Consider the following 143,860-nt stretch of genomic DNA (forward strand, 5'->3'; position numbering starts at 1 on the left):
TCTGGAAAGCACCGGAGACCAAAGGTCTGCTTTCCACTGTGTTTTAGCTGTCTTCTTCAAGCTGCAATTATGTATCAAGATGGGAATTTCTCTAATCGTACTTTAGAAACACGCAATGGTGTGGATAAGGTGGGTTAGAATTCGTACAAAGCTTTCGAGTCAACATTATTCCAGCTGGAATGGCTTCCTGAACCCTCTTGGGACTTTCTGGGGTGGGAAATGGCTGTGAGCCGCAAATCTGCTTCTAGGCTCCACCTTCCCGCTGACGTCACTGGAGACTGACGCCAATGGCTTCATCGCTTTAATTCATCTCCCCGGCTACTGCATCAGGGTCACGCAGAGGTTAGAGCAGATGCACCTCTTGCTGCTCCTGCTTAGTATTCAGGTTGCTTTCCTCTTGGGGGTTACCAACGTAGGAAATAACCAAAAGGGAGATTATAGGATGTAGAGGATTGTGGCTTGTGCCACAATTTTATCTGACAGATAAGAGCCCTACCTCACCATAAGGTCCTTCCGTGTGGAAATTATCTCTAGTTCCTTAGCCTGGAAGTTCAGTGCAGGGTCTGGAACCAAGAAGATTAAAAATGAGGCTTGTTGTCATTCTTGCTGTCTGTGCCAGCTAATTTTATGTCAATAAGACACAGGCTAGAGACATGGAAAGGAGGGAACCCTAACAGAAAGTGTCTCCATTCAGGCTGTAGGCAAACCTGAAAGGCATTTTCTTAATTAGTGACTGATGGGGGTGGGCCTAACCCATGTGGGCGGTGCCATCCTTGGGCTGGTGGTCCTGGGTTGTATAAGAGAGCAGGCTGAGCAAGTCATGGGGAGGCAAGCCAGTAAGCAACTCCTCAATGACCTCTGCATTAGCTCCTGTCCGTTTAAGTTCCTGTCCTACCTCCTTCAGTGATGGATACTGACATGGAAACACAAGGTAAATGTTTTCCTCCCCAACTTTGGTCCTGGTGTTTCATCATAGCAACAGTAACCCTAACTATGACAAATTGGTACCAAAATAGTAGTGAGGTATTGCTGTGACGGACCTGACCGTGCTGCTTTTGGGAGGATTGTGAAGGACTTGGGCACTTTGGGCTAGAAAAGCCACTGTGTTGAGAGCTCAGTGGGCTTGGAAGGAGCTTGGAAGATAAGAGCGTTGAGGGCAGACAACAGAGGCCTGGCTTGTGAGGTTTCTGAGGAAAGTGAAGACTCTGGTTCTGGTCAGAAAGAGGCCAGAGCCACTAAAGTAAAACCTTTGTTTGCTGGAACAATGGTTGCTAGACAGCTGGGGCTGAAGAATCTGCTGTGATTAAGAAGAGTCCAGCATCGGGCTGGGGATTTAGCTCAGTGGTAGAGCGCTTACCTAGGAAGCGCAAGGCCCTGGGTTCGGTCCCCAGCTCCGGAAAAAAAAAGAGCCAAAAAAAAAAAAAAAAAAAAAAAAGAAGAGTCCAGCATCACTGGGGTGAAATCTGAAAGTGTTTGCTCAGAATCAACACACACACACACACACACACACACACACACACACACACACACACACACACGAGTTGTGTTCAGAGGTAGCCAAGGTTGTACAGTAGTGTTGGTAGCCAAACATGGTAGTGTAGGAGTCTCCCAGGTCATCCTGGTTTTGAAGGCATGGAGAGCAGCCAAGGCTTGGCACCGTGAGAGGCCATTGGTGAAGGAGCAGCTGAGTAGCAATAAGAGCCTCAGGACCAAAGAGGTCATGGAGAGAATTTGCACCATGAAGAGAACCCAGGAACACTGTTGATGAAGGTGCAGCTTTATAGTAGAAGACCCCAGCATTTGGGGGATGCCGGCACCATGGGGTGACCACCACGAATAGCAGCAGTGCTGGGGTGGAGCCTGGAGTTTAGAAAGACGAGCTGTGTGTGCTGCAGAGGGCGGGGCTGGAGAAGTGAGCCAAGCTCCTCGGAGGAGCCCCGAAAGTCAGGAGTGAATCTCAGACACCGGCCATTGAGTTATTTACACTGCTGGAGTTGGGAGTTGGCTCTGTTCAGACTGTGACTGTGCCTGGTTCTTCCCTCTTGCAGTAAGAAAGCATTTAGCTCAGTTTTTGAGTTTACAGGAGCCCACAATTGAAAGACTTTGAATTTTTGAGATTTTCGATTTTATTTTTTTCTCTAATTGAAAATGTTTTTCCATACCACATATCCAGATCATTGTTTGTTTCCTTTTCCTCCCCACACCCCATTCCTCTCATCCTTCCTCTCCCATTCGGTCCACTCCCTTTCTGTCTCTCATTAGAAAACACAGGCTTCTAAGGGAAAGTGATATTATATAACAAAAATTAACACAACAGAATTGGACAAAACAAACAAACAGAAGGAAAAGAGCCCAAGAAAAGGCACAAGAGTCAGGGACCCGTTTGTTCGCACACACAGGAATCCCATGTAAACATGGAAGTTGAAGCTGTCACGTGCACAGATCTCTGCAGACCTCTCTAAGCCCTGTGTGTGCTGCACATTCTCTATGGTTACATATGAGGTTGGGCCATGTTGATCTAGAGGGCCTTTTGTATGTATGTATGTATGTATGTATGTATGTATGTATGAATGTATGTATGTATTTATTTATTTGGTATTTGTCTCCTCCACCAACCCCTCATTCCACATCTGCCCTCCCCACCTATAACTTCTCTTTAAAGGAACAGTAGTATTTGGTTTTACCCTAGGTTCCTGAACTACCTACTATCAGATTCTCAGGCACTCAAGCAGTGTCCAGAATGGGTTCCATCTTGTAGAGTGAACCTTGAGTCAACCAGACATTGGTTGGTCACTCCCACAAGCTTCGTGCTAACATCTTCCTAGCACACCTTGCAGGTAGGACACCAGTGTAGAGCAAAGAGTTTGTGGCTAGGTTGGTGTTTCTCTTTCTGTTTTGGTATTGTGCAGCGTTCCCTCCTGTGCCCAAAACTCGAGAGCAGAGGGGTGAAGGCTCATGGAGGCATCAGCTCAGCTTCTCCATGTTCAACGAGTCGTGTAGTGTTGTCTTCAGCAATGGGGTCTTGCTGTCAGTTTGTGGACAGCAAAGCCTACGGGGTCGGCAACATCCTGGGTTATTTGAGGATTCCCATAGGACCCCTTTGGCCAACACCTCAATTAGATGTAACCCAATCTCAGGTCTGGTAGCTTCATTTGGTGACAAGAGATGTCTAGTTGGGGCTCTGTCTCCGTCATTATTTGGCTATCACTTAGATTACCTTCACATATGTATATTTTAGGAAGCTGTGCACTGTACTTGGTCTACACCACCCTTCAAATGGCCCTCAGTTTTAGCTGTCTTTCCCCATATTCCCAATTTGCTGTCTCTGCTTCACACTTGACCGCTCCTGGTTACCACCACCCCGATTCATCTGTAATTATTCTATTTCCTTTTTCTAATGAGATCTATCTGTGCCTCCTAATTCCTTACTCTATAGATAAACTCTGTGGTTCTATTGATTACAGCTTGGTTGTCATTGACTTAACAGCCAATATCCACATACAGGCAACTACATACCATGTTTATCTTTTTGAGTCTGGGTTACTTCACTCAGTTCTACCATTTTCCTGCAAATTTCATGATTTCGTTTTTAACACCCGAGTAATACTCCATTGTATAGATGTGACACCTTTTCTTTTTCCATTCATCCGTTGAGGAGCGTCTAGGCTGTTTCCAGTTTCTAGCTATTCTGACTAGAGCAGCAGTGAACATGGTTGAGCAAGTGTCTCTGTGGTGGGATGAAGTGTCCTTTGGGAATGTGCCCTGGATCTTGAGACAGAGCTATTTGTAACTTCCTGAGGAACTGACACACTGACATCCACAGTGGTTGTACAAGTTTGGACTCCCCTCAGCTCTACATCCTCTCCAGCATGAGCTGCCACTTCTGGTACTGATCTTAGCCATTCTGTGGCAGGTATAGGATGAAATGTCAATGTAGTTTTGATTATCATTTCCCAGATGGCCAAGGATGTCCAACATTTCTTTGAACATTTCTCAGCCATTTAACCTTCCTCTCTTAAGGAATTCTCTGTTCAGATCTGTACCACACTTTTTCATTGGGTTATTTGTTTTCTTGTTATCTAGTTTTTTGAGCTCTTTATACATTTTGGATATTAACCCTCTACTGAATGTATAGTTGGTAAAAAATCTTTTCCCATTCTAGAAGCTGCCACTTTGTCTGAATGACAGACAATATCTTTTGCATTACAGAAGCTTTTCAGTTTCATGAGGTCCCATGTATTGATTGCTGATCTTACTGACCACACTAATGGAGTTCTGTTCAGAAAGTCTCTTCCTATGCCAATGAGTTCAGAGTTATTCCCCAATTCCCCTTCTGTCAGGTTCAGTGTATCTGGTTATCTGGTTTTGTCTTGAACTCTTGGATCCATCTGAAGTTGAGTTTTATGCAGAGTGATAAGGATGGATCTATTTAGATGATTCTACATACAGCTGTCCAGTTTAACTGGAACCATTTGATGAGGATGCTGTCTTTTTTCCAATGTGTATTTCTGGCTACTTTATTAAAAATCAGGTATCCATACATATGTGAATTTATATCTGTGTCTTCAGTTAGATTCCATCAACTAACATATTTATTCTTTGTGCCAACTCCAAGCTGTTTTTATTACTGTAGCTCTGTAGTACAATTTGAAATTTGGGACAGTGATATCTCCCAATCACAGCTCTTTTATTACATAGAATCATTTTAGCTATGCTATGATCTTTATGTTTCCATAGGAAGCTGGAAATCAACCTTTCAAGATATGTCAAGAATTGTGTTGGAATTTTCACGGGGATTGCATTGAATCTGTACATGCTTTTGGTGAGATGCCATTTTTTTCTATATTAACCCTATTTACTGATCCTTGAGCATTGGAGATCTTTCCATCTCCTTGTATCTTCTGTTTCTATTTCTAGTATCTTCAGTTTCTTTCTTCAAAGGCTTGAAGTTGTTATCAAGAAGTCTATCACTTGCTTGGTTAGAGTTACCCCAAGATATTTTATATTATTTGTAGATAGAGGGCAACTGATTTTTGCAAGTTAATTTTGTATCCAGCTACTTTGCTGAGTTTTCCAGTGGAATTTTGAGGGACACACACACACACGCACACACACACATACACACACACACTATCATATCATCTGCTAATAAAGATACTTTGCCTTCTTCCAGTCCAATTTGCACACCCTTGATCTCCTTCGGTTGTCATATTGCTCTAGCTAAGACTTCAAGTACTATATTGAATAGTTATGGAGAGAGTGGACAGCCTCATCTTATTCTTGGTTTTAGAGGAATTGCCTTGAGTTTCTCTTCATTTAAGTTGATGTTGGCTATAGGCTTGCTGTAAATTGCCTTTTTAATGTTTAGATATGTTCCTCGTATCCCTAATCTCTCCAGAACTTCTTATCATGAAGGGCTATTAGATTTGTCAAAGGCTTTTCTGCATCTAATGAAATAATCATGTGGGTTTTTCCTCCCCTTCTTTCAGTTTGTTTATCTGCTAGTGCTTTAGTTAGGCTTTTACTACTGTGAACCATGACCAAGGCAACACTTAGAACAACAACATTTAATTGGGGCTGGCTTACAGAGGTTCAGTCCATTATCATCAAGGTTGGAGCATGGTAGCATCCAGACAGACATGGTGCAGGAGAAGCCGAGAGTTCTACATCTTCATCTGAAGGCTGCTAGGAGAAGACTGACTTCCAGGGAGCTCTGATGGCAGTCTTAATGCCCATGTTTACAATGACACACTTCCTCCACCAGGGCCACACCTATTCAAACAAGGCCACACCTTCTAATAGTGCCACTCCCTGGGCAAAGTATATTCAAACCATCGCAGTTAGCTTACACTTATCTAATTACATGTATTGAACCATCCCTGGATCTCTGGGACGAAGCCTACTTGATCATGGTGGATGACCTTTTTGATGTGTTTTAGGATTTGGTTTGCAACTGTTTTACTGAGTATTTTTGCACCTGTACTCATAAGGGAAATTGGTCTACAATTTTCTTTGTTCATTGGGTCTTTATGTGGTTTGGGTATCAAGGTGATCATGGCCTTGTAATATGAAGATTTTGAGGAATGTTGGCTTTGGCTCTTCTTTGAAAGTCTGGTAGAGGGGTTGGGGATTTAGCTCAGTGGTAGAGTGCTTGCCTAGCAAGCGCAAGGCCCTGGGTTCAGTCCCCCGCTCCGAAAAAAAGAGAAAGAAAAAAAAAGAAAAAAAGAAAAGGAAAAAAGAAAAAAAAGAAATGAAAGTCTGGTAGAATTCTGCACTAAAACCATCTGGTCTTGGCTTTTTTTGCGGAGGGGGAGATTTTAAAATCCTCTTTGTTTTCACTAGGGCAATAAGGCTGTTTAAATTGCTTATCTGTTCTTGATTTAACTTTGGTAGGTGGTACCTACTGAAACAATTATCTATTTATTTTAGATTTTCCAATTTGCTGGAGGACAGGTTTTCAGAGTACGTCCTTAAGATTCTCCAGATTTCCTGGGGTTGGGGATTTAGCTCAGCGGTAGAGCGCTTGCCTAGCGAGCGCAAGGCCCTGGGTTCGGTCCCCAGCTCCGGGGGGGGGGGGGGGGGGGGGAGAAAAAGAAGAAGATTCTCCAGATTTCCTTGGTATCTGCAGTTATGTACCCCCCTTCACTTCTGATTGTGATATTTTAGATATTCTTCCTCTGCCTTTTAGTTAATTTGAAGAAAGGTTTTTCAATCTTATTTATTGATTGTATTGATTTTTTTGTTTGTTTCTATTTTGTTGATTTCAGCCCTGAGTTTGACTATTTCATACCCTCCATTCATTTTGGAAGCGTTGTCTTCTCTTTATTCTAGAGCTTTCTGGTGTTCTGTTAAGTTACTAGTATGAGATCTCTAATTTTTTTTCTCATTGTAAGTTGTTTATTGTAAGATAATTTACAAACATCCTGCTGTCTTTGTGACTCAGTGGACCAAGTTTCTTCTTCTTCTTCTTCTTCTTCTTTTTTTTTTTTCAGAGCTGGGGACAGAACCCAGGGCCTTACGCTTGCTAGGAAAGCGCTCTACCACTGAGCTAAATCCCCAACCCGTGACCAAGTTTCTTCTAACAAAGACAGCAATCAGTTAAAGTCAGCTTGCTGCGTTTTTCTTCTTTACCTCTTGTCCGAGGATGCAACTTCATTCTCATTAACCCACAGCAGAAGTCCCAGAGATGATCTCAATCAGTTCCTTTGTGATGACAGCCTGGTGGGTGGGTTGAAAGTCAATATCAATTTATTAATCATATCAGAAGGGTGCTTGCTGGTGTTGTCCATGGCAGTCATGCTGGCACTCTGCTCACTGGTGGTGGACTCCTTCAGTAGTAAATGATGTTAGCCAGATTGTATTCCTTGTAATTCTGCAGCACATCAGCATCGATGTCATCATAAATGCCCATGTTCTCAGCAGTCACAATGGTATTGAGAGAAGATGGGCTTCTCTTCTGTCTTGTAGGAGAGAGCAGATCTGAACTGATTAAAACTGATAGAACCTTCATCAAACTCCTATTCAGAATTTAACAACTCAATGACTCCAAAAGTAGGGGGCTTCCGTCCCATGTCTTTGAATGACACCAAACTGATCAGAGTGAATCCTATAAAGTACGCTCTTGATTTTTTTCACCAACTCCAACAATCATAACTTCTTTCCCAGCTGCTGTGAGGGCAGCCGTGTCATTCTTCATCAGTTTAGCCACCAAGGAATGAATAGCACCACAAAGGACACACCGATAATGAGGTGCTTCTTCTTATCCTCAAGTCCCTTAGCATCAGCCTTCTCGTGCAGAGCCAAGGAACCTGTTCCGTACACTTGAGTCTCAGCTCCTGCTCAGCCCAGTGTACTTCATAGACTTGGTAATTTTCTGGATGTTTTTGATGGACTTCAGTCTCCTGTTAATACCTTTCAGAGTCACCATGTTTCAAACTTGCATCCATTGTGGCTGCACAACACAGGCAGACAGCCGAGCTATACTCGTCCCCAAGAACATGGCGGAACCTTGAAGTCTAATTTTTATTTTTAATGCAGGCACTGAGTGTTATGAACTTGCCTCTTGGAATCACCTTCGTGAGTCCCATAAGTTTGGTATGTTGTGTGTTCAGTTTCATTCAATTCTAGAAAAATCTTTCACTTCTTAATTTCTCTTGACCCACTTTTTATTTAGAAGTGAGTTGTTCAGCTTTCATAAGTTTGTAAGCTTTCTGCTGTTTCTGCTGTTGCTGATGCTATCCAGTTTTAATCTGTGGAGGTTGGATAGGATGCAGGGTGCTATTTCAATCTTCTTGTATCCGTTGAGACTCGCTTTGTGTTGAGTATGTGGTCAATATTGGGGAAAGGTCCATGAGGTGGTGCTAAGCAGAAGGTATATTCGTTTGTGTTTGGGTGAAATGTTCTGTATCTGTTAGCTCCAGCATTTCTCTATTTAGTTTTTGTCTGGATGATCTATTGATTAAATGAGGTATTGAAGTTTCCCCTTGTCCGTGTGTGAGAGTCGATATGTAATTAAAATTTGCAGTGGTTTTTCTTTCACAAACTTGGGTGCTGTGGTCCCCAAAGATTCATGTGTTTGAATGCTTGACCACAGGGAGTATCACTATTAAGAGGCATGGTCTTGTTGGAGTATGTATGGGCTTAATAGAGGAAGTGTGTCCAACTTTTAAGTTTTTAATATGTTTTACATTCGTGATATTTATTAATCTGAGATCTTGGGGATGAACCAAAAAAGTTGAGGTTATGATTTTAAAAAGTATTGTGTGGGGCTGGATGGCTCAGTGGTTACAAACACTGACTGCTCTTCCGGAGGTCCTGAGTTCAGTTCCCAGCAAGGTGGTCACAACCATCTGTAATGGAATCTGTTGCCCTCTTCTGGTGTCTGAAGACAGTTACAGTGTACTCACATACATAAAATAAATCTTTTTAAAAAAGTGTTATATGTCAAGCTAGCAAGGGGTCAATTGTGCTGGCTAATTTTATGCCAACTTGACACAGGCTGGAGTCATCTGAGAGGAGGGAACTCTAGCTGGGGAAATGCCTCCAATGTACTGGGTTGCAGGCAAGCCTGTAGAGCATTTTTTTATGTAGTGATTGATGGGGAAGAGGCCAGCCCACTGCGGCTTGAAACACCTTTTACATGAGAGACAGCTGACCACATAGGCTATGAGACTTAGCTCTAGTTCCAGACTGGCTCTCAGCCTCGGTAGCCATGTCCTGTGAGCCTCATCTTGTTTGAAGGCCCTTTTCTGGTTCACCTTTAAGTGAATGGTTTCGAGCAATGTGAGGATTGCTTATTGCAATGCCAGCAGTTGAATGTTTTGAGCTGCCCCCTTGAGAGCCCACCTCCTCTCTGAGTCCCCTAACTCCTGGCGGACCCCAACACATGCTAGCAGAGCAGCTAAAGTGAAGGGCAAAGGTGGGAGCCACATCTGAGGGGTCTGCGAAAGAGCCACTGTAGGGGAGCAGAGTGAGCAAGGGGAGGTTGTGGAGAGGATATCAGAGAGGCAATGTGGAAGCATTTTATGTAGGAGCTTGTAGTTAAGGTTGGCTGACCATCGTGCTGGGAAGTGGCCATATGAGATCTGTTCTGAAGGGAGAGCCAGTAGGATTTCCTGACTGATTGGATGTTAGCAGTGGAAGTGAAGACTCTGGGATGACCCACAGGGGTTTGGTGGTGGGGTAACGGAAAACTGTGCACAGCATAGTTAGGGATGCAGTCATGGTGGCTATCATAAATTTAGATTTGCTAAGTCTGAGATGTTTGGATGTTAGTGAAGAGATCAGCAGGCATTTAAGTCAGTTTGGGGGAGTGATCTTGGCTGATTTTACAAAGGCAGGAGTCCTCAGCTTAGGGACTACCATTAAACCAGAGCCTGGAGGATCTTGCTAAGGTGCCTTCAAACATTAACTAGGAATGGAAAAGAGGATTTTGAAAGATGCTAGGGCTTGAGCAAGAGAAGGAACCCTAAAGGTGGGAGGAAGGCTGGAGAAGAAGGGTATCAGGAGGAAGTGTGGTCAAGCAGGTCACATGCTGACAGGTAGGGCAGGATGACAGGGGGGCAGGGCACGATGACTGGCGGTGGAGTTGGGGGGGTAAGTTGGGGGGCCAGAGTTGGGGGCGCTGACTGGTGGGTTGGGTGATGTGGCAATCTCCAGAGACCCTGGCAGACACCATTTTGGTAGTGTCATGGGTGGAATCGGAAGGGTTTAAAGTGGGAACTGGAGAAGTATAGAGAAGGCCATTCAGGAGACCAGATGGAGAAACGCTACCTGTTTGAGTCCTGACACTACTTTCTGAATGTGACTCCTGGGTAGAGAATATTTACCTTTCTGATGCTCAAGTCACCTATAAAAATGGAACTGTAGTAGGAGTGTTGGGAAGATTGAAAGTATAGGAAGAATGTTGATTGCAATGGTTCACATTGCCAACGTGGCAGGATCTAGAATTACCCAAGGGAGCTTCTGGGCACATCTGCCAGGGGTTATCTGGCTACGATGAGTACTGGCATGCCTCAGGGGCATTCCTTGATTATAGCAACTGAAGTGAAGAGACCAGCCCTGAAGGTAGGGGCAGCTTTCAGTAGCAGCCCAGATACAAGGTCTGATGGGTAGGCTTTGTGGGGTTTTCCTTCTTGCCTTCCCATTGCCTATTTATCCTGTCCTTTCTGCCTGCACTTGCTCCCTCCATTCTCCTTGGACACTAGGGCCTAGCTTCTACAGCCTTCCTCTGTGTCTGAAGACCTGGTGGCTCCCAGGAATCCAGCCTCATAGAGCAAGCGGTTACCAGATTCTCATTCTCTGTGTGTGAAGACAGCCATTGCTGGACTACCCAGACCATACAGGTTAGCCAGCCTAACTTCTCTTTCTGGTTATAGTCATTCCATCGGCTCCGTTCCTCTGGAGAATCCAAACACAGTTATGTAATAAGCGGCCAGCAAAAAAATATTAACCTCACTATGACACAGTATTAGTTTCTGCCACATTTGGGCAAGATTCTTAACTCTTAAGTCTCGGCTGCCTTACACTGTAACATATTGTAACATACGGTCATTGTCTGTCTTACACTGTGACATACTGTAACATGTGGTCATTGTCTGCCCTATACTGTAACATAATGTAATATGAGGTCATTGTTGGAACTGGGTTTTGCCTTTCTCTTGCTGCTAGGTGGCTCTCAAGGACAAGTGCTGATCCTCTATCACACAATACAGAGTTCCTGCAGGTTCTCCTAGCCATACTGAGACTAACCTTCCCTGAGAAAACTGTATAAATATACACCATGAAGTAAGAATCCTCCTTCCCCGAGACCCTCGACTACTTCACATATGCCATGTTTTACATGTAGCTGTGTTCTCAGCCTGAGAAAATCCTTTCGGAAATTCATAAGGATTTTATATTCTTCCTGTGCTAGAAATCTACAAGTACCAGCCTGAGCCCTAACAGAAGATGACCACAGATTTTCTTTACCTAGGAACTGTTCCACTGATCTATCTTGGTTAATGTTTACAGTTTCCAAATGTAATTAGAGCCTTGTTAGGGTCTCCCCACTTCTTCCAAGGAGTAAACTCATAGCTTTAATGCCAATTTCTGTAAATGGGGAATTCTCTGACTATTTCACATAGGGTAAAATTAGAAAATGAATTGAAACCATGGGAAGATCACCCTATGAGAATTACCCTAAAGCTCTATTCCCAAAAGAACTCCCTTGGAAGTCACTTTAACTATTTTCCCAGGTTAAAAACGAATGGTTGGAGAATAGGTGCTCCAAGCCGCATGCTTAACTTGAGTTTCTACAGTGCAGTGAAACAACAGAAGTTCGAGGTGAGGCCCGTGCAGGTGCTGGCATGGCCTCAGAGCGCTTGTCCTCGAGCGCCACCTAGCAGCAAGGAACGACAAACCCAGCCTCGAAAAAGTCCCACTTAACCCCTAGAGGGAAACAAGTCATAATTTGGTTAGTCCGCTCACAAAGCCTGCTCTCAGGAGGAATCCAGTGAATACTTGGACTTATAGTTGCCACACTGAAGACCAGTGAGGTCCTTAGAAGTTGCTTCCACCCCTTCTCTGTCATTGAACAGCCACTCCGGAAGGAGTGCCGCTTGTCCCATGGGGTGGAGAAGTATATGAGCTGGGCAATGCCACCAAGGCTCCCTGGGCCTTTTGTCAGGCCACCTGATACCTTTCAAATATAACAGGAAGTCCAATGTGCTAAGGTTCTAACGGATATCCATTTTTCTTGTTGAGCTGCTGTCCTGTGAGCAAACACTGAGAACAGTTCCTGGCTTCCGGGAATATTGCTGCCACACTGCCCAGGGCCAATGTTGGGTCCCTGTCGGGAGTAGCACCAAAAGCTATCTGGGTTCAGATACAAAGCTCACATCAAATCTGGTCAGCACGCAGTGGGACGATGCTACCAGGGAATAAAAGGATATAGGATTTCAATATCGATCAATCAAACTCAGGTCGCAGTCCTTGTGGCTTATTTCAAACGAGACTGACTTCACAGCACTGAAGTTCTCAATGTATTCCCAGGACAGTGGGCCTGAGCCTTGATCCGACACAGTCACTTACTACATGAGGTGCTTGAGAGGAAAAGGGGGTTCCAGGAGCAGGAAGGAGAGAGGATGTTGGCTGGGTGTGGCAAGGGAAGTTAGGGAAGTCTCTGGCTCAGGGCTGCGCTTGCTTTTCCTTCCCTGAGATTTGCCACTCTTGTGTTTGAAGGTTTCATGAGGAGCACAGGAAGGCATGGCCATAACTCTCTTGTATGCAGCTGGGTTCAGCATTCTGCATAGTAGCTGTCGGTCTGGTGCTCATTAGAACTACATGGAACCAGTTAAATCAGAATCTCTGTGGGATGTGGCCCAAGTGGAGAAGTTTATTACTCACATCATGTGGAAGACATTTGAAAGCTCCCCGAGTGATGCATATGCCAGGTGAGGCTTACAAACTACTGCTGTACCTACCACTTGAATGATGTTTTATTAAAGTAATTAATATATAAAATGTAAAAGGCATGCATAGTGATGGGCTACTTTCCATGTAATGTTCACAAGTATACGAGTGTAAATGTTCACCTCAGACCAAAATGTATCTCCTAAAATACTTGCCTGAAGGTCCTCGTGGTCTTGAACTTGTGAGTTCAAGCTATCCTGCCATCTGCTGCCCTTGACTACAGCCGCAAGCCGCCGTACCCAGCCAGTTTCGCTCTTTATGGTGTGTGTGCAGCACATCTGCTGATCGATTCTGTTTCTGCTATTTCTTGGTTACTGTGGAGAACCCTTCATTGAATGTGAAATGCTGATGTCTCTCCCACATACTGATTTTATCTCCTTCGAATACACATGCAGTGGTGAATTGCTAATTTATGTGGGGGCTCTAGCTTTATCTTTTGAGGGCTCTCAATATTTCTAGGACTACGCTAACTTACACCCCAACAGTTTGCAATGGTTCCATTTCCGCTGCATCTTCGCTGGCGCCAAGTTTTGGTCTTTTTGGAGTCAGCTGATAAATTTGGGGTTGATTTCATTTCCCCGATGGTCACTGATGATGTGATGTTTTATTTATAAAGAAAATATGACCCATTCTTTTAAAGAAGCGTCTATTTAGACCTGTTGCCCAAGTTTGAAATTTTTAAAGTTTTAAAAACTTTTAAAATTCCTTTGATTTCTGGGCATCAAATGAATAATTTGTGCATTTTTTTCCCATCCTGTAGGTCACTACTGCACCTGCTGATTTTCCATGAGGGTTTCCTGGTCTCATTCTCTATAGCTGCCTTTACTCCCTAGGCTTTGGGAGTCTTGCCCAGCCCCATCCGTGCATATCCCAACAATGAGCTGTGAGACTGCTTCTTGGTTAGGCATGGGAGCTCTTGTCTGCTTCCCCATCTTAGCACTGAAACTCTCCCGTATTTACCCTCACATACGTACTCTCCATCCCCACTCCCCCTACTCCCATTGAATATTGCTTGACAGGAACTGATGTGGGGTGTAGTCAACCTCAGGGCCACGCCATTTTAAAAAGCTGATCCCCATCTCCTCCTAGCAGTAGCTATTAAAGCCCAAAACAAAAGGCTCTGTGATAGTCTGTGGGCCCAGGGAGTGGCAGTATATAGGAAGTGTGGCCTTGTTGGGGTAGGTATGTTACTGTGGGTGTGGGCTTAAGACCCTCACCCTAGCTGCCTGGAAGTCAGTCTTCCACTAGCAGCCTTCAGATGAAGATGTAGAACTCTCAGCTCCTCCTGCACCATGCCTGTCTGGATGCTGCCATGTTCTCGCCTTGGTGATAATGGACTGAACCTCTGACCCTGTAAGCCAGCCCCCTTTAAATGTTGTCCTTTTTAAGAGTTGCCTTGGTCATGGCACACATGTTCACAGCAGTGACACCCTAAGCCAAGGTCCTAAACTAGTGATGGGATTTCATGCCTACTGTCCCCTCCGCAGCCCCAGCGGCTCTGCCAGGACGTTGCCTGGCTTGTGCAGGTCTGTGCTTGTTGTCACTGCTTTGGGCTCATATGAGCATCTGCTCTCCTTGTTCCCTTGAAGCTCTCACACAGCTCTGGCTCAGAGAATCTTTCTCACCTTTCCCTGAGCATTGTGGGAGGGGCACGATATGTATGTCCCACGTAGAGCTGAGCACTCCCGTCTTACCCTCTGCACACTGACCAGTTGAGGTTCTCCGCTGAGAGCTGCACTATTCTATGGGAATGGCCCTAAGACATTAACAATTGTTTTAATGCTATATCCACGTAATTGAAAATGAACTAGGTTTTCCATAGGCCCCATGGCCCATCACCGCAGTTTCTTGGCCTTGAGTTGATACTTTATTGATGAAGTGTTACCTTTATAATATATAGGGGCCTTTTTAGAATCTCTTCTAATTTTGATTTTACCCCTCAGGTATCAGAGTAGCCAGGCCAGCTTCTTTTGGCCTTCCCGTTGCTTGACAGGTTCTAGACTGTCTGTGAGTGTCCTAGCTAGTGAAGTGGGTTTCTTCCAACAACAAAGTGAGTAGTGTTTGGTAATCAAGCCAGCTAGTCTGCATTTTTTTTTTTATTGGTAAGTCGAGTCCATTTACATTTACTATTGGAATAGTTAATTCCCATAACTTTGTTCTTTCCCTGTTGGACTGCTGTCTGATCTTTTCTTCCTCTCCCATTAGTATTAATGTCTTCTGGTTTACTGCGTCAGGCACGATGGCTTTCTTTCCAACTGTCCATTGGTCATGTAGTCAGTCTCCTCATAAACGTTGTTCTCCACTAAGCTCCTGTGGTTGGGTTTGTCACTCCTTTGTGTACAGTATTCCTTTAAGCATTTTCTATGGTACAGATGTGGTGGTCATGAATTGCCTCCATTTCTCCTTGTTTGGAAATATATTTATTTTTCTATCACTTTTATTTACTTATTTATTTATTGGCCAGAGAGATGGCTCAGTGGTCACAAGCTCAAATTGTTCTTCTAGAGGACCCAAGTTCATTTCCCAGCATCCAAATAGATGACTTAGGACACCTATAATGCCAAATCCAGGACATGTGACTCCTTGGGGCCCTTAACTCGCATGCACATACCCACGAACACACACACATTAAAAAAATACAATTTTAATATTTGTGTATGGAAATACACCCCTTTTGTTCAGGATGCCTGTAGAGGCCTGGTACTGGATTTGTAGGCAGCTGGGAGCTGCCATGTATCTAATCCACATTCCTAGCCACTCTCTGTCGATTGTAAAAGAGCTTTGTGGGCTCTCACAAGCTCGGTTGAGAGTTATTACAGTCATTTCCTCTGAGGGCTCAAAATACACTATTCCATGGTTTCCAAGGTCTTAAACTTGTGGTGAGATCTGACACAATCAGTGTGTCTGCATTTGTAGGTGAGTTCTCCTTAGAGCTTTTAATAGTTTTCCCCCCTTCAACCATGGAGAGGTGACTCTGCTCACGTCTGTTTGCAATGCTAAATGCCTCTGAAGTTTGGATGACATTTTTTCCTATATCTGGTAGTTTCCTGCTATAATTCCCCATAATGTTGCTATTTTTCTTGTTATTGTCTGATCTTTTGTTCCTCTCCCACTAGTAATAGCAGCCTTCCCGGAATAGATTGGTATGCGTTTAATTCTCGCCTCAGGTCCTTCTGCCCCAGAGGTGTGATTTCTTCATCACACCTAGGGTTTGTCACCCCCACAATGTCTTTCCTTGGCCTTGTCCCTGCCATTCTTTTAAAATTTTCTGCTCTCTGTCTTCTGTTGGTTGAGACCATCGGCAATGTTTACATTGTATTTTTAAGTTGGTTCACTGAGTCTCTAACATTTTTATTTGTCAACACACACCTCTGCCTCCTGCCCCTTCCCCCTACTTCCTGCCCCCTCCCCATCCCCGCTGCCAATCTTAACTTCTTTGCTGAATTTTCTTCCATGATGTTGACTTTTTTAACCATATTTATATTTTCTCACTCATCTTGCTGACATTTCCCCCCAGATGCTAGACTAAATTCCACTGCATGTTTTATACCTTGAAAGGGTCACTGCTCATCTTTACATGAAGCATTAACAGTCATCAGCTGTCTGATCATTTCACTGTCTTGAGTTCAGTAGTTGACTTACGACCTTTTGGCAGTCCTACTGCGTTGCTTCTGGTACTTCTGTCTGGTGACACCTCTCCTGGTTTGATGTGGGGATCTGATGTTCGTGGAGTGATTCAGTATCAACCAGGGAGGATAAAACAAACTCGTGTTGAGGCTGAAGAGGTGTCTCTGGTTAAAAGCATTGTCTGCTCTTCCAGAGGACTCAGGTTCAATTCCCAGCACCCTCACAAAAGACCACAACCAGCCAGAGGACCCAACAGCTCCTTCTGGCCTCTGGCTACCAGCTACCACATGGTACATAGACATACATGCAAACAAAACACCCATGCACACACACAGAAAACAAAACCCAATTTAATAAACTATTGTAATTGCAACAACATCAAACTGAACAAACTCTAGAACTAGATTAACTAAAGCTGGCAGCTAAGGATGATCTGTCCATTGATGAGAATGGGGGTACTGAAGTCATTCTACCTTGCCTAACTGTTCCTTTATGTCCAAGAGTGTTTTAAGATAAACTTGGGGCTGGGGATTTAGCTCAGTGGTAGAGCGCTTACCTAGGAAGCGCAAGGCCCTGGGTTCGGTCCCCAGCTCCAAAAAAAAGAACCAAAAAAAAAAAAAAGATAAACTTAAAATCATTCTATGAAGAATGATTTCCTCTATTAATATGTAGAGGCCTTCATTTCTTCTAATTTTTTTAAAGATTTATTTTATGTATGTAAGGACATTGTCACTGTCTTCATATGCACCAGAAGAGGGCATTGGATCCCATTACAGATGGTTGTGAGCCACCATGTGGTTGCTGGGAATTGAACTCAGGACCTCTGGAAGAGCAGTCAGTGCTCCTAACCACTGAGCCATCTCTCCAGCCCCCTAGTTTTGGCTTTTTCTTTTGGCTCCACTTGTTTAGTATGCTGTTTCTCTACCTTTCACTTTCAGTCCACATTCCATCAGGGGTTTTCACAAGAGTTCTCCTGTATTTATCATAGCTTTACTAAACACCACAGTTTGAAATCCATCCTTTTAAAGTATATGGTTGGCTGAATTCTTCAAAATAGAATGCTTATAGAGTTTGCAGCTATGAGAGCCACCCAGCTTTCCTTCAAAGAAACACACTAGCTCTCTGCTGGCTCCTTCCCCCCTCTGCCTTGACGTATTTCTGTGGATTCTCCTGTTCTAGAGTAACTGGGATCATCCGAGGTACTGCCTTTATGCCTGGCTTCTTTCCCTTGGCATAACATTTTCAAGAATGACATGCAGTGGGGTTGGGGATTTAGCTCAGTGGTAGAGCGCTTGCCTAGGAAGCGCAAGGCCCTGGGTTCGGTCCCCAGCTCCGGAAAAAAAAAAAAAAAGAACCAAAAAAAAAAAAAAAAAAAGAATGACATGCAGTGCTAATATATCATTATATTGCATTAATAATAATACATCAGCAGCTGCATCATTCTCTTGACCATACATCAGGACATGCATGCCATAGTCTGACCTTTCACTGGCGGACATTTCGTACCATTTTTCAGATTTTAGGTTATGCAGCTTTCTTACCTTTACTGCTGCCTGATGAAGTAGTGTTTCTTCAATCTTGTCTCCTATCTTGGTCTTTCAGTTGTTTGATCTAGTCCTGTCAGTAAGGCTTGCACTATTTCCAGAGTTTGTTTGAGGTTTTTGTCTGGCTGGCTTTGTGGCTGGGCCAGGTCAGTCTACCCTTGGGCCACGTTAGCCTAAAACAGGTTTCCACATCACTCTCAACCCATACATGTTCACTGCTTCTTCCCCATACGCAGCAACCTCTGTTTCCTCTTGCCTCAGCCACTTCCCTCTCACAGACCTAGGATACTGAGTTAATGTCCGGTTAGTATTTAGTTTATGCCCACTGGATACAAGGTTAACACTAATAAGCTCAGCTTAGTTATGGGATCTTGAGACATTTTTTTCCTTCAAAGTAGTCTTTTTTTCCTCATTTCCACCAAGAGTAGGCTGTTAAATAGGAATGGATAATTCTCTTTAAAATAAAAAAATAACTAAATTTATGGAACAGGGGTTAGAAGAAGGCAGGGCTCAAAGGATTTAAGGTATTGCCTTCAGCTCTGGCTACTTCTTGATGAAAGTGGGCCAAGCCCTCCTCTTCATCCCATGCCAAGTGACCTGAGCCAGGGGCCAGTCTCTGAGCATCAGGAGTATGTTGTTTGTTGTTGGTCGCAGTTTATTAAGTAGTTGTGTGCAAAGAAAAAATAAGAAATATCCTGACAGAGAATATGGAACTTGCCCCAAGGAACTTGACGCCCCGATCAGCAGGAAGTAGCCTAACGATAATGTTGCTCCTTTTCTCTCCTATCTAGTGTTAGGGGGTTGAGAAAGAAGAACCTACCAAGTAGCAAAAGACCGGCCACAGAAGTGATCTTGCTGAACCCCATGTATGCGGGTGTAATCCATGTACACCTAAGTTATAAGTAGCAGCTGAACTGTCGTCAGTGGATTGGAAGGAGACATTTCTGAACCTAAAGTATTTGGAAAGGAACCCCCACATTAGATGCTGAAAGATTCTGCAAAGTACAGCATCTGATCAGAAGCAGATGCCCTGCTGTCAGGGATACAAAGTATAAAAGATCTTACCTGTTAATCACACTCAAACATACACCCATCCGCTCTCAACCTTCCTATGCTGTAACAGTAAAACAATCTACTTCCGTACTCTGCAGTGCTCGGGGCAGAAAGCAGGGCACTGTCACACCAGGCAAATGTTCTGCTCTCAGCTACACCGAGCCCAGTTGTCTACTTCTGACTCTGGCCCATGTTGTATATGCTTAAGTTTTCATCACTGTCTGGGAAACGCAGGCACCCCGGGGGAAGTAGGCATCCTGGGGAGCAGATGATTTTCCACAGGCTTTTCTTTGCTTCTTTTTTTTTTTTTCTTTTTTCGTTTTTTCAGAGCTGGGGACCGAACCCAGGACCTTGCGCTTGCTAGGCAAGCGCTCTACCACTGAGCTAAATCCCCAGCCCCTTTTCTTTGCTTCTTAAGTCCAAAGTGGCACACATAAGCCTATCCCACTGTTTTCATACATGTAGCATAAGAGAGCTTCCACTAGAGACCACACTGTAGGAGGAAAACACCTTGTCAAGGAGTAATCTGTTCTAGTAAGAAATGAGAGGAACTTAAGGTCCACTGGGATGGCAGATGAAGGTAAAGTTCTGGAATTTGAGACCATCTGGAAACAATCTGTTCCAGGTAGAACTGGATCGCGGGATCAGTGTGGAGCAAAGGAAGAATACTGAGAATACTGAATGGCAGCTTGTTTGTAGGACGGCATCAAAGGGGGATTCCAAAGCCTCGGTGATACCTCACCAGGGTCTGACACATGCCATAAAGAAAGACCGGTCTGTGAACAGCTACCAGGAGCTTAAGTGTGCAAAGGGGAGACGTAAGAGTCAAGAAACCAACACCTCACAGAGAACTCTTTCTAGAGCTGTCTGTTAGCATTTCTATTTCCTAACATTTTACGTCTTTTTGGAATTAAACTCCAGTGTAGTGGCATGAGAAGCAGGGGCTCTTACTCATAGTCAGGCGTCACTGCCCCACTCACTGAGAACAGTTCCTTTCCCACATTCCACTCAGATCCTCATGTTTGTCATCATCAGCCAAAATGTGTAGCTGTGCCACCAGCTCTGTCCACAGACTTCCGCTCCAGCACCGTTCCTGACAGGGGTTGTTTGTCCCATCAACTCACCAATCGGCCTGACAAGGTTGTGATACTATTGGCTTACCTGAACCAAGTACACAGAAAACGTGAACCATTGAGGTAAGGACTTCTGTAATATTTAAGACGTAAGTAACACATGTGCCTCTTTCCATGGTGAAACTGAATTCTTGGTCTTACATCAAGTTCATCTTAGACACTTTCTAAGCCTAGAGTGGTGGGGCGCCCTGTAATCCCAGCCCTTGGGAGGCAGAAGCAGGAGGTTCACAGAGAGTTCAAATCCAGCCTGGGCTACCCGGTGAGCTCAAGCCAAGGCCAAGCTACTTGGTGAGACCTTGTCTTATGACAACAATGACATCTTTCCATTGGATATAAATCTTGCTTTCTGTTAAATACTTTTAACCTATGGAAAATGGATATAAGTAAAACATTATTCCTTAATTATGTTTCTAACTTTAGACACACAGTAGACAACAGGATAAAAGAAGGAAGATTCGCTCAATCTTTGGAGATAACAGCATTGTCTTTAGCTATTTATGGAGCTCAGGTTTGCTGCATGGAGAATGTCTATGCTTGTTTTCGTATTGATTCTGTAGGGATGAAATACTGACTTGAATGTGTGACCCACATAACTTAGTTGAGTGAGATACAGAGCTCATGTAATTAGAAGGCAGACTTGACCTCCTTTTCGTCTAAACTGCTTGTCTTCATTTTTGGCATGAGCTTTGTAAACCGTTGTTGTATTGTCTTCTTATCCCATGAAACTGAAAATTCACTTGCATCCTTAAGTCAATGGGACAAACGACCCCTGTCAGGACCGGTGCTGGAGCGGAAGTCTATGGACAGAGCACAGATACACATTTTGGCTGATGATGACAAACATGAGGATCTGAGTGGGATCTGAGTGGGATGTGGGAAAGGAACTGTTCTCAGTGAGTGGGGCAGTGACGCCTGACTATGAGTAAGAGCCCCTGCTTCTCATGCCACTACACTGGAGTTACTCAGCATCTAATGTGGGGTTTCCTTTCCGAAAAGACGTAAAACGTTAGGAAATAGAAATGCTAACAGACAGCTCTAGAACAGACCTCTCTGTGAGGTGTTGGTTTCTCAATTCTTGTGACTCTCCATTGAGGTACTTTGGCTGTGCAACTGGTTCATTATTACTTAAATTATCTATGCTTAAGAATGCAAGGTCTTGCTTTTTCGCAACGGGTTTGCCGTCAGAACGGAGGTGTTGTGAAAGCCACCGCTAATTCAAAGCAAAAATGGGAAAGGAAAAGACTCACATCAACATGGTCGTAATTGGACACGTAGATTCCGGCAAGTCCACCACAACTGGCCACCTGATCTACAAATGTAGTGGAATCGACAAAAGAACCATCGAAAAGTTTGAGAAGGAGGCTGCGGAGATGGGAAAAGGTTCCTTCAAGTATGCCTGGGTCCTGGACAAACTGAAGGCTGAGCGTGAGCGTGGTATCACTATTGACATCTCCCTGTGGAAATTTGAGACCAGCAAGTACTATGTGACTGTCATTGATGCCCCAGGACACAGAGACTTCATCAAGAACATGATTACAGGCACATCTCAGGCTGATCGTGCTGTCCTGATTGTTGCTGCTGGTGTTGGTGAATTTGAAGCTGGTATCTCCAAGAACGGGCAGACCCGTGAGCATGCTCTTCTGGCTTACACTTTGGGTGTGAAACAGCTAATTGTTGGTGTCAACAAAATGGATTCCACCGAGCCACCATACAGTCAGAAGAGATACGAGGAAATCATTAAGGAAGTCAGCACCTACATTAAGAAAATTGGCTACGGGGCTGGGGATTTAGCTCAGTGGTAGAGCGCTTACCTAGGAAGCGCAAGGCCCTGGGTTCGGTCCCCAGCTCCAAAAAAAGGAACAACAAAAAAAGAAAATTGGCTACAACCCTGACACAGTAGCATTTGTGCCAAGTTCTGGTTGGAATGGTGACAACGTGCTGGAGCCAAGTGCCAATATGCCGTGGTTCAAGGGATGGAAAGTCACCCGCAAAGATGGCAGTGCCCGTGGTTCCAAGCTGCTGGAAGCTTTGGACTGCATTCTGCCGCCAACTCGTCCACCTGACAAGCCTCTGCGACTGCCCCTCCAGGACGTCTATAAAATTGGCGGCATTGGCACTGTCCCCGTGGGCCGAGTGGAAACTGGTGTCCTCAAACCTGGCATGGTGGTTACCTTTGCTCCAGTCAATGTAACAACTGGAGTCAAGTCTGTGGAAATGCACCATGAAGCTTTGAGTGAAGCTTTCCTGGGGACAACGTAGGCTTCAACGTAAAGAAGGTGTCTGTCAAAGACGTTAGACGTGGCAATGTAGCTGGTGACAGCAAAAATGGCCCACCAATGGAAGCGGCTGGCCTCACTGCTCAGGTGACCATCCCGAACCATCCAGGCCAGATCAGTGCTGGCTATGCCCCTGTTCCGGATTGTCACACGGCCCCCGTAGCATGCAAGTTTGCTGAGCTTAGAGAGAAGATCGATTGTCCTTCTGGTAAGAAGCTGGAAGATGGCCCCAAATTCTTGAAGTCTGGTGATGCTGCCATTGTTGACATGGTCCCTGGCAAGGCCATGTGTGCTGGGAGCTTCTCTGACTACCCTCCACTCGGTCGTTTTGCTGTTTGTGACATGAGGCAGACAGTTGCAGTGGGTGTCATCAAAGCCGTGGACAAGAAGGCTGCAGGAGCTGGCAAAGTCACCAAGTCTGCCCAGAAAGCTCAGAAGGCTAAATGAGTATTATCCCTAACACCTGCCACCCCAGTCTTAATCAGTGGTGGAAGAACGGCCTCAGAACTGTTCGTCTCAATTGGCCATTTAAGGTTAATAGTAAAAGACTGTTAATGATAACAATGCATCGTAAAACCTTCAGAAGGAAAGAATGTTTTGTGGACAATTTTTTTTGTGTGTGGCAGTTTTAAGTTATTAGTTTTCAAAATCAGTACTTTTTAATGGAAACAACTTGACCAAAAATCTGTCACAGAATTTTGAGACCCATTAAAACAAGTTTAATGAGGAAAAAAAAAAAAAAAAGAATGCAAGGTCTTGGTAAACCAGTTCTGGTCACCTATTAGTTTCAAAGGTTTTCTCTAGCAAAGTCACTCTTCTGCACTCATCACTGAACCTGTACCTTCTGACACACATCATCAAGGTTCACGAAAGGGACTTGCAAGCCTTAGCTCTGGAAGGGCACCAAGTTGGAAGTTACAAGACACAGTCATTTAGGTATACAACTCTAGAGAAGCCAGTCTTACCAGGCTTCCCGTTTCCTCACCCAAGGTTCTTCCTAGACAAAAACATATCTCTAGGTTAGACAGAGTAAATATAGGCAGACATTTCTTTTTTTTTTTTTTCTTTTTTTTCAGAGCTGGGGACCGAACCCAGGGCCTTGCGCTTGCTAGGCAAGCGCTCTACCACTGAGCTAAATCCCCAACCCTTAGGCAGACATTTCTAGTCTAGCCTTTTAAGGAGAACACACACATCTCAGATGTGTGATGTTGAGAGAAAAAGTGACTGATGCTGACACAGCTCATCCACTTTAGATGGGAGAGGGGTAGCCTTGACTATTAGTAAAAGCCACTCTGCCTGCATCTCTGAGGAGTCAAGAACTAGGGATTTCCTGTTCTTACTGGGTTCCTTCTCATTCACCTCAGCTTCTACTTCCTAGTCATCTTCTCACAGAAACCTCCAATTCTGCTAATAAAAGCTCTAATATCGCAAATGTCTTCCATATACACACCAACCCATTTGCTGACAATAAAATGACGGTTAATGTAAACTGTAGAACATCCTCATCTTTTGTGTACTACTTCGCTCTCTTCCCCCTCTACAGAGACAGGGTCTTGCTGTGGTTGGCCAGCTTCCCAAGTACTAGGACGGTAGACATGAGGACATGAGCCACCATGCCAAGCTCTCTTTTACGTATGGTCTTGTTGTCCCTGGCCATGTACAGAAACCTATTTGTTCTCTTCCAAATGATATATCAACTTTGCTTCTCTCTGGCTATTTAACTACCTAATAAAACCCATGTTTGGGAACAAGGTAGGTCAAGAGACTTGCATATGGCTGTTCTAGCCAAGGCTCGGTAGTCAAAAAGTTCTTTTAAAGGTCTGTTCTTCACCCTAACGCATGTTAACTATGAATTTCTCCATGGGCTTCTTTCAAATTGTGCTGATACTCAGTTTGACCTGGTGCTAAGGGTCTAGCTGTCCATTTTCAAAAGGATGAGTAACTACAAAGCTTTAGTACAGTTAATTCTATCTTGCAGTGTATTTAGCAATAGTTGATGTCAGCTTATAAACCCATCCGACTGTCTAGTTTTGATAGAGCTCTTCCTGGAAGCTGGTTGCTAATACAGAGACGGGGGCGGGGGGTGTTGTTCACCAACTAAATGCTGACTTCAAACTTCCTCTATGACATAATGATTCTATGTCATAAGATTCACCCTGCTCCAGATTCAGATCAGCTCACTGGGGATGTGAAGAATACTGTTCAGACTTGCAGTTGTAAAGGAAGAAACTCCGGGGGGTGGTCTGAATGAGAATAGCCCCACAGGCTCATGTATTTTGAGCACTTAAGTCATCCAGGAGTAGAACTGTTTGAGAAGGATTAGGAGGTGTGGCCTTGTTGGAGGAAGTGTGTTGCTGGGGGTGGGCTTTGATGTTTCAAAAGCTCATACCAGGCCCAGTCTGTCACTCTGCTCTGCTTTCTGGCATCATGAGGATGGACTAAGCCCTCCAGTAAGAGTTGCCTTCTGATGGTGTCTCTTCCCAGCCACAGAATATTAATAACGACAGGTTGGCGCCAGTGGCTCATGTATTGCTATGACAGGCCTGCTATTTGTTGAAGGAATATGGATTGGTTTAGAGCACTCTAAGTGGGATTTAGTGGGCCAGTCCTAGTAAGAACATGGAAGGCGGCAGTGCTGAGGGTGGCCTGCACTATGCAGGCCCAGCTCAGAGGAGAAGAATAATATCGGCTAGTTTAGAAACCATTCTTGTTATATTTGAGCAAAGAATGTGGCTGGCCAAATTAAAAAGATTTTAAACAGCTTGGTACAGACTGTGTGGTGTGATGACGCTTATACAGATCTACAGTGAAAAGGAACAAGTGGGTCAAAGAGAAGAAAGAGGGCACCAGGAAATGTGATGTAGAAGACAGAAGTCCCAGTGATCAAGGGGATAAAACGTTTAAGAAACGCCACATGATAAATGGAATAAGGGGAGTGTGCTCTTTTTGGCAAGCCCCACTCAGCCAACCCAGCAACCTAGGAACTGAGGCAGCCTCAGGATTTCCTAGGCCTGAAAGAACAATGGAGAGTTTATGCAAAGGCAATTGAAGGAGAGGCCTAGCAAGCAGGAGAACTTGGTGACTTTGACCTGTGGTTCTGCATTTAGAGTTGGGATGCCGTGGCCATGCTTGGAGCAGGAGAATTCTTGCCCGGAGAGGTCACTGTGTGTGAAAGTACTTTTTTGTCTTGCTAAATATAAATCACAAAACTAAATTAGTTTTTCAATTTTCATTTATCAGTCATGATATGTACAAGAACAACACTCACAGAAACATCTACACAAACTCCTTTAAAGTACTTCATTAAAACAAAGGTGAACCAAACCATTCAGAATGACGTCTAATCATGAACAAAAATAAGAATTAACGTAAAATATCAATACTTACACGTCAAAGTGATCAGTTAGCAAAACAAAGCTAGCACATGGTCACGCAGAAAGAAGACCAAGCGACCCTCCCAACCACTACTTCACCCCATCTCTCTCTGCCTCTTGTCCCTCAAGCTTCCCTCCTTTCACACTGGGGTACCAGTGCAGGAGGCTCCTGGACGTGGCTAACCGCGCAGCTGCTCCCAAGACAGCCGTGGCTGTACTTCGAGGAATGTAGAGCTTCTGAGAAATCTGGTGCTGGGGGGACAAAATGAAAGAGAGCTGGTCTATGGCTCCTTGGCTCTTGTCCTTGACTACCGCATCAGCATGGCTATTAGAAAAATCTTCATTCTTTAGGCTCCCTGGAGAGCTCTCCACTAAAAAAGAGAAAAAAACAGAAGAGTCCTTTCAAAAAGTTCTCCATCTCACTGCCTGCCTCAGTCTAGTTCTTTACCAACGTGTGCTGCAGCCTTCTCTGACTCATGGCTATCACCAGTCAGAGGGGATGCTACTTGGAAAACAGCCATGGATAGGAGGAAAGACGCAGACTTGAGGATCCTGCATTAGTGTGTAAATGAATACTTAGAGGCTGAGGGCCAAGAGAGGGAGGAACACATGAGTGAAGAATGAACTGGATGAAGTTCAAACCCCAGAGAGGAGCCCATAAACACCCTTGTTTCTTTCCATCACAAAGGAAAGTGATTCGCCATAGATATCCTGTTGTCAGATGGTTCTAGTTCCAAGTCTGTGCCAGAGTCAGAACAAAGCTATAAAAGACCACTTGTTAACAAGACATTCTCTGCTGATTATGTAGGAGACATAACCATGGAAATAAAGTGAAACCCTGGAGCTCTAACACCCGGATTGGTGACCACAGCCCGGATGGTGGACACTCGTACGTGGACAGGCTAGACCTGTGATGAGTCTTTCCCACTCAAGACCCCCTTTGCCCGAGAAACTTTACAGGAGTCTGGTATACAAAACAGGCATATAAATGGAATGTTTACTGGCAATTTTACTGTTTTTAAAGATACAATCAAATTTGTATACTAATGTGACAGATCCTTTGTTTACACGAAAGGATCGAATCTTAGCTGAGTGATAACAGGACAAGGAACATCTTCAATGCTTTTCTTATCAGTATTTTCATTTTATTATCAACCCTGAGAACACTGTCTCACTGAAATATATTATAAAATGACGAGAATTATGTTTTAGATCACTTCAGAAATTGTTAGAAATTCTAATCTCAAAGGCAAAATTCAATTTTAAAAAATGAAACTCATCAACTCAAACATTTGAATGCAATCCCAAGAGACACTAATTTGATGCTTAGATGGTAAGGAAGGACAGTTGGGAAATGGGAAATAAAAGTCTTTGTTTTCTATAACTGAACTGCTGTGTTGTATTGGTTTTGCTTTGTTTGAATACAGGGTATCATGTGGTAAATTCTACCCTCTGGGACTATTCTGTAGAACCTCTGATCCTCCTGCCCCACGTCTAAGTGCTGAGTGGGTTCAAGAGGTTACAGAGGGCTTGGGCTGTGTGTACTAGGCAAGCACTTTATTAACTGAGCTCCATCCAGTTCCTAGCCCCACTTTTTTGGGTAAATCATGATGTTTCTATAGGAGCAGAAAACTGTACAATAGAAACACTGCACTATTCATCTCAAGTCTGAGCCACGGTGCTTTGGACAGCATTGTTGGCCGGGTCATGCTGCACGGTAGATCAGCATGCAGAATGCAGTGCTCATCTTAAGTGTGCAGGGACAAAGGCTGAAGTCTAGCCCTGTGAGGCAGCACGTGGGAGCCCACCACAAGGACCCTGCATTCATTAAGAGTTTGAATTGAGGGGCTGGAGATGTGGCTCAGTACTTAAAGAGCACTGGCTACTCTTTCAGAGGTCCTGGGTTCAATTATGAGTGCCCACAGGGCAGCATATACAACCACAGACTCATGGGATCCAGGGTCCTCTTCAGGTGTGCAGACACAACACTCATAAAGGACATAAATGAATAAATCTTTAAAAGGTTTGAGTTGAGTTTTGGTGGCTGCATATTCAAAGCCTTTTACTACGGTACATTTTCACCCCTCGCTGATTTAAGAAGTCAATTCCTAGGCCAGGGCTATAGTAGGTAGCAATCCTACTGCAGGAGAAGAACAGTCATGTTCTGGGGCAGAGTAAACTAACTTGGCTTTATTCCACGGTCCCCCTTGGTGGGGCATATTTGGCATGCTCCTGCGATCTCGGCACTTGGGAGAGTTAAGGAGGCTTGTAACTGCCAGGCCAGTCTCAATTCTGGGCCATATAGCAAGGAAAAACCAAAAACCAAACCAACCAACCTGGTTTTAAAAATTCAGGTGAATTAAAATCTGTTCGGCAGTACAGTCGGTTTGACTTCCTGGCAGTCCACCACAGCAAGCAACTGGTAGATGGGCACTGCTATCTCCATAAATTTCAGTAACTTGAGAAAAGTAAGTGCACCCCTTTTATCTTTGTGCATCAAGCACACAGTACGTGATCTATTTTATTTTCCCTGATATTTGAGATAAGCTTTGTCACAGAAGATTTGACAGCATCTTCTACAAAGTAATATTCTGACCATAAAATTACGAGTAATGTCCACTTGAAAGAAAAAGATATAAATATATGAAGGGTTATGTGGTTGCATAGAGAACGGCAGTGTAGAACGGGAGACATTTACTCTCCATCTGCCTTGCATGATTAGAAAACTGGACAAACACACAGAACAGCAGCTTCTGCTGGGAGCTTAGCTGTGGGAGAGCAGCTCCTAAGGGAGCTCCTAGAGGTGCGTGAGACCAATGTTGAAAATGCAATTACTGCCTCCCAGCCCTAAGACGGACGGAAGGAATCCAGACAACAGAAAATGCAGAGTCTTGTAGGGGAGTGGCTCTGATGCTCTGGTTTAATCAGGAATCTGCATCTCCACACACTGAAGGTCCTTGTCCCCAATTGGTTTTTGATCTATCAATAAAGATGCCAGCAGCCAATGGTTGGGCCTGGGGTGGGACACCTTCAGTTTCATGGGTAGGACACAGGGAGGAATGGGAGGGGATTGACATAAGGGGGAGAGACAGAACAGACTCAGAGCTTCAGGGGAGAGCACCCAAAATGTAGGAGGAAAGGAAAGTGGCCCACAGAAGGGCACCCAGAAACATTCTGGGCAGCAAAGGCCAAGGGCATCACAGAAGGTAACTGGGCAGCCCAGTAAAGGTAGATTTGGAAGGTATTTAGCCAGGAGAACTCGAGGCAAGGGCATGCTACCTGCAGGAGGTTTACAAGTGCCCAGCCGCTGAGCCAGTAAGGCATGCTAACGATGAGCTGTAAAGGGGCACAAGGAAACTCTTCAGGCTAACGGAAACACCGTGACTGAATGTTTGCCAAAACTCAAAGAGCCAAGTATGTGAAACTGTACAGAGATGTAAAGGCCCTGCGAAAGCTGAAAGACTCGTTGAAGAAACCTGGGCTCAGACCAAGATGACCTTGGAGTGAAGGGCAGCACATCCCTCATGGCATGTTCTCAAAGAGATGAGGGCCTGAGCAACGTGACAAGCTTCCTACTTGTCACCTGAGCATGCACAAGGACACACAAACCTACCAGAGCCGGAGTGGTTTTCTGGAGAGTCGCCCGCCGCAGGGGTTGAGCTGGGTGCTGTTGAGGACGCCTGCCCGGGTTTAAGCGGAGTCTGAATGCTGGCAGGTTCAGACTGGCTGCCTTCTGCTGACTGCTGTGACTTGATCAGAGAGATGTAGAACTCTTCCAGTTTGGGCAGTGTGGAAGAATCCAAAGGATACTGTAAATCTGGCTGCTGCAAGAGGGAGAAACAGGGCAAAGGCATGAAAAGATGACATGGCCTTTTTGGTTCCTTTTTAGATCACAATTAAAAGGTAAAACTCTGGAAAAAGCAAACTCTATGTTTTAATCAGTGTCAAAATTCATCCTAAGAAGTCTTTATTGATATTTCTATGACCAAGTATGGGACTGACTGCTACCCTCCTTCCTGCCATGTGCCCAGTGTCGAATGCACACAGCACGTGACAATGGGACCATTACCGTCTGACGTTAAGTGACGTCGGCAGAGCCAATATGAACACCGATGAACCGAAGCACTCAAATTGCTGGCAAAAATGAAAAAAGGTGCAGCCTGGCAGCTTCTCAAAATGTTAAACAGAGTTATTACATATTTATCAGATTATGTGCCTAAGATACACAAAACCTTCATCAAAGAGTAAGAGGACAGGACAGAACTCTGCAGACAAAACAGCCTAGAGATCATGCCACATATCAGGAAAAAGTGGCATCACACACTCTAAAGGAAGATCAGGATTCAAAAAGGAACCAGGTACGATAACATTCACTAAAATGGGCAGCTAAGCAGAGGGAGACGGAGCCCTTCTCTTTCAGCACCACGGGGGAAAGCCTGGCTGCTTTCTGCTCAATGGTTTGAACCTTTCTGCAATGCACAAGTCCAGACTGGGATGCAGGCTGCCTGGCAGGCGCAGGTGGAGCAGGACTACGGAGCTCCGGACGGAGCTTGCACTGGCAACTTTAACGAGAAAAGAACAACATGCTTTTGGTGCCAGCCTAAGTGTTTTCTAACACTCTGGGTCATGTCATATGCTGCAGTCTCTCTACTGGGTGCTTTTCTCTCAGTAGATGTAAGTATAAGACCTCTGCCAGTCAAGCTGGAAGACAGGCTCCTAAAGCAGTAGGGTAAGTAAAGCTGACCACGTTACATATATATGCTATACATACAATTTTATAGTCGTGTCCTCAATGACCTGGTTACATCATATATCCTAGTCCCCAGCATTTTAGTGCTGCTATGCCAGAGACCACACCCGACATATGATGCTTTGAGGGAAAAAAACACACGCAATTCACAGCAACAGAATACTGTTCCTTCTCCTGCAAACAGCCTGTAAGCTAATGCTAATCTAGGAGTCAAACTCCTGCCTCTAATTTTCTCTCATCCACCTTGTCCACAACAATAGACAATATTCTCAAGGATTTGTTGAAGACACTATATATTCTCCTAACATGTTACTTACTGATACTTATTTTTAATAAATATCCTCCAATGTTAGAAAGTACAGTCCTAGTTTTCCTTGTGGAGTGACAGGAGCTCTAAGCTACAGGTCTGACGACCGATGATCCTCATTATCGCCCACTCGGAAACACCTCAGAGCTTCTGCTCTCTCATATTCAGGCCGATTTTCAAACTGTTACAGTTTCTTAAAAACAAATTAAAGTTCAGATTTTGCCCCGTATGCGTGGCTCCTAGCCTCTGGGCTTACTAATAAGATTGCCATCACGACTACATTGCTGCCGCTTTTATAAACCAGCGTGTGCTTACTCTCTGCCAAACATACCCTCGTGGCACACTTTAACTGCTGAGGGCTGGAATAAGAAAGGCCCCAGGACCCATCTATAGTGCATGCTTGATCTCCAGGTGATGAGCCATCTGGGAGGAACTCGATATGGCCTTGTGAGAGAGTAACTAGTAACAGGCTTTGGATTTCAAAAGCCCACAGCAGGCCAAGTGTGTGTTTCTCTCTGCCTGAAAATCAGGATGTAGGCCTCTCTGCTACTTCTCCAGTACCAAGCCTACCTGTGTGCCGCCATGCTTCCTGCCATGATGGTAAGTACTGATTCTCTGAAACTGTAAGCAAGGTCCTAGTCAAATGCTTTCTCTTTGCAGGAACTGCCTTGGTCACAGTGTCTCATCAGAGCAATAGAACAGTGACCAAGACAAGTGCTTATATAAACCTCTGGCTGAAATCTAGTAACTAAATCTGTGTCTCTATTTCTTCACTCAAAATGGCGGTAACAGTACTTCTTAGGAAAGATTAAGTAAACAGACAGGATGCACATAAGTGCTTACAGCAGTGGCAGTAAACAGTAAGTGTGTAAGCACTGTGGGCAGTGCCATCTTCTTTACTAGGAAAAGAGATCACAGAGTTAATAAATCATAAGATCAAGGGTCAGATATCTGACTGTAGAGACAGAGTTCCTAACGACCATGAAGTTCACAGCTCCTTATAGACTAGCAGTGGGGAAAGTAACTGTCATTACTTGAAAAGGCCCGGAATATGGTTACTAAAAGCCCAAGAAGACTGATATAGCTGGTTTACAAATCCTGGTTCCTTGATGTCAAGATACAAGCTTTAAAAATGTTGGTAAGACCTCAGTTCTAGCCATGGTCCCTCAACTTCGCTGCACTGTAAGCATTGGACAAATTACGTTTTATAGTATTTGAAGGTCCTGGGGAACAAGCAGACGGGTAAATTTTCAGAAAATGAAGTGGGTTCCATAGTCATTCCTTGACATTTTAACTAAGGAGGTCTCCAGTCAGGAGTGCAGCTGAGGTGCTAACAGAAGTTGCAGACTTATGGGCTAAGGAGGGAGATCAGACCCTGAGTCTGACAATACATCCAGGCCTTGGCAGACACACCCAGAGAGGGACTAGAGAGCAGTCCAACATCTGCTCACAACTCTTTCAAGTTATCTGCACAGTCCAATGCTGCCAATTCATCAAGTGAGCGTCTATGAAAACCCACGGAGAACAGGCAGGCTGGAGACAGACAAGACAGTGAGTCTGAGCCTCGCCAAGGTGAAAAGCAAACTCAACAGACTTTCAACTTAGCCTTCGACTTAAGGAGTGAAAGCCAGAGAGGAATATGGAGCAAGAACACATGTGAGCTAACACTGTGTTAGTCGTCATCGAGGAGGATGGTCTTGACTGAAGACCAGCTGAGAGCGGATAGGCCTATGGGTATGTCTGTGGGGGGCTGTCTTGACTAACTAATGCGAAAGGACATACATTAACCACAATTTCTAAGAATGAAAGAGATATTGGTTATAATAATCTGAACTGGGCTCTACCTTTCGAATTCGGGTTGTGCCAATATTTTTTTCTTGAGCAATGGGCCCTTCTGGTGTGTGAGTTCTTCCTTTCACATCGTTTGCCAGGCCTAAGGGCTGCCAGGAATCATCCCATATATCTTTAGATGTTGAAAAACACCAGTCCTATAAAGAAAAAAGTGCAACAGTAAATCAAAATACAATGCCACAAGATCTCAAAGCAAGATAAGAGGACAGCAAGGAAGTAGTGTGTTGTAAATGACACTCTGTGTGTGTGTGTGTGTGTGTGTGTGTGTGTGTGTGTGCGTGCGCACACACGCGCACGTGCATATACTTGAGCGTGCACTGATTTCTATCAGGACTAGGAAGCAGTGTGTTTTAAGCAACCCGAGGGGTGTATTGATTTCCAACAGAGTGACATCCTTCCTCAAAGTCTGTAGTACACACCTTCAACGCTTGGGACTCATACATCAATCTCCTAGCTAGCAGGTTCCTGAGCACTTTAGTACTTACCTACTTAAAAAAAATCAATGAACTATAGCCTGACAAATCCTTTTGAATTCTAGCATTTATAACTTTCTAGAAGTCTCATCTACTGGGTTTACATTTCCTTTGTCAACAGTGATTTTCTGTTTGTTATCACAAGACTCTAACCTTTCGTGTAGTTTCTCCACGTGTCTGATACTGTTTCTTCCCAACAAGGCTTGACGTAAATAGATGGGAGGCAGGACCCCCTGCCTTCCCCATTTTGGCCTGTAGAGGAAGCCAGTTCTCATCCCAAATGTCATCACCGATGGTCACTGACTCCAGGCATGGCATTCCAGTAGGGACCTCATCCTGAAATATACCACAGGACAAGCAAGGACTGCTATTCTTAGTTCCCAACATAAACACATTTGAAAACTCAAATGCACAATTTTTCCTGGATTTGAGTGCAGACAAGTTTAATACACAATTTATTACTATTTCCCTCCTGAAATGCCAAAGAGATAAAGGCAAGGACATTTAAGGGCAGGCCTGTGATGGTGTGGGAGATGAGGCAATGCTGTCTGCTCGGTGTAAGAAAGCAGCACTTCATACCTGACTAAGGGGTCCTAACCCACCACAGGTCAGAGTGTATGTACAGTGGGAGAAACTGAGAGGCAACCACATACGCATAACATAAAAGCTCAGGAGATTTACAGAGTAAACGTCAGCAGCAAAGCTCTTGGGTGAGAGAGCAGACGGGGTACGGAAACGGGAGCGTGAGAGGAAAGTCGGTGTGGAAGCAACTGCATCTCCAGATGGCTGCCCTACACCCAGGACTCAGGCAGCCGCTCTCTTCACCAGCTAGAGGGAGTTTTGGAAAGTTAAGACACATGGAATAAAGAAGAAGAAAGAAGGATTTGTGTTAGTCAGCTTCGCATTACTCAAATGAAATTTCTAAGAGAATTCAAAAGGAATTCCCTTTTTCTTGACTCATGGTTTCAGAGTGTCAGTCCATGGTCAGTTGCCTCCATGTGGACCTGAGGAGACGGGCTATCCTGACAGTGAGAACATGTAACTGAGGAGACTGCTCACTCCTGGTGGAAGAAAACAGAGAGGGAAAGCACGACCGCTCACCTCCTGGCTTCTACTACCTCACAATGATACCACAAGTGAGCATCCAGACCTTAGCACACAGCCTTTGAGGGACATTTCAAGTCTAAATCTCCTGTCTGTATCATGCAAGACCACATCTCGTGTGCCTTCAAGAGTCCCCAAAGCCTTAGCTGTTCTATGATGCTCAAAAGTGCAAGCCAAAAGTCTCCTTGTGGGAACCAGGACCCAGGAGTGGGTGAGGGAGGCGGAGTCACCAAAGCCCAGACACGGACCCTGGAGACCCGCACTGAGGTGCCGATCTGCTTTATGGCGCAGCAGCAAGTGTTTTTACACAGCTTTTGGACCAATGAGAAATTGACGGCTTTGGAGTAGCCAACTATCCCACTGTCACTACTGGGAGGTGCCAGGCTGCCAGCACTGGAGGGGACTCCCGTGAAGCCAGGGGTGGGGGGAGCCACCGCCCTGTTCCAGGCCTATTCTAAGGTTCCACTAGTTTGCTAGGCTCCTTTATTTTGTGTCACACGGTATTCCAGTGGACATGGGAGTATGGAAGCCACCTAGGGGCCACAGCACCTACATCTCAAAAACTCTCAGCTGTGAACCCTGCAAAAAAAAAAAAAAAAAGAAAAAAGAAAAGAAAAGAAAAAAAAAGAAATATTAAGTTATAGAGCCAGAGACAGGTGGATCTCTGTGAGTTCCAGGCCAGCCAGAGGTGTAGGGTGAGATCCTATCTCAAAAAGCAAAAACCAAACAAAAAATATACACTTTACAACAGCATAGGAGTAAACCCTCTATTCCAAATGAGACATAGGCGAATACCAAGAAAGGACTGGACCAAAACAGCAAAACCGACCAGGCAAACAGCAAACTCTGTCTGCAGGGAACAAGGTGGTGGGAAAGGGCCCTGCTGCCCTTATCCCACTCTTGTCTAGCAGCCACCACGCGGCAGCTCACTCGCACACTGGCTGGTGACTGTAGCTTTTCTCTGCCGATTTTCCATGTTTCTGCCACCACTAACTTCCTAGGTCTCCACTGTCACTTTGGTTTCACTCAGGCTAATGTGCTGCACTTTTGGGAGCTCCCCACAGGGACTGTACCACATGCCTGCTTTCTTGGGCTTTCCTTTGAAACCAGAGGAAGTCTCCTCAGCTCTGTGACTCTTACATTCTGTATGCTTGAAAAGACAACACCTGGGAGAGGCTAGAATCTGGTATCAAGTTCTGTCACCAGTGGAGCAGTAAAGCCAGAGCCGCCGACTTCCTGGAGAGCTGGGCAGTGGGAATGCCACAACTCAGAGGCTTGGCTTTGTTTCCAAGGGAAGTCTTCCTGAGGCCTCAGAACACTAACCATCCCAATGCAAAGCACTCAACGACTGAAAACATTTTATGATGTGAGTGTTTTACCTGCATATGTGAATGTGCGCGTACCGTATGCATGTCTGGTGTCCAGGGGCCAAAAGAGGGCATCAGATTAGAGGTGAATCTTCTCACCTCAAACATCTGCTTCAGAAGTGGGTTTTCACACCTCAGTTCACACCAAGAACAGCCACCACGCCTACTAAGCACAACCGTCACTGGGCGTGGTCACCAGTATTCTGATGGTCTAAGCTTTTATCATGATCAGCCACTAAGCTTGGCTTGCAGCAGTCTGGTCTTTCTCCTGCCTCCTTCTCCAAATTTTTCCTCCTATAAACTGGTGATTCCAAAAGCTTCTAAACCACAATTTCACAGAATGACAGCTACAACCTCATAGCCAGCATCCGCGTTTCCATCTCATTTCCATTACTTTGACAAAATATCTGAGGCAGAACGACTTCAAAAGGCAATGTTTCCATTACTGAAGCCTACAGTGAGGCAGGCATCACAGGAGAAGGGTGTGGCAGAAAAACACCTTATGTCATTAGGAACTGTTTGACACTGTCCATTTAACAGAAAACAACATTAGGCTCTCCCTTAGGCCCTATGACCTATTGCCAAAGGTTCTTGGTTCTGAATCGATAATTCTTTTTGATGAATTATTAGTCTCGATCAGCTTTTTGTTGCTGTGAAGAGACACCACAATCTTGGCAACCCTTATGAAGAACAACATTTAATTGGGGTTGGCTTACAGTTTCAGAGGTTTAGACTCTAGTCGTGGAGGCGTGCGGGCAGACACGATGCTGGAGAAGTAACTTAGCGTTCCTATATTCAGATATGCAGGTAGGAGGAAGAGAGAAACCCTGGGCATGGAATGGGCTTTCTGAAAGCTCAAAGCCCACTTCCTGTGACTTACTTCCTCCAATAAGGCCAGACTTCCTAACCTTTCAAACTGCACCACCCCCTGATGGTCAGGCAGTCAACTCTAATCTATGAGCCAATGGCAGCCATTCTCATTCAAACTACCAGGGTTGCTCCCTGCACTGGCCAGAGAAGGGGAGGGAGAGGTGGGTAAAGGACTAGGATCCCCGTGTCCCAGTTCATTCAACACCCCCACCCCGCCATGCACACCCGACTTCCTCCAGCTAGTCTCTTAACTCCTTTTTCTCAACAGCACCAGCAGCTGGCAACTAAACCTTCACATACGAGTCTTCAGGATATCCCCGATCAGAACCAGTTTTTATGCTGTTTATTGAGATTACTGTCTTCTTACTATGATAGGAAAGCATGGATGGGCTTGAAGGCAGATCAATAGACATTATCTAGTCTGAACAGCATAGAAAAGAGTTTAGGGAAGGTTACTCCAAGAGATAAAGAAGCTCAGGAAGTTGGGGGACAATTACAAACTACTTAACAGTTGTATAATCAATGCTAAGACAAAGTACAATGCAGGGAATTAGCTTGAAGGGCTGGAGCGGACACTGGTGGTGGGTTACTCACCTGGAATAAACGAAGCCTGTTTCTACCCAAACAAGGAACTATGTTTAAAACCCCCCAAACTTCAGTGAAAGGTAAATGTATTAGATGAATAATCTTGAAGCAGTCTAGACCTAAGGAAATCTAGCCTGGACAGACGACGGTGAGCCTCCTGAAGACTACGAAACCACGGAATATAACCAATAAACATGGCCCACTGCCCACAGAAAACGTGACTATAAATTCTGCATCAGAAACCACAGGACTGAAAACAAGTGGAAAGAAAAGTTTAAAGCAATGAAAGGAAGGAACCTGTGTGCGTGATTTCTGTGTCTGGGGAATAGACCTTTTAAGTCTGTGATAGTCTTCACAATGATTTACTTGGTGGTAAGACAGCCACATACTGAATAACAGCTACATGCAATTCAGTGGTAAATTACTGTATGAATCCAGTGTAAAAATCCAGGCCATGAGAATGACTGGAACTGCAACTGACAGGGGAGAGGAGGTGGGGGAGGGGCATCTCTAAGATGAGACAGACCTGGAATAAGGGAAGCACCCAGGAGTCCATAAGGGTGTCCTTAGCAGTGACTCACAGCATTGGGGATACGGAACCTGAAGGGGCCACCTCCTGTAACCAGGCAAAATCCAATGGAGTGATAGGGACACCAACCCACCCACAAAACTTTCAATCCAAAATTTATCCTGTCTACAAGAAACGCAGGGACGTGGGCATGACCAACCAATAATGGGCCCAACTTGAAACCCATTCCTTGGACAAGCACCAATTCCTAACACCATTAATGATGCTCTGTGGTGCTTGCAGACAGGAGCCTAGCATGGCTGTCCTCTGAGAGGCTCCGCCCAGCAGCTGACTCAGACAGATGCAGAGACCCACAGCCACACAGTGGACGGAGCTTAGGGACTCTTAGGGAAGAGCAGGAGGAAGGATTGCAGGCCCAGAGGGATAGAAACCCTACAGGAAGACCGACAAAGTCAACCAACCTGGACCCTTGGGGCTCTCAGAGACTGAACCACCAACCAAAGAGCATACACGGGCTGGACCTAGGCCTCCCCACACGTATGTAGCAGATGTGCAGCTTGACCTCCATGTGAGCCCAGAACAACTGGAGCAGGGGCTATTGCAAAAGCGGGGCTGCCTTCTCTGGCCTCAGTAGGTGAGGATGTGCCTAGCCTCACAGACTTGAAGTGCTGGGTGCTCAGGGGAGAAGAGGAGGGTGGATGGGAAGAAGGATTGTGGGAGGGGGGTTGATAGGGAGGGGGCAGTGAGCAGAATGTAAAGTGAGTAAGTAATATAAGTAAATAAAAGTATAAAAACAACTATAATAGAAACTTTAAAAAGCAAATTTCCTTAAAATGTAAACTGCAGCAGGGAAGGGGAGTAGAGTCAGGAAGTCAGGAATAGCTAATGAAAAGGTAACACCAGATCTAAAACACGGTAGTCACAAAGTACCAACAGTCTGACGATGATCAGTGGGCTTCTACAAATGAATAAATGACATACTGTCTCAATACGACTACTAAATAGGCTACAAGTAAAAGGAAGAGGAAGATACTCCTTGCAGACACACACAGAAGTACGACTTTCCTGGATTAGACATGCAGGCTTCTGTGTGGAAAGTAACTGTAAACAAAGACAGACATCTCCTAAGGATGGGCGTCAGTTCACCAAGAAAACATAGTCCTAGATCACAGGACAACACCTGAACAAACAGAGGAAATACGACGGAAAAAGAGGAGAAACAGGCAAAGCCCAAGAGGAGAGTGGGAGACTTGGGACATCCTTCCCAGTAATCAATACAACCAGTCAGCGTCAATGACACTGGAGAGCAGCAAATGCTGCCACCAGCTGCGAGCAGTGACTTCCACCTGAAGTAGAATACACAATAGAATACACATCCTTTTCAAAGGCACAGGGCGTCAGCCAAAAAACCACGTCCTGTGTCAGCAAAACAAAGCTTGGCAATGTAAGGACCCGAAACATACAAAGTAGGCACCCAGACCATACACTATACACTCCACAGAGAATAAAGTACGCTCCCAGACCATGATATACAACACAGGGAATAACAAAAGGAAAACAAGAAAATCTCAAAATACTTGTAAATTAAACAATTCTAAATAATTCCATAGTTCAAGTGCATTTCAAAAGAAATTTAAAAACCTACTAGCTGAAAATAACAATAAAACATTCAAATTTGTGCAGTGTGGCTTAACTGTATACAGACACAGCACAGATGCAGAGCTTAGGAAAGATCTAAAGCTCCACCTTCACAACTGGAAGAAAAGAAAACTAAATGAGAACCAAGCAAAATAATCACAAAATAAATTTGAACCCAGAATGATGACTGACAAAAGTAAGACTCAGACACAATGATTCTAAAGGCTAAAAGAATATTATTCATAATAATTTAAAAATGATAAAATGTGAAGACTCAGACTCCCTGATTCTCTCTTCACGAGTACCTACATGCATGTGTACAAGCAAGACTGTGTGACACTGAGAAAGTTCAGACCTACAGACCCCTGGCACAGAATTCAGAGTGGCCACTGACTCACAGGAACCAACAACCCACTTTTTTTTCCTTTTAGTAAAGGATTAAAGGCAATTCTGTGGAAACAGGAGTTTTCTCAATAAAATGATGCTAAAGCAACTGTGCGTCCATGTATAACAAAATGAATCCTATCCTCACAACACCTGTGCTAAAAAGTAACTCAAAATTAACAGGAAAAAAGTTGTCACGTTGGACTTTCTAAAATGAAAAAGTTTGCTGTGTGAGAGACAGTGAAAGGACAAGTTACAAATGAGACAGTGGAGACCACCATCTGACCAAGGACACACAGCTGGGACATTTAAGAAAACTCAAGACAGGGAGAAAACAACAATTCCCAACTGTTAATGGCAACACCCGGAACATATACACTACAGGTGGGAACATGAAAAGGTACAGCTCCTCTGGAGAGCAGTCTGCCAAACACTGTCACATAACACACCAGTCCTATGTCTGGACATTTTCTCTGCATAAATGAAACTTAGGTGTACACGTACACACACACACACACACACACACAAAACTGTGTATGAACACCTATAGTAATGCTATTCATAATTATTCAAAGCTGGAAACAATTCAAATAAACCTTGGTTCGCGATGGATATTCAAACTGTGGGATCGCTAATGCAACCAAGTAACATTCAGAACACAAAAGCTTTGAACTATCAACAACCTGGATACATATGAGGTACTCAAAGGTATTATGCTCCACTAAAAAGTCACTCTTAAACTTCTATTATATGCTAGTCGTAACGAAACACCAGTAATATGAGAAACTGTGACCAAAACCAGGGAGACGGGTTACTCCAGGTGCTGGAGCTATTCTGCATCCTGAATACATAAAACTGTGTGGAATACATAAAGCTATTTGTAGATTAAAACTGACAGAAAAGCACACCAAAATAAAGTCAATGCTGCTGTAGTTAACTTAAAAAGAAGTATCAACATAAAATTCACGCCAGCATGCGTAAGACCTGCACAAACTCAAACCAGACAACAGTCAGCATGGAAGAGAGAACGTGGGCACCAACCCCACTCTTCCACGAAGCCATCTCAACGACAGCTGATGGAGAGGGAGATCTCTTCTTCCGTGGGTGACACCACATCCCAGGGCAGGCCCCTGCTCAGGAGCCGTTAGCCGACACAAATTGAACTCTACTTTCTTTTAGGAGAGAAAAAGAGCATGAAGATGCTTGGAGAGGAGGTGGCGAGATCTGGGAGGAGTCAGGAAAGGAGAAAGAATACAATAAAATGTATCAAATTTTCAAAGAATAAACAAAGAGATTATTCAAAAGTATACATGGAAAGTGTCCTCGCACACGATTTGAGTCAGCAGAAAATAGCATTAATACTGACGGCAGGGGAGTGGAATGAAGGCTAAGTGTATGTGTAGTGAAGGGATGAAAAATTTCTTCTATGCCAAGAAATACAAAGATACTTAAACTGGAAAATCAGGAAATACGAAGTATAGTTTTTAATGAAACAATTAAAGGGGAAATTTAACAACAGCTAAGCAAGATGATTTAGAAAATGGTTGTTTTAGAAAACAGAAAATGCAATTAGACAAGATGGATGAAGCAAAGAAGTGCAGACCGACAGGAGCCGGATGTAGATCGCTCCTGAGAGACACAGCCAGAATACAGCAAATACAGAGGCGAATGCCAGCAGCAAACCACTGAACTGAGAATAGGACCCCCGTTGAAGGAATCAGAGAAAGAACTGGAAGAGCTTGAAGGGGCTCGAGACCCCATATGAACAACAATGCCAAGCAACCAGAGCTTCCAGGGACTAAGCCACTACCTAAAGACTATACATGGACTGACCCTGGGCTCTGACCTCATAGGTAGCAATGAATATCCTAGTAAGATCACCAGTGGAAGGGGAAGCCCTGGGTCCTGCTAATACTGAACCCCCAGTGAACGTGATTGTTGGGGGGAGGGTGGTAATGGGGGGAGGATGGGGAGGGGAATACCTGTAAGGAAGGGGAGGGGGGAGGGGGATGTTTGCCCAGAAACCAAAGAATTATTATTAAGTATTAAATAAATTAAAAAAAAAGAAATGTAAAAAAAAAAGAAAACAGAAAATGCAGGTGTCATGAGGGACTCTAAGTTATGTGCATATAAACACTTGTATAAAATAAAAATATGTTCCTCCAAAAATAGAAATATATTTCCTGATGAGTTTTCCTCATATTGCTACGCAGGACCTCTAATGTTGCCATTGTGACTCGGCCTGGGGATAGTAACCTACGCACGGTCCGACCGTGCTTTTCTTCTCTGTGATCGATTGGCTCTGTTGCACCGCTGTGGTCTTGGTGACTGTTAAGGAGGTTTTCAGTGTCACAGAGCAGCACTCACAGACAAAAGCAGTGGAGCCCGCAGAGCACTGATTTCCAGGTGCCACCTCCTTCTCTTACCTCATTCTCTTCCTTCGGATCCTTTGGCTTCAGGATGGACCACTGTGGCTCCTCTTCACAGCTCTCCCGGGTTTTCAATGGACCCAATTTAGAATCCTTTAATAATTCCTCAGATACAGATTTAAGGTGACTTATAGACTTCTCGTCATTAATATCTTGCTAGTAGATATAAAAGAAAAATCATTTTCTACATTAATGCTGTTTCCAAAATCTGCATTCCTATAAACTTTGGTGGAAAGTATACTCTACAGTTTATACATGTACAAAGGTATATTCTCATTCTTTCTTTCTTTCTTTCTTTCTTTCTTTCTCTCTCTCTCTCTCTCTCTCTCTCTCTCTCTCTCTCTCTCTCTCTCTCATTTTTACACATTTCCCTACATCTTCCCATTCTGTTCAACTATATCAGAAAACAATCCTCATTGCACATGTTATCAAGTGACCACAGTTGGGCACATGATCAAGTGTCTACAAGATACCCTGTAGCTACAAAGGAGGTAATAGCAGTCTTCCCAGTACGGCCATTGCAGAGACATGGGTGCAGATGCAGGAAGGAGGCCGTGTGAAAGGAGAGAGGATGCAGTGAGGATGCTACACACACAGGACACTCAAAGGCAGTGGCAATGGGCAAGAGGCTGGGTTCACAGTGGGGGTGCATGTGGGTGGCACAGAGCTCAGTTGGACCAAAGTACAAACCAAATCAGGAGAGTTTATGTATTTTTTTCTTCTGCACAAAAGATGCTATTTCATTTCTAGAACCAAACTATGATTGCTTGAAGAAAGCAACAGATAAAAGATATTCTAAAAAGGATAAACAATGAATTAAATTCACTATTCAAGAATAAGGAAATACAGTTCTTCCAGTGCGGTAATAATAATTAAGAAAGACTCAATCTTGTTATAAACCAAACAAACCAGATTAATTAAAAACAATGCTAGGGGCTGGATGGCTGGGGCAGTGGTTAAAGGCATCGCTGCTCTTACTACAAGACTCAAGTGTGACTCCCAATATCCGCAAGGTGGCTAGGAACCATCCACCCTCTACTTCCCAGAGATCCGCTCTCTCCTCTGACATCCACGGGCACCAGGTGCACTATGGTGCATCACTAACACGGAGGGCAAGACACTCATAAACTAACAAATGTGTCATTTAACAGTTTTTAATCTTTTTTATTTTATATGTATGAATGTTTTGACTGTATGTATACCACATCTGCCTTCTCCCCAAGGACCCAGAAGAGGGAATGGGATTCCCTGGAACTAAAGTTACAGGCAGTTCTGAGCCACTATGTGGGTGCTTGGAACCAACACACAGCTTCTTTGCAAAAGCAGCCAGTGGTCTTCGCCCCTGAGCCATTTATCCAGTCCCAGGCTAAACTACTGCCTTTGCAACTGCAGCGGGAGCCATGGGTACGTTTGTGTGTTGTTGGAGACAAAGTCTTGCCATGGAGCTCCTGTGTGCTGGCCTCAGAGGTGGGTGTCACCGCCCACTTTTCATGACAAGTCAAAGGCACAGTCAAAACAGCTGTGCCTTTCAATATCTTTTTTTTTTTTTTTTTTTTTGGTTCTTTTTTTCGGAGCTGGGGACCGAACCCAGGGCCTTGCGCTTCCTAGGTAAGCGCTCTACCACTGAGCTAAATCCCCAGCCCCTTCAATATCTTTTAGTAGTCGGTAATTACTTAAAAAAAAAAAGACTTCCCACCTCTAAAATACATAGATGTGCCTACTAAACAAAGCGGTATTTTTATATCTATAACATGCAAAGAAAATAAAACACCTTATATCAGCAAACAAAGCACCTCTGACCCTTAAATTTAAAATACCAAACATTCTTAGCCCAGTAGCTATTGCCATGGAATGTGAGACTCAGAGGATTTGTCTTACTTTGTTCAAGAAACACTAAATTCTTACTGTGGGCTTCACTTTCCCTTTGTGCTCTGAAGAGTAAGTAACCTACGGGAGAACTCACGACAGCGCCTGGGATACAACACTAGCTCAAGAACTGCTTCTATTGGGGTTGGGGGGGGTGTTTACTGCTGGGAACAGACACCATGACCTTATAAGTTGCTTATAAGCAACTCTTATAAGAAACATTTAATTGGGGCTGGCTTACAGGTGCAGAGGTTCAGTCAATTATCATCAAGGCAGGAGCATGGCAGAGTTCATGCAGTTATGGTGTAGGAGGAGCTGAGAGTTCTACATCTTTATCTGAAGGCAGGTAGTGGAAGACTGACTTCCAGACAGCTAGGATGACAGCCTTAAAGCCCACGCCCACAGTGACACACCTACTTCAACAAGTCACACCTAATAGTGCCACTTCCTGGGCCAAGCATATACAAACCATCATGGTGGGGAGGGATTGGAGTAATACATGTTGGAAAATTATTCTAATATGGTCATTACCATGGTGGGAGAGCCATTTTTAGAGTACGAGCCAAGAATGCTCAATAAACTGAATGGTACAATGAGTAGTAAGATATTTAGTGGGCAAAAGCACTTGTCACCGAGTCTATCAGCCCAAGCCTGACCCCTGGAACCCACGTGGTAGAGAGAACCAACTCCCACAAGTTTTCTTCTGACCTCCGAATGTGCATTGAGGCATGCATGTGCTTCTACACATACACATAACTCATAAATGCAATCAAAAGATTTTTAAAAAAGATTAGCACTGGCATCATCCGTGTAGGGGAGCCAGAGCCACACAAAGGCATGAGAGAATCTACTGCCTAAGACAAGTGTTCCACAGGAAACAGAATCAATGCACAGGAGCAAACGGCACAGAGATGGGGCCACTGTTACAATCACTGTGCAAGATTCCCAGTCTGAAAAGCTGCAATCCGCTCACCCACAAGATGGGGATGTAACTACAGTGAACCAGAGTGACTATATGTGCAGGGGCTTTCCCAGCCATGCAGGGCGCTCACCTGGGGTTGCTGCAGGATCTCCCCGTCTTCGTTCAAATAGTGCTGCTGAGCGGGATGTCCCAGCTCGGTCAGGACCATGTCGCCCGGCGCTGCGCTCGAGTTAGTGTACAGTGCTGGTGGGTTGAAGTCCCTGAAGCCCTAGGATGAAGCGTTTCATTATATAACGAGTCATTATATAACGAGGCAGAAGAGGAGAACAAGCCAGCAGCACCCACTGCCCTGAGGTGCATTCCCCATCATGGGTGAGGCGAGCACCTCCACGCTGACGCTGACGCTGACGCTTCTTTAGTACAAACCAGCAGCCAGGCGAGAAACTGCTGGTGCTCTATCACTGCTTGCAAAGTAAGAGAATGCATTTCTTCTCCAGGAAACCATTGATAACCAAGTACTCTGGGGCCACAGGGATTAGATCATTTGTTCTAAATGAACTTTTTACCAGAGGACAAAGAACCATGAGCAGAATGTGGAGTTGTTTGTTATTGGTGGTTTCAATGGCCACCTGGAAATGAAGACGGTGTCTGCAGTAAGAATCCAGGAACCTAACATACATTCCTGGGACTGAAGAGTAAATCAGGAACTGCTCATACTAAAGTGTTTTATATCCTGAAGTGTGGCATTTAAACAAAGTGTGTAGAACAAAACATGCACTGTACCTTGGATGGGGCGTTTTCTCGGCACACAATAGCATGGCCTTCTGTCCTCAAGACGTGATGAAAATAGACATCTTCATTTGAGGACGTATCACAAAGAAAGATATTAAGGATTCCGTCTATGTACTCATCCACCACACCCACTAATGGCTTCAAACCACACAGTTTCTGGAAGTGCAATATAGCTTTGGATGTCCAGTGTTCCTAAAATACAACAGGGGTATTTATGTGGTGTGATTCAGAGTTACAGTAATCACACACAAATGAATTGGTAGTGAACTAGTTTCAAGTGAAAGAGCCAAAATCCCCAAAACCCAGAGAAACACATAAAATATGTATAATTTTATGGTAAGAGACATTAAAAGAAAAATATGGTTAAGTATGACTACAAAAAATTCTTCTGATAAAAAACTCATTTTTAGAAATACCATATTATTTATTTGTAATAAATAAAAGACCAATCATCAGGGAAATGCAAATCAAAAGCACTCAGAGATTCCACCTCAACTCAGTAAACACAGGCTGCCACCAGGAAGACCACAGCCAATGATGTTGAAGGCACAGGAAAAGGAGCCCTTGTAGCTGTTGGGGTGTGTATTAGTCCGGTTACCATGGAAACCAGTGTGGCGATTCCTCAAAAGGTAAAATAGTAACTGTACATAAGCTAACTACACTGCTTCTAGGTACACACTCAGAATCAAAGTCCATTTACCACAGGGACAGCTGCTCCCATGTTCACCATGGCCCTGTTACAGCAGAGAGGTCAAGGACTGGGAGCGGTGGTGTCTACTGGTGAAGGACAGATGAAGGGAAAAGCAGCCGTGTGCGCATGCACAACAGAGTTTACTCAGCATCGAGAACAAGTACGTTCTGTCCTTTGCAGGAAAATGAATGGATGCAGAAATCGTCACACTGAGTGAATTAGAACAATCGCACAAACACAAGTATGCTGTTTTTCTCTAAGAGTAAAAGGGGGAATAGAGATATAGAGGTAAGAAGAAAACCTCATAAAAAAAGTAGCGGGGCAAATATGATCAATATACATTACATGTATGCATGAGAATGCAATAAATAAAACTTTAAATTTTAAAGAAAAATAATGAAAAGGTATAGAAAAATTTAATTATCCACTGAGGAGGAGGAAAGAAAGACAGACAGACAGACAGACAGACAGACAGTAAGTTAGTTAGTTAGTTAAAGCCAGGCAATGGTGGCACACACCTTTGACCCCAGTACTTGGGAAGCAGATGCAGACCTCAGAATCTCTGAGTTTGAGGCCAGCCTTGCCAGCCTTGTGAGTTCTAGGACAGCCAGGGCCACACAGAAAAACCTTGTCTTAAAAAAAAAAAAAAAACCACACAAAACAAAACAAAAGTCAGTTAAAGATTATTAAGCTAACTTCTGAGGGAAAAAATTTAAAATTCTAGGTAAATTATTTTAATGTATCACAAAAGACCAAAGAACTTTTAAGCTAGTAACACACTGTGACGCCGAAATGAAGGCAAGTGTGGTCTGCGTCTGCCGTCAGAGAGCCTGCTCATCTGCACAGGTCTCACTACAGTTGATGGTCCTAACAGGTCAAAGGGACGAACGTCAAAGCCAGGGCCTACGATGGCTGGAAGTCCACTCCCAGAAAGGGAGGCAAATGCGCTAAGCTTCCGACGGACTTCCAGGTCCACCTCACACCACCAGAGTCAGCTACCAATCCTCAGGTTGTTAATTTACATCAGCACCACACACCACACAGCACCACACACCACCACACAGCACCACACAGCACACAGCAGCAGGAGTTCCAGGAGTGCGGTGAAATCAACATGGATGCCTCTGTGGAGATGGGCATCATCCAACCATCCTGACAGCAGCAGGATGGCAGCAGTCTCAAAGCAGTGGCAGTACAAAGGCAAAGGCAGAGACACTGGGAGGACGACTGAGACCTCCACAGATAAAAACAGCTGCCCCAAAGCCTGACAAACCTGAGCTCAGGACCAAAGGATGAAGGAGAGACCCAACTCTTGTAAAATGTCCAACATCCATGTATGCACACACACATATGCACACACATATATACACACAATTAAATGAAAACGTAAAAATTTTATCTAAAACTTGCAGAAACAATGAGCCATGAATGAGAACAAGTAGAAACCAAGTGTAAGAAACCCCTAAAACCTTAGATCATTTGTATTTTTCAATCAGTTATAAAGCCAATCTTATGCTTAAAGCATATTAACAAAAAGCTACCCAACTTCATTTGAAACTTTTGAAGAGATCAGCAATGTATACAGATTGGTGCAGGTCAGCCAGCGAGATGTCTCGGTGAGTAAAGCCACTCACTGTGCGTCGGCCTGACCTCCACCCACTTCAACCTTAACTCAAAGTGGCTGGAGAGTGGTCTACTCTCACCTCTGCTTCTTTACACACACACACACACACACACACACACACACACACACACACACACACACACGCATGAATACTTTCTCTCATTTAAAGATTGATACAACTGGACTAAATTTCAGAAAGGAAAAATACAATTAACAAAAACTAAAACCTTCATAGGTTAATTCAGTAGCAGATTAGACAGGATTAAAGAGTGAACGAGTGAAATGGAAGATAATTTAGAAAAACAGTTGCCCACCATGTAAAGACGCAGACAGCTAAAAGATCTGGAAGAAAACCTTACCTTTAACACTTTAAATTTTGTTCCAGAAAGAGAGACAGAAGGAGAGAAAATAAAAACATGAATATGGGACATAGGCAATAATCGAAGAGTAACAACTTTCAATTCACAAGGTTTAATGAAAATAACCTACAGATTTTTAAATGTCCAGTGAACAAAGCAGGTTAAATAATAAATTTACACATGCAAGTAAATATATTACATTATACGTAAACATATCCTGACACTGAAGGTAAGGGACAAATGGAGTCTTTAAAACAGCTAGAGATGAAGACAAAGCAATGGTCAAGGATTTTCAAGGGACAAGCCACCCTCCCCTGAAGGGAAGGGGACCAGGCTTGCCTAGGGACAGGCCCAGTGCACTGAGCTTGAGGCTACACCAGGCAAACCACAACAGGTGGGGCTGTAACTGGGCAGGCAACTGTAACAGCCTGTGCTTAGCAAGGCGAGACCCTGCACTCCACCCCTAGCACAGGTACAGAGTACCACAGAGGGATGATGCGTTCTGGTAAACACTACTAAATGTGACCACATGACCCTCACAGGATAAAATCCTAAATAATACAGCTCAAGAAGTGTCCCCTGGCAGAGTGTGACAGGCAATGTGCTGAGAAATATGTAATTAGATCCAAATAGACACAATTATAGGTCTTGTAACCAATTTCTTATTTTTGATTATAAAATTTCTCTGAAAAAGAATAAAAATTCAAACAAAACAAACATTAAATTAATGCTTCCTTTCCTTGCATTCCTTCAAGAACACTGCTTCCTGTGATGTATATCATACGTTAGATCATTAGAGTATAGATACTTTGAATATCCATCCCCTTTTACCATTGTGTTAATTTTCATTATACTATATAGCATAAAATATATTTTGTATAAGAGCAACATATATGATTTATCATGTTACACAAATTAAATTACTTGAAAGTTACAGCTTTCATATTTTTAAGGTATTATGTAAGCTATTTATGCAAAATAAATATTTTGATAAAAATATACTACTGAATGTCAGACATTATAAAATAACTGTTTAGAGAGATGGCTCAGTGGTTAAGAGCACTGTCTGTTCTTCCAGAGGTCCTGAGTTCAAATCCCAGCAACCACATGGTGGCTCACAACCATCTGTAATGAGATCTGATGCCCTCTTCTGGGGTGCATGAAGATAGAGAGAGTGCACTCACATACATACATACGTACATCTTTAAAAAATTAATAAAATAAAATAACTGTTTATAAAGTTGTTAGTAAAGCTTGACGTATGAGGGTGTGTTAAGAACAGAAGGTGTGTGTGTGTGTGTGTGTGTGTGTCTGTCACAGGCCTTAAGCTGCTCCATCAAAAGGCCACTTAAGGTCCCAAGAGGAATGAGAACCCCAGCAGCTTCCAAATATCAATACCCCAATATGTACGGTTTAATCCATTTGGGCGGATCTAACAAAATGCCAGAAAATTACGCATTGAACATATGAACATTAGTTTTTCAGGAACCTACAGTCTTAGACTTCTAACTCAAGGTTTGAAGTTTCATTTCCTAATGAGAGCATATTTCCCAGCTAGTAGACGGCCTTCCTTTTGCCATGCACTCACACGGAGAGCAGGGAAGGGGAGGGAGAGCAGGAGTGGGCTTGTGAATGAGCTGGGTAAAGGAAGCAGAGATCTGGTGGAAAGGGGTGAACACAGAGTAGTTGGGGCCCCACCCTAATAACGCTCATTTTTATTATTTAATTTTAAATTTCAAGAATACAATAATTCTAAGATGAAAGTGTTTGTATATATTTTGCTTAATACAATAAACACATTAATGCTCAGTGTTTGCCAGAATACACATACACACACAGAACATATGCACGCACACACACACGTGAATCCCTCAGCCATGACCTAGGAAGTAACCTAAGCTAGCTCAATGAGGAGAAAAACTGATTTCTGGCTTTGTCTAAAAAAGTTCTAACGGTTTATCTCAGCAAATACTAATTTTCTAACCAATAATTTTGGCATTATAATACAGGTTCACAATTATTTCCAAAGCACAGTATCACAAAGAGAAATAATTCATCTATACTGAGACACCAATCAGGGCTGGAGAGACTGCTCAGTGGGTAAGAGCACTTGCTACTCCTGCAGACGAGCCTGGTTCATTTCCCAGCACCCTCGGGGAGGTTAAAATCGCCTGTGACTTCAGTTCTAGAGGTCCCCATGCCCTGTTCTAGTCTCTGTGTGACTGAATAGACTTGTTACACATACATGCATTCAGATAAAACATCCTTAAGCATAAAGTTAAGAAGGAAGGGTTGAGATTCACAAGATCTATGGTAGCATTTTGTGTCAATGGTAAGAGAGCACTAAGGCCGTCTGTCAGTCAGGAAGGCGGGTTCCGAGAGGAAGCACACCTTATGATTATGTTCAAAAGTTCATTCTACTTAATGTATAGTATGTTAGAAAATTAACTCTAAATTCTAATTGATGTTAATTTGTTTCCATTTAAATTCCTTCTAATAACACCCGTCAGAGACGCCATGACCTTCTGTCACAGGCGCTTCCTTTTTCTTGTAAGACCCATCCAACATGAGAGGCTAAACTGTCTTGTCCAGTATATAAAGCCAAGTCTCATGCTAGTATGTGCCAGCATGTGACTAGTAACTAACTGGACAGGAAAAGCAAAGCAACTTGACTGTCGTTTATTTCCATGGTGTTCAGGTCTACCGCCATGAAGGTATTCACGCTGTGAATGTCTGAGGGTTTGTAGCACTGGTTATGCTGAGACGGCCCCTCCACTCCAATCCAGGAATTTTTTCGTAAGTCATGTTGGGTTTTGTCAAAGGTCTTGTCTGTGTCTACTGAGACGACCAATGATTTTGTCTTTAAGTTCATTTACAGGAGCGGTTATATTCATGCTCAGCTGTCGCCTTCATCTCCAGGACAAAGCCAGCTACAGCCAGCATCATCCTAACTGGACAAACGCTCAGGGCAATATCATTAATATCAGCAGTGAGGAGGGCTGCCCACCTCCAATCCTTTTGAACACAGTTCTTAACATCCACCCCAGCTAGGATAATAAACCAGGGAAGAAAATTCAAAAACGCAAATGTTCAAAGAAGTCGTATTTGAAGATAATGAGTTTATACATCGACGGCCCCAAAATTCCACTAGAAAACTTCTAGAACTGATCACTGTTAATAAAGTGGAATGATCCAAAAATCAACTTACAAAATTCAGTTGTCATCTTATGTAACAATAGCAGACATGCTAAGAAAGGCTCGTGGAAACATGTCCACTCAGTGCAGCATCGAAAAATAAAGTAAGGAGGAAGAAAAACAGAACCAGGAATCTGAACAGCCTATAAAACGAAAAATTTAAATCTCTTAAGAGACTGAGGAAGACACTAGAGGCCTTCTGAAGCTCAGGGGTGGTGGAATTAATAGTTTGAATATGGCCATCCTAACAAAAGCAATGTACACACTCAGTTCAATCCAATAAAAATCCCCTATCATTCTTTATAGAAACATAGGAAAAAGCCCTAAGACCCTATGCACACACAGGTCATTAGCAATCCTGAGTACACAGAAGAGTGCAGGAAGATCACCGTACCTGATTTCAACTCAGCACAGAGCTGTAGCAAAATGACCATAACTTGGGCCCAGAAGCAGGTAAGTGGACCCATCAAAGAAAACAAAGACCCAAAAGTGAGTGTACGGAACCACTCCAGTGGTCAACAGCACAGCCCTACTTTACACAGGAACAGACTTACACTCCAGCGCTCCCGTTAGGTTATAATGGACCTCAAAAATCCCTATTGCTTAGCAACATGTCACCCTAGCACAGCACCTCACTCGCATCTGTGGTGGCACTGGTACAAATACACTGTGTGGAAAGCCATCTGAAAGTGCACCAAGTATGCAGTGTGTGGTAATAAGTGACGGCTACTGTCGACAGATTAGCTTATTCACCCCAGCTTATCCTAAACTCCGTGTCAACAAGAGCAACTTCAAATGTCTCCAACGTCTTCTTCCTGCCCTTGTGGGAGGAGGCCTTTCTTGATTAGTCTGAACAGAACTAGCCACACTTCCTTTTGCTTCTCTCATACACCCGAGCAACTAAGAAAAGGCCACTGGATTAAAGTGGCATTAAAAGCATTTTGGGGTCATGTTTCTAGATGTGGAGAGACTCATTCCTACCTGCTTTAATTTTAAATAAAATCTTTGCAAATTTGGTGCCCGGAGTAACCAAAAGGGACAGAGACGTTAAGTGTCATTATGACACGCTGCAGCTGCTGCCCACACGTCTGTCTCTCATACAGCACACAGCCGTTCCACATGTCATCTGTGTGTCCTGAGAACATTGTCGATACTAAGGACATACCTACGCCTCTGCCAGCTAACGGGAAACAGCAAACATACCTCTGCCGGCCTCACCCACGCCAAAGAGCAAGGGATGGCCTGAGCTGGAAGCTTCGTGTAGCAGCATCTGCAGAAAACAAACACACGGCTGCTTAGTCACGCACTGCACTGCAGCCTACTGTGGACCAGAGGATCCATTCTTGTTTGGCTACTCAGGCCATTTCAATTAATTTGTGACACTTTAAATTCTTTGTACTTTAAAAATAATTTAAAAATAAATTACAAAACATAGTTAAGGTTTTCAAGAGAACTGTGTAAACAAAAGCCCCAGTGGGAGCCACTCAACCCCCCGGCGTATAAGTATCCCTCTTAGCACGAACCTGAGTCATTTCTTAATAAAACATGGAATTTTATTCTCATGGTCCATTTGAATTAATAATCAAGTGAAAGAAGAGAGGCCATCATCCAACCCTGAGAGCAAGTGACGAGGCCGGGGCAAGGCTCGGTGATTAACAGTGTGCTGTGTTGCAGAGGACTGAGTTCACTTCCCAGCTCCCACATCAGGACGCTCACGGCCACCTGTAAGTACAGCACCGGGAAGCCTACAGCTTTGGCCCTGTGTGCACCTGGCTGCATATGTACACGCACGGTTTATAGAGATAAATGTTTAAAAAGATTTGAAACGATCAGTTGTCGTACAGTAAGGATGTAAAGAAGAATAAATGGAAGATGGCAAGAGGCAAAGGTCAGAGTTCCACAATTCAGATTTTCCTTTTCCCAGTGCTTGTTAAATCAACTCACTTGAGGAACCTCAGCGAGGACTTCTGCACCGTTCCTATATTTCCGAAATCCGGGTAGAACACTTCAACCTCCTTTTTCCCAAGGATTCGATGGATAATAACCCGGTACCACCACTTGTCCTCAGAGATCCTGACACAGCACAGATGTCCTGGCTGGATAAAGTATTCTGGCATAACATACCGATCAGAAACCAGCTGGTTAGAGTAACAGCGCCTGGAGAATTACGTGATACAGAAAACCCATAGAGTAAGATCATTTTTTACTGATGTTTCAAGAACAAGAAAGTCTTAGCAAAAAGTAAAATAAAAACCCTGTAATTTCCCTGATTTATTAATCCTTATTAATGTCAATTTCATTATCCAAATTCTTTTCACCAACAAACTCCTTCCTAATATGAAAATTACACACTGGTTTTGTTATCTTACATTATCTGAATATAATCCAACTTCATCCCACAGAACTTCCTAAAATGGATACTTCCCTGCACTGTGGCTCACAGACAATCTGGGCAGAGGGGACAACGACTGTCAGAGCCAGGACACCAGGAAATCTGCTGTGAAACCCAGCACAAACAAGACCAGAATAACGGCAATGTCAAGGGACATATCAATGTGGAAGGGACATTTTTGTGGGGTCTCACCCCTGAACAAAGAACTACAGGCCACCAATAGCTTCTGGGAGGAGAAATGGCCTCTCCCAGGAATAAGCGCTAATACTGGTCATGCAATGCAGAGTGGTTAGCCCTAAACAACACACACGGAACCAAGTTGCGTTTTTATATATTTGTGATACACATACATACATGTGCATGTAACAATCATCAACAAAAAAGAGGCCGTCAACTTGGAAGGGGAGAAGGGGGTGGGTGGGAGGTGTTGCAATTATAGTTCAATTAAAAATACTCTTTTAAAACAGCATCAGCGGCTCACTAATCCCCACTAATCACTAATGTGCGATCTCTCCAGCCCACCTTCTCTCATGCTCTTGGATCCTCCATCTCCACAACCCTCTCCCATTCCTTCCTATCGCTATGCTTAATAGTCTCTGTGCTGCCTTACACATCTGGGTTCTTTGGAGTGTTTAAACCAGAAACCTAGGTTCAAATCCTGCCTCCCTTGTTTACATGATGGGTGGCTGGACTGGCTGTGCTTGAGGACTTCAGAAGCCCTCCAATCCTGTCACTTTTTCTGTGTAACATCTCACCTGCTTTCCCATCTCATTTCACTACGATGTCGCTCCCTGCAAGACCCTGCATCCCAAGTTCAAAGTTTGTATTCCCAGCTGTCTGGAAGCACTCTCTGCCCTTTTCCTCTTAATAGTAAGTAAGACACCCCTACCTTAACTAGCCATAGAGACTTACTGGGCTCTAGCTATCTGAATAAAAAGTTCTAGTTAACAGGATCTTTAAAAAAGTATATGAAGAAATATATAAATTACCATATACTTTAATCACAATTTTTTAAAAATTAAAATGTGAGACGTTCGAGTTGTGTCTTTCAAAGCAATGAATGATTTGGCTCACAACCTCTTTTCTCCTTCACATTAGCTAAGAGGGGACCTAGCAGACAGTGGTGAGCTATGTCCAAAGAGACAACACATTCTCTGGAACAAAAGGGAGAACATCAGTGTCCTTAACACCATGGAATGTCCACATTTCCACCAATGCTTCTGTTGGAACTACTTTAGGAAGAGATAAACTATATCTTCCTATGTGACCACAGCTACACAGAATCCTGACTGCCAAGTCTTCACTGCCAACTGTCTGATGCTCGCCTTAGAGGCAGTGAGTGGAAATGTCTCACTTCGCTCACCCCAGAAACCTAGCTTCTCAGACCTGTTACAATCTCTGAGCCAACGTTCTTCAGGCTGAGAATAAATCATATTCTCTCCCCAATTCTTCTATTCCCTTTCCTAGTAACTGAAAGATTTACTTTCCCAATTTCTCTAGTTTGTTCCTTTCTGCTTGTTCCCTCTCTCAGACTTGCCATTCGCTGACTTTCTTTACCTCACCGCATTCATTCACTGTCCACAGTACAGACTTCTCCTTCTAGATCTCCTGTATCAGGTCAGTTTCTCACCACTGTAACCAAATGACGGGTGTGAACAGCTGAGGACAGTCCTGGGGACTTCAGCCATGACTGTGTCTTTGCTCTGCATGGTGAGGCAGAACATGACAGGAGCATGTGCTGTTATTATCTCGTGGCAGTCAGTAGGCAGACAGCAGAGGAAAGGGTCAGGAACTTGTCTATCCTCCAAGGACACGTCCCAGTGACACACTTCCTCTGCTAAACCTCACACTTCCTATTTAAACCACTTCCCAGGAATGCCTCTAAATTATGGACCCATCTGTGGATTGATCCACTGACCGTGAGCCAGGCGCCTCACGATCCAGTCGCTTAGCTCAACACTGAACGGTACACTGAGAACCAAGCCTTTAACACGTGAGCTTTGGAGACATTTTCTATCTAAGTTTTAAGAAGGTTCTCCCCAAACCTTTAAGAAAAAAGGTTTCAGTGGCTTCTGTCTGGAAGACACCTCCCTGCGGTGCTCACAATTCAGCGTTTACATCTTCTGACTTCATCCCCAGTCAGGCCCTGCCAACATCACTAGTTCTAACTCCAATATGCTATTTGTTCCCAAGGCACATCATCCAATACTCCATTAACATTTGACGTTAGTGCCAGAGCACAGTTATTCTCTTTTCAACTGGTGAAACCTTGCTTTTGACACCTTGTTCAAACATCAACTATGAAGTTTTCCCAAACACATCTCCTGCTCCCCCGCATCCTATTTATCCCCCTGGTCATCGCCCCAGCTTCAGTGAGCTCACATCGGCAAAGACCCTGTCTTACATATGTATCCTTGTAGTATCAGGGCCTCAACAACCAGACTCTGAACAGTCACAATGTAACAGCAGCACCCGCTGCGGAGGCGGCTGGGCTGGTAAGGTGCTTGCTTGTAAAGGCAGGAAAGCAGAGTCTGATCTTCAGAACCCAGATTAGAAAACAAATGCTGGGTACAGCAGCAAGTGCTTCCCTAAGGATGTAGGGCTCACGGGCCAGCTAGCCTAGCCTAATTAACAACGCTGGTCTAGCTAGAGCCCATCTCAAAGAAGTCTTCCATCTTCCAATTTCATATGCGTTCATGGAGAGTTCCTAAGAAATGTCAATCCAAGGTTGGTCTGTGGTCTCCATACGCACACACATGTGTGCTTACACACGTGACTACATGTATGTGCACAAACAGCTGACAACACTGAACTAGAATCTAAATGCTTTACCTCTACAGCTCTGTAGTAGCCTCTAGATTACCCCAATCTGGAGATAAGGTTAGACTAAAAGAAGTTGAATCATGTACAGATCTCGGGGAATAATACTTAAAAACATGTACTAAGTCTTACAGACATAGTAGAATAGAATATAATTTTTCTCATAAGTGTGTATCTGTGTGCATGTGTGTGTTTATGCATGCACAGTAATGTTATGTGGAGGGCAGAAAGACAACCTCAGGTATCACTGTCAAGAATGCTGTCCACCTCCCTTGAGACAAGGTCGTGATTGGTCTAGAGCTCATCAACTATGCTAGACAGGTAGACAGTGAGCCCCAGAGATTCTCCTGTCTCTGCTCCCCAGTGCTACGATTACAGGTGTATGCCACCACGTCTGGAATTTTTACATAAATTCTGGAGATAAAACTCAGGTCTTTGTGTTCACACAGCAAGTACTTTACTAAGTTATCAATCAAGCCAGGGTAGTACTTCTTTCTAAGGTATTATTATTCAACTTATGCCAGGTAACTTGGTATCATATGGTATGTATGTATGTATATGTAATGGCAAAGTAGGTAAAATATGGGATGCTTTTATAAATGTAAAAAACTATTTTATGTGACGCAACATAGTCAGAAATTGTTTATGAATGAATTTATAGTGACTGAATGTGTTCACATCTTATACAGTGTTTATTAACATAGGACAGACTTTCTCAGCAGACAAAAACCAGATAAGAGTCCTTAAACCCTTGGGGCCTTGATGGCCTTCTTCTAAGTCCACACAGTTCAAATTACTGTCATAACGTGACTAAAATCCTGCTCCCTGACACTGCACTGGTACTGTAAAAGCAGTAATAGATAAAATGCCAAGTGCCTTAGCTGAATCAAGGTAGTGTCAAAACTGTTGTCACTTGGCACAATATTTCAGTTAAAAATAAAACCAAACAAACAAAAAAACAACCAAACAAACAACCATCAGTCTCACTGAGAATGAATGCCCTTGAAGCCAAGTCAGAACAGTGATGTACACCTTACTCCCAGCACTCAAGAGGCAGAGGCAGGGCTACTGAACATGCTTGGATTACAAAAATATAGCTTTTTTTTTTCATTAAAATGTTTATCATACCTCACATGAATTTTTAAAAACAGATATTTTAATTTTTGTAGTTTAAGTTTCTATCTGATAAGCATTAGTAAGTGAAAGCTTTTTGTTAGTTCAGGAGTCCTGAGACCTGTGTGTCTGCCGACTACTGATTAAAGCTAAGCGGAAGCGGAAAGCAGGAGGCCCCTACCGCATTTCAATCATCATGTCTTCAAGCAATTCCGACGAGTCTCTGCTGTAGATGCGGACGTAGAACTGGCTCGGAGAGATTATGTACTCCACGAAGACCCCCACGAGGGTGCTGGTGTCTAGCGGTGGGAGTCGGCACAGCTTCTTAGCACGCACAGCATCTGGTGGGATATCGTGGTTTGCCATCGACAAGCTCAGCTGGGATTTGTTTGTTTCTACTTGCTACAGGGACAGCAGGGAGAGAAAGAAACCATAAAGAGACATTGCAAATTCCTCAAACTACTTCACCAATCATCTCTATTACAATCACTGGGTTCAAGCCAGAACTATGATTCAGAACGCTTTAGAATGGAGTCACCATTTACAGCCACCATTTAAACATCCTTCCTCTATTATGAAAATACTGGCCCAAAAGTTAAGTGTTAAGCAAATGTCCCCAACCAAATGGGCAAAGGCATTCAGGTGGAGCCCGGCAGGTCCTCCGACCTAACCCCACTGGTAGTCGACGTTATTAAGGGATGGATCAATTCGGACTTTTCCCATCAAAAGGTTTTGCTTTTTCATCCCAACATCTGCTCGTTCCTCTAGGCCTCCCTATTGTCCTGAAGAGACTACAGCAGGCTCTCAAACTGCTCGTTCCGCTGAATTGCCTGATGGAGTGAGGAACAACCACCAATCCTTAGCAATGACAAAGTCAGGAACAGACGCAAACACAACAGAAACGTGGGAGGCCGTAATGAAGAAGGATGAAATGAACCAAGTAAGTGGGAGTGGGAACAAGGGCATCTGCCATCTGCAGCCACTGCCAAGGCTGGGCCAGGGCAGGCTCCTGCACTCTCTAAGGCCTCGACCCGCAGGCTCAGGATTAGAGAAATCAACAGAGAGGTCAGGGAACTTACATTTCAAACACCTGAAAAACTTTAACATTAGGCGTGTAGGAAACGAAAACTGGGAAACGAGAGAAATGCCGCAAAAAGTGATCCTGGGCAGAACTGGTCTTTTCCAGGGAACAGTGTCCCTAGAATTAGTTTTTTCTAAAGAGCACTTGGTTTCAAGAGGCACTCACTCGGTTACTGCGGCTGCTGCCCACTCACCAGCTGCAAAGGCTTCACCACAAGATTAGGCTTCTTGTAGGCCTTCTGCTCTGCCTCCTTGTGGTTCTTCAAAGGGCAATCCCATGTGGTCTTCTTAACTGCTACAGTGGATAGTGAATTTCTAGAGGGACTGGAGGCCCACGCGTTAGCTTCTATTCTCTTGTCTGGTTGAACTAGACACGAATTTCTGACTGATGAAAGCGGTCCAGCTGAAAGAGACAGAGGGTGGTTACAGTGTGCGACCACGACCTCTACGTGGCCCCGTGAGGCAGGCACCAGGGAGAGAGGCAGCAATGGAGCTTGTCCTTGCAGATGGAGAGACACAAGGGAACAGCATACTAAAGGAGAAACAAACTGTAAAATCCTCACGCTGGGAAAACAGGAGCTGGCACAACTTCTCAAACTCTGGTGAGTGACTGTCTCAACATCTGATCTCCAATTTCTCCTTCTAACTAAACCTCGGACAGTTATTTTTAACACAGATTTGCTTTAATATTCCATAATATGATGCCTTAACTCATAGAGAATTCCTCAATCAACCTCACATTTAATTGAAATTTATGCATATAGGAGTTCCTGGGGCTGGCACATTATGGACTCCTCAGATCTACAACTAACCACAATGGTTCCTAAAGAAACAAACTCACAAGCACATTAATATGTAGGCACAAAAATATTAATCATATTTGGCTAGAATGAATAAGGGTCGAGTTTCATCCCCTAAATAGCAAAATAAATAAAAAAAATTAAGATACTAATCGCCACGCTTTTACAATGGTAAAAATGGAAACAATCTAAACGTCTACCAAGAGGACACTGACTAAATGAAATATACAGGAACTGCACAAAGGTAAAAAGGGAAAATGCTAACATGAAAACAATATATTAAATATAAGAAGCAAAGACACAATATTTACGTAATAATGCTTTGCGTAAGAAAATTATGTTATAATTAAGTATATAATCTGTAAGAGGTTGTGAAATATACTCCTCAAAGCTACAAGCATTAACTACCTCTGTATTGTTAAAGGGCTTTTGTGGTTAGAAGTCGTCCCGACTTCAGATCAGAGCCTGCTCAAATCCTCCAGGTCCTGTAAGTACGTGGCATCCTGGAGCTCTGTGAGGCAGCCAAACTGTACTGTTCGGGGCCATATCTCCGCCCACCCTAACCTACAGTGTGACGGAGTCTCATGTCTGGTACTGGGTTTTTAAGTTCCCAAGGGACAGGAACACTCAAGAGTCCCTCTGGAGCTATGACACCTGGGCCATGACAATGACCAGCATGAGGTGCGGGACTCACAGCTTGGCAGTAAATCAGGATAGAATATGGAAAGGTAGATGTCTGTCCTAACCACTTTAAAACATACAGAATGGACTGGGGAGGGAAGCAGCTCAGAGGTCAATGAAGCCTTGCCTTGCAAACAGAAGGATCTCAGTCTGACCCCTCAGAATCCACATTTAAAATCACAAGGCCAGGCCTGGGGTATGTGTGCCTGTCATCCCAGTGCTGGAGAAGCAGGACCAGTGGGAGTCCTGGGTCTCCCTGGGCAACTAGCAATCTTATTTCAAAAGTAAGTACGGAAAGAAAAAGGTGGGCAGGCTGAGGGACACCACCCGAGGTTACACTCTGGTTTCCCAGGCACGCGCATGGGCACACAGGTGCACCCGCCCCAATCACACTTTATAAAAGCACCATGTTGTTCACACCTTTGCAAAATGTTGCCACTGAGGGGAGTGAGTAAAGGACACACGGGACTCTGTCTACACTGCACAGTCATATAAACTTATCTCGATAAAAACTCTAAGAGAAAACCAAACTGGGCCAAAAACAAAACAGAAAAACAAAAATATGATGTCCTATGTCCAACGTGGTTTCCTAGAGTAAATACAGGACAGGCGGAGGTGGTGTTCGCCTTTAATGCCAATGGTCGGGAGGCAGAGAAGGTGAATCTGTGAGGTCAAGACCAGCCTGGTCTACAGAGCAAGCTCCAGGACAGCTGGAGCCACACAGAGAAACCTTGTCTTGAAAAACCGAAAGAGACTGGGGGTGGGGGGAGAACACTTGGTTTGGAGTTAATTTATTGTAAAATATAAATGTGCATTCCTCGTACACATGTAATGTATTCTGACTTTCCACTTATTTCTAAGAAGCGTTTGCTGCATAGCCTGAGAAGCATTACCTATCAAACAACCAACTCAGAATTATTCCTTCAGAATTGCTGATAACTGGACAATAAAGAAAGTGACAGGCTGGAGAGACGCTCAGTGGCTAACGCACTGGCTGCCCTTGCAGAAGGCCGGGTTTGACTTAGCACCCACGTAGCAGCTCAGAACTGTCTGCAACTCCAGTTCCTGGAGTTCTGACCCTCTTCCTGCCTCTGCAGGCACCGCTCACACGTGGTGCAGACAGACACACACTCAGACAAAACACCCATATACACAAAATACAAATAATCTTTAAAAAAAAAAAAGAAATTGTTAGATGCGGTGCTCACGCCTATCCTCTCGGCACTCAGGAGGTGGCGACAAGAGAGTTCCCTAGTTTAAGATCTGCTGGGTTATACAGTGAATTCCAGGCCAGCCTGGGCTACATAATAAAAACCTGTCTCAATAAATAAATTAGATAAATTATAAAAATTTAAAATTTTAAACCAATAATGCAGGTTAACTTTACTACAGTTATCACTAAAAGGGTCATTATTCAAACATTTTGTGGCTAATATGGAAGGCGTTTGGGTCATGTGATTCTACTGGTGACTAAATGCTTCTTCCTTCAATAGAACATGGCATCCGTGTTATCCCATGTCACTCACCAGGTAGCAGAGGTCTCAGGTCAGCATCAAACACAAGCAAGTCTTGCTTTTCTTCACTGAACTCAACTCGGAGAATGTCACTGAGAGCGCCAACAAGTTCTGTCACGTTTAAGAACCCTAGTTGTTTTGGTGAAAGTTGTTCTTTAAAAACTAGCTGTCATAAAAAAAAAAATGGAAAGGCATGAAAACTCTGGCTAAACGTTAGGCGAGGCTTTAATTTGGATTTTGTCAACCTAAATACTTAAGGCTCTGTGAACTCAAGTGCAAAAGCCTGTTTCACTGGCAGCCAATCTAGCATAACCGCTGAACTGGCCGGCAGTCCTAGAGACCCTTTCTCAAGAGACAAGATGAACAGCTGCCAAGGAACAACACCCAAAGCCGACCTCTAGGTGCCACATACATGTGTACACACACACACACAAGCATGCACATGCATGTGCACATACATCTATGCTATTCTTAATACCAACGGTTCTTCTCTCCTGCCTAGGCTTTAAGGATGTGAAGGCTTGCTTCTGAACTAGAGCCTTTCGTGACAGCTCTGTAAAGGACTGACCGGCCCCTCACAGAGTACAGCTGTGGCACAGAGTGTCACATGACGCTCAATAGCACACTCAATTCTTTATGACTTCTCCCACAGAACACTTGTAAAAGTGGGTGTCCAGGGCCAGGCAGATCATCCTTCAGGTCATTTACAGCCACCCATCAGCACACCACAGGAAACACTACCAGGGGGTGGGGCGGGGCGGGGCGGGGCGGAGCGGGGGTAGCAAACTAGAATTTTTTCCTACTTCCTGTGGTGGTACATATTAAAGCTCCTTCTCTTTATGTTTATCAGTCTCAAACAGTTTCTCAGATAATTGTGTTGTATTAACTGTGAAAACAATTAACTAGGATAAGCAGGATTAAAATACAAATGAGCTATTGCTTTATTTTCTTAGATTTTTTAATTGTGCCTGCATGCTGGTATGTGCACAAGTGTGAGTCTCCCGAGCAGCTGGACGTGCTGGACCACCTAGAGCTGGAGGTACAGGCCGTTGGGAGCCACCTGACGTGGGTGCTGGAAACTGGGGTCCTCTGAGCCATCTCTCCAGACCCCAATCAGTCACTTTTAATAGTATATTCAAAAGACCCAAGGAAAGAGTCAGCAAAAACAAGTCTCAGGAGGGAGAAGAGGATGAACAGGATAACTATGGTTCTCAAAGTTCTCAAAATATGAAATTGTGAAAGAAAAACTATTTTAAAGAAAAACATTATGGTGAAAACTCTCTCACAAATTAAAACTTTATTCCTTAAAAAAAAATCAAGTTTCCACTCAGCCCAAATGTCATCTCTTATCAGTCACCTAGTAATCACCTCCCCAGAAATAACTATTATTAACAATTTTTGTGTAACTTTGCAGAAATTGTCAAAACTTAAGTGGGCTCCAATATAAGATATACATCTTGGAGGGGTTGGGGATTTAGCTCAGTGGTAGAGCGCTTGCCTAGCAGACGCAATGCCCTGGGTTCGGTCCCCAGCTCCGAAAAAAAGAAAAAGGAAAAAAAAAAGAAAGATATACATCTTGCTTTTTTAGTTACTATAAAGTTATTCCACATTATTACTGTATGAAACACAGCTCAGATAGATTCTATGATTAACTGGTGTGCTTTCTGTTCTACTGGCCCCCAACAATGTACAGTACAGAGGCTGGCATGGTTCTACACCACTCCGCCCTCCCCCCTCCCTTTCCAGAGCCCCATCTACTCGCTTCCCCCCCCCCCCCCGAGCTGGGGACTGAACCCAGGGCCTTGCGCTTGCTAGGCAAGCGCTCTACCGCTGAGCTAAATCCCCAACCCCTTATCTACTCGCTTTTATACAGATTCTTTCAGAGTTCAGAATCGGCTTTCAAGTGTGTACACATACCTACCATATCATCTTTTATTTTTGCCAACCTGCTACATTTTCCAGGATAAACTGGTACTGCAGACACAACTTCCTGCCACTCAAGCTCTGGCTGGCCCGTCTGCTCTCACAAGGCTACAATGAGTCTGTGTTCTACAGTGGGGCACATAGTAGCTGTTTCTTTTCAAAATGTCAGCAGTGTTGATCATCACTGTTGGTTACTGGACCACAGGGCTCATTCAGGCACATCAGATCAATGGCTGACGTCGTCTGAACTGGGACTGAACTGGGGACTTGCACATGTCGTCTACGTGTTCTGTCCCTCGGCTCATCTCCAGCCCTAATACCACCTTTAGTAGCCATTCTTCAAAGATGAATGCTTCTCCATTGCCTCCCAGATTGTCTACGTAACTTTTGTAACTATATGCACTGACAGAATTCAATGTACCTGATGGGCTTCCAGCCATTAAAATTAAAGCCTGAAACTCATCAGTAAATCTGTAAGTCCTTTGGATGTGAACCTAGTCTTCAGCCTTTCCTACTGATCTGTCAACATGTTCCAGGTTCAACTCATGCAATTGCAATAAATATTCTTGTATATGTTCTAATTATCTCAATTACTCCTGTGTAATGTCACATTATATAACAATAATTTCAGAATAACAATAGTATCCTCTCCAACACAGTAACAATAAAACCTCTAGATATGGTCACCCTTTCCTCTGCCCCTTTGTGTAATTGTACTTCATCAGAGCAGACACTAATCCTCTTCCTTTGAACTGCCATTCAGTTTCACCCTGTAATGTTTCCTTCTGGCAATGTTAACTGTCTGTCTCCCTAGGGAACCGACCTCTGCCTACATGGAGTGTCTCCTGTCCCTGTCATCGGCCTTTCTCCTGAGTCACTGTGGCTCCTTCATGCCCAGCACCTGCAGGAACAGGTGTCTTTCCCATCTTTTTCAGTGAACCGCTCTGCCCTCATATGTATTTATTTTGGGTTATTATGTTAACTACATAAAGTAATTTGGGAGAAAGCCTGTCTTACTCCTTCCTGTCACGGTCTATAATTTTTTTTTTTGTTGTTGTTGTTGTCAAGTTACACATTGGTCTGGTTTCTTATCCTGTATCACGGGCTTTTTTGTTTTATTTTGTTTTGTTTCTGCTTTGTTTTGTTTTGTTTTGTTTTTGAGGTAGGGTTTCTCCGTGTAGTTCTGGCTGTCTTGGAACTCACTCCATAGATCAGGCTGGCCTCAAACTCACTACATCTCCCTGCCTCTGGCTCCCGAATGCTGGGATTAAAGGCAGGTGCCACCACCACTGGGCTCACAGGCTATCTCAATTACAGCAGTTAGTCCACTTACATTAACGAAAGCATCAGATCTAGATTTAGAGCTCCCATGCTGCATAAGGAGACCCCATATACATCCTGGTCCCTCCTCTCACCTTTTTTAAGTTCAGGTGACTCCACCTATATCCTCCCATCCATATCTTCCCATCTGTATCTGCCCACCTGTATCCTGCACTCCACATCTTGTTCCTGTTTCCTTGCCCGCCTTCCTGAGTCACTGCGCGCACTGACAGAAGTGGTTTCATCTGTTGGCTTTATGGCTACCCTTGCATCTCTAATGGCTGCTCTGGGTTATAATACACACCTTACCTCCCTAGTGTTGGTCTGCATGTCACAGAGAGCACAATAGTTTGCAGTTTGTGCTATCTGTTATGTCATCACATCGGCTTTATGTAATAAACCCAGCCAGAGGCTATCACTTTAGCTTTAAATAGTAGCGTGTCTTAACTCGTGAGAGAGTCATCTTTCAGATATAGGTACATGTTTACTTCATCCTCTGTTCTTCAGCTCCTCCTCAAGACTCAAGTTCTAATCTGGCATAATTTCAGTTAGCTTAAACTACATTTTTTTTTCTTACTATGCAGGTCTGTTTATACTTCTCTATTTTTTGATTATCGTGTCTTTACAGTATTATCATTCTTAATATCATTGTTGGATATAAAATCAAGAATGTATATGAGAGGTTCTGTTTTTCCGTATCTGAGTACTATCACACTTAAAAATACGTTAATCATTATTTCAATGTTGTTATAACAATAAGTAGTAAAAACGTTCTTCCTATTCATAACCAGGAATTTTTACTAGCCATATTTTTAAGTAGCCTTATCATAATAAAGAAAAAGCCACAAAACATAAAACAAGGTGGTTTAAGTGCTGATAGCACAGACAGAGGATCCAGTGGCAATGGCAAACGAACGTGTCTATCAGAAGGAAAAGCGGCAATGCAAAGAGTAAGAAAACACCTACCTCAAACTCGCCAAGCAGTTTAGAAATGAACAAGCCTTGTGGAAACTTAGACACGACCTAATCAACAGAAACGAAACACAGATATAAGTGAAAGATTAAGAGCCACATGAGAATCCTTAGTTTAATGAATGAATACTTTTATCTTTATCAATTTTTTTATCAATGAACATGTTTCCCTATTTTTGGTGCTGTATTAAGCGTGAACAATATCCTTGAACAAACAATTGTCAACACTGTTCAAGTTTCAAAAATAACAAGCGAAGGCTGCCAGAGTGTATCTGCTTTTGCTGCCCCAGCCTATCTGTTTTTGCCTGTCTCCCACCAAAGTCACAGCACTGAAGCGGGATAATTCAAGGCAGTAGGAACTATGATGCCATTTCCTTAACTCAGATCAGGACCAAAATCCTCAAGGCGGACTACACTGGTCCATTATACAACAGCCGAAGGGTTTCCATATGCTAATAACACAAAATAATAAAACAGGCCAATCATACAAATGTGTAAACCAGTACAAAGGACACATAAAAGCAGCTAATGTAAAACTGTTATCATTTAAAATGTGGTGGGAGTAAAGCTGTCTGCTGAAATGTCCATATGTTCAACTCCTGATTTTTATCCTCAACAAATCAAAAGTTCAGCGCCTCTGATGGCAACTGTTTTACATCAATGTTCAAGAGAGTTCACTGCAGGATTTTTTTTTAATAGCCAAGATCCAAAGCAACTCAACCTTTAATCCCTCACAGATCCTCCTAAATGAATCATGGAACGTTTACACTTCGGGCTACACTAACCATGGCCAATAACTACATTTGCAGGAGAGAAACCTGAACTGGAAAGATCTCGAACTGTTTGTCAACAATGATTTGTTGGGCAAGGAAGGAAAAAGAGGGAAGAGAACATTTACTGAAGAGTCATTTTCTTAACAATTTCGCACCAAAATTCTCAGGATATATTTATTCCTTTTTTATATAAAAAACTGTGTTCATGTATCAGTATTTTAGAAACAATGAGAAATAAACACAAAGCTAAATAATTACTGCAGGCAATTAAATCAACCCACATGAGAAAACCAATTATTTTTGTTTCCAAGAAATGGAAAATACTTACAAATTTTATCTTGTGCTTTAGGTCTGGATCAACAGTTCCTCCAGGTCCAATTTGTGCAATTACTGATTTGAATGTGCTCTCCAACTGTGAATAGAGCAAAAAGTCAAAGCTCTTCAAAGTCACAGATGTAAGCAAGCTATAAAGCAAAATGTATTTCAGTCAGATGGGTCAAATGCAGCTCTGTGGTTAAGAGCACTTACTGCTCTCGCAGAGGACCTCAGTTCCGTTCTTAGCCTTTGACCTCGTGGGCATCTGTATTCACAGGATATACTCACACACAGACACAAGTATATGTATATACACATAGGATATGTATACACATAGTTAAGTAATTTTAAAAAGCAGCACTGAGATGTTTTATACTGTATCGAATATGTAAATGAAATTTGTCTGAAACTAGACACTGAGGAATATTCCTAGTTAAACAGTATTATCTATAAGACGCTCTGCAGTCTCCAGTTAGTGGATACTCTTGTCCAGAAATGATACTTGCCATTCATTTCCTAAAGTTACTTAGTATTATTAAATACTTAGTGACTGCCTAAAGTTGAAAGGAATGGGCTGTTAGAAGGTTCCTGAAAGGGAGTTAGGGGTGTTGAGTTAAGAGCACAACTGAAACGAATGGCCTTTTAAAAGAGCAGTAGGGGGTTGGGGATTTAGCTCAGTGGTAGAGCGCTTGCCTAGGAAGCGCAGCCCTGGGTTCGGTCCCCAGCTCCAAAAAAAAGAACCAAAAAAAAAAGAGCAGTAGGTGAATCTCCTTTATGTAATATAAGCAAAGGATGAAAGAAATGGGGTGTGTGTGTGTGTGTGTGTGTGTGTGTGTGTGTGTGTGTGTACGCACACTTGTGCACAGTCACCTGAGGAGGCTGCCGGGGTGGGGGTGGGAGTGCTGTCAGTGGCAGAGTCACTATCTAATAGGTTTCCTGCTCTGGGAATTGGGAAGCAAAGTCCTAAAAGCATGGGAGAGGAGAAGGGTGGGTAGGTATTTGAGGACCTGAATTTGGAAAGTAGGGAGTCACTGAGGAAGATACCCATCATCAACCTCAGGTCTGCACACACAGACACACACACCCACAGACACACACACACACACACACACACACACTCATGCTCACTCACACACAGTAACACACACATACTCACACATTGATTTTATAATTAAAATTAACTTCATAACATTTAATTTTATAGCTCTAAGCTACTATAAAGTGACAGCTATCAGAAGCCTGGGGGGGCGGGCTGAGGTAGTCCATTTAATGCAGCAAGGACGCTTGTCAAGGAGACAGCACTGCCTTAACTGCTGTCCTTACTCAGAAAAATCTCAGTTCATACCTGACATATTATACAAAAAGTAGTATGAGAAAACTCAGAAAATTAGATCACCGGAATCAAGACTTCAACTTTACAAAAGACGAGATTAAGAAGAGAAAAAGTGGGGCTGGAGAAAAGGTTCAGTGGTCGTTGAGAGTGTTTGCTCTTGCACAAGACCCAGGTTCCTTGCCCAGCATCACCTGCTGGCTCACAATCATTTCCTGACTCCATTTCCGGGGGATCTGATGCTCTCTTCCTGCCTCCCTACCCACCAGGCATGCCCATGGTGCACATCCACACATACAGTCAAAACACGCAGAGAATAAAAGAAATAAATCTAAAAAGAGTCAAACCACAAACCAGGAGAAAATGTCTGCATTGTATGTTCATGTTAAAAGACTTACATCCAGAACGTACTGAATTCTTCCATTTCCATAAAATGACAAAACCCAATTTTGTTAAGGACCAAATATTCTGGTATTTCAAAGACCATATACAAATGGCAACTATGTACGTAAAAAGATACCTAACATGGTTATTAGATGTATTCTCCGGCATAAAATCAACTAACATAATTCTAAACAGAAACTGGATGTGGAGTTACAGACAAGAATGTATCTGCCCAGAAGACCCCAGAAGCCACGTGGCTGAGAAAACTGCTGCCTTTCACCTCTCCGTAAATCGCCAGAGACAGACAAGAGGCTTAGTCACGTCCACAGTCAATGCGTGCATTTAAAAAGCTTTTGTCTTTATTATTTTATGTGTAAGGTGAATGTGTACGTGTATGTCTACGGAGGGTTTTGAGTCACCACGTGCTGGAATGAGCCCAGGTCCTCTGCAAAAGCAGCCAGTGCCTTTAAGGACTGCACCTGTTCTCCAGGCTCAGGTTTCAGTTATCCCACGATCAGCTTCCCCATCCGGTCTAAGTCATCATGCCGCTCAGCCAGAAAGCCTGTTTTCAGTATTTCTCTATCCCTTACCTGGTTTAATTTTTCAGTGTGGCTAAGCCTTGAAGCCTCCACTGTGTTAAACATGGGTATCTTCTCCATGCTCAGTACTTGCTTTGGGGGCTCCATATTGGAAATGGGTTGTGAAAAGCGTGTCTTCGTGACTGGGAATCCTGTAGAGTATGACCCCTGTTGTTTCATTCTAAACGGCTGAGTAAAAATTTTACCTTTTGTTAAGAAAGAAGAAAAAAACAGTGACTAGCAATTTCTCAGGAGTTTTATATACAAAGACACTAACTGCCCTCAGTTTAGAAGGGAAAATGTACATAGCCAATAAAACTTATATAATATGTTGGTTGGTCATTTGTTAAAAAAAAAATACTAAGAAACCACATTACTGAAAAGATTGTTGCTCTCTAAAATTCCATATAAGGTTACCTGAATATAATTGGGGAGTAGCATTTTATAGGCAAAAACTTTAAAGACTGTGTTTCATTTCAAAGGCCAAAGAGTGCCCCACCAAGCAGTCCGCACAGAGCTACACTTCCCATGGTAGGTGTAAGGCAGGGCAAGGAGAACACAGTCCTAAAATGTAAGTCCTCTCCTGGGAACTGTATTCCACAGTGCTTGGATCCCCTGAAAATCATCATGGTCTAGTGTTTTCTTTACCCCAAGGTCCAGTTTACTAAATATGCCAATTATTTCTGAGGTATCTGAAGATATGGAAAATGGGAATGAGTCCATCACTGGGAAGAATACCCACGCCAACATTCGGTAAACGTTGGCAAATTACTTTACACAATAGTTTTTGGTTTTCTTCTTATGTGCTGAAACAAACCCAGGGCTCGCACGTGCTAGGCTAGTGCCCTAGCAGTGAGGAGGTCACACACCCAGCCCTCTGTAAACTCAATAGCACAGCTGAGTCCTCCTAATCTGAGCCCTGAAGAACACTGGCAGGGTTGAGAGACCTCCCCACAGCACGCACTGGCATCGAGCTTTCTCTGAGCACAACATACCCCCCTCATATCTTTAGAATGTCACCCACCAGCTTAGCACTGCTTTGCAAACTCGTGACACATTCTCGTGACTCTCTCCTACTTTAATCTGAATGCAGACTTTGGAACAAAAGGTCCGCTAAACAGACATACCATTCTGTGAAACAAGCGCCCCTTCCCCGATTAGTGTACACACTCTGTCCAGAGGCTGAGGTGATGACTACGTTAGTCTTGAGTCTCATCTCTCACATAGTATGAAGTTACTGAATGCCAGGTTCTCCTCCACCCTTGTCTCACGTAAGGCCCTCGGTACCACGCCAAGTCCCATGTATTGTATCTACAGCAGAGATCTGGACCAAGACTTACGGAGGACTGACTGACTTGCCGAAGATTATTCAACTTGTAAGTGGCAGACATGATTCTACTTTATCAAACTCATGGAGTTTAACCCTTTGATTCCCTTTCCAGGAACATTGCTCTAAGGTTTGCTCACCCACAGCACAATCATTTTAAAAAATATCCTATGTGTTATGTGTGTTTTACTTGAATATATGTCTGTGTAACACATACATGCCCGGTGCCCACAGAGGCCAGAAGAGGGAGTCAGATCCTCTGGAACTGGCGTTATAGAGAACGACGAACCACCCTGTGGGTGCTGGGAACTGAATGTTGGTTCTCCAGGAGGGTGGCCATCTCTCCAGCCCTACAATTATTGTTTTTAATTTAAATTTTTTTGAGAATTTCATACATGAGTGCTGTGTTTGTGTCAGTTCCACTTCTGTCTGCCCTCCAACTCTTCCCATGTCCCACAACTCTCAAGTTTGTGACCTCCTCAATTACTGTTACACACATGCACACACACACACGTACATATATCCTGCTGAGTTCATCCAGTGTTGCTCACATGTGAATATATTTAGGGCTGACTACTTAGTATTAAAAGCCCATCACAGGGCTCATCCTTGGAGAAGGCTGATCCCCTCTCTGCAGCCATTAATTGCTCGTAGCTGTTCATCCTGGTGTAGATGGAGCCTTCCGAGATGGCCCCCACCAGGCTGCCCTGTCAACTGCTGCTGTCTTTGTGCAGGGTCTTGTTTAGGTAACCCTATTTTCCAGAGTCTGTGGGCACGACACAATGATTAACGCTGACAGGCTTACCTGCTGGCCATTCTCTCTGCTTTTCCTCTGATGCACTCTTTTTTAGTGTCAACAGAGAACCTGCTCTGGTCTGCTCTACACAAATGACATCCGAAGCAGCACTCAGCACTTCAAACATAGAGAGGAATCCATACTGCATATACTGAAAGGATCGTCCGAAACGCCTGGCAAATGCCTTTTCAAAGTCAGAAAGGAGAACAGGAGACAATGCCAAAAGGTCTTTCAACTCACTCTTCACTACTGCCGGGAGAATAGGGGGCACCCTTCCGCGGTAAGGCACGCGGCCGGAGCAAACGCTGCTTCTTCCCTTTTGCATGGAGTTTCGGACCTTATGGCTCCTTCTCTGCTTTGCAACCAAACTTGCTATTCCTTTGGTGGATTCATCTGGAATGGCTGAGGAGATGGGGGGTAGAGAAATCACTTTCAGGTAAACAACACACTCCATTTGTCCTTTGTATCTGCAATCACACAGCCAACTGTCAACTCTCCAGAGAGCTGTTTACTTGGGTAGAGTAAGGCAAAGCTCTTGGCTCCAGCATTTCTTACGTTCTGACCAGTAGCTTCCTAACTCCTCTACCAGCTGGAGAATGCGCTAGTACTGCTAATTAGGGTCTCAACGTGTCACCAATTTGTGCTTAACAAAACTTAAGACGAGTCTTAGGAATTTAAAAATCAGTAATCTGAGACTGGGAATCTGGGACGCTGTTTTTGGCTTTCCTTTGCTCTCACTGGCCCCGCAGCCTCAAAGGTACTTAGGACCACCACCCCAGTTTAGATCTGCTGCCCCGGGATACAAGATAACTGTAGAGTTAGAACAATCCTGTACCGAGTCGTACGTCTTAATTTAAAGGGTACTATAGACCGTCCAAAGTCTTAAACCTACCTTTCAATATTACGGTACCATCCCCACAGGGGCAGACACTAACCACATCAGGCATATCCAACACCAGTTCCATAGTGGACCGATAGCCAAGGATTCGGAGGGGTAGATGGTTGCCAACCATCAATAGGTACTCCTTTTCCAGCTGTTGTGGAGTCAAACCATCTTTAGTGGAAATAAGAAGAGACCGTATCTCTTTCCTCAGACAGTCCTGTATGCGCTCTTGCTCAGACATTGTGCTATAGGATTTAAGGGGGAAAATGCTTTTGAGAGAAAGTGGTCAGAACAAAACCCAAAAACAAGCAAGCAAGCAAACAAACAAAAGCCCTTTAACGACCAGCCTTGGAATATAAAAACTCAGATGTGAGTTTTATAGGCGATAAGGCTGAAGCAATACCCCGAGTGTTCCGAGGCTCGTGCACCACAAGCCCTGCCACTACAAACTCCAAAACTCAGCTTGTAGGGATGAGCCCTCCCAATCCTTGAGGCTGGTTGGTATTAGGTCCCAACAGGGCCTGGTTGGTAAGGATGCTTAAAGGATGACCTCAAGCTCCTTAGGGGGTGTCATTCCCCCACTGCAGCTCAGTATCAGATGGAATCTCTCAGCCACTCTTTGGGAACCAAGGGTATTAGGTCGTGGAGTAGGAGAGACCGGGGAGAAGCTTGAACGGATCGCAGGCCGCCCGGTCGCCTCGCTCGGCTCAGGAAGGGGCGGGGGTCCCTTCCCTCGGCCCGTCCTCCCGTCTGCCCCATGCTCTTCCCGTGACCTGAGTCGGAAAGTGGTGCTGAGGACGGCGTTAGCGCATCCCTCTGCGGCCCGCCACTACCTGGCTGCGGCTTGCCCGCCTCGCTCCCTCGCACCCGCACTGCCGTTGCGCGCCGCCCAAGTCCGGGGCACTCCTGGAGAGCCGCGGAGAAGCGGAGCCGGCGAGGGTCTCGCGCGCCTGCGCACCGCGGGCCGTCCGGTCCCGTGCACCACGTTCCACGCGCGGAGGCGCGGCCGGTGTGACGGTTAGCGGAGACCCGCCGTGTGGGTGCGGGTGAGGCCGAGGCCCGGCTCCCCCTCCGGGGTGGCGCAGGCAACCTGCAGCGCCTACCTCCCTCCGGATGCGGTGGGAAAACACAGACGCCGCCGGACCTCCCTCCACTCGTGCCCAGCGGCCTCGCCCCGCCCCCAGGCACCTGTGGGAGGCGGGGACGGCGGCGGAGGATCCTGCGGTTCCGGCTGAGCCAGGAGAGGTGCCCTCCACTCCGCCCCGTTAGACCCAAAGCTGTCCTCGCCCCGTAGGTCTGCGTTTATTTGGGGGTAAAATTAGAGCGAGTCTGGTTCTGGCCTGAGAATTACTGCTGGACTAGAAGCGACTTTGACTCCTAGAAGAGAGGACTGGATGGATGGACGGACTTTTGGAATGAAGAACATCCGAGGGGGGCATTGCCCTGGGAAGAAGAGAAGTGGGAGACTACGGAGGATAATTTCACTTGGATATGTTTGTTGGGTTTGTAGAGTAAACTAAATTGACAAGAGCCCTCAAAAACTAGCAAGTAGAAATGCAGGATATGGGGTTGGGGATTTAGCTCAGTGGTAGAGCACTTTGCCTAGGAAGCGCAAGGCCCTGGGTTCGGTCCCCAGCTCCGAAAAAAGAACCAAAAAAAAAAAAAAAAAAAAAAAAAAAAAAAAAGAAAAGAAATGCAGGATATGAATACCTTTCCCTTAACAATGTGCACTCTTAAAATAGACAAACTAAAGATCCTCGAAGGATTCAGATTAAGAGACCGGAAACTAGGTGGGGCGATGCACACGTGTTGAGCCTTGGGCTCCGGAGGCGGAGAGAGGAAAAGCCCCAGCTGGAGAGCGGTGGGTTGCATAAAGAGGGCAGGAATCCCTAAGCGCCCAAGTACTATTCTGCCTAAAACCCATAAAGGAATATCCCCAAGAGAACAAAATGTTCTATCAGTGAATGAAGAATATTAAAGAGTCTCTTAAAAACCGAAACTAGAAAGGGTTTATATATCCGTCTTTTAGCTGAGCAGGAGTACCTGATTGGTAGATTAACAGGGGAAGAGCACCCTAAAATGAAAAACGGACCCACATACTGCAACGTTTCAATGACACGTTTTAGAAGGAACGTCTTCGTATTTTTAAGGGCCCATCGAATCCTCAGAACGAACTAAAACAAAAATCCCTCCTTAGACAAAGCCTGAGAAAAGGAATCAAGAGACTTTAGGAATAAACTATCTCTAGAACAGTGGAAATTAGTCCGCCATACAAGTAAGATCTACCCAGCTGAATCTGGTATCCTTTTACCTTGGCAAGCCAACAACATTAAGAGTAGAGTTAAAACGTTTTCAGAAAATATCTCACTAGATGAGTCCCTCAAAAAGGATATCGCCCCGGATTCTCAGACCCAATAATCTGAGATAAAGTTACCATACCTAGCACCAGGAATTCTGTATACGTTAATTTTATATTTTATTCCTACCGAGAACGTTAACTTTTCCTCTCTTTTGAGAAAGTCTTATTCTGTAGCTCAAGGCTGTCCTCAAACTTAATTAGATTCTCCTGCCTCTACCATGGAGAGATTATGGTGTGGACCAACATGTCTGGCTCAGGTGCAGACTGTAATAGAATGATTGTTGAATAATATTCTAGTTTTAATTCTGTTGCTCTGATAAAAACATCCCGACAAAAACCAACTAGGCTCACAATTCCAAGTGACAATCAAGCACTGTCGAAGTCAAGAAAGGAATCTTATGCAACTTGTAACATCTGCAGTCTGGAACAGAGAAAATACATGCCTGCTTAGTGATTTTTTTTTCCCTTATATCCAGTGCTCACACCCAAAGGATGGTGACATTCACATTCAGGCTGGGTCATCCCAGAGTAGTTAACCAAATCAATAAAAATATCCAGTAACCTTTCCCACAGGCCAACCTGATGTAGAGAATCCTTCACTGAGATTCTCTTCCTACATGATTCTAGGTTGTGTGGAATTGACAAACTATATCAGGTAGTAAACAACAAACTTTGAATTGTAAGGTTATTGGAGGGATAGAGGAGAGAGCACATACAGCATGACGCTGCTTCATTAAGGAGCAGCACCTTCTATTCGGAAAGCTATACCTGGGAGAGCGTGGAAGCCACCTTTCCGTCATGGCCATACTTCTGCACATCTCCAGGAATGCTGCTTTCAGTGTACCTTCTCCACACCACGTGAAGTTTCCTATCACAAAATACCTCAGTCCCCACGATTAGGACTTCCATCCACTGCTAAAATTACTTATTCCAACAACTCACTTTGTAACAAGACTCATAAGTAGGTGATAAATTGAGTCCCACTAACCGTATGCAAAGTCAAACGTGGATCAAAATGACACTTATCTCCTAAGCCATAGAAGCTTAAAACAGTGATGGCATACGGTGAACGCAATTATTGTTCTGACAAGTGGTAGTCACTGCAAAGCTTGAGTATTTTCCCTAGAATAGCTATCCATAGGAGGTCTCAAGACTGTCTTTTGAGGAAAGCCCAAGATGAATTTTGCCATAGTTTTGTGACTTTCCTAGGGAGATGCCACACAACATTGACACTCTCTCCCATGGGAAGCCCATCACAGACATTGTATAGTTACCGCCCAAGTCCAACTTGGTGAAGCAATGAGTTTTATTGGAATTATTTACAGGAACAGAAAAAGACTCAAAAGACCGCTAGCCGCATCACCCAAGCCCACCCCAACATGGGTGATACCTCACAAAAGCTGAGAACCTGGAAAACACTGCCTACAGGCAGCTCAACAGGTTGGAACCTGTTCTTTTAAAGTTGTTCTAAACCTCTTCTGCTGATTTCTGCTCCCTCCGGGCAGCTGGTCTGGTCTGAGAGTCTTCTTGGCAACTTGGCTCAGTTAAGAGGGACTCTCAGGCTTTATTGTTTCCTCTGGCAGGGAGGGAGAGGCCTAGTGAATCTGCTCAGTTTCAGGTCTTGAAGCTGTTTGAGCTGTTTACCTTCCTGTTTAAAGAGCTTTGCTACAGGATGGAATGTTTCAATCTTGGAATTCATTTCAGGGCTGCGGATCTAGAATCTGGGTTTAGTGCTTAGAATAGTGTGTGCTGCCTTTGTAGGACTTAGGACAGGAGAAGTCTCTATTCTCAAAACATAAACCCTGTGTTTTGCTGGTTTGTTTGTTGCAACACACAAAAAGTCCAAGTGGGTTGTTTGTGGAGTTCATTTCTTGGGCCCTACATTTAACTATCAGCAGAGAACTCTGTAGGTCAGGTCACCACTTGCTTTCCCTGTCTGTTAGGATGGCCAATGACCTATTTGTTATCCGGTAATTAACAGCCTGCACCTGGTCTCCTCACAGCACCAACCCGATTGCAATCTGGGAGTGAATTTCAGTTGCAGCTGCTCCTACACACATTCTTGCCTTAGGAAGTCAGTGAGTTCAGGAAGTCAGTGAGTTCCTGGAACTTTTTGACAGTGGTGGGGATTGAGCCCAGGGCCTTTGTGCCTGCCATGCAAGCACAGGATTCTGAGGGGTCCACTTAAATCCAACATAACTCAAACATCAGGTCAATGCAGATGACAAAAATGTAATCAAGCTGATATGGATTGATCAGGGCCAAAGAACAGACTCAGGAGAGCCAGGACCCCAAAGAATGCTGCATGGCATATTTAAAGGCTAAAACCTCGAAGCAAAGCGGAGCAGGATAGGCTGGAGCACCGTCCAATCATATTTTGACATAAGGGGTTGAGCTAGGAAGTTTTCAACAATCAGATTATGACCAGGTCCCTGGCTCTGGGAGCATGAACTTAGTTTGACCCTGCCAGCAAGATGGAGAAATTGTCTTTGATGTGTCTGGATTCAGACAACTGTTCCCTTACAGGTTATCCCTGAAATATCTGAACTCTTATATTAGAAGCTGTTAAACTATTGGGAAGTCAACTTCCCTTGGGCCTGGGACCTTCAATTTAGTTTCTCCTTATGATACATGGAGTGGAAAAAGGAAATGGTGGTACTTAGAATAAATTTCTTTTGCTTCTTCCCAACAGAGCTACAGTCTCAGCCTTATAGAACATTTTGATAGTTAAGGAATGGTTGGTTAGAAACCCATGGTAGAATCAATATACATTAGTCCCACTTTCCAAGGCTTTGAATATTAATGTCCAGTTTTGGCCATTTGGTACCAAGATTAAAGTCTTGTTGACAGTTACTCCAAGACTTGGCCATCCATCTTAGATATCTCAACCCACTATTACGCCACCTCTGGGAGACAATTTTGCTTTAGTCCTCATTAAAAATGTGAATTTCTCTATAAACCCCAGCTCTAGCCCAGGTCTGCACCAGCCTCCCCACATCTTTCCTTCAGGTGTTGGGGTGAGGGATCTGTTTCCCAGCCCCATGGCACCCGTAGGACCATGAGCATATTACCCTTCGGATATCACTATACACTTCTGCGTTTCCATCCCTTTATAGATCCCTATAACAAGAATATATCCTGATTCATTTTATCTTGCCTAGAAAGGGATAGCCAGGGAGGGGAGAAAACCAGCCCTCTTTCCTTGACCTGTTTCCCTTTCTTGCTTCTCCTGTACAGCCCAGTCCTTGAACAAGCAGCCCACTTTGGACTTATTTCCACCATTTCTTCCACTGTTCACCACTTAATATAAGACATTCTGCCTTTTGCTCAGCCAGGAACAAATTTAAAAATGCAGAGTCTCAGCCATGCAGTGGTGGCACACAACTTTAATCCCAGCAGTTGGGAGGCCAAGGCAGGCAAATCTCTGAGTTCAAAGCCAGCCTGGTCTACAGAGTGAGTTCCAGGACAGGTACACAGAGGAACCCTATCTCAAAAAACAAAATCTCAGGGTCTACCCTGCACTGATTCAAAAAGAAGATGTCCACTCCAGTAGTGATTTGACAAATCGTCTTCTGGAAGGTGGGTCTTCCAGAGAAGCTGCAATTAAGGCCAACTGCTCAGCTCACTAAGCCTCTCGAAACCTTTACCAAGTTCCATAATATGGAGAGATTGCCAGGCTGTCATTTAAAATAGATCAAGTTGTAAGTAGGTGCTTAATGTAGATTTAGAGAATCGTCTTTCTCTCCTCTGAAATATTTTCTAAATCCGCACCATCCCCATTCCGAAGCCTTGGACCGACTTCCATCAGCCTCACTTCCCTAGGCCCTGCTGCTCTCCAGAGTTGGTCAGGCTGACGTCTGGACATTGAGAAAGCTGACTTAACACAACTTTGTAGCTGCCAGGTTCCAAATGTAACATTTGAACTTTTATCTAATGCCAATAAATTATGTTTCACGAGTGGATCGTCTGCATAGTTATGTCCACGCCTTCTTTTATACAGTTTCATATTTGAAGGCACTAAAACAGGAATGGTTATAACATCTTAAAATCTCCCTGCCTCTTGCACACAAGTCAACAGTGAGTTTCTCCTCCCAGCTGCTCTGACAGACGTCAGTCTCTACAAATCCAAACAAGGAGTGAAGTCTTAAGAGCTTATGAGTGTATAGAATAGTTTCAACAAAGGCATGAGCAACATTTTCAATTAAAAAGGAATCTGAAGATAAACACTGCAGTCATAGAGGAGGCTGACAGCCCCCTGCGGACTCTGTACTGCCCTCCCCAGCGCCTCCACCTTCCGGAACGCTGAACTGGCCATTTTACCCTGCTTTTCTTTCAGATGGCTTTCATCATCCGTAATCCCAACCGATGGGTAAGCAGGTGCTTATGTTGCTTAGATATGGAGAAGAAAATCGTAGTCCTCTTATCTATGTGAACCAAAAGGCAGCTACAGAGCTTTTCTCAGTGTGCTATTCTAGATGGGAAGCACTAATTGAACCAGACTTTTTAAATGTTTGCCCTCTCATGTAGCTTATGACAGAATCAGTGTCAAGGGCTGGAAAGATGTCTCAGCTGTCAGCACAGCTGCTGCTCCTGAGGACCCAGGTTTGACTCCCAGCATCCACATGTCAGTCCATAACTTCTGTTCCAGGGAATCTAATGTCCCCTAACCTCTATAGGCACCAGGTATGCACAAGGTATACAAACATGCATGCAGGCAAAACACCTATACATAAAATTGCTTTTTAAAAGAAAAACTCTGGGTCAGAATTTCAAGTTATTAGGTTACTAAATTTTTATTATATTCCCATGGCTAGAACACATGAGAAAACTGTTTTAAAGATTAATTTACTTTAGGGTCTCATCACTAAAGTTTTCTTAACGCGGTTTTTGAGAGGAAAGGCAGCCTGTGTGAAATCAATATCAAAACTAAAGAGTGAATGAACTGATCACCCTGGGCTCCAGCTATTGGAGTAAAATTGTGAACTTTGCTTTAAAAGTTATCTAGACACACTTCTGTTCCAAACAGAAACAGTGGAATACGAGAGAAATCCACGGACACGTCAAGTTCCTCTAGAAAAGGGTGAGGCAGCCCCTGGGTTTGCAACTGGAAGCAGCTTGGCGGGGGATCTTCAAAAACCCTGAACTCTAGCTTTCAAGAAAGCAAGGGAACAGGATCTGGGAGAGAAAAGCGAACCTTTCTAAACACCGAAATTAAAGCAGATCCCCTCGTGTCCTACTTCACACCACTGTTAGCCACCTAAGCAGTGCCTGCTGTGGTCTTTCTCAAAGCAACCCGGTGCACTGGCACCAGGAATCTCCCACCCAGGTCCTCTGAGAGCATCGCACCCTGTCTGTCTGCTGGCTCCACCCAGACCCTCGAAGGAACAGCAGTTGGGTTTGGTGTGGGTAAGCCCACCTCAGGCCCCGCCCTCCGCACCTCCCTCCGGGCAGCAAGGTCCTTAAGGTCCTGGTTCGCTCCCCAGCCGCTCAGAAAATTGGGGCTGCGACTCTGCCAGCATCTGGCTTTGAGGGGCGTGCCCGCCGCGTAGAATGGACAGCAGGGCGCGGAGCTCTTCCAGAAAGACCCACGGGAGAGGTAGCAGGTCCTCTTCTAGGGATGACAAGAAGTCAAAGGCCGGGAGGGGCAACAGAGGCCGCGCGCGCCCGGATGCTGGGGCAGAGCGGCAGAGCGCCGGGCGGACGGGGACCCGGGAGGAGCACCGAGCTCCAGCAGCCACGGTAGTGAATGTGGACGAGGTTCGAAGCCCGGGTGAGGAGGGTACGGAAGTGGTGGCCCTGCTGGAGAGCGAGCGACCAGAGGAAGGTATGAAAGGCAGGTCCCATAAGAGGAAGGTACGCCAGAGATGTCAGTCAAGTGCAAGTTGCCCCACTGTGACAAAGCCAGACACACAAGAGCGCGCGGGGTCCGGGGTTGGGGGTGGGGTGGGGAAGGCGTGAGTTAGGCAGTTACCTAGTGATGGAGACCAAAGTGTGTCAAATGAAAATCAGATGAAATACAGATAGCAGCATCAGTAATACTTGGACCCTAGACAGGATCCAGTCAAGGTGTATTGTGGTCATGGACCTGTGGACTCAGCACTCTATATGATGGCTCTGAGCAACAACCCTGTGCCTCTTCTTCCCTCACCCTTGCCCATCAATCTTAAGACTAAGAGTATTTTAACCTTTCTTTGGAATGACTTCCCACGACCAGCCCCGCAACCTCAAAGGCAGCAGAACCAAGTCGAAGAGCCAGACTTGAGTTCAAATGTGAGCCTAGCCACTTGCCAGCAGTGCGACCACAGAAAGAGCCGTCACTATCGACCAGACCACAATGTTTCATAGGCTAGAGTGGGAATAAAATAAGCCTTCCAACGCACTTTGCACAATCTCAGCTAAGTCCTTGCGAGCTAAAAAAGAACACTCTTGTATCACAGTAGAGGGTAGGAACAAAGGTGTCCCTTTTACCTCCGTGGATACCACACTTAGGGGGAAAGTTACCCACCTCCAGTCCTCTTCATAACAAATGTAAAAAAAAAAGTCATTATGCCCACATTAAAGACTGGCATATGTTTGAGGAAAGTAAGGAGCAGCATATTATGTTGCTGTCTGCTGGCTATGTGGAGAGTTAGCATTTCCTAGTTACAGGAATGCAATGTATGTTGGATCACAGAAAGCTACTGTTCACGGACATCTGCACCGTAGTGTAAATGCACCCTGCCGCTTGTACTTTTTGCCTGGTAACCCTCTGGTCCTTAGGAGAGGTCATTGGGTTCAATGCTGTAGAAATGCCTGATCACAGCAGGGAAGTAGGCAAGAGAGGGAGCCCCGTTTGTGGTGCCCTCTCTATGTGGCAGGCACACACTGGGTGCTTTGTTTCCTCAGTTACACATCACAGGTGAGAGAAAATGCTTTGAGTAAATAGCTTGCTCTAGACAGAACGTACGAGAGGAACAGGATTAACGGGGTGGGGGGCAGCTTACACGATGCTCTAGAAAAGATAGAAAAGCCAGTTCCCAATCCAAGTGGTGAGTCACCTTAACTGTCCCAACCCAGCCCTGAAGCCTAGATGTTCTCTGAAGAATCTGATATTGGGTCAAAGCATGGTGGATGTGAAGCACCCCGGTTCCACAACACCGTTTTACACACAGCCTAACACTGTGCTAAATGGATGACTTCCAAAGACTGCAGAACGCCTTAGTCCATTAAAGGGACGCTAAAGAATGTCAGGCATGGCAGACAGTGCCAGGAACTTGTAGACACTTCACACAGTGAAACCTCAGACATGCCGAGCACAAGCTAGCATCTTTATGTGTATATGCCCTCTCACCCTTGAACTGATGTATCGGATACAGCTCGCTAGTTAGCTATTATGAGACTGTAATCAGTCAACATCCCATTATATAGGTGGGGAAATTGAGTTTTCAAAAGATCCTGAGCCCTGCTTCAAAGTCATCCATGGACTTTTGAAATGAGTGGAAGTAGAACTGGAACCAACTGGTCCCCCTGGCCTTCCGGTCCCCCAGTCCCCCTTGCCTGTCCAGGTTATTCTGCCTCCCATTGGTCCACACAATCCTTCACACGGATGATACCCCAGACCTGGGAACTCTGGTCATTTGGATGCCCGGCTCATTCCAGCTTTCCCAGACGTGTCTCCAAACAGCTCTGACTGTAATACTAAGCTCTAGACTGACAAATGCTGCTCACTGCGCATGGTGATGTTTCAACATCATTGCTTCCCTAGGGATCAAGCCCTCTGGATTAGGGGCCTGCGAGTGGCTTCTTGTCCTCTCCTCCCTGATCTTCATCATCGTAACGTTTCCCTTTTCCATCTGGTTCTGCATAAAGGTGAGTTCCCACACAACCCCACAAGATGGTTTTCTGTTGTCTCTCATAGCCCAAACGAGGCCAGTCTCAGTCTGTGTTTGATACTTCCCCACCTTCCAAGAGAGCTCTCCTTCCTTCAAGACCTGGCTCAGTGTAACATGAAGCCTTTTTCATTCTCCCAACCTGCTGTTCCCTGCCCTCCCTGTGCTCCAGGGACTGTCTGCATTTCACTTTTACACTTCCCAGGTACGATGTTGGTGTAGGTCTTCTGTCATGGCTAGGACAATATGTTAGCAAATCATACGTGTGCATATGTGTGTAGTTGTGTCTCTCTAAGCTAATTTGTTGGCATACAATCGTTTCATTTCACATTTTCATTAACACAGCCAAGGTCCTGTCTCACTGGTGTCTGTATTTACTGTGTATAGATTTTAGATTGTCACTGGTGTGTGTGTGTGTGTGTGTGTGTGTGTGTGTGTGTGTGTGTGTGTGTGTGGACTACTTGACTTAAGGAGGACAGAGGAGAACCTTGGGCGTCCTTACCTTCCTCCTGTCTGAGATGGGTCTCTTGTTATACATCAGGCTGGCTGGCCCACAGGCTTCCTAGGCTTCATCGGTCTCTGCCTCTGGCTCACTGTAGGAGCACTCGGGTTGTAGACATGCACTACCACGTCCAGCTTTACATGGGTTCTACGTGTTCAAATCTGGGTTCTTACTACACCGTGCATTGGGCAGTCTCTCCTTCTCCTCCTCCTACCTCCTTTTTGAGACAAAGTCTGTGTAACACTGGTTATTCTGGAATCTGCAATATAGAACACACCACATGGGTGATCCTCCTACCTCTGCCTCCCCCAAGTGGTGAGATAGTTGGTATGAAAAGCACCTTGCCCAGCCCTCAGTTCTCAAAGGATGTTTTGTTTTGTTTTGTTTTGTTTTGTTTTGTTTTGTTTTGTTTTGTTTTGTTTTGTGATAGGGTCTCTCTATAGCTCTGGCTCTCCTGGAACTCACTATAGAGACCAGGCTGGCCTTGAACTAACAATGATCTGCCTGCCTCTGCCTCTGTTTCCCAAGTACTTGGATTAAAGGCATGCACCATCATGCCTGGCTAATGCCTGGCTAACAAAAGACTCCTGTAACCTAGAATCACTCTCATGCACAGGTCTTTTGAAACCTTTTTCCCCCTCTGAAGTCATTTAAAAGCATTGCATTTCCTTTTAGGTTGTTCAAGAATACGAAAGAGTAATTATATTCCGACTGGGACATCTGCTTCCTGGAAGAGCCAAAGGACCTGGTAAGAATTATCCTCTGTTTTTTAAAATCTTATCCCATCCCATGAGTTGATGATTTCTTTAGTCCATGCATATATATTACATGAAGTTATTTGATTCAATATATTTGTGCTTTAATCTATTAAATATAGGGCAGGTTGTCATTAAATCATCAGAAAGCATTATTAATAGGTCACAGGTGGCCAAGAGAGACGATGTGTGGAGAGAGCCCTACACCAGGGCTAGTCTAGTTGGCACAGCAAGTTAGCTTCAGGCCCATTGCTAAGGATTGGCCTGAGCCCAGTGTTGGTCTGAGTACAGTGTGTGGATCGTCAGAATCCTGTGACTTCTCAGGGAAAATCCTAGCTGATCGGATTAAGCTCAAAGCAAAATTCAGTATCTAGTAACAAATACGTGTTTAGTTGGGAGACGGGGCACAGACTGAATCCTAGTGTCTCAGACGGTGCACTAACTACCGGGGACTAGAGGAATAAGGCATTCCTGATCTTTAGGATCTGAAAGCCCACAGCAGGTCCAGCCAAACTCCAGGGCATATAGATAGAAGTATGGTTAGTCTAAGTCTAGTAGTTCGCCTTTGGAGACAGCCAAGAAGGCATAAGAAAGAGTGAAATCCCATGATACATATACTGAGGGAGTCTAAGTCCTCAGCCATGCCTGCAAGAACAAGTTAAAAAAATGGAGACCTGTCTAGGAAACACATGTATCAGAGCTTCAAGATTCAGAACCCAATATACAAGTCCACACAACATCAAACCAGACTCTGGAGTTCCAGAATGCATTACATCTTGCTATGGCCCTGGTTTTCAGGAACCTTCGCTTTGGGGGCTGAGGAAAGGTTCTAACTGGCTGTTCCCCCATACATCCTTGGTACTGTGAGCTGGCACTAGTCTCCACAAGGCTGTGTCTCTTGAAGGGTCCCGGTCTTACTCACTGTTCTGCTGCTGTAAAGAGACACCATGACCAAGGTGACTCTCATTAATGAAGATATTTAGATGGGGCTTGCTCATAGTTTTAGGGGCTTAGTCCATTATCATCATGGTGGGGAGCATGGCAGCGTACAGGCAGACAGTGGAGCATAGGTGAGAGCTACATTCTGATCTATAAGCGGGGGGTGGGGGGTGGGGGGTGGAGAAACAGAGAGGGAGAGAAAAGAATCACCCAGCCCTGCCGTGGGCTTTTGAAACCACAAAGTCCACCCCCAGTGACACAGTTCCTCCAACAAGGCCACACCTCTTAATTCTTCTAATCCTCTCAAATAGAGCCACTTCCTAGTGACTAAGCCTTTAAATACATGAGCCTATGGGGGTGATGGTGGGGGATACAAACACCACAGTCTTAAATCATCTGGTGGGCTTTAGGAAACTGTCAATGAAACAATCTACAGAGGCTGCACGTGGAGTATGTACACCATCTGGGGTAAGTGAGGACTAACTGGCCAACACAAAGCAGCTGCCATGATGTTGCTACTCTGGCGATCCTGGGGCATTCTCAGAAATAACTCAGAGGTTGTCAGCTCTAAATTGAAGCACTATTACTTTCACAGAATACAATTTTATACAGAACCTAAAAGGCTCTAAGACACATTAAGGTTAACATCCATGCATATGAATTTACAGAGACTGAATCTACTGGAGAGACAGGTGTGTAAGAGATCTGGAAGGGTCAATAAGATCCTAAAGTGAGCAAGTGGCCTAGTTTTCTAGAACAATCTCCCTTTATACCTGATATGCTGCACTTAGTTTTAACAATGTATCCCCCTGCCACCTCCTTTACCTTCAGAACCATCCCAGATGAATAGTGAGTTACAGGACAATTCTTTAGTTACAAGGAAGCTACCCAGCAGTCTCTGGGTCCCATAGGCTAAGCCAGTCATGCAGCCTGGCTCTGAAAAGGTCATCTCCAACAGTCTTCACACTGGCTGTTCACATGTTCCCTCCTTCATGCCCTTTCGTAGGCCTGTTCTTTTTTCTACCCTGCCTGGACACCTATCACAAGGTTGACCTCCGTCTCCAGACCTTGGAAATACCTTTCCATGAGGTAAGCTGACATAGCGCATTTCGTCTTGACCTTCCCGTGCTCTCCCATCCAAGTCAATTCCAAGGCGAGGTGACCGTGCTCAAAAGATGATTAAAAGCACAATCATCAAAGTAGACAATCAACAGAGCGAAAGGCAGCCTATGCAGTAGGAAAGCATGTTTTCAAATAATTTATAAGAGTTTAATATATAGGATGTAGAGGGAGTTCATTCAGATCAATACAAACAGCAAAAGCCACAATCTAACCTTCAAAAATGAGCAAAGGAATTGATAGTAGTTAATCTTGTAATTAATCAACTCGGCTAAGCTAGGCCTCAGTCATTTGGCCTATACTTAGTTAAACAAATCAGGATGACGTTGTGCAGGTATTTGGGGGGATTGGGTTAATATTTAAATCAGCAAATTTTAATAAACCAGCTTACCCTTGACAATGTGGGTGTGCCCTCATACAGTCAGTTGAAAGTTTTAAAGAACTGACTTTGGCTTGAAGAGGAGGAAGTTTTCTTCCAGGAGACAATGTAAATGCTTTCCTGGGGGCTCCAGACTGCGAATTTTGGCCTTACCAGCTTCCATAATCACATGAACTAATCCTTTAAAAGTCATCAAGCTACACGCACACACACACACACACGTGCGCACACACACACACGCATGCTCTCTCTCTCTCTCTCTCTCTTTCTCTCTCCCTCTCCCTCTTCCTCTCTCTCTTCCTCTCCCTCTCCCTATTGGTTCTGTGGTTCTGGAGAACACAGGGTGCTACAGGCTGGATTAGACCTCTCTCTGAAGAATGTGTATGGAGAGAACTTGAAGGTGTGCACGTGGCCGACAAACACCTGACTGTGCTCTTTTTAAGTTTGGGGGAGTCGCCCTGCTGGGTAGCTGCATCCCGCAGTGCTGCACCATCCCACGAGTCAGCAGCAGTGACGGGTCACAGCCTCCCCACATTCCCTTCAGAACTCCACTCCCTTTCCCCACCTCGGCTATACTTTCCTGTGTTTTGGTTGTGAGCCTAAGCTTTAAAGGCTGGGCCATCTCTCCAGCCCCTGTTACATTTTCCTAATGGCAGCCTCCCGAGCAGGTGATTGGCACGTCCCTAATGATCAGTGGTGTTGAGTACCATCCATATTTCTTTATCAGAGATAAAGCCTTTCCCAAATTGTCTCTCACCTTGCTTAAAGTTCTTTCCTAGTCTTCCTTTTGATGAATATAAATGGCTTCCCTTAGAGGATGCTTATTTTTCTTTCCTCTTTCTCTTCTCCCAGAGGCAACCACCACCATGCCTGACTCTTTACCATGCTTGGTAAAATCCCCATGCATTAAAAAAGAATATCTACTTTGGATAAGAATCAACCTTCCATTACTCCTTTATTTTCATACTATAATCTTACTCCTATAAAATACTTAGTATTAAATGCATTTAGTTCCCCTCTCCCACATAGGAATCCAGCCTGCATTCACACGTTTTTTTTCCCCCGCTTAGGTGGTAACCAAAGATATGTTCATAATGGAGATAGACGCTGTCTGCTACTACCGCATGGAAAATGCCTCCCTTCTTCTAAGCAGTCTAGCTCATGTGTCCAAAGCCATCCAGTTCCTGGTGCAAACCACCATGAAGCGCCTCTTGGCACATCGATCCCTCACTGAAATTCTCCTGGAAAGGAAGAGCATTGCCCAAGATGTAAAGGTACCGAGATGCGTTTAACACTGGATGGTCATTTGTTAAATGTGCCATGTGCAAGGTGTTCAGCCATTGGAGATGCCATTCCTTGGGAATCAGTCAGTGGCATCATTGGCCTGGGTACAGATTTCGCTTCCATCCCTTCCCTAAGGTCACTCCCCTGTGACCTTCGGCACACTGAAACATCAGCTGAGTACCGAGTGTTCGAAGCAGTCATGGGTGGGGGTGAGCAGGATGGTTGAAGCCAATGCACTAGGATGGTTCCCAGATGCTGATTCTAGCTGGAGAGGCAGGCATAGGATGCCCAAAGGTAACGAGTGGTGAGTTCACGTAAGACTTTCAGAGACCGGACATCACCTACCCTTTCATCATTGGCTGCCCAGCTGTTCATATTTAATTGATTTGCAATTAAAGGCAGTCAGCTCTGCAGTCTCATCTACAGCCTGGGTAGACGCCCCGATTACCAAGGCAGCAAGAGATACCGGGAGAGCAAAGCAGGGCCACAGGCAGCTGGCCAGTCAGGGAGCAGTTACTACCAGGGACCCAGCCCAGCACTGCAGTCGTGGGGACACCAAACCTGGGTTGGAAGGCAGCTAAGAAGGATGTGAAATGGAGGAGCTACAGGACCAAAGACTGAGGATGGGTGAAGGAGCTGGAAAGTACCTAGAAGCTGGAAAGACACAAAGATGAGCGGCAGGCAGGAGCCCCACGCTGACATGAGCCACTTAGCATGCTCCCCACTGTCCCCTTCAGCCTCCTCCTTGTTCATCCCTCACCTCTGAGGGATGAAGGCCAGGCCATTGATGTCCAAGCTCAATTTTGTTAAAATGAGTTGTGATTTAAGCACTTAAATCTGTCTCCCCAGATTGTGTATTCCAAGGACTTGGCATAGTGCAGAAGATTCAATGAATCGAGAAATGGCCCGACTGTTGTAACCTGCACCCTACTATCCTTTCTTTATTGATTCTCAAACTCCCACCTACTCAGCATTCGCCCAGCATGCAACAGTGCTTTCTTTCTCCCCCACCACAAATTCCTCTTGAGCTATTTCCTCAGCCTGAAGTTCTTCTCACCACAGGACAAATCTTAGTTGTTTGTTACGATGTCACCTCATCTACGATGTGTTTCTCAATAATATTTTCTTACTCACACCTGCTCCCTCAAACTGGTTGGTCCTTCTTAAGATTTGCAATGCACTGAAATTAGGATTTAGCCAGTAAGAAATTACTGGAAGCTTAGTTTGAAAGGAGTCCAGGCCAACATGGACTGGCCTGCCCTGCCCTACCCTTCATCCATTTCCAGAACCCAGATAGTTTCTCTAGTTCTGTTTCCAACTTTAATTGTGCAGGGAAGAGAAGGCTAAGAAGCATGAGGAGCCCGATGGCATCAGCGTTAAGGGAATGAAAGTATCCTAAAAATGATAGCCATATGGCAGGGCCTGAGCCTAGGGGTGCAGGTTATTTAAGGAGTGTGTTTTAAAACGAACAGAAAAAAAAAATACCGTCTGTACTAATCCCTTATCACTCACATAACAAATCCCCCCAACCCTGGTGCCTCAAACAGCACAAGCTTACTGTACTCTTTTGTAGTCCTGATGATCAGAGTGCAGAGTCATCTTCCCTGGGCTCAAATCTAGGCATGAGCTTGGCAGATTCCTTGTGGAGGCTGAGATAGAATCCACAACCTTCTAAGCCTCTGATCACTTTCATTCCTCCTCTGCCTTCCAGCCCCAGCCTTCACAGAGAACCAGCCCTGTGCTCACTGTCTCATCGCCTTGTCTTCCAGAGTCAAACCCTCTCTTGGATAAACACTCCTGCGATTATGTCCTTCAAAACCTTTGATTTAATCACATCCTAGTCTTCCCAGACAGCCACAGGTCCTGGGGACATAAGCATCTTTGTTTGGGAGCCGTTACTCAGGTTCCCACGTCAGCTTTAGATCCACGGTGGTTATTTAACAGCACTGCACTGTCCTGTTAAGCGTCTCTGTCCCAGGCCCTGTGACTTTAAAAAGCAGTGTCCTGTGGAAGGGCGTGTTCTGAGGACAGAGCAATGGCCTGTGGTGCAGGAGAGGGCTCTTATCCTTCCCCCACACCCCGGGGAGGCAGGGCTCACTGATGTCTGCTCTTTCCTCCACAGGTTGCCTTGGACTCAGTGACCTGTGTTTGGGGCATCAAAGTGGAGAGAACTGAAATGTGGGTAGGAAAATAACCAGCAAGAACGATATTTTAAAAATCATTTCAAATACTGTAGCCACATTGATATTAGAGAAAGATGACCGGTCATCTCATAGTCAAGATACAACTGCTAGGACCTCTAAGCAAACTATCCTCTTGGTTTCTAATAATGCAGTAAGGGGCCTTTTTACTGTAAAATTTAGCGTTTGAACCATGCTTTTGCATTAGCTTAGTGGCTTTATCCTGAGTATCTAACTTCATATTTACATCACTGCCCCAAAACCCATGAGCAAGAACTCTCTAATCCCTTCACCTCAGCCCCGTGAGTCCCTCCAGTGGGTGTGCCTGTTATTCTGGTCGTGTCACAGAAATGGAGTCATAGCATAAAGACTTTTGTCTGCTTCTTTCCACTTAGCATAGGTTTCCAAGGTTCACCCGGGGTGCGGTGTGCACCAGCATTTCATTCTATTGTAGAGTCAAACATTACTGCATTGCCTGACCATACAGAGCTTGGTTTTCACTTTCCTCAGTGTGAAAACACCTTTAGTGTTGTTAGGAAAGTGCTGTGATGAAATTTTACTTCTATGTTTTCTACGCAGAATCCTAGAATTGTTCTCGTTTGTTCAGTCCTTCTCTTGAAGTCAATATTCTTTCATAAACTTAGATGAATTCTTCCAATCTTTGTTTTTAATTGTGTGGCTCTTCAAAGTTGTTTTTCATTATCCAACTTTAATAGCTTGGATTAATGTGAGATCTTAAGTGAGAAAGATGACCACAGATTTTGGACATAAAATATGGCCTGTTTAATTAGAATGTCATAGCCCCAGGCAGCCTCCATAGTGACACCAAATGTGCTCTTCCCTATCTCCCATGTCAGAACCTTAAGAACAGCTGTATCTGTCCATTCAGATTTTGCTTTCAAAGCTGGAGAGATGGCTCAGTGATTTCTCCTACTCTTCCAGAGGATCCTGCGTTCAATTCTTAGCACCCATCAGTTAGCTCACAACCATCTATAACTCCAGTTGCCCTCTTCTGGCCTCTATGGGTGAGAGGCATGTATGTGGTACACAGATGTGCGTGCAGACAAAATACCCATGCACATAGACTATACATTTTTTTTAATTGCTATTTGTGAAACCACCGTAGACAGGGGCAAGTCTGTGAGAATGTCCTGGCTGCTAAGGTCAGGGTGACACCTATATTCTCTGTCTTCTTTTTCAGTAAGGATGTACGGCTGCCAGCTGGGCTTCAGCACTCTCTGGCTGTGGAAGCTGAGGCACAAAGACAGGCCAAAGTGCGGGTGAGGCCTTCCTGAGCACCCATCCTCCCGCCTAGGCCTTTGAAGGGCATCTGAGAACCCAGTGGTCCACACTAGTCCAGGAACTGGGTAGAATCTGGCTATGTCCCCACCTCTATTGATAGTGTGTTCACAGGTCTGACAGTGCAGTACCTCAACCTCTCCCCAAACTTTCTGCTAACATGTCCCCTCCTCTTCTGCTTTTACCCGCTCTCCTTAAAGTCTCCCTTTACTATCCTTCTTCTCCAGTGCCTGGGATCCTGGGATGACCAAGGCTCCTGTCATCCCTAATAAAGGGATGGAGGGGCAGATTCCTCTCAAATAACCGAGTTAATGAAGAAAAAGACTGTGACCATATAAAAGAATCAGTAACGAAAGCCTTTAAGAGCAAGGGAGGAGGTAATCTTTAAATTAGGCCACTTACATCTAGATCTCTGAACCAGCTATCTGTGCCCAGTGTTGAGTGGCATCTGTGAGAGGGTGCCAAGAGCCTTCCGCTCTGAAGCGCTTTGCCCATTCTTTTTGACCAAGTTATAATTCCAAGTCTGTCCCTTGGAACTCTGACAAACTTGTCCTTCACTCGGCAAGCAGGATCCTCCTCAGTTTTCAAGCCCAGCACACATCGACAGAGCCCCTAAACTCCATCCGTGTCCTTCAGGACCCATGACTGAAGCCGCCTTTCCTTTTGATCGCTAGTTTAATCTGCTCACACTCCAGCAGGGAGAGGCTGAGTCTACTGGCCCAAGTTTAACAATGCCTGGCTCTGGTCGGTGTGTGGTACTTGTTTGCGGGCGGTCGCTGTGGCAGTCGAGCACCTGAGACCCCCGTGAAGTGAGCAGCATGGCCATGTTGGGTTTCTTCGTGTGCTTTCTGTAGGTGATTGCTGCCGAAGGGGAAAAAGCTGCCTCTGAGTCCCTGAGGATGGCGGCTGAGATTCTGTCGGGCACCCCAGCTGCTGTCCAGCTCCGGTACCTGCACACTCTTCAGTCCTTGTCCACAGACAAGCCGTCCACCGTGGTTTTGCCTTTACCCTTTGACATGCTGAACCTTCTCTCCTCTCCCAGCAACAGAGCACAAGGAAGCATCAACTACCCAAGTTCTCCCAAACCTGTTGAACCACTAAATCCCAAAAGGAAGGACTCTCCTATGCTATAGGGGCAAGTGGACAAGAGTAATGGGAATACACCATATAAAGCCGTATCCCTGAGCGAGGCATTCGGTCCCCACGCCCAGGCCCACCCTGCCCTTGTTGTTTGCCTTTTGAGTGTATCATGTCACAAGATGGACACACGCATGAGAACACAGTGAAATGGCAGAGAAGACATCCAGCCACACAAGTGGGTCGTCTCATCATTCATTACAGGAAAGAAAGAGATTTAGAATTTTGGGTTGAGGGGCTGGAGAGATGGCTCAGTGGTTATGAACACTGACTGCTCTTCCAGAGGTCCTGAGTTCAAATCCCAGCAACCACATGGTGGCTCACAACCATCTGTAATGGGATCCGATGCCCTCTTCTGGTGTGTAAGACAGTGACAGTGTACTCATCATATATAAGATGAATAAATAAAACCTTTAAAAAAAAAGAATTTTGGGTTGACATGTGGTCCAGTTTTGATTTCTGAAGACTTAGTTCACATACCCTCCACTGCATTTCCTAGCAAGGCCTTCGAGGTCCCCCAGCCTTTTCTGCGAGTGCCTGTCACTGTGCTTATCACACCGAGAGGAAAGACAGGGCTTAAGATACAGGCCTCTCCCCTTTCCGAGTTCTTCCAAACTCCCACTGAAACAGCCCGCTAAGCTCTACTGCTGGCTTTTAACAACGTTTCCAGCCTAAATTCCCAAACTCACTCAAAAAGCAGTCCAAAGGCATGAAAGCCTCGTGGTCGGCACGATGTGGCGACGACCCCACTTCCTCAGCACCAGTGTCTTTTCTGTTCTTATGATTAAAATATTCCAGCAACAAGAAACTTAAAGGGAAAGAGTTTGTTTTAGGTGCACGGCTCCAGGTTCCAGTCCATCACGTAGAGAGGTAAGGCAGGAACTTAAAGCACCTCTTAGTCACTTAATGGGTGGAGATGCAGGCAAGAACCTGAGGTGACCAGTCAGGGCCCAGTCAAGTGTGGAAAGCAGTGAGTGCCTGATTCGTAGCTGTTTGAGTTCAGCTCAGTTTATCCTCTCATCTGTTCAGGGCTTCCCTGCTTAGGGAGTGCTGCCACCTGCCATGGGCTGGATCTTCCCACACTGACTACCTTACACATCATCTCTTTACAGCATCCCCATAGGCCAGCCCTAATGCAGATAACCCCTCGTTAATCCTTCTGGGGTTATTCTATCAAGTTGGCTAACAAAACTAACCTTCGCGTCTACACAGCAGTACCCTCTCTCAAAACCAACAACAAAAATTGAGTCATTCGTGTTAGTGTTCCAAAAAGTAAGTAATTAAAGCCTAGACCAGTGGTTCTCAAGCTTCCTAATGCTGTGACCCTCATGTTGTGGTGACCATAAAGTTATCTTCATTGCTACTTCATAGCTGTGATTTTGCAGAATTTTTCATGCCAGATCCTAATTGCTCGCTGCCATGTACAATGTATACAACTGTGTGCCGGAGAATTTTTACAGGGAAGAAGTTATGTTGATAATCAACCAGGGATATGTGTCAGGATCATATCCTGTATGTGATACAGATCTTATGGATAGAAGGGTTACTACTGATAGTCAGGAATGATAGGGCACAGAAAGGACAGGTATGGGCACTTTCATACTCTGTTACAAAGACACATTTGTATTCAGCATTGTCAAGAGGACTCTAAACATGCATAGCGTTGATAGCTTAGCATTAGCATACATACACTGCTGATGATGATAGCTTAGCATACATACACTGCTGATGATGATAGCTTAGCATACATACACTGCTGATGATGATAGCTTAGCATACATACACTGCTGATGATGATAGCTTAGCATACATACACTGCTGATGATAGCTTAGCATACATACACTGCTGATGATGATAGCTTAGCATACATACACTGCTGATGATGATAGCTTAGCATACATACACTGCTGATGATAGCTTAGCATACATACACTGCTGATGATGATAGCTTAGCATACATACACTGCTGATGATGATAGCTTAGCATACATACACTGCTGATGATAGCTTAGCATACATACACTGCTGACAGTCTGCTCCGGGTTAACCACCTTCCACAGCCTTGGTTCTCCTGGATGAGAACACTGTTGATACCAACAGAAACTAACGACTTCGAGATTCAATAAGTATATGGGCTCAAACATCTACACCAAGAGGGGAAAACACAAGGAATGATAGGAAGAGAAGACAGACATCATCACAGGTCTCAAAACATGGCTGACCTCTTAACCTAAGGGGCAAGACTGAGTCTGGCGTGATTGACTGACTGACTTTTGTCCCCTGCCATCTCCACCTGTCCCTGTATCATCTGCTGGAGGTAGTGATGACAACAGTCTGAGACGATAATCTACTGTCATCTCGGGTTGCTTGCTCACTGAATAAAGTACAGTTTTACGATTCATCTTGTTTCTGCATTTGACTTCAGTGACAGGCAACACAGACCCACTTCCATTTCTACTGGGAAGTGGTGAATTAGGGAAGTAGATAGATGAGGTCATGCTTTTGAAGGGTTTATTTTGTCTCTGGTTTCTTCCAGTTACTCTCTGTTCCCTGTTCATCACAAGATGAACAGTTTCTAGCATATGCTCCCACCACCATGATAGTCTGCTTCACCTCAAGCCCAGATAGATCAGCCAGCCTTGGATTGAAACCATGAGGCAAAACACACACACACACACACACACACACACACACACACACACACACACACACACACACATCTTCCTGATACATTGTTTTTCTCAATTATTTATCATAGCCACAAGATAGGCAATCAGTTTCTTCTCTCCTAGAGATGAGGTCGCATGGCTGTGTCTGCCCATCTGATGGTCTGCCTTTACACAAGTGGCCTCAATAGCCTGATGCCAGAGACGGAAAACAAAGAGTTCTCTCAACATTGCTTAAGAGACTCAAGAAAGTATACAGCAAGGTCTGAAAGACTGAAAAACTTCCCACGAAACATCTATCTTGTTAAATTTAGCTGTCAACGTTACACATCCTAGAGTTAGCCGAGAAGGGAGTCTGACCTGACGGATTGCCCAGATCAGGCTGGCTGGTGTGTATGTCTGTGGAGGGTTGACCTGACTGCCCTATCTGCTGTGGGGGCAGCTTATACCCTTACATAAGTTGCTTTTGGTCAGTATTTTATCATAACAGAAAGGAAACCAGAACAGCCTTAGTGTGTCCATGGTGTGTGTGACCATGAGACAGACTTTCTGTCTCTTGGGAACCTGGGACCTTGGCAGAATAAGATAAAGGTGAAAGAAATGCTGGGATTTTGTTTCATAGTAACACTGCAAAGATACGGTACAGCAATCATTACACTAGAGATCTTCCAAAGGTGCTTGGTCACTAGTCTCAGCTTGGCTTTTTTTTTTTCTTCTTTTTCTTTTCTTTTCTTTTTTTTATCTTTATTAAATTGGGTGTTTCTTATTTACATTTCAAATGTTATTCCCTTTCCTGGTTTCCAAGCCAACATCCCCCTAATACCTCCCCTTCTTTATGGGTGTTCCCTTCCCCACCCTCCCCCCATTGCTGCCCTCCCCCCAACAATCACGTTCACTGGGAGTTCAGCCTTAGCAGGACCCAGGGCTTCCCCTTCCACTGGTGCTCTTACTAGGATATTCAATGCTACCTATGAAGTCAGAGTCCAGGGTCAGTCCATGTATAGTCTTTAGGTAGTGGCTTAGTCCCTGGAAGCTCTGGTTGCTTGGCATTGTTGTTCATAAGGGGTCTCGATCCCCTTCAAGCTCTTCCAGTTCTTTCTCTGATTCCTTCAATGGGGGTCTCGTTCTCAGTTCAGTGGTTTGCTGCTGGCATCCGCCTCTGTATTTGCCGTATTCTGGCTGTGTCTCTCGGGAGAGATCTACATCCGGCTCCTGTCGGTCTGCACTTCTTTGCTTCATCCATCTTGTCTAGTTTGGTGACTGTATATGTATGGGCCACATGTGGGGCAGGCTCTGAATGGGTGTTCCTTCAGTCTCTGTTCTAAATTTTGCCTCCCTATCCCCTCCCAAGGGTATTCTTGTTCCCCTTTTAAAGAAGGAGTGAAACATCTGCCTTTTGATCATCCGTCTTGAGTTTCATGTGCTCTGTGCATCTAGGGTAATTCAAGCATTTGGGCTAATAGCCACTTATCAATGAGTGCATACCATGTGTGTTTTTCTGTGATTGGGTTACCCCACTCAGGATGATATTTTCCAGTTCCATCCATTTGCCTATGAATTTCATAAAGTCATTGTTTTTGATAGCTGGTTATCATTCCATTGTGTAAATGTACCACATTTTCTGTATCCTTTCCTCTGTTGAAGGGCATCTGGGTTCTTTCCAGCTTCTGGCTATTATAAATAAGGCTGCTATGAACATAGTGGAGCATGTATCTTTGTTATATGTTGGAGCATCTTTTGGGTATATGCCCAAGAGAGGTATAGATGGGTCCTCAGGTAGTACAATGTCCAATTTTCTGAGGAACCTCCAGACTGATTTCCAGAATGGTTGTATCAGTCTGCAATCCCACCAAAAATGGAGGAGTGTTCCTCTTTCTCCACATCCTCACCAGCATTTGCTGTCGCCGGAGTTTTTGATCTTAGCCATTCTGACGGGTGTGAGGGGGAATCTCAGGGTTGTTTTGATTTGCATTTCCTTATGTCTAAAGATGTTGAACATTTCTTTAGGTACTTCTTAGCCATTAAAAATTCCTCAGCTGTGAATTCATTGTTTAGCACTGAACCCCATTTTTTTTGGAGCCGAAAATCGATCCTAGGGCCTTGGCTTGCTAGGCAAGCGCTCTACCACTGAGATAAATCCCCAACCCCGAACCCCATTTTTTTAATAGGGTTATTTTTCTCTCTGCAGTCTAACTTCATGAGTTCTTTGTATATTTTGGATATAAGCCCTCTATCAGTTGTAAAGATCTTTTCCCAATCTGTTGGTTGCCGTTTTGTCCTAATGACAGTGTCCTTTGTCTTACAGAAGCTTTGTAGTTTTATGAGATCCCATTTGTCGATTCTTGATCTTAGAGCATAAGCCATTGTTTTGTTCAGGAAATTTTCTCCGGTGCCCATGTGTTCGAGATGCTTCCCTAGTTTTTCTTCTATTAGTTTGAGTGTATCTGGTTTGATGTGGAGGTCCTTGATCCACTTGGACTTAAGCTTTGTACAGGGTGATAAGCATGGATCGATCTGCATTCTTCTACATGCTGACCTCCAGTTGAACCAGCACCATTTGCTGAAAATGCTATCTTTTTTCCATTGGATGGTTTTGGCTCCTTTGTCAAAAATCAAGTGACCATAGGTGTGTGGGTCCATTTCTGGGTCTTCATTTCTATTCTATTGATCTATCTGCCTGTCTCTGTACCAATACCATGCAGTTTTTATCACTATTGCTCTGTAATACTGCTCGAGTTCAGGGATAGTGATTCCCCCGGAAGTCCTTTTATTGTTGAGGATAGTTTTAACTATCCTGAGTTTTTTGTTATTCCAGATGAATTTGCAAATTGTTCTGTCTAACTCTATGAAGAATTGGATTGGAATTTTGATGGGGATTGCATTGAATCTATAGATCGTTTTTGGTAAAATGACCATTTTTACTATATTAATCCTGCCAACCTATGAGCATGGGAGATCTTTCCATCTTCTGAGATCTTCAATTTTTTTCTTCAGAGGCTTGAAGTTCTTATCATACAGATCTTTTACTTGCTTGGTTAAAGTCACACCGAGGTATTTTATATTATTTGGGACTATTATGAAGGGTGTCGTTTCCCTAATTTCTTTCTCGGCTTGTTTCTCCTTTGTGTAGGGGAAGGCTACTGATTTATTTGAGTTAATTTTAGACCCAGCCACTTTGCTGAGGTGTTTATCAGGTTTAGTAGTTCTCTGGTGGAACTTTTGGGATAACTTAAATGTACTATCATATCATTTGCAAATAGTTATATTTTGACTTCTTCCTTTCTAATCTGTATCCCTTTGATCTCTTTTTGTTGTCTGCTCTGGCTAGAACTTCAAGAACTATATTGAATAAGTAGGGAGAGAGTGGGCAGCCTTGTCTAGTCCTGATTTTAGTGGGATTGCTTCAAGTTTCTCTCCATTTAGTTTAATGTTAGCTACTGGTTTTGCTATATATGGCTTTTACTATGTTTAGGTATGGGCGTTGAATTCCTGTTCTTTCCAGGACTTTTATCATGAAGGGGTGTTGAATTTTGTCAAATGCTTTCTAGCATCTAATGAAATGATCATGTGGTTTTTATCTTTCAGTTTGTTTATATAGTGGACTATTTTGATGGTTTTCCATATATTAAACCATACCTGGATACCTGGGATGAAGCCTACTTCATCATGATGGATGACTGTTTTGATGTGTTCTTGGATTCAGTTTGCAAGAACTTTATTGAGTATTTTTGGGTCAATATTCATGAGGGAAATTGGTCTGAAGTTCTCTTTCTTTATTGGGTCTTTGTGTGGGTTAGGTATAAGAGTAATTGTGGCTTCATAGAAGGAATTTGGTAGCGCTCCTTCTGTTTCAATTTTGTGGAATAATTTGGATAGTATTGGTATGAGGTCTTCTATGAAGGTCTGATAGAATTCTGCACTGAACCCATCTGGACCTGGGCTCTTTTTGGTTGGGAGACTTTTAATGACTGCTTCTATTTCTTTAGGAGTTATGGGGTTGTTTAAATTGTTTATCTGTTCCTGATTTAACTTTGGTACCTGGTATCTGTCTAGGAAATTGTCCATTTCCTGCAGATTTTCGAGTTTTGTTGAATATAGGCTTTTGTAGTAGGATCTGATGATTTTTTGAATTTCCTCTGATTCTGTTGTTATGTCTCCCTTTTCATTTCTGATTTTGTTAATTTCGACACACTCTCTGTGTCTTTGGTTAGTCTGGCTAAGGGTTTATCTATCTTATCGATTTTCTCAAAGATCCAGCTTTTGGTTCTGTTGATTCTTTGTATAGTCCTTTTTGTTTCTACTTGGTTGATTTCAGCTGAGTTTGATTATTTCCTGCCTTCTTCTCCTCCTGGGTGTATTTGCTTCTTTTTGTTCTAGAGCTTTTAGGTGTGCTGTCAAGTTGCTGATATATGCTCTCTCCTGTTTCTTTCTGCAGGCACTCAGAGCTATGAGTTTTCCTCTTAGCACAGCTTTCATTGTGTCCCATAAGTTTGGGTATGTTGTACCTTCATTTTCAGTAAATTCTAAGAAGTCTTTAATTTCTTTCTTCCTTGACCAGGTTATCATTGAGTAGAGCATTGTTCAACTTCCATGTATATGTGGGCATTCTTCCCTTATTGTTATTGTAGACCAGCTTTAGCCCGTGGTGGTCTGATAGGACACATGGGATTATTTCTATCTTTCTGTATCTCTTGAGGCCTGTTTTATGACCAATTATAGGGTCAATTTTGGAGAAAGTACCATGAGGTGGTGAGAAGAAGGTATATCCTCTTGTTTTAGGATAGAATGTTCTGTAAATATCTGTTAAGTCCATTTGGTTCATGACTTCTCTTAGTCTGTCTACATCTCTGTTTAATTTCTGTTTCCATGATCTGTCCATTCATGAGGGTGGGGTGTTGAAATCTCCTACTATTATTGTGTGAGGTGCAATGTGTGCTTTGAGCTTTAGTAAGGTTTCTTTTATGTATGTAGGTGCCCTTGTATTTGGAGCATAGATATTTAGGATTGAGAGTTCATCTTGGTGGATTTTCCTTTGATGAATATGAAGTATCCTTCCTTATCTTTTTTGATACTTTTGGTTGAAAATTGATTTTATTTGATATTAGAATGGCTACTCCAGCTTTCTTCTTCAGACCATTTGCTTGGAAAGTTATTTTCCAGCCTTTTATTCTGAGGTAGTGTCTGTCTTTGTCTCTGAGGTGTGTTTTCTGTAGGCAGCAGAATGCAGGGTCCTCATTACATATCCAGCTTGTTAATCTGTGTCTTTTTACTGGGGAATTGAGTCCATTGATGTTGAGAGATAGTGATTGTTATTTCCTGTTATGTTCGTATTTGGATGTGAGATTATGTTTGTGTGCTTGTCTTCTCTTTGTGTTGTTGCAAAATGATTAGTTTCTTTTGTTTTCTAGGGTGTAGCTTGACTCCTTATGTTGGGTTTTACCATTTATTATCCTTTGTAGCCCTGGATTTGTAGAAAGATATTGTATAAATTTGGTTTTGTCATGGAATATCTTGGTTTCTCCATCTATGTTGAGAGTTTTGCAGGATACAGTAACCTGGGCTGACATTTGTGTTCTCTTAGGGTCTGTATGACATTGTCCAGGATCTTCTTGCTTTCATAGTCTCTAGAGAGAAGTCTGGTGTAATTCTGATAGGTCTGCCTTTATATGTTACTTGGCCTTTTTCCCTTACTGCTTTTAATATTCTTTCTTTGTTTTGTGCATTTGTTGTTTTGACTATTATGTGATGGGAGGAGTTTCTTTTCTGGTCCAATCTATTTGGAGTTCTGTAGGCTTCTTGTATGTTTATGGGCATCTCTTTCTTTAGGTTAGGGAAGTTTTCTTCTATGATTTTGTTGAAGATATTTACTGGCCCTTTGAGTTGGGAGTTTTCACTCTCTTCTATACCTATTATCCTTAGGTTTGATCTTCTCATTGAGTCCTGGATTTCCTGTATATTTTGGGCCAGTAAACAGTTTTTCTTTGACAGTTGTGTCAATGATTTCTATGGAATCTTCAGCTCCTGGGATTCTCTCTTCTATCTCTTGTATTCTGTTGGTGATGCTTGTATCTATGGCTCCTTGTCTCTTCCTTTGGTTTTCTATATTCAGGGTTGTCTGCCTTTGTGCTTTCTTTATTGTTTCTATTTCCATTTTCAATTCCTTTACCTGTTTGATTGTGTTTTCCTATAATTCTTTCAGGGATTTTTGTGTTTCCTCTCTAAGGGTTTCTACTTGTTTACTTGTGTTTCCCTGCATTTCTCTAAGGGAGTTCTTCACGTCTTTCTTGAAGTCCTCCAGCATCATGATCAAATATGATTTTGAAACTAGATCTTGCTTTTCTGGTGTGTTTGGATATTCAGTGTTTGCTTTGGTGGGAGAATTGGGCTCTGATGATGCCTTGTAGTCTTTGGTTTCTGTTGCTTGAGTTCCTGCGCTTGCCTCTCACCATCAGGTTGTCTCTGGTGTTACCTTGTTCTGCTATTTCTGACAGTGGCTGGACCGTCCTATAGGCCTGTGTGTCAGGAGTGCTGTAGACATGTTTTCCTGTTTTCTTTCAGCCAGTTATAGGAACAGAGTGTTCTGCTTTCAGGCGTGTAGTCGTTCCTGTCTACTGGTCTTCAGCTGTTCCTGTGAGCGTGTGTCCTGCCACCACCAGACAGGTCACTTGGAGCTGAAAAGTTGGTCTTACCTCTGGTCTCAGGCCTGAAGTTGCTCCTCAGAGCTAGGTTTCATCTCTCTGTAAGGGCAGCAACCAGAAAAGCCTGCCCTTACTTCTGGGTCCCTGTCCACAGGGGGCCCAGATGGCGCTAGGCGTTTTTCTCTATGCGTCTGCCCCTCTGAAGGTCTAGTTCTCCCTCCCACGGGATTTGGGTGCAGGGAGCTGTTTGACCGGGTCCCTTCAGATCCGGGTGCAGTCTGAACCACAGGGCTTCTGCAGCTTGAGTGCCCCTATCTTCCCCCAGCTTGGCTTTTAAAGATTTCAATTCTCTGAATGCCCCCCAATCCTTCCAATAAATTATCCTCTAAAAGTGGGTTTCTGTGACTTACAACCAACTAATAAAGTACTGGATAGTAAACATGTCATTATAATCAGGGTAGCAGTAATAAGTTAGAGACAGTATCTTCTACCTGATGGAGTTGATATGATTTGACACATTCTGTGGGACAGGGCTCTCGTGCTCAACAATGGGCTATGCTAATTTGTATGAGATGTCTACTCATTCCTACAGAGTAGAAAATCAATAAAAAGTATTCCGTAATTGTATAAAAATTAAAAGCCCCTAGGTTTGCCAGTGTCGATGGGGAATGTCTTTCGGGAGCAGGAGAGCAGGGCCGTGAGCAGGCAGGCAGAAGCTGTAAGCAAGGGCTTTAGCTGGGGCTGTCAGTTAGTCCATGAGCATACCCAGCTGCCTGAAGAAGTTCGTGTTCTCTTTCCTATAAGAACAACATGTAATTGACTCTGTGCAGTTGGCATAGGTGACTTGGTTTTGTTTGTTTGTTTGTTTGTTTGTTTGTTTTCTTTTTTTTTTCGGAGCTAGGGACCAAACCCAGGGCCTTACCACTGAGCTAAATTCCCAACCCCGGCATAGGTGACTTGTAAGCAATGTCGAACCCATCCCTCAAGACTGTCCAGGGATTCAACATAAATAAAGCTGGGAACTCTGGAGTTAGTGCTTTTCTGACCTGAAAGATCAGGCAAAGGTCTAAAATCTAGGAAAGAAAAACAAAGGAACACCAGCCATGGGGAACCAAAACAAATGTAGCAATCTTTCCAGTAACCACTGGAGCGGGAAGATACACAAACCCAAGAAGAGCAGAAGCAGTGAGTAGGAAGGAGCCCTATAGAGCGACAGCCACAGAATCTATTTGTCGTTCCCAGCCTATTCTTATAAGACCATCTTCCATGCCTGTACACAGTCAGGAGCACGAAAAGGACCAGTGAATGAGGTCGTCAAAGACAGAAACTGATTCTGGTGAGTTTCCAGAAACATTGTTGTGCTGAGGAAGCTGTGGGAGCCAGGGCTGGGAACACAGTACACAGGAAATTCCGCCAGCTGGGGATTCTGACACTGTCAGGTCTGTGTGTTCTGGAGGACGGATGCCCCTTCCAGGCCTCAGTCTCATTGTCTAAGAAATGAGATCAATAGCATTTCCCCCTACCTACTTAAAGGATTATCATGGAGGTCAGCGAGATCGTAAGAGTGCCTACAATCAGAAAACTCAGATCTGTGCTGATATGTACGCAAAGGAACGGGATCCTCTCTGCTGAGTCAGGACCTAGAGCTGCTTATTCCCTTCCTTCCAGAGCTGAGTCTATGGCATTTTTTTTCTTCATAGAAATGAACGCTTTTAACAGAGCTCTGGGGAAAGCAACTGAAGAGGCTGGCATACTTTCTCATAAGCTGTTTTTAATCTGACAAGTAAACTCATATACCGACTTCCTATGGCCTCTGCCATGCTTCTAATGGCTGTTGCTAAGGGAGCCCAAGCGGGTGAGCCGCGTTGCCAATGCTACAGCTCAGCAATCCTTAGGCATGTTCACGGACACAGCCACCGTGAACCCCAGTCTCCGGAGAGGCTATTTGGGTTTGGTCTTAGATTTAGTCCGACTTCCAGAAGTTTCAGAACTGTCCATCGACTGTGCTTCTAAAGAGACAAAAACGATTAGAATATGTTATGACTGGTATCCTATATGTGCTAAAAGTTTTTAACTTCAAAAAGTATTAAACGCCATTTGGCCTGAGTAAGTCCAATCCAACTAATGACTAAATTGGCTATTCAGAATTACGTGTGGCCAGTTAATTACTTGATTTCATGGTCCTAGGATAAAGGATTCCGCAGCTGGTAACAAAGAAGAGATTATTCAAGCAGAGTTAGTCTTCGGTGTCCTCGTTTGCTCATTCCTGCGCCTGTCTGCTGTCTCCTACCCTCTCTAGCTCTCTGAACACCCACACTGAGATGCATCTCGGGATGAGGACAGGAGACCTCTAGCCATCAAGCCTGCTCTCATAGCATGGACATTAAAAGGTGACTAAACATGAGGGGAAAGTGACAGAGGTAGTCTGAAGGATTCAGCTGTTTGTGGGAGCTGGGTGTCATCTCCACCTACTCACCTTTGTTTGCCTGCTGTATTGCTTGTGTGTGTGTGTGTGTGTGTGTGTGTGTGTGTGTGTGTGTGTGTGTGTGCGTTAGAGAGTTGTATGTGCTGTGGTATACATGTGGAAGTGAGAAGGCAGCATTGTAGAAACTGTGCTTTCTCTCCACCTTAACATGGGTTCTAGGGATTGAAATTAGGTCATCAGTCTAATGCCTAAGTATTGTTAGACACTAAGCTATCATGCCAGCCCTAGTTTTTGTGTTTTTTTTTAAGATGGTGTCTTGCTTTTGCACAGACTGTTGTCAAATCCATGAGATCAAAGCAATGCTGTAGCCTTAGCCTACTGAGTATCTGGGACTACAGCACACACCACAATGCCCACATAATTTCTTCAGAATGAAATTATTAGGTAGAAGTAAATACAAGCTTCAAAGGAATGTCTATATATGTACTATCAAATTTAAATGTTTTCCCACAAGTGTATTTATAGAACTCTATTGCTACTTAGTGTGTGTGTGTGTGTGTGTGTGTGTGTATGTGTGTGTTGTATATGTGTATGTGCAATACATGTATGTGTGTGGTGCATGCATTATGGGGATGGTCACCTGTGAACATATAAAGGACAGATGCTGATGTCAGGTGTCATTCTCTAGCAATCTCTTTTTATCTTTTATACTTTTTGTGCGTGCGTGCGCTCGTGTGTGTGTGTGTGTGTGTGTGTGTGCGCGCACGCGCGCGTGTAGGTACACACGCACATGCACACATTGTAGGGTGCACATACATGTATTTGTGCATGTGGAGCTCCTATACATATATAATAGATGTAAAATACTCATGCTCTTAAAATATTTGTGGTGCAGTCAAGTTTTCTTCATAAAAATGTAAAAAACGAGTCTCACCTTTCTTTGTGGATTTTGGGGGCTTTTTTGTTTGTTTGTGCTCATCTCCTTCATTCTCTCCCCTGTTATCCGGGCTCTCCTCCTTGGGGATTTCTATCTTTATGTGTGACCCCTTTATGGTTTTCTTCACCAGCTCTTCTAGCTCCTTCTCTAGATCTCTGTTTTTCATGATGGTGTGATGAAGCTCCTCGTTCACCTCATCAAACCTCTCCTCTGCCTCTCTGGTCCTGGCATCCATCTGTCTGGTGGGGATGAAGTCCAGGGAAATAACAACAGAGGGTGGTGAGAAGGGGTCCTTCCTTCCCACAGAAACTCCTGTGAGAGCAGCGTGAGAGAAGATGTGCCTGTCTGAGTGTGGGGGCGTGGGGCATGGGGCATTGGCCACAAGTGGAGACCTGAGGCCTAGGAGCTACTCCACACCATGTCAGAGTCACCAGAGTTCTCACTTCTAGTGAGATTGGACTTCAGTCTATCTGAAGATCTCAGATAATTCAATAGCCAGAGAACCCTCATCAGTAGTTGCTTTTAGCTTCACATAATTAATAGAACTCAACAAACTAAACTCAGCAGTGTCCTTTCTTTTCTAGCACCTCTAAAACTAGAATTTATAATCAAGAAAGCCAGTATGAGACGTGCTTTCTACTTATGAGAGTACATGGTAGGACTGGTAAGAAGGGTCAGTGGCCTAAGGACTTGCTGCCAAGCCTGCCAATCTAAATTAATCCTACATGGCAGAAGAGCAAACTGACTTCTGGAAGCTGTCCTTTGATCTCCACATGCAACGCACCCCCCCCCACACACACACACATATACACACACATATATATACACACAAACATACATGCACACAGATACACACACATAGACACACAGATACCAGTACATACACATAGCCATATACATACACAAACACACACATACATAGGCATACACAGACACACACATACATGCACACACAGTAAATGTAACAAACATTAAGTGTAGGGTACACATCACATCTGTATGAGAGAGTCTTCTCATATTTGTCCGCCATCTTGGCTGTATTGTATTCCCAACTCTGGTTAGAGAACATTCTTTCTCAAGCACACTACTCTCTCCCAGGTCCATTCTTTTCCTTAAGTTGTCTCCCACTGACTTGGATGGGAGGCAACTTCCTTCCTGATGTAGGTACACATTACAGATATCCACACTAGCTACCACCTCCACTGTGGGCTAAGGAAAGATTTTCTTGCCACAGCAGTACAGTTCACTGCCTCAAGCCAATGATTTTCAGGTAGCTATCCCACTAGTGAGAGCAAAGCAAGCAGGACAGAGGTAAGCTAACAGGTGTGGGCTGCTTGGCCACACTTCTGGCCAACAGGCTTTATCATCTTACCATCGTGGTATCTATACTTACATTAGCTTGTCCTGCATATGTTCAAGTACATGCATTATTTCAAGATACTTTGGCTCCAATACACCTTGCTTAGCTGATTCTCTCTGACAAAGAAAATGTGTGAAGTGACTGGACAGTTATCGGTCTGTGTCTTCAGGAATTGTCTAAAATATTCTTTCCCATTGCTCATATTTATCTGGTAGATGACTGCTCACAACCCAATCACCAACAACTCTATGGGCATTGCCTGTGAGCTGATAGCACAGCAGATTCCAAATCAATAGAGACAGGTAGATTGGAAAGGGAAAGACACTAGTGTGGGGGAAGGAAAGGTAGGAGAACAGTAACAAAATAAGAAATGTGGGAATTCTTGGAAAGTAAGAAGGGTGAACATGTCTCTCTAATGAATTAAAGGAAACAGTTCACCATTTGTTACTAATAATTCACTGTTCATAATTCCTCTTCCTTCCTGCAAAACACTGCAAAATCCAGCAAGACTTTTACATCCCTTAGGGAATGCCATAATTGCCCAAAGGTGTGAGCTTGGCACGCAGAGAGAATACTGGGGTAGGTCAGTGTCAGTGCACTGATTTGTATGCAGCAGAGTTCACAACTGGTACCTGGCACACCGTGCTTGTATTCATGACCTCCTACTGGAAATGAGCCTCTTCTGCCTGAGTGTCTGACAGAGGTGAATGTGGAGGCACAACTCACAGAGGTGCATGCGGCCTTTCCTTACCTACACCCGTCCGCTATAGCTTTAAGCCCGTCTCTCTCTGGGACCTTCTACCTTTGGCGTGTGGGGCTCACTCTTCCCAGCCTTCCTAGCAGCTTTGGACTGGTCTAAGCTCTCTGGCTTAGAAGTGCCTCTGCAAAGGTCTGTATCCAGGCCCACTGTCTGTAGCTACCATTCGTACCACCAAACTCCCTGCCAGATTTTGTGCCCTAACTGCTTTTGACACATTTTTTTTCTGAAGCCACCTTTTAAGGAGTCTTCCCTATTGTTATAAAATGGACAGATCAGTCACAGCTCTTCTTATCTCTGCCTGGGGTATAGTATGATGGTGTGAAAATTCAGACCAGTCCTTCAGCTCCAGCGATAGGTAAGGGAAGAATATCTAATCTTGGGTTTAAACAATACTACAGAACCCAAGTCTGCCTCCTGTTTGCCTCTCCAAGGGCTTTCACATATGATCAGGTAAATTCTCTGATATGTCTATGATTCCTTGTGGACAGTCAGGACCCAAGAATTTAAGATGACCCTGATGTAGCCTGTTTCTAATGTGTTGCTAGCTGGCTAGAATAGTTGAGCTCCAGGCAACCCTGTGTGCTGAGCCCTCTCAGCATAGCCCTCTGGTGGTACCTGCTGAATTTAAACATTCCGTATCTCCACCAGTTGGTCTGAAATCTCAGAGTCTCAGTTTGCTCTGCAATGAGATGTTGAAATAATTGTGTCCCAGACAGGGACCCGAAATGCTGCTATGCCAAGCATTTTAAGAGTTAATAAAATTAAGCCTTTCCCAAGGAAGAGAGGTGAGTCAGCACTGCTTATTGGATCCGAAATGTCCCCCACGGTCATATGCTAAGCACCTGGTTCCCCGCTTGTGGCAGTGTGGGACATAATGGAGATTTTGGGAGCTGGGTCATTTGTGACTTACCTTGGAGGCTACATTTTGGTCCCTTTTCTATCCCTTCCCCTTCCCCCCTCCTCTCACCTCCTCTTCTTTCCTTTCCCACTTTTCCTCCTTTCCTTCTCTCCCTCTTCCTATGCCCTTCCTACCCTCCTCTCTCCCATTTCCTGCCACTGAGGAGGGCATCCCTGCTCTATCACATGCCTCCTGCCACACTGTGTGCACACTGAAGCACCGGCACATTGGAGCCGAGGGATGGATGGAGGTGGGCTGAAACCCCCGGAGCAAACGGCGTCGCTCTTCCTTTTGGCTGGCTTTCTCAGGCACTGGGTCACAGGATAGACGTTAACACAGGTAGCACCCCAGAGCAGTGAGCCCCAGACCAATGGTCCTCAGTTTTGCCCCCATAAGCAGTAGGCTTCTAGCTCCCTTCTGCTTCCTGCCTGCCTCCAAAATCTGACCCCAATGCCTCCTCTAGATGGAATAGCCAGGTTTTTACTTCAGGGAAACAAGTTCAAGAAAGAACTGTGTTGGCTGGGCCCGGCATCCCTGCAGTTTATTTTCAAAGGACTGGCCTTAAGATCCTGTGTTCCATTTGCACCGTCATCCTTGAATCTGCCTCAGAGTTGTGCTGACAGACATAGAGCACTATTTCAGACACTCCTCACAGGGCTCCGCTTCAGGGAAATGTGCCGCTGGCCCCACATGACTTATGCAAGGTTTTCTATCTTCGGTGGATTTTATCGCCTAACAATGACCTTGGATGAACTCATTGCAAACACTTCCACCACAGGCCTGACCACCTAAGTGCTCTCCGTGCCATCCACTGCTCTGCTGACAGGCCTCCTCACTTCCACAGGCAACCACCCAGTCTAAGGAATCACATCGTCAAACAATTGAAAGTTTCCTAATTTTTCTAATGGAGCAATTTGGTGATGTATATTGGTTTCCTCCCCCAACCCAGAAAAATACACATTATGAACGCACACAGGAAGTGTAGCACCAGATTTCAGGAGATTGGTAGAATGAAGCCCACTGCAGACCCCTAAAGTGATGGTGTTCTGCAGAGAGCTAGAAGCCAATCAAGGGCTGCTTCAGCCTACCATGGTCCTATAATGAGCTTTCTGTGGAGACACAGAAGACAGAGAATGAGGAGAATTTGTTTTGGTTTGGTTTGGTTTGGCTTGGTTTTGGTTTTGAGTTGCTTTTTTTTTTTTTTAAGTCAAAATGGGAAAACAAGAGGCTTCCAAAGACAGTGCTGGAAGGAAAAAAAAAATCTGCAAAATATATTAACTAGGAATCACCGGGGAAGAACTCTTAAAAGCTACATTAGACCCTTATTGTTATCAAAGAATATGAAGTAGTTTTAGATTTCCTAGTTGGATTTAAGTTACATACCCAGGTTAAAAATATGCCTTCTTCAAGCAGAGGTTTGCTATGAATATTTTCATCTTTCTTAATGTATCGAATGGTTTTCACGTTTGTAGATGTCGAAGGTTCCTAGAGCACAGGAAAGCCAAGGACCTGTTAGCCAGTCAGTGTGACACACAGCACAGCAAGTCACCCAGAGCCCTGTCTGAAACTTTAGCTTCCCATTTGTCTCTATTCAATAGTGTTTGAAGGTTAGCTCCAAACACAGACAAAGATGGGGATGGGGAACTGGGGACAGGAGGAGACAATTTTGAGTAAAATGAAGAGGTTCATCCCAGACCGCTAACTGGGATAGTTACTGTTGGCTATCAGCTTGACTGCATCTGGACATCAGGAACTAATACTCAAAAGCAGCTGGGCACACCTTCTTAATTAAATCATTTGAAGTGGGAAAACCCAGTTTTAATCTAGATCTTTTGAGGTGGGAAGATCCACCTCTAATCTGGGTCACACCTATCTAAGTCCTTTTTATAGGCCAGCACTTCCTTTCTATAGGTAACTTATATAAAGGACCTAGAAGAAGGAAGCTTCTCTTTTTGCCTGCTTGCTCTCACTCTTGCTAGCAAGTCTTTTCCTTCAGGATTCAAGCCTATACTGAAGGCCAGCTGAGATATGACTGAACAACTGCTAGATTCGTAGATCTTGAAGCTCACTGCAGACCCCTAAAGTGATGGTGTTCTGCAGAGAGCTAGAAGCCAAGCAAGGGCTGCTTCAGTCTACCATGGTCCTATAATGAGCTTTCTGTGGAGAAACAAGAAAAAAAGAATGAGAATTTTTTTATAACGTCAAGATGGAAAAATAAGAGTCATATATGACTCCCTAATACTAACCCCTAACCATATATCATACCATATAGAGAGATAATATATGTGTGTGTGCGTGTGTGCATGTGTGTATGTATGTATATATATATATACATAATATATATGTATATACATACAGGTTGACACACACATATATAATATAATGTATATATGTAATATATAATATAATATATATATATATATTCCCTTCCCCTAGAGAACCCTGACTAATACAGAAACTCAGCACAGCCAGAAAGGCAGGTAATAGGAGGCACAATCACAGCATACAATGGCTGTCAGCATAAAGGTGTGTTCTAAGGACTGTGTAGACACAAGGGGGCCCTGCTCACAGAAAAAAAAAATTGAAAATTGAATAGGTACTCATGAAGTAGAGAGGAAAGGGCCTGAAGTAAGTTCAAAGGTGGTGATAACTTTAATGTGTTCTGTAAATAAGTGGAAAAGTATTTGGTCTTCCATAAACCAAGCACTTTATCAAAAAATAAAACAGAAAATGCTTGAAAACAGAGGGCTGGGTGTTATACATAATTCTGTTCTGTCCCCTTGCCTCTGTTTTGAATACAATATAATCTGGGGTCAAACTAACATTTTAAAAACTTACTATTATTAGTGTGTGAGGCATGCATGAGTGAAAGAAGGAGGAAGGCAACTTCTTCATGGAGTCACTTCTTTCCTTCCACCTTTATGAGGCCTCTGAGGCTAGAACTCAGGTTGACAGCCAGCTTGCCAGTCTTCATGGCAACACTTAATGTGCAGAGACATAAATCAAGATGTGCAGAGAACACTGGGCAAGCACAGGCTCAAAGCCAGAGACAGTAACAGTCAGTCTAGGAATCGGGAAGGGCTCCTCTGCCACAGTCGTCTGGGTTTGAATGCTGATTCTGCCAATTGAAACTATATGGTTTTAGGTAAGTCTATCAACTTTCGGAGCTTAAACCTCCTCTCTATAAATTAAGCCAATATGTACCCTAAGTTGTTATACTAGGCAACGTGCACAGCATAGAACTCGTAATCTACACTGTTACTGTTAGCTGTCATTGTATTTTTAAGACCACTCTAAATGTCCAGGATGGAATTTTACTGCTACAAATTCCTCATGAACTCTAGAGAGAGATGAGAAAAGTTAGAGATTGGGAGAAGGAGAGAATGCCACAGCAGAGAAGCTAAAGCAGGGGCAACCAAAGGGAAGGTTAAACTTCCTTTTGGAAAATCTAGTAAGAAAGGGAGAGAAAAGCAGCAGCAGGCTGTGGGGTGGATTGTGTGGCTGTTAGTAAGAGGTGAATGAGTGAAGCTAATGGGGTATATTTGGGTTTAGAAAAAAAATGTCACAAGGTGTACTCATACACCTGCGGGTGTGGCTACAGTTGGAAGGATGAATACACCTTCAAGTGTGGCTACACCTGGAAGGATGAGTACACCTGCAGGTGTGGCTACACCTGGGAGGATGAGTATACCTGCAGGTGTGGCTACACCTGGAAGGATGAGTACACCTGCAGGTGTGGCTACACCTGGGAGGATGAGTATACCTGCAGGTGTGGCTACACCTGGGAGGATGAGTATACCTGCAGGTGTGGCTACACCTGGGAGGATGAGTATACCTGCAGGTGTGGCTACACCTGGGAGGATGAGTATACCTGCAGGTGTGGCTACACCTGGGAGGATGAGTATATCTGCAGGTGTGGCTACACCTGGGAGGATGAGTATACCTGCAGGTGTGGCTACACCTGGGAGGATGAGTATACCTGCAGGTGTGGCTACACCTGGGAGGATGAGTATACCTGCAGGTGGTGTGGCTACAGTTGGAAGGATGAATACACCTTCAAGTGTGGCTACACCTGGAAGGATGAGTACACCTGCAGGTGTGGCTACACCTGGGAGGATGAGTATACCTGCAGGTGTGGCTACACCTGGGAGGATGAGTATACCTGCAGGTGGTGTGGCTACAGTTGGATGGGGAAAGGAGGTTGAAGCAATCAACTTCCATCTTCTATTTTTGTTATCACTTAGTCTTTGGAAAGATAGAGGGAAGGAAGAAACTTATGCTAAATAATCACATGTCATTTTTATTTGCCTTCTTGGTTTTTTGATTGCATTACTTTGTTTTGTTCTCACTGAGTTGCCAAGTCTTGAACTTCAAGACACAAAAGAGTCCTGTGTCAGCCTCCCAGGTGACTGAGATTATAAGCACCCATCACTATGCCCAGCAAATAATCTTACCTGTTCTGTTGTAACCTCTGCTTTTGTTGCTTCTGCTGCTTCTGTTGCTTCTGCTGCTTCTGTTGCTTCTGCTGTTTTTGCTTCTCCTGCTTCTCCTGCCTCTGCTTCTCCTGCTTCTCCTGCTTCTCCTGCTTCTGTTGCTTCTGCTGCTTCTGTTGCTTCTGCTGCTGCTTCAGATGGTGGTGGTGGTGCTTCCTTTTCTTGAATCTTAGACTTCTTAAAGTCAATTTCATCATCAGTATCATCACCAAGAGAAGGTTTTTCTGGGTCAAAATAAATTTTTGTGGCTTCCTGTGCAATGTACCAACAGTATTAGACAATGTATTTGCACAATGTAATTCATGTATGTAAATATTAGCAAATGAGCACTAATCCTACAACTGAGTATTCTGCTATGAAAAAGGACACAGACAGGGCAGGGGGTAAGAGATGGCTCAATGGTTAACAGCACAAACTGCTCCAAGCACCTTATCCAGCAGCTCAGAATCACCTGGAGCTACAGCTCCAGGGAGATATGACAGGCTCTTCAGGCACCAGCACTCATGGGCACAAGTCTACCCAGTATGGATAATTAAAATAACAATAAAGCTTTATAAAAACAGAACACAACTGGTGTCCAGGGCAGTTCCTGTCCTCATAAAGGTCAGCATTTGCAGATGGCACAATCTTATGACAGAGCCCAAGGCAGGAACATCTGAGCTACAACATGTTGTAGACCAGGGTGGCACAAGGCCAGTCAACATCGGGGCAATAATGGCAGAGGTGCAGCCCTAATGCAGGACTGAACTGTCATTTCAGGAGACTGGATTGTTTCCAAAAGGTGACAAGACATCCAAAAGGCAGCAGAACAATTTTTAAATTAATCTGATTTAAATTTTAAAACGATCCTTCTCACAATAGGAAACAGATCAGAATAAAAGGAAGGAAGAAATCCAAGGAGAGAGTGAATACAGTGTTGTAACGTCAAGAGAAGGGTGGTCCAGAGATACTGAAAAAGTGCTTCTTACTGACACAAAATGGTTAGGGAAAGGGTGCATCTTGAGTGACACATAATTGGTGTCTTATGACAATGGGCAAGGTTGAAGAAGCAGGTTTGGGAGTGATATGACTTCTTGTAGGCATAATGTTATGTGCACTTTATAAAGATTATTCTTGTATTATTCAAATGCTGATTTCTGTGTTAACATATCTGATTGCAACCTTGTTCTGATTGCAACTCCTGTCCCTCAGTGCTGTGTAAACATTGCTCCCCATTTATTTCCTGATTGGTCAATAAAGAAGTTGATCAGCCAATGACTGAGCAGGGAGAGAAAAGGTCTCTGCTTCCTCCCAGCCAGAGAGAGGAGGAGAGAGAGAAAAACTGAGGAATCAGCTTCCGGAAAGAGTCCTAGAAACACCATGGAAAAACACCTGGAGCAGAGAAAGCCATAAAATGCAAGGATTGAGAGGATTTTGGCTAGAAGGTAGTCAGATTAGTTTGGAGGATTAATATAGATTAGTACTGCTCAGTTGTTGTGCCCTTAAAGCTTGTTATATAACTCTCCTAGTCCTGTCTCAATTATTTGGGAGCTAGCTTAGTTAAGACAAAAACTGCAACATTTATTTTTTAAAAATGTGACTAAAAGTTTCAGTTAGCTGTGCACGTTCAAGGCACTATGGAGATGGCTAAGTGTGAATAAGCATCTGAAAGCTAGAGTTCAATTTGGGCTAAATATTTAACAGTTATATTCATTTAGTTAAAGCCAAGAAAATAAATCGCATTTTCACATAAACTTGTGGTGCAATGACTTAAGACAGAAATTTGTTACATAAAACAGTAGAGAAGAAAAAGGATCCCAAAAGTAGCCCCAGAAGTCTGAGGGTTACCAGAAGAGCCCAGAGAGAAAAGGAGTTAACGTTATCCAATGCCTGAAAGGTGCCTATTCAAATACTGACCAAAAAAAGTCCACATACATCAGAGTGAGGGTGCAGAATGCTAAAAGCAAAAGGGGATCTTAAAAGTCACCAGAGAAAGAGGATGGATTATATTCAAAGGAACTGACAGCTGAATTCTCCATCATTTATTTTGGAACAGTAATATACAGAAATCAATAGAATAATGTTATCAATGTATTAAGGGAATTGTAGAGCTAATTGCAAACCTTTGAAGCAAAAATATTTCAGATAAGCAAAAAGCCACCAGTAGATAAATTCTCAATAAGAAAGAAGAAGCGAAAGAGGAAAAAGAGGAGGAGAGGAGAACAAACAAAAAATTTAAAGGATAAGGCAGAAGAAAAAAGTCTCCATATGCAAGAGCTGAAATTTCTGAAGACATTAATTGGTAGGTCAATCTATTGATTTTAATTTTTACTAATGTTGTTTTCCCTAGTTTCCTTCCTTCCTTCCTTCCTTCCTTTCTTTCTTTCTTTCTTCTTTCTTTCTTGGTTGGGTTGTTGCTGTTGTTGTTTTGTTTCAAGACAGGGTCTCACTATACAGTTCTGACTGGTCTAGAATTAACTCACTGTGCAGAATTTAAAAGATCAGCCTGCCTCCTGAGTATGAGGATTAAAAGCATGCCACCAGACCCAGCCTCCAACATCTTAAAGACAAATTACTAAAAAGCTTCCTGCTAAAGTCAGAAACAAGAACAAAGGAGCCAGAGAGAAAGCTCTGGGCTTAGGTCCTTGTTGTTCTAAGGACCCAAATTCAGTTCTCAGCACCCAGCCTGTAACTGCAGCTCCAAAGATTCCTTTGCCCGTTTTTGGACTCCAAAAGTCACCTGCATGAGTGTACACACACACACACACACACACACACACACACACACACCCATACACACACACCACATCTTTTAAAAAGAAACAAGAGAAAAAAATCTGCTTGCTATCTGTTATTTATCATTAAATACATTAATACATTGAATAAGAAGAATTCAACACAATTTAACAATTAAAAAACCATTAGAAAGTATCAAAATTGAGCTGGGCAGTGGTAGTGCACGCCTTCAGTCCCAGTACTCAAGAGACACAGGCAGGGGGATTCCTGTGAGTTGAAGGCTAGTGTGGTCTATAAAGCAAGTTCCAGAACTACACAGAGGAAGACTGTATTGGAAAAGCAAACAAAAGAAGCATCAAAATTGATAGTAAAACATCAAACCATTAAGATTTCTAGATAGGGCTGGAGAGATGGCTCAGTGGTTAAGAGCACTGACTGCTCTTCCAGAGGTCCTGAGTTCGATTCTCAGAAACCACACGTGGCTCACAACCATCTGTAATAGGATCAGATGCCCTCTTCTGGTGTGTTTGAAAACAGCTAGTGTACTCATATAAATAAAATAAATAAATCTTTAAAAAAAAAAGATATCTAGATAACACTCCCCAAATTAGGAAAAGACAGTAAAAATAAAGACTGAGTAAATTCAAAGAGCATATAAAACTAAAATTCAAAGGTTATAAGAAAAAATTAAAATAAAATATTCAGACATAAATTTAACAAGAAATATGCAAGATGAGCGAATTATTTAACATTTTCAAGCATAAAAGTACACAGTATACCCCCATGTTCTTGGATGGGACATTTCAGCATTAGAAAGTTGTCTGTTGGGGCTGGGGATTTAGCTCAGTGGTAGAGCGCTTACCTAGGAAGCTCAAGGCCCTGGGTTCGGTCCCCAGCTCCGAAAAAAAGAACAAAAAAAAAAAAAAAAGAAAAAGAAAAAGAAAAAGAAAGTTGTCTGTTCTGAACTAATTTTAAAAATTTTTTTTTCTTTTTCTTTTTTTTTTGGAGCTGGGGATCGAACCCAGGGCCTTGCGCTTGCTAGGCAAGCACTCTACCACTGAGCTAAATCCCCAACCCCTTAAAAATTTTTAAAACTAGTTTTTAAAAAGTCATTTTTCTAGAGTTAGATTGTAGCACTACATAAAGAATAAGTAAGAAAAGCTAAGAAATGTTGGAAAGATTAAAGATTCATGAGGAAGTCTGGTTCTGTTGAACGCTAAAACATCAATAATGAAACATCGTGGCGTGGGGCTGGAGAGATGGCTCAGCAGATAAGGGCTCTTTCAGAGAACGTAGGGTTGGTTTGCAGTACCCATGTCGGGCAGCTCACAACTGCCTGCAACTCCAGGGGATCCAACACTGTCTTCTGGCCTCCACAGGCACCTGCACTCGTACACATGTACCATGCGCACACACACACACACACACACACACACACACACACACACACATACACACACACATAATTTTAAAAATAGAAATAAATCTTAAAAAGAGGGATTGGGGATTTGGTTCAGTGGTAGAGCGCTTGCCTAGTAAGCCCAAGGCCCTGGGTTTGGTCCCCAGCTCCGGAAAAAAAAAATCTTAAAAAGAAAATATGTTGTAATGGTTCATGAATAAACAGATCAAAGAAAAATAGAAAATCCAGAAATAGGCTTTGATTGAATATTGCCAAGTGTTGGAAATTTTATGTCAAAAGATATTAACTCAAGCCCTGAATTAAGATGTTTAAAAAAAAAAAAAAAAGGAACTATCAGCAGTTGGAAGGAAAAGATAGAGGGAGACACAGCCCATTCATCTCAGTAGAAAGACTAACATTCAACGCCCAACTGCTTATCCAAGCCACATGCATCATTTTTGAAAGCGTCTCTGTCAGCAGATATTCAAACCTGGGCACAGTGATCAAGTGTGCTGCGTGCTCCCTTAAGAGTCACGAATCTAATTCCTATCAGATTGAGTTAATCACCTAGAAGGTGCCTTCTCCTTCTGTGCTCATGTCTCTAGAGTTAGGTGTACTTTCTAAAACACTTTGTGTATTGGTCGTTTGTTTGATATGAGGTATTTTGTAGTACAGGCTGGCCTAGAACTTGCTGTGTAACCAAAGATGACCTTGAACTCCATCATCCTGCCTCTTCCTCCCCAGGGCTGGAATTAGATGTTTGTCACCATACCCAGCTGATTCTGTACACATGGTTCCCCTAGGTTAGCAACCACACTCATGCTACTTTAGCAAGTTTCTAGTATTATACTACGGTTTAAGATTTATGATGTCAGTGAAAGCTTTCAGTGGTTAATCCAGAAATAATTCTGGCTACAATCTGGTCAACCTAGAAAAGGTTATGTTAAGGATGCATACTTTTTTAAAGGCAATATATAAAGTCTTAAAATGTTTGTCTAGAGACATCTCCTTCCTCTCAGACCCAGGGGCATTAATGCCATCAGATCATACTGTAGGGTGTGGCTGTCATAACAGGAGCTTCTTAAGATTTTACCAGAGGTAAATGCCAGTCAGTCAGAGACTGAAGGACTATGTGACAGTCATTAAATGAGTGAGCACTGCTCTGGAATCACTAGTAAGGAGGTGGTAGTTAAAAACACAGGATTAGCCAGGAGTGATTGTTCACACCTGTAATCCCAGCACTTAAGAAGCCGTTGAAGATTGTCACAAGTTCAAGGCCAAGAGGAGCCTATCCTGAACAGTTTGAGCCAGTCTGGGCTGCAAGAGACCCCATCCCAGACATACGAGAAACTGGATGGATACGATACCATGTAGAGATGTACAAAAGGTAGCAAGTGCACCCTAAGGACAGAGTCTCCACATGCCAGGCACAGGCAGAGGTAGATGATGAAAACAGGGGTAAATAGACCAAAGAGGATGAAATCCAGAAACTTTGTCTTATAAGGAGCGTTAACCAAAGGAAGGAAGAGTTAACAGAGCCACATGCTAAAGGGGAGCAGGTTAAATGGGGGAACCGAACATTCTAGAGCAGGCAACAAAGTTACTAGTGACTCACAGTGGCCTTAGAATTTTAACAGACCCCCCTGTGCCAGGGGCTAGGACTCAGAGGTTACTCAGCATTCATAGGACCTGGGTAAGATCAGTGAGAATGAGGTAAAACAAAACAAAACAAAAACAACAAACAAGGACGTTTTTTAGAGTGGGAGAAATGTCCGTGTTTATAAAGTATTTTCAGTTAAGTTAGATGGAACCACTGGGAAGAGTTAGAGATGCACACACCTTTGGTCCCAGCATTCAGGAGACAAAGGCTGGTGGGTTTCTGTGAGTTCCAAGCTAGCCAGAGCTACAGAGCGAGACCATGTTTCAGACAGACAGACAGAGACAGAGGGAGAGGGAGAGATAGAAACAGAGAGAGGTAGATTCATAATCCTGTGCTGCGTGTCACCTGCTGAATGGGCTGGAAAGATGGTTCAACAGCTAAGGCGGCTGGCTGCTCTGGCAGAGGACCCAGGGTCAGTTCCCAGCATCCATAGCTGGCAGCTCACACCTATAACTCCAGCTTGAGGGTATCCAAAGCCCTCTTCCAACCTACACACACACACACACACACACACACACACACACACACACACACACACACACACACACACGGGGTGGTGGGGGAGTCTTAAATTTATTTTAAACACTGAGTGGAGGAGTCTCTTCCTGGGGAGGAGGAGGAAGAGCTGCTGACACTCTAGATCAGAAAGGAATTCTCTTCCAGCAGTCTATGGTGAGGATGGAGAAGAGCAGTTTCAGAAAGATGCTGCAACCGGGGCACCCTGAGATACAGGAAAAGCGACTGTTCCGTTCATTTCCTTACAGACCAAATGACAGCAGCATGTAGTAAATACCTCTTCCCCGAGCAGCTTCTCTGCTTCCTCATATGACAGTAGTCGTACTCTCCTGCCTTTGATGTCAGAAATGAGGTATGAGCATGTGCTGATCCAATCGTAACATTCTCTCTGGGAAGAGACAGCATGATTACTATATGAGGGGAAATCAACTGATGCCAACTCACGACTCCCACTGCATTGCTCAGCACAATTCCTCTGTAACTCCTCTGTGTTCAGTTCAAAGACCACACAGAAGTGTCTTACTACAAATGTAGGCCTGATCACACTGTGCCTCACTGACAGGGTTTCTGATTTGCATTGTGGTAGGGTAAGTGTGGACCATAAAACCAGATACAGAATTCTTGGGCTTACTAACCCTTAAATGATCTGTTCCAATAAATTTTATGTGACTGACCATGTCAACATGGTTGTTTGCTAATAACAATAGTGTTTTGTGAGAGGTTCCTCTAAGGTTGAAACAGGAAATAGCTCAAAATAGCTTCAGGAAGTCCCTGAAACTGATCATATTCACTTCTTTTCTTCTCCCCTAGAGTATCTAAGTAGTAAAGCCATTCAGGTAAGCCTAGCAGCAAAGACCAATTGTTCTGCCTGGGAAAGGCTCAGACCAACTGAACCAACTGGGAAAGACACTCTACTTGTGACCAGTCTGAAGGTCACACAGTGTGACCTGGGTTCCCAGCTTTGGGAGCTGCCATCCATACTGGACTGGACTTTGGTACTGCAGCTGTCCTTAAGTGATTTCTGTTCCTTTGAGTAACCTCTCATTCGTATTCCTATAAGTAGCCCCAGTAAAACTCATTGATACACCAAGTTGGACATTGCTATGACTATTATTTTGGTGTGTCATGTGCTCCTTACCTGGAGTAAATAGAAATGTTTGTGTTATGTCTCCTCAGGAAACAAATACAAGTAGCAAGCTCATTTATGGTTTTTAGTTCTATATGAAACTCTTCCTAAGCACTGTGTATATATCTGTACTAACCAAGTATTCATTGGATTCTCAGTATGAAATACTGAATATGTATAGTAACACCAACATAAAATAGGGATAAGTTTGATGAGAGTAAGAACTGTTTGCTGAAAGCCACAGTTTCAATGAAACAAACAAATGAAGACACACACTGTATTAACAGATCCAAAGACACAAGGTAGTTAGAGGGTCAACTCTCCACCCACTGACCAATAGTTAAAGTGTAAAAAAAAAAAAATTCAACACCTTTTGAAGAGATTGGTAAGCTTAAATTACATATGGTAAAACAAAGGATCTGGTATAACCTTTAAAAACAAATTTTTGGATTTTAACTATGAGGTTAAAAATTTATGATAAAAATAATGAAGATTAGTAATGGTGATCATGTTGACCAATAGAGCTACAGTATAACACATACATGTTCAATAGATGTTTCAGCAAAGACAGCAAGGCCTCTTGATAAATGACAGTCTTTTTAACAGAGGGCATCACAATAATCAGATACACATGGGCCAAAAAAGAACCATAACTGGCAACACAGCTTTAAAAAATGTTTTTAATGCAAAATGGTTAATAAACCTGAGAATAAAGCCAAAAACTATTTAATATCTAGAAGACAACGTGAGAGAAAAATCTTTATGATGCTGTTAGGCAAAATTTTCCTTTAAAGTAACACGAAAAACAAGACTCATAAAACAAAAGCTAGATCACCATCAGTGTTAAGAACCTCCTGTCTCTCAAGGTATCACGGGGGGGGGGGATTTTTGTATGTATATGTATGTGTGACATGCATGTCTGAGATGTGTTCTCATGTTTGTGGACACATGTTGTGATATGTATTTGTGTGGGTTATGTACAACTGTGAATGTGCAGAGTTCAGAGGTTGACATCTGGTGTTGTCCTTGTTAACTCTCCCACTTTTACACACTGAGGAAGAGTCTTCTGATTCCACTAGTTTAACCAACCAGCTTCGTCTGGGGATCTTGTTTCTGCCTTCTCAGCTCTGGGATTGTTGGCAGACTGCCATGCACACCTGGCATTACATGGGTTCTGGAGATCTGAATACCAGTTCTCAGGCATGGGCGAGCCAGTGCTTTACCTGCTGGGCCATCCTCCCAGCCCTCAAAGTCCTAGTAAACATGAAACATCACAAGCTGGAGGAAACATTTGTAAATAATACATAGGATATAGGATTTATTACCCAGACCATATAAAGAGTTTCTAGTACTTAATAAGGAAACGAGCCAATACCAATGGGCCAACAATTTAGACAGACTTTCACCAAAGACGACATGCCTATAAAGAGTAAGTACAAGAAAAGAAATTCAGCATCATCGGTCACTAAGGAAACGCAAATGAGAACCATGATAACCTATTGCTACCCACCTATGGGAATGTCTACCACTTAAAATATGGGCTGCATCAATGACCGGCGAGGATGTGAAACAAAGGATTGTTATTTACTGCTGATAGAGGACTGCGTTAGCCAGAGCCCGGCCGACTCTATGACAGGCTGCACACTGACAATTTGGGAGACTGAGTTAGGCCTAAGATTCTGTTTCCCAGGCATGAGAATCTGGATCCAGGAACCTGTGGTCAGCCAATCACAGCCACAGCAACCGATGCGAGGACACCCTGTCATCTGGCCTGAAGTAAGAATAGGTAGCTAGAATGAGTAAGCCACCCCCTGGGAAGTCTCCAGAGCCTAAGCACTGTCAGTCAGACCTCTAGAGATAGAGCTGACCAATCAAGTAAAAGGACACATGCCCCTCCCTGAATTCTCCTGACTGACAACAAAAGCTGGGCCTGGGAGTCCACCAGGGGCCCCATTCCTGAATGGGCAGACCCCTGCATACAGAAAATTCAGCTGAATAAACACCCTGCTTTTGCATACTAATGGAGTCTGGGGTCTTTCTTCCCGGAATCACAGACCCTAACAACAGGAGTATAAACATGGTTCAGTCACCCTGGAAATATACATATCCCATTCCAAGAGAAGAAAGTAAATGTCTGCTCAAAGATTAGGGCATTAAAGTACATTGGAGCTTTGCCTATAATAGTCAAAGCTGAAGACAACTTAGGTGTCCATCAAGAGAAAAAAAAATGTGTGTGCATTTACTTTTATATATATGTATATATATTCATATGTATGTATATATTTATATATACTTGTATATATGTGTATATGTGTGCACATATGTATTATATATAATACATATATAAATAAATATGTATATAATACATATATATTTGTGTTGCTCTTTGTCTTTGCCTGGTGGTGCTATTGGAATTTTATCATGAGGGTACCAACTTCATAGATAGGTTAATTTATTAAGTTTGTGAGGAATAGGCTAATAGAAGGTGGGATGTAGTTGGAGAATGTGGGAGTTCTGTTCCTGTGTGGTGTCTGCCTGCCCAGAGGTCTAGGACTGCAGCTGCTGAGTTGTATTTGATGTTTGCTACGGGACTGAACTGCTGCCAAAGATCGAGCTCAGCCCCAAAGAACAGGTCCACTTCCCACACATCCTAGTGACTTTTCTCTTCAACTACTTCTGCTGAGTGGTGGGTTAGAGGAGGGGTTGGACCCTTATTAAAAGTAGATTGCAGGGGTTGGGGATTTAGCTCAGCGGTAGAGCGCTTGCCGAGCGAGCGCAAGGCCCTGGGTTCGGTCCCCAGCTCCGGAAAAAAAAGGAAAAAAAAAAAAAAGTAGGTTGCAGCCACCAAACCTAGATAATATTGCTGAGGCCAAGTGCATGCTGACAGGAGCCTGATATAGCTGTCTCCTGAGAGGCTCAGCTAGAGAATGACAAATACAGAGGCGAATGTTAGCAGCCAACTATTGAACTGAGAATGGGGTCCCCATTGGTGGAGTTAAAGAAAAGACTGAAGGAGCTGAAGGGGTTTGCAACCCCATAAGAACAACAATGCCAACCAACTAGAGCTCCCAGGGACTAAATCACCATCCAAAGAGTACACATGGACAGACCCATGGCTCCAGCTGCATATGTAGCCGAAGATGACCTTGTTGGGCACTAATGGGAGGAGAAGTCCTTGGTCCTGCCCAAGGCTTGATGCCCCAGTGTAGGGAAATGTCAGGGCCAGGAGGCAGGAAGGGGTGGGTGATTGGGAAGGGGGAACACCCTCATAGACGGAGGAGGAGGGGGGATGGGATAGTGGGTTTACAAACAGGAAACTGGGAAAGGGAATAACATTTAAAATGTAAATTTTAAAAACCAATAAAAAAATTAGGTTGCAAAAAAGTTATGCCTACACATGACTTTTATTATAATAAAATTATAATTTATTATAATGAATGATTTAATGACTGCATGAATATTTTAGAACTATAAAATTATTTAATTCAAATAATTTTAATGTACATTGTGTTTTGATTTCATTAGACCTGGAAAATCCACTAACCACAAAACAAAACAAAGCTAAGGCTTACATTCATCCTATCCAGTTCCTGGCGGTCCTTAGCAGGATTCTTCTGTAAGTGGGCAGCTCTACTCAGGGCCATTGCTCTTACCATGCCTATGCAGCAGCTGGAGACAGACAGACAGGCAGACAGGCAGACAGGCAGACAGATGAGACAGTGGCAGTGAGCTCACATAAGCTCTGTGCTGTGACTTGGAAGACTGTAATTCCCAAAGGGTCACATGCTATACAGACTTGGTCCTCTCCTGCCAAGATGGCACTATTAGGAGATAGTGAAAGTTGCAGGAGGTGGGGCTAGTCGAGGCCTTTAGGTCTCTGTGCATGGAGGTGTGCCCATGGAAGGCTATGTTCTCCCATTCTCTTCCCTTTTGCTTCCTTGCTATGAAATGAGGAAGTTGTTCTCCCACAGATGCTTGAAGTGACGATGGGCCTCCTGGCTTTAGGCCCACAGACTGGGACATTTCCAACTGGAAGCTGAAACAAAACTCTTCTCTATATAAATTAATTATCTTAGGTATTTTATTAGAGCAATGAGAAGCTGACTAATATGCCCAGCATGTTCTACTCATTACTGATCCTTTAAGTGCATAAAATCCACACACCATTAACCATGTTAATTTACCATAATAATCATAACACTGCTTCACCAGGACAGTAAGTTCTTCTTGCTAAATATCTCCCCCTATGGCCTTCCTACCACGTTCCTTTCACCTCGGAACATTTGTAAACTAGGATTTCAGTCTTTTTCTGGGACAGGAATTTTGTTACACAGCCAGCCTGGCCTTGAACTTAACAGCCCCCATGCTTCAGTGTAGAATTTCTTTCAAGGCCTTAAAATCACCCTATTGTTGCTACTTCAATATCTGCCCTACCTTACATGTATTAGTCTTTAGTGGACAGCAGCGCAGGGAGGAGGAGTTACCTGTGCAAGTGGCTGGAGTACCGAGCCAGCCGCTTGGCCAGTGAGACCGCGTTTATCTCTAATTCCGCGACTCCTATTTCACGCTCCTCTTCCTCGGCAAACCCTAAGTTGTCCCCCTTCATCTTTGGGAGAGTGATTTTCTCAGTAAAATCAGGAAGCATTACGGTCAGCAAGTTTACCATCCACTGGATCATAGCTATATGCAATTCATCCATCTGTTAAAACGATTACAATCCAAGCAACCATTTAGGACATTTTTATCACATTAAACAATAAAAACAGGAAGGGGGCAAAGAAAGAGGACTCAGCCTTTACAGCACTAGTAAGCCGGAGACTTCAAACAAATGTTGGTGGGCCCCTGCATGCCTGGGACTCCTGTCCTGGAAGGCAGCGGCAGGGGATCCCCAAAGCAGGTTGGTTAGCAAGACTAGCATATAGGTGAGCCCTGAGTTTGGTTGGGAGGCCTTGCCTTGATGAAGAAGGTAGAAGAGCCATCTAGGAAGCTATGTGACATCAGGCTCAGGTCTTCACATGCATGCTCACATGCACCTGCATACAAATACATGTGAAACACACACAACACTCACATATACATGAAAAGACTAAAAAAGCAGGAGTGATCATACCCATGTCCAACTTTCAGCAACCCATAATTATTAAAGAAATCAGATAATTTCTTAGCTACTGTAGTCCTGTTTTTTTCTTCTCTCAACTATTGTGTGTTAAACTGATTTTGTTTATCTTGACCAAGGGTCCTTAAGTCAATAGAGCTCAAGTTGCCAATTGTGCCCCAAGGCATTCTAGTGCTCTACAAGTAACTCAAAAGGACACCCCCCCATCTTTAATTGAAGGAGGTAATGATTGGACATCTGGTATGTGCAGTGTGAACTCAGCAGCCCATTGAGAAGCTCTTAAAATGCAGATTTATTACTCTGGCTACTGTTTTCAAGAACAACTAACTAATGGACATTGTGGCTAGTGGAAGGTCAATTAAAAAACCATTGCATAATTTACAGACTCAAAAATGTGTGCCATCGGGGTTGGGGATTTAGCTCAGCGGTAGAGCACTTGCCTAGCAAGCGCAAGGCCCTGGATTCGGTCCCCAGCTCCGAAAAAAAGAAAAAAAAATGTGTGCCATCATGTAACAAATAAATCCTGTGATGAGATTCCCTTCAGTTCTGTGTCTCTCTGTTAGCTATAGTTTCACACCATCAAAGTAAGCTGAGCTTTGAAGAGACCTACAAGAGCTTTATCAGTGACACCAGCCTGCAGGCATAAATATCTAAAAAGCAGGGCATATTTTGAACCATTTCAAAGTTATTTTAAAATACTGGGCTTTTTTAAAAAAAAAATCTCTGTTGACTTTTGCATGTAATTTATAACATATAAAACAGTCATAACCTGATATACAAATTAGAAATAAGGTAGAAATAATTTACTAAATTTTTTTTTGCTAAAAGAATTCCAGAATAAAGCTCTTACTGCAGAAGCCTGAAGATGAGGTTAGAAACTCCAGGTAAAACCTGGGCAGGCATGTGTCCTGCCTATACCCCACTGCTTAGAAGGTAGAAACGGATCCCAGGGCAAACTGGCTAGCTAACTAGACTAGCTGAGCTGGTGACTAAAGCTTTGAGCCCTGGTTCTGTGAAAGGACCCTCTTCGGCAAAAGAACAGAGTAAGGAAGACATAAACAGCAACCGTGGCCTCCACACACATCCTCACTCATATACTTGCCAACAAGCATACACACAGGCACGCACACCCCATGCATGGGCAAAAGTAAAAGTTTACCAACCAATGTTTCAGACAGACAAATAGCATGGGGCAAACAGAACAAAGGGCTCAGAGAAAACAGCAGAAACTATTGGTGGGATATGGGTCAGGAAGTGAAAGGCCTGATTGTTGGACAGAAAGACTCTTCTACTTTTCGAACACACGTGCAAGTAGGTCGCAGAAGCATCTCCTGTCTCTCACACTCCCTTATGGACTAACCACACTATAGTAACACCGTGTTAACAAAGAAGAGCATAAGAGCTTTTCTAAATGCTCCTATGACAAAGAACGAGCTCTATAACACAACAGAAACCAAGTGTGTGGGCCCATGGATCTCAATAATGGTAAACTGGGCACTCTGGAGAGGCTTGTGGTAGCAACATCTAGAGATGATAACAGTGCTAGAATTTTCTTCCTCATGTCATAAGACAAACATTGTTTCTGATCATGGGAAACCCACTCTGCTAGATTTTCTTCATTTTCCATTGAAAATCATTTGAATTACTGCTATATAAGCTTTCATTTTACTCTTCCAGCTGCCTTGCTCCATTTGGGCCTTGTCCTTCCTTGAAGAAAATCCCCAACCGAAGCAAAATAGAACCCTGAAAAGCCATATGAACACATACGTGGCGAAGAAGTTCAATTTGACCATTGGCAATTTCGTTGTCTAACTTCAAAATCCATTGTTGAATCATTTCAAATATGTGTACTTGGAGTATCCTGCAGGAAGAAAGAAGGCAAAATAAACTAAGGAGGCTTGAGTACACAAGAAGCCATCATTGAGGTGAAAGGGACATGGAAGCTGAGAAGCTTTTAAGAACTTAGGCAAAAGTGACCCACAGCCATGCGCTACTTGAAGGTTGGTTAGGCTGATGCAGTCTTCCTATAACTCCTAGACAGACGTCAATGGCACGATCTGCTTGGGACAGTGTATGTTCTAACTGCATTATTTCTCTTCACTATAAATGGGCATGCCCCTGCCTCTTCACTCCTAGACTAAGAGGACTAGTTGGTTTTGTGTGTCAACTTGACACAAGCTGAATTTATCACAGAGAAAGGAGCCTCCCTTGAGGAAATGCCTCCATGAGACCCAGCTGTAAGGCATTTTCTCAACTAGTGTTCAAGGTGGGAGGATCCATTGTGGGTGGTGCCATCCCTGGGCTGGTAGCCTTGGGTTCTATAAGAAAGCAAGCTGAGCAAGCCAGGGGAAGCAAGCCAGTAAGAAACATCCATCCATGGGATGGATCTGCATCAGCTCCTGCTTCCTGACCTGCCTGAGTTCCTGGTTTGACTTCCTTTGATGATGAACAGCAATGTGGAAGTGTAAGCTGAATTAAACCCTTTCCTCTCCGACTTGCTTCTTGGTCATGGTGTTTGTACAGGAATAGAAACCCTGACTAAGACACTGTGTGATGCTAATTAATTTTAAAACCTTTCAATGATTGGTTTTCAGCATGCAGTCAGCATGGTCCACTCCTCATTGAGAGTGATGAGAGTTAATTTTGAAAAATGAAACTATTGAAGGTTTTCAGAAACGATGTAGAAAGAAAAACGAAGAAAAAGTCATAGAAACAATGACTGTAAACAACCCAATTTTATGGAAAAATGACAATGAACACAGAAGGTTCCTCAGTCTCCAAGCAGACAGAGATGCTGCATCACAAAGCAAGCCTCAGTTCATTTAAAGGCAAAAATAACACAACCAAATGAAACTACAGTTGACAATTGGAAAGCACCAGGAAACTCAAACGGGAAGTTTAAATGACAAGTGTGTCAACAGATATTAGTTCAAGACTACTCATCAAATGCTCTGAGCTAATGCAAATGCGGACACGAAACCTTTAGGGGATAGGGCCTACTAGAAAGTGACTGAGTTACTGGGGTCCTCCAGGAGGTTGTGGGGAGTTCCTATAAGAAGCTGAAAAGAACACACTGGATCCCTCTGGCTTGCCAGGTGAGACCCCCCACCTTGCACAAGCATCCCTGCCATGATGTCATTTGTTATGATGTCAGCACCACGCTGTTGAAGACTTTCAGCTTCCACACTGTAAACAGAATAAGCCTCTTCTGAATAAACAGTCCAGCCACTGGGAACTCACGAGTCCACAGCAAGCTTTCACTATAACATGCAAAGCTTCTTTTTGAGAAGGATGAAAAAATGTTTAAAAGTTGACTACAGTTGCCCACATCCATAAATACACCGAAACTGCCGAATATTAGGGCTTCAGAAACATCTACCCCAAGGAGAAAGGACTGTGAACTTACGAGCCAGAGTCCATGTCCGTGTCTATGTCCTGTGGAACCGAGCCAATAATGTTTAACAGAGCTTCCAGCTGAAGCTTCATTTCGTTAATCTTTTCATCAATTTCAAACCACTCATCAATGGGCACTTTAGAATAATCTAGGAAGTTTTCTAACTTGAAAATACATGTGTCTATAGAAATAAGCAAGTTTGGAAGAATTTTAGATACACCTAGGAAAGTGAGGAGAAAAAAAAATATTAGCAAACTCTTTGTGGTACCATTGTTTCAATGCTAGAGTATAAAATCTAGGCAAGGACAGGCCTTGTCTTGTCTATTATCTACCAGAGAACTTTGAGAGATGCACAAAACACCCAAAGGTAAAGTTCTCGGCACAAAGAAGATGTATTTGTCCCAGAAGGTCAAAGGGCAGGGAATAAAAGACAAAAACAGGCGACAGAGGGTGAGGGCAAGGGGAAAAAAGAACAAGGACGGGGAGGGAGTAGGGAGGGTGCAGGGGGGACGACAAAGTATTGTCTCTAGACAGAGAGACAGTAGATGTGGTACATAAGAAAATGGTGGTTTATAAAGGTTAAAAGAGAAACTCAGAGCTGGAGAGATGGCTGAGTGGTTAAGAGCACTGACCACTCTCCCCAGAGGTCCTGAGTTCAAGTACACATACTGGTTCACAGCTATCTGTAATGGGCCCTGACACCCTCTGCTAGTGAGTCTGAAGACAGCTACAGTGTACTATTCATATATGTAAAATAAATAATTCTTAAAACAAAACAATTTTTTTAAAGAAAGGGAAACCCAGTGTTAGAATGGGATGTTTAATTTAAGCAGGTGTGTTAAATAGGTGAGCCAAAGGAGGCTTTTGATTGCTGGACTTCAATACTTATAGTTGGGCCTTGGTAGTCAGCCTCAGGAGGAGGAAGTGGCCAAAAAGGGAATAGACCTTGGGGGCTAGCTTTAGGGATGTGATCTAAAGGTTTACCAAGGCAGAGGGAATGGGGGAGAAGGGCAAGACCCGCCAGAGCTATGTTTGCCATGTTCCAGCCTCTACTAGAGTCCTTCAACTTCTAAATAAATAGCAAATTACGATGGGTAATTCTCCAGTCAGTTGGAACATTCCTGGCTTCTTACTGATTCACTGGTGAATGGTGACCAAGATGTTTCTTGGATGAGTTCATATTCTAACTTTCTCGTTTTCTCCATGGAGAATCCCAGCTAGAAATGATTGACTAGAGTTTTCGGTCTGAAAAGAACAACAATGATAAGCAACCTCTCCCTGGGATAGTTAATGACAGGTGAGTGTAGACATGGGTCTGAAGCCATTTCTGTCAGCGATTGGGTCTTTGAAAAGTCCATAGTTTCTATCTCCCCTAACCAAGGGACTGCAGGCTGTGTCAGTGAGTCTGAAAGTGGGGGATAGCCTTGGATGCACTGGCACATGACAGCTTCCTAAACAGAACACCAGTCATGCAGGCACTAAGATCAACAGCTAACAAATGGGACCCCAGAAACCAGAAAGCTTCTGTAAAGCAAAGGACCCTGTCAAAAGGACAAAACGGTAACCTTCGGAATGGGAAAAGATGTTCACCAACTCCACATCTGGCATAGAACTGATATGCGAAATTATCTAATAATCTAATTAAAAATAGAGTGCAGATCTAAGCAGAGAATTCTTGACAGAGGAATCTCTAACAGCTGAGAGACACTTAAAGAAAATGTTCAGCATCGTTAGCCATCATGAAAATGCAAACCAAAGATTCCGTCTTACATCTGTCAGAATGGCTAAGATCAAAAGCACAAGTGACAGCGCATGCTGGCGAGGATGTGGAGCAAGGGGAAGACTCCGCCATTGCTGGTGGGAGTGCAAACTGGTACAGCAGCCACTTTAGAAATAACTATGGAAAGTTCTCAGGAATTTTGGTTAATCTACCTCAGCCCTATCATATATATCTGGGCATGTATCCAGAAGATGTCCCACCACAAGGACACTTGTTCAACTATGTTCATAGCAGCTTTGTTTGTAATATCCAGAAACTGCAAACGATCTAGATGTCCCTCAACTGAAGAATGTATATGAGTAGCTGTCTTCAGACACACCAGAAGAGGGCACCAGATCCCATTACAAGTGGTTGTGAACCACCATGTGGTTGTGGGATTTGAACTCAGGACCTCTGGAAGAGCAGTCAATGCTCTTAACCACTGAGCCATCTCTCCAGCCCGTTTCAACTGAAGAATGGATAAAGAAAATGTGGTTCATTTACACAACTGAGCAATACTCAAGTTAATAAAGATGGGGAAAAAAAAGAATGACGTCTTGAAATTTGCTGGCAAATGGATGGAACTAGAAGAGATCATCCTGAGTGAGGGAACCCAGACGCAGAAAGACAAACACAGTATGTGCTCACTCAGAAGTGGATACTAGCTGTAAGTAAAGGATAGCCATGCTGCAGTCCACAGACCTAGAGAAGCTCCGTAACACGGAGAGAGCAAGGAAGGATGCAGGACTCTAATTGGGAAGGGGAAATAGAATAGAAATCCCAGGTGGATAGGAGAGGAGTGGGAACAGGGGAGATCAGGTGTCAGGAGGACAGAGGGAGAGACAACTGGAATAGGGGGCATCTCTGGAGAGAGCTAGAGACCTAGTGCAATAGAAGCTCCCAGGGACCCATGAAGGTAATGCTAGCTGAGACTATCAGTGGGGGAATAAGAGAGGAAGCTAGACATCCTGTAACCAGGCAAGACTTCCAGTGGCACTAACCAAACCACAAAACCTTCAACCTACAATTTATCCTGCCTACAAGGTATGTTGGGGTAAAGGTGTCACAGAAATTATGGGCATGCTCAAGCAACGACTGACCCAACTTGAGACCCTGTCTTAGGGTTTTACTGCTGTGAACAGACACCAGACCAAGGCAACTCTTATAAGGACACCATCTAATTAGAGCTGGCTTAGAGGTTCAGAGTTTCAGTCCATTGTCATGAAGGCAGGAGCATTGGCAGCATCCATGGAAGGTGTGGTGCAGGAGGAGCTGAGAGTTCTACATCATCATCTGAAGGCTGCTAGGAGAAGACTGGCACTTGCATGGTTAGGAATAGGGTCTCATTGGCCACCTCCACAGTGACACACTTCCTCCAACAAGGCTACACATCCTAATAGTGCCATCCACTCCCTGGGCCAAGCATAGTCAAACCACCACAGATGCCTAGCGCAATTGTTATCAGAGAGGCTTCACCCAGCAACTGATGAAGACAGATGCAGAGACCCACAGCCAAAAACTAGATAGAGCTTGGAGAGTCCTGCTAAAGAGGAGAGGAAGGATTGTAGGAACCAGAAGGGTAAAAAACACCACACAGAAAACCATAAAGAAAACAAAACAAAAACCACGGAATCAACAAACTTGGGCTCATGGGGGCTAAAGAAATGAGACTTCTGCCAGGAAGCCTGTATGGGACTGACCTAGGCCCTCTACACGTTATAGTTACATTGCTTGGTCTTCTTGTGGGATTCCTAACAGTGAGAGCAGGGGCTGTCTCTGACTCTGTTGCCTGGTTTGGGGGCCCTTTCCTCCTACCAAGTACTCACTCATAATGGGCCTCATCTAGCCTGAATGCAGAGGAGGGGCCCAGTCTTACCACAGCTTGATATGACATGGCTGGCTGATGCCCATGGGAGGCCTGCCCTTTTCTGAAGAGAAACAGAGGAGGAGTGGATGGGTGGGAGAAGCCGGGAGGAAAGGAGAGGAAACTGCAGTCAGGATATTAAAACTAATATAAAAATAAAACTATTTTTAATGTGCTGTTTGTATTGACAGCATTCCTGTGAGGATTTTAACCACTATGTTTATTAAGAATATGGACCTGGGTTGGGGATGTAGCTCAGTGGCCCTGGGTTCGGTACCCAGCTCCAAAAAGAAAAAAAAAAAGAATATGGACCTATCACTTTTTAAATTGTTTGTTTCTTGCTTTGCATATCCATAAGAGTGGCCTCACAGAATGAGTTTGTCCTCTTTAATATCCTGAAATAATTTCATAGAAAATTAATAGTAAATATTTGGTAGAAGTCTGAGTTAGGGTAACCTTTCTGTACACTGTGAAGGTTGTCTTTGTATATTCAACTGTTGATTGCTGTGCTGGAAGAAAGGTGAGTGCTGACAAGATTTTGTTATTAATAATCTGTGTCGTTTAACCATTGGTGGGTCCAGAAAACCCCACTATAAGTCTGCAGTAAGCCATCTGGCACTAGGCTTTACCCATTCTCCATCTGCAGATATGCATGTGCATTCATGAATGGTGTGTGCATGTATGGTGTGTGTGTGTGTGCATGAATAGTGTGGTGTCTGCCTATGTTTATGTATTACGTAAAGGCCAGAGATCGACCCTGGGTGCTTCCTCAATTGCTCCCCACTTAATGTATTTTTAGACGGGGTCTTTTACTGAGTCTGGAGCTCACCGTTGGTTAGGCAGACTGGCCAGCAAGCCCTGGGATCCTGGAGGATCCCAGCATTGGGATTAAAAGCACACATCACCATACCTATCTTTTCAACATGGGTGCTGGAGACGTGAACTCAGATGCTCATGCAATCGGCAAGAGCTCCCCACACTGAGCTAACTCTACAGCCTCTATGTTTTCTTAGTGGAAAAAGACGTATCACCACCTTCCATAAAACACCTAATCTGAGGACCGTGGGCATAGCCTACTTTTAGGGTCCCTTTCATCTCCTGCTATTGGCTTATTTAAGGGCTAAAAGGTAAACATTCTTGAGAGCATGTCATCTAACAAGCACTAGTTTAAAGGAAGGAAAATGTATAACATGAACAGTAATTAAAGTATCTGAACAGTTAACTGTCAAAGAGATCACAAAAACTCTGCAGAGGTAAACAGGGGCCATATTTTAGAAGTTGAGTACTAATCACGTCAGTGTCTCACGTGGAGGAAGAGACCCCTGAGGAAAACCGTACGGGGCTGAAAGAGCCAGGTACGTGAAGCATAGCCGCATGTGGGAATGGGGCCTGATTGAAAGACAGTAACTGAAACTCCAGATGGATTTGGTAATCATCTGCCTCACCTCGGTGGGCAGCTAAACATCTGTTCCCCATATTGTGTACACATGTATGTGCACACTTCAATTTTAGATTTCTGTCTAAAAGCTGGACACCAAGATCTTATACTAATAAAAGGTCAACCCATGAAGAAGCTATGTGATAAACATAGAGATTGAGTAACAGAGCACCACACTATCCAAAACCAGACTGGAAGACCATTACAAAGCAATAACTGTTACTCCAGTTGCCTGTGTTACAAAATGACTCAACAAAGAAATAGGGGGGTTGGGTTGATGAGAGAGCTCAGTAGTTCCAGAGGACACAGGTTCAACTCCCATATGGCAACTGACAGCCACCGGTAACGCCTGTTCCAGGGGATCTAATGTTGTCTTCTAACCTCTGTAGGCCCAACACACAGGCATGCATTCAAGCAAAACCAACCAAAACGTGAAAAAGTGACAGAATGGGAGAAAATGTTGGCAATTCACGTGCCTCAAAAGTGATTTGTGCTTAGAATAAAAGAACTCCTGCACCTTAACAGTAAAAGGACAACACATCCACACGTGTGCGCACACATACAGGTAAGCAAGCAATCTTACTGGGTACTTTCCCAAAGAAGGTAGACAAATGGCTAAGAAGACTCATAAAATTTTTGGTAACCTTCATTATCAGGAATATACCATCAAGACCATGATGAAACGGTATTTCATACCCCCTGGCATGGTGAGGTAGCCACAGTGGTGCCAAGGAGGCAGAAACATCAGACCCTCATAATTGCTCCCGAGAATATAAAACTGTGTCCACCTCAGAATCAGTGTGGCAGTCTTCAGGAAGCTAAACACAGAGTCAAATAGCCAAGAGTTCCCTCCAGAGAAGTGAAAACAGAAAAGAGAGACAAACCCAAATATCTATCTACAATTGAAAATATATACGAAAATCAGGTATATTCATACAATCTATCTGGTTATGAAAATGAGGGAAGGCCAGCCATGGCGGCAAATGACTATAAGCCCAGCACTTGAGGGGCTGAGCCATGAAGACTACAAGTTTGAGGCTAAGTCATATCTTTAAAAAAAACAAAAAAAAAAGAGGAGGAGGAGGAGACAACAACGACAGGGGTTCAAGGTCAGTCTGGTCTATATAGTGACCTCAGGACAACCAGAACCACATGGAGATACCCTGCCTCAAAATAAGGGGAGGGCAGAATAAAAGATTGATACATGCTGTAAATATAGATGACCCTTAAAAAATGCCATCATATGTAAAGAAGCGCGAAAGGGTGAAAGGCACATTTCTCATTCCTATGAAAAGTCGAAATGGAACTGTACAGGACAGGAAGTGGATCTAGAAATAGGGTGGGGATGAGGGGAAAGGGTCGGGAATGAGAGATACAGGACGCAGGACTCCTGGCGAAGTGCAATATATTTTGGAAACTCAACTGGGGGTAGGTGCAGAAGCCTGTCTGTGTATTTTGAATTCACACTTTAACCATGTGGACCATGTTATATCTTAAACTATATCTCAGGAAAATGATACTGATTGCTTTATTTTGCTCGACAAAACTGTGACAGTTCATACTGAAATCTTAGACTTTAATTTCTAGCAAACTCTTCAGGTTTTAAGGGTACCCAACATGGTGGTTACTGTAAAGAGTCTTTACATTACCAAGAAATTTCATTTTCCTTGTTTTGCTTACCATGATCACCGTTTATTCTTATTTCATATTCTCTGTAGAATTTGTTTATGTTTTTTACCATTTCCTCCATGTACTCGTGCTCTGGGGGCAACAACCCATCCATATTTTTATGGCGACTAAGTATCCCAAACCCAATGTCCATCCAGTTTTCCTGTAATCGTTTAATCATTTTGAGAGAGTCATATCTAGACAACAGAAAATCCCCTGTAAATTTTTCTTTCTCCACATCCAGCGTCTAGAAAGTGAAGCAGAGAGAATGTATTATTAGTATTACTAGTATTATTATGTTGTTGTTGTTATCTGAAGTCTGCCTCGAGCGACCATCCTCCATGACACTCTGGCTTCTGGAGGCTCAGGGGTTGTCATCATTGTCTGTGACTTGTAAGAATTTGGGATTGGAGACATTCGAATGTTCATTATGGCAATCACCATCGACGGGGAACGCACTTAACTCCCTTCCTAAGCTTTCATTTTGCAATGTGTGAGACGGAAATCACAAAGCCTTCCATTGTGATCTGTCGGAAGGAATAAGATGATGTATGGGTCGTATTTTCAGCCTGACAAAGTATTTAATAAGCTAAATAAGAATTATTATTATTCCTAACAAGGCACTTTTCAATTTTATCTATACATGTCGAGACTCCCAAACAAATCCCTAAAATTCCCTGTGTATGGAAAGATGGACGTCCTCAGTCCTAAGATGCTTCCGGTCAAGTCATTCCAAACAAGAGGAAGTGGTCTGCATCTGTAATCCCAGCACCAGGAGGCAAGAGTGTTGGGAAGAACTCCAGGAAGTGTTCTTGGTCACGTCGTGAGTTCAAGATCAGAAAGGGTTACTCAAGATCTAATGGCAAAGCACACTCACATACAGATCATTTCCTGAGCTCTGCATGAGATTTCATTAGGTCATGAATTAGGTATTCCTTCATAACTGAATTCACTGTCAATGTCATTATACATTTTCCTTTGTCCCACTACTTCAGTATAATAGTAGTGTGTGTGTGTGTGTGTGTGTGTGTGTGTGTGTGTGTGTGTGTGTGCTCTTTACTGAGGCTTGAACCAGGGCCTTGCAAGTGTCAGGCTCAGTGGTACTGTAACATATCCCTGACCATCAGGTGACTTGATACAATTTATTTTCAAAGCTTGAAACTTTAAAAAACAAACAAACTGTGATATTCATGGACACACACAATAAAATACAGCTTGGCCTTAAAGAGGGAGCCGATCCTGAAGCATGAACGAGCCTTGAAGGCCTGTACTGAGGGAAATAAGCTGTCCATAAATGGGCAAAGACTGGAACCACTGAGTTCACAGAGAGTATGCTTGCAAGGGGCTGAGGGAGAGCAGACACTAGGAGCTACTGTTCAGTGAGCAGCACTTCAGTTTGAAAGCTGGCACACATGGCGGTGTGACCATGTACCACACCGCCAACCTATACACTTTAGTGGTTAAAATGCAAAGCTGTATGTTTTGTGTATTTTCCCATGCTCTATAAAAATTAGTTAATTTTAAAAGTCCAATTTGTCCTTTACACGAAAGCTATATTCAAAGGGAGCAGAAAGGACACATATGATAGGAATTGATTAAGAATCAGAGGCACACTCACCACACGGCCTAAGTTCATTTAGCCCACAGATCTGGAACGGAACTGAAAAATGCTCAACCATATTTTACAGGCTGTTTCTTCATTTTCTGTCATTCATCGACCTTGACAGCATTTTAAAGGCAGGCCTGTGGCTCGGCTGTAGGCAAGAGCTGTCACTGGCACTCTCTGCTAGAGTGGATGCCCAGACTGTTTTGAGAAAGTCTTACCTTTTGAAACTCCTTGAAGTCGTTAAGGACCACACTGAATGGGCTTTTCTTATTAGGGATTAAAATATCTTTCCCACTGGAAGAAGAAAAAAGCCAGGAAGGTCTCAGAACAAGGTCCAGACAGAGAAAACCCAAGTTCCCACCTCAACAGCAGCACGACCTTTTTACCTCGGCCGCTTTCAGCATGGCCTCGAGGCCCAGCCTCTTCAAGTTCACAATTAGAAATAACAAATTTCTGATTCTAACTAGCCAAGTTACAGGACTTGAAGTCCTCAGAGTATCTCTTTCAAGAGTGAGCTCTCATTTTGAGAAACCAAGACTGAGGTGTTCCTAAGAATTCCTACTGAGTCCAATTGCCAGACACAGGAAGGGACGGGAAGCCTAGTGGGTAACAAAGGCCGCAGTACCCGAGGAACCTCGGCTTCTGACAGGACTCCCCTCAGCTCTCTGACCTGTACAAAGAGAGAGCTGGGGGTTTTGGGTTGGTTTGTTCGTTTTTTTTTTTTTTTTTTGTTGTTGTTGTTGTTTTTATTTTTATTCTTTTATATTTCTATTCATTATTTGTGTAATATTTTGTTTGTTTATTTGTTTTGTTTTGTTTTTCAAGACAGGGTTTCTTTGTGTAAACCTGGCTGCCCTGAAACTTCCTCTGTAGACCAGGCTGGCCTCAAACTCAGAGATCCGTGTGCCTCTGCGTCTGCAAGTAAAGGCACGGACCACCACTGCCTGGCTGTTTGATCTTTTTTTTTTTTTTTAGATTTATTTTTTTTTATGTATGTACACTGTAGCTGTCCTCAGACACACCAGAAGAGAGAATCAGATCTCATTACAGATGGTTGTGAGCCACCATGTGGTTGCTGGGATTTGAACTCAGGACCTCTGGAAGAGCAGTCAGCGCACTTAACCACTGAGCCATCTCTCCAGCCCAGTGTTTGATCTTTTTAAACAGCAAAATAATGTCTTTTTTTGAAGCTCAAAGATTACTTTATTCCAGCTTGAAAGAAAAATGAGCAAATAACCTGAAACCCCAACAGCTGCTGACAGGAGAAAGGCAGAGAAGAGAGGAGCTGGGCATGGAGGTTGCTGAGCTGCTCTAGAAATGGGGGAGGGCAGGGAGGGAGAGGAAGAGAGGGGAGGGGAGGAAGAGAGGAGGAGAAAAAGGGGAAGATGAGGAAGCAGCAGCAGAAGAGGAAGGAGGAGGAGAAAAAGGAGGAGGGCAGAGGAGGGAAGGGAGGAAGAAAGGAAGGGAGGGAGGGAGGAAGGAAGGAAGGAAGGAAAAGAGGGAGGGAGGGAGGAAAGGAGGGAAGAAGGAAGGAAGGAAGGAAGGGAGGAAGGAAGGAAGGAAGGAAAGAAGAAGTGTGAGGGAAAGCTAATTAAGGTTGAACTCCACCGTGACCCCTCTCCCAAACTGAGTGTTAGTAATTAGTGACGGAGTTGGCTGAGTTACCACACATAACGTAATAAATTCAGAAAAGCGAGATCCGTGCAGACCCACATGTTATTATTGAAGAATTGCTGCCATTTGATGAGCCCATCCTTCACGGTTTGTGATTTTTCTTTTGTAGATTCCTCTGTGCGTTCCACGTCGTGCTTAAATTTGTTCACTAACTTTTTCCACTTCTCTGTCAACTTCTCCACCATTGCAAGGTCTCCAGTGTCCTAAAATGCACAGAATCGAGGCATGCACTTATTCCTGTTACCAATGTTAATTGGCATGTGCCAGGTCTTTATTAATAGTGAGTTACTTAAAGAATTCACAGGAAGTGGGGTCAAAGGTTGCAAAGCACCACCACTATGGTAGTGGTTTTCTGTGCTACATGTTATTAGGAACAAGGAGTTTTCCTTTGCAACATGAACCTAGTTTCCCCACAGGATTTTTGCGTGGGCAAGGACAGGAACTGGAAAGTCAGGCAGAACCAAATGTGAATTCTAGACAGTGACATTATTTAATCTAAAACAAAGACCCTATTAGATAGAGAATTATTTTAATAGTCAGGTGGCAGGAGCTGGAGAAGTGGCTCAGTAGTTAAGAATGCTTACTAATCTGTGAAGGGTTGAGCTGGAGTTCTGTTCCCAGCACCCACACGGGGTGATTCACAATTGCCTGAAACTGCAGTTCCGGGGGATCTGATGCCCTCTAGTGGCCTGAGGGCACCTGCACACACATGGTACACAAACTCACACAGGCACACACATGTATATGAACCCCTCCTACTCTCCAGAGTTCTTTCTCAAATTTCCTTAATAAATCTGTGTCGGATATGCTCAAAAGGGAGGGGGCCTGATGACTCATGGGTGTGTGTGGTTTGACTTGGTGAAAACTGCACTAAGCGCCAGTTCATTTTCTCCAGTGGAGATCAATAAATTTTCTCATAAAATTATTTAAGAATGTATCGGTAATTTCTCCTTCTTCCTCTTCCTCCCCTCCCTCCTTCTCCTCCTCCTTATCATCATCTTTCTCTTCTTATTCTCTGTAGCCCAGGCTAGCCTCAAACTTGAGATCCTCCTGCTTCAGCTTCCTGAGTTCTGAGGTTACAGGAATGACCACAACCCAACCACCAGTTCTTACTCCTGTCTTTGCTTAACCACTAATAAGTGAATAACTCTGGAGTGTTGTTAGACCTGTGTATTTGTATTACAGTGCAAGCCAATGTAACTGCGATCCCTTATCCCTTCCCTTATGGCTCTCGTTCTACCCACAATAAAGCATTAAGTATAGAACTGTTCTTAAGAATCTGGAGATTTGGCAAAGCCAAGCCTATGGCTTCAGTACACAGCACAGATATCATTTTACCCATGGCTTAGCTAAACTGGGATTTACCTTAGTGGACAGCATTATGATGAAGTGCTTGGCATATTTATTCCAGCCTTTTTCACTGAGGTAGAGTTTTTTAGCCATTATGACTCTATTTCTTTCAATTACCTATAAAATAAAAAAGCAGTATGATCGGGAACCTAAAACATTTTTTTAAACACTAAAATTTACTTGTAACATTTTTACATATCAATTTTATCAGTATCATATCAATCAAAATTTCTTAGTTAAATAATTAAGTAATCGGCATCATACACTTCTGAAGCTATTGAACTGGAAGTACATCACAGTTGAAGATACACGGGCAAGACCACAAGCTGGTATCCAGGTAAAGAAAATTCAGACTAATCCTAATAGACAGGAAAGCTTCAGACTTTCACAGAGATGATGATAGAATACCTGAAAAATGTAAAGGAAAACAAAAATACACCCAGTAGATAAATGTGAGGGCCTGACTTCAAACACCCAGAACCCAGGGAAAGCCAGCATAACAGTACACTTCTGTACCCACAGCACTCCTATGGCAAGGAAGGATTGGGTACAAGAAAGCCCTTGGACGGAGGACAAACCATGCCCAAGATGGCCGCCCCTCAACCTGCATAATAATAGTAATAGTAATAGTAATAATAGTATTAGCACCCTCCTTTTCACACACACACACACACAAGTTTAACATAAATTAATTCAGGAATCAGGCCAAAGTGCTCACTGTCACCATACTTATTCAATACGGTGGGTAAAGACTTTACTAGGACAGAAACAGAAGGAAAAAATAAAAGAAAGATGTCCAAGTGTCCCTACTGCAGATGTCAGGGTCCTCCATGTGACAGATGTGCTGATTTGAGTGAGAATGCCCCCACAGGCTCATATGTTTGAACACTTGGTCCCTAGTTGTTGGAACTGTTCGGGAAGGATTAGGAGGTGTGGCCTTGTTGGAGGAGGTATATGGTTGGGGGCAGGCTTTGAAGTTTCAAAAGACTGGCACAATTCCCTGTGTACCCTCTCTCTGCCTCCTGCTTTGGGATTAGGATGGGAGGTGCTCAGCTGTTCCTACTACCATGCCTTTGTTCCACCACAATGGACTCTAACCCTCTAAAATGATAAGCCCAATTCAATTCTTTCTTTCCAAGTTGGCATGGTCATGGTGTCTTATCATAGTCATAGAAAAGCAATTAAGACAGAAGTTGGTGCCAGGAAGTGGGTTATTGCTATGACCAACATGACTGTGTGGGTTTTGTTGTTATTTTGTTTTGTTTTGAGGAATGTGGAAGAATTGAGGACTTTGGATTAGAAAAAAGTTGACTGCTAGAAACAGAGCTTAATGAGCCATTGTAGGAGGAGCTTGGAAGACAAAGTGCATAGAGCAATGCGGACTGCACAGGTGTTGCTCAAGAGGTTTTAGAGGGAAGCAATATTAGAACCGAACTAGAGAATATTCTTGTGATGTTTTGGCAAAATCTATGGCTTCTTTTTGCTCTTGTCCTAAGAATTTGCCTAAAGCCAAATTTAAAAGTAATCAACTAAATGCTCTGATAGAGGAGATTTCAAGACATCCTAATACCAGCTCTGTCATGTAATCGTTAGTAATCACGCCTAAACAGTTCTACAATGAAAATGAACAAGTAAAGGAAAAAAACCAAATGTACTTGGAAGAGAAAAAAAGCACTGAAAATTTTAATGTTGGAACCAAGTCTTCGGGACTTTTTTCTTCCCCTCATTATCCCTCCCCCTGTAACCTCTGACCCCACTCCGCCCTAGCCACACTCTCTTTTTCTCTCTCTTTTTGTTATTGCTATTGCTGTTATTTGTCCCTGTTTGGTTTTGTTTTCCAAGGTAGAGTCTCACTGTGTAGCCCTGGCTGTCCTAGAGCTCATTCTGTAGACCAGGCTGGCCTTGGACTTGAAGATCCACCTTCCTCTGCCTTCTGAGTGCTGGGATTAAAGGCCACCACACATGGTTCTTCCTCCTTTGTGTCCCATACGTCCTTTTACCTAGCCCCATCCCCCTCAGCACTGAGTTTTACCCCCATTTTATTCTCCTTTCTAGTTGTTCAGGCCTTACCCACACTTATACCCTCATAGTCATACAAACTTTACAAAGTCTAGGTTTTCCGTTTGTTTGTTTATGGTTTTTGAGACAGGGTCTCATTGTATAGTGGACTATGCTGGTGGATTTCTGTATATTGAGCCATCCCTGAATCCCTGGGATGAAGCCTACTTGTTCATGATGGGTGATCATTTTGTTGAGTACTTGGATTTGCAAGAATTTTATTGAGTATTTTTATGTTGATATTCATAAGGGAAACTGGTCTGAAGTTCTCTTTCTTTGTAGGGTCTTTGTGTGGTTCAAAATTCTAAAAATGACATGCGTTATATTTATAAGTTTTAATATATGCCCAAAAGAAACAAAAATAATAATTTATAGTCATAGTTTATAAGTTCCAGTTAAAGAAAAAAGAAACAGCCCCAATTGTACAATAGCTAGCTACCAACAGAAGGTTTCCATCTTCAATGCCCACAAAACTATGATATTCATCCATAAATATACACCTCTTTCTTCTTGTACCTTTTGTATTTTTTTTTTTTGAAGGCTGGGTAGTGGTGGTGCACATCTTTACTGCCAGAGCTCAGGAGGCAGAAGCAGAGGCAGGCAGATCTCTGTAAGTTGGAGGCCAGTCTGGTACATGAATGAGCTCTAGGATAGCTGGGGATATGCAGAGAAATCCTGTTTCAAACAATACAAAACAAACAAAACAAAACAAAACAAAACAAAACAAAACAAAACAAAACAAAACTGTCCGATGAAACTTCAGTCAGTTTAGAAGTCTGAGTTACAAATCCAGATGAACAAACCTTCAGGGCCAGTTCATATGTGGCTGAGCTCCAAATGTCTCTTTCTGTCATTAAGAGTTTAATATCGCTCTCCATCCTCCCTCTCTGCATTGTGTATAAGTCATGGTAGTCTTCTACTATTCTGAAAGAGAAGAAGTATCTATTTAGACACCTTGCAAATATTTTGTTATGAAAATAAGCATCCTTTTCCTTCAAGCCTCTTCATAAGGTTACCATGGCATATTTGCTGTGTATATTGGTAACACTTTTAAGAGTGAAATTTTAAAGGCAAATATGATAGTCATGATAAAAATAGGAAGTCCAATGTAACCTTCTAAATGCCATTGTATCCAATAAAAACTTCAGATTAACCCCCAAGAGATGTCTCCATAGGTAAAAGCGTTTGCCTTGCAAGCCTGTTAACTTGACCAGAGTTCAGATCCCCATGGACAACATAAAAAGGCAGATGCAGCAGCGTGCATCTAATCTCCACATGCTGAAGGTGAGATGGGAGGCAGAGACAGACAGAGCTGCCTGCAAGTCTGCTCAACAGATACCACAGAGTAATTAGCACAGTGGCAGAAACAAGACACACCCTGTAAATTATCTTCTCGCTTCCACACGTGTGCCTGTGTATGCACACATATGACACATGTGTGCAGGCACATTCACACTCATTGCACACAGTTTTTGAAGTTTTAAAAAATTTAAAATGCAGACAATAGAAATTCAGAAGTTTATTATTAATCTTCTTTGCTCATTGGTTAGCATTCTTTATTAGAGGCCTGAAGCCTAATAAACTGTAAGGTACTAAAATTTTTAATAATATAATTAGCTCAAGATTTTTAAAAAAATCCCTCCCAGCCACTCAGAGGTTTATGTGTAATTAAATGTCTTGTCCTGGCTAGTTTTTATGTCAGCTCGACACAAGCTAGTGTCATCTGAGAGGAGGAAACCTCAACTGAGAAAATGTTCCATATGATAGGGCTGTAGGCAGACCTATAGGGGCATTTTCCTAATTCGTGATTGATATGGGATGGC

The 143,860-nt window shown here is 43.7% G+C and overlaps 3 protein-coding genes, 1 long non-coding RNA gene and 2 pseudogenes across 13 annotated transcripts in view; 3 read left to right on the forward strand and 3 right to left on the reverse strand.

Annotated features, from left to right (window-relative positions):
- Positions 1–6,962: 6,962 nt before the first annotated feature.
- On the reverse strand, positions 6,963–9,017 carry Atp5f1c-ps3 (ATP synthase F1 subunit gamma, pseudogene 3; annotated as a pseudogene).
- Positions 9,018–21,482: 12,465 nt separating this feature from the next.
- Positions 21,483–23,340, forward strand: Eef1a1-ps15 (eukaryotic translation elongation factor 1 alpha 1, pseudogene 15; annotated as a pseudogene).
- Positions 23,341–25,798: 2,458 nt separating this feature from the next.
- Tdrd5 (tudor domain containing 5) lies at positions 25,799–73,703 on the reverse strand. Of its 5 annotated transcripts, none has more exons than XM_006250039.4 (18): positions 73,529–73,703; positions 72,705–72,940; positions 72,053–72,214; positions 69,702–69,895; positions 67,411–67,494; positions 66,304–66,360; positions 62,107–62,260; positions 59,294–59,502; positions 58,201–58,421; positions 53,639–53,851; positions 52,898–52,964; positions 45,817–46,017; positions 45,164–45,301; positions 42,243–42,401; positions 33,493–33,675; positions 32,860–33,003; positions 29,572–29,782; positions 25,799–26,329 (listed from the first exon to the last, which is right to left on the reverse strand). In XM_006250039.4, exons 2-18 carry the CDS (start codon positions 72,934–72,936, stop codon positions 26,049–26,051), a joined length of 2,910 nt encoding a protein of 969 aa, XP_006250101.1. In that variant the 5' UTR covers positions 72,937–72,940; positions 73,529–73,703; the 3' UTR covers positions 25,799–26,048. The 5 variants fall into 5 exon arrangements, with proteins under 5 accessions (XP_006250101.1, XP_006250099.1, XP_008767837.1 ...); XM_006250037.4 differs by having other exon boundaries at positions 71,822–72,214; positions 73,529–73,669; XM_008769615.4 differs by having other exon boundaries at positions 71,822–72,214; positions 73,469–73,669.
- Positions 73,704–74,979: 1,276 nt separating this feature from the next.
- Nphs2 (NPHS2 stomatin family member, podocin) lies at positions 74,980–92,943 on the forward strand. Of its 2 annotated transcripts, NM_130828.3 has the most exons (8): positions 80,544–80,878; positions 82,799–82,902; positions 84,100–84,172; positions 86,125–86,207; positions 87,687–87,890; positions 90,023–90,078; positions 91,282–91,360; positions 92,234–92,930. In NM_130828.3, exons 1-8 carry the CDS (start codon positions 80,605–80,607, stop codon positions 92,510–92,512), a joined length of 1,152 nt encoding a protein of 383 aa, NP_570841.3. In that variant the 5' UTR covers positions 80,544–80,604; the 3' UTR covers positions 92,513–92,930. The 2 variants fall into 2 exon arrangements, with proteins under 2 accessions (XP_038946219.1, NP_570841.3); XM_039090291.2 differs by lacking the exons at positions 90,023–90,078; positions 91,282–91,360 and having other exon boundaries at positions 74,980–80,878; positions 92,234–92,943.
- A 7,893-nt stretch (positions 92,944–100,836) lies between these two features.
- On the forward strand, positions 100,837–104,449 carry LOC134481573 (uncharacterized). Its single transcript, XR_010057231.1, has 2 exons — positions 100,837–103,157; positions 104,009–104,449. It is a non-coding gene; the product is annotated as an uncharacterized LOC134481573 (long non-coding RNA).
- Axdnd1 (axonemal dynein light chain domain containing 1) overlaps positions 103,573–143,860 on the reverse strand; it is a 77,796-nt gene continuing 37,508 nt past the window's right edge. For 3 of the 5 annotated variants that reach the window (XM_063272748.1, XM_039091372.2, XM_039091370.2), the window contains exons 12-26: positions 142,841–142,961; positions 139,995–140,096; positions 138,669–138,832; positions 137,174–137,249; positions 135,362–135,596; positions 128,633–128,840; positions 126,994–127,087; positions 124,595–124,809; positions 123,683–123,779; positions 119,262–119,372; positions 112,656–112,946; positions 109,585–109,686; positions 106,577–106,659; positions 105,181–105,422; positions 103,573–103,830 (exon numbers count right to left, since the gene is read on the reverse strand). In XM_063272748.1, the coding sequence (XP_063128818.1) occupies positions 103,763–103,830; positions 105,181–105,422; positions 106,577–106,659; positions 109,585–109,686; positions 112,656–112,946; positions 119,262–119,372; positions 123,683–123,779; positions 124,595–124,809; positions 126,994–127,087; positions 128,633–128,840; positions 135,362–135,596; positions 137,174–137,249; positions 138,669–138,832; positions 139,995–140,096; positions 142,841–142,961 (2,209 nt within the window). In that variant the 3' untranslated portion in view covers positions 103,573–103,762. Of the gene's footprint in view, positions 103,831–105,180; positions 105,423–106,576; positions 106,660–109,584; positions 109,687–112,655; positions 112,947–119,261; positions 119,373–123,682; positions 123,780–124,594; positions 124,810–126,993; positions 127,088–128,632; positions 128,841–135,361; positions 135,597–137,173; positions 137,250–138,668; positions 138,833–139,994; positions 140,097–142,840; positions 142,962–143,860 lie in introns of those variants that run through there. The other 2 variants (XM_063272749.1, XM_063272750.1) reach the window with 2 other exon arrangements.

Source organism: Rattus norvegicus, chromosome 13 (assembly GCF_036323735.1).
Source record: "Rattus norvegicus strain BN/NHsdMcwi chromosome 13, GRCr8, whole genome shotgun sequence".
Lineage (NCBI taxonomy): Eukaryota > Metazoa > Chordata > Mammalia > Rodentia > Muridae > Rattus > Rattus norvegicus.

Bases quoted from the DNA above. Each gene is read 5' to 3' on its own strand.
- Tdrd5 (XM_006250037.4), bottom strand. From the start codon at position 72,936: ATGTCTGAGCAAGAGCGCATACAGGACTGTCTGAGGAAAGAGATACGG. The intron at 59,503-62,106 runs GTGAGTGACATG...TGTCTCTTTCAG, and splicing joins CCTGAGACCTCTGCTACCTG to CTGGACCGCTTTCATCAGTC. The intron at 45,302-45,816 runs GTACAGTGCATG...GCTTCATCCTAG, and splicing joins GAGAAAACGCCCCATCCAAG to GGCTTCAGGGACTTCAACCC.
- Nphs2 (NM_130828.3), top strand. From the start codon at position 80,605: ATGGACAGCAGGGCGCGGAGCTCTTCCAGAAAGACCCACGGGAGAGGT. The intron at 86,208-87,686 runs GTAAGCTGACAT...TCCCCCGCTTAG, and splicing joins TGGAAATACCTTTCCATGAG to GTGGTAACCAAAGATATGTT. The intron at 90,079-91,281 runs GTGGGTAGGAAA...CTTCTTTTTCAG, and splicing joins AAAGTGGAGAGAACTGAAAT to TAAGGATGTACGGCTGCCAG.